The sequence below is a fragment of the Pelmatolapia mariae genome, linkage group LG10_11 (assembly GCF_036321145.2).
Source record: "Pelmatolapia mariae isolate MD_Pm_ZW linkage group LG10_11, Pm_UMD_F_2, whole genome shotgun sequence".
In the NCBI taxonomy this organism is placed as follows: domain Eukaryota; kingdom Metazoa; phylum Chordata; class Actinopteri; order Cichliformes; family Cichlidae; genus Pelmatolapia; species Pelmatolapia mariae.
In genome coordinates this window covers 18,155,365-18,277,260 of record NC_086236.1, presented here as the reverse complement: position 1 = coordinate 18,277,260, position 121,896 = coordinate 18,155,365, and the positions used below count along the sequence as shown (strand labels likewise).

Here is a 121,896-nt window from a genome sequence, read left to right as displayed (position 1 = left end):
CTACATATGTCTCTTTTCTCCACATCAATTTGAGTTGAATTCCGAATTGTGTGTCAGTTTTAAACGCCTTTAATCAAAAATAACTAATCCGGATTGATATTTATGTGATTTTTAGTGAATTTTCCTGGCTTCTGATGCTTATCAAATTCCCACAACTCATTGGATAAGCAGCTGAATGTGAAGGTGGAATCATGTAGTTTGTCAAGTGTAACTTTCATTCAGTGGAAGTGAGACTAAACGCCTGGCTGACTTGCTTGTTAAGATGTTTTGTTTTTTTCTCCCTTTCCTCTTGCAGTGCCACTGTGTCCAAGTGCGCACAACCCGTCTGCAGCAGCATTATTCCGCAGACCGCCTGCCAGGCATCTGGCTGCTCTGCGTTTATTTCTGGAGGCGCTGCTTTTCGCTCAATCACCTCCAACAGGTGGATAAGAACACTGGTGGATGTACACCCTGGGGAAAACTGGAGGCGTTGAAAAAACAGGTGCAATCCACCGAGGGAACTTGGTTGTTGTTGCCTATTTTCGTCTTCAGGATTTGTTGCGCGGTGAGTTTAATGCGGTGTGAGCCGGTCTGCGTTTTTTCCCGCACCCCCTCCTTAAAAGACCGAATGGAAATCGTGATTAAACCTGACCAAATGTGGATTCTCAGGAGGAGTGCTAAGAAGTCTCCAAAAAACGAGAAGGAAGAATGCGTACTACACTAAAAAAAACCCAACAGGGAAAAGACGCGCTGACATCTCTAACACTAACAAGCGGGATTTTCACACTGCTATTTTTACATTTATGGGGATACAAATTCCAAGAAGTTGAGGCGAATTGTTTTCATGCTGTTTTCCACAGGAAGACCACTGAGCTCCCTGAGCGAAGTTCCAATGTCCATCATCCCAAAGGTTTGTCATTTGCTTCTGTGTACTACTACTGATCTTTGACTATATAAGGCTCTTCAGCAGACAAGAGTAAGGCATGTTACCCTCGGAAGATTTCTGATACAAAATTAAAACCGTGGCAGTTTAATGATTGTTTTCACTCGTACTGTAAGCGCAGGGTGGGCTTTAAATATGCTGCATGGTCTGTTGGAAATCCATTCGATGCTGCTTGAGAACTACAACTTTCAGAATAAAAGATTCCCTGCCGTGGCGTTGGTGCGCTGCTGCACCGTGTAATCAAACAGCTGAGATTTCCCATTTCCAAGTAATGCATTGAATTCGGCAAACTCATTAGGGGAAGAGAGCCAGTGCACAGAAAGGCTACCTCTGTATGTGCGCGCGCGTGTGCGTGCGTGGCTGTGTGTATCGGCTTGTGCGCTACTGAGCGTGGGCGCCTGCGTGTGCGTTTCAGTATTTGCACACAGAGCTATCAGCAGGCCGTACCTTTTGTAGTGTTTCTGCTTGGTTGGCAGCTTCCCTTAATAGCGGCTGTCTTTTGAGGCAGTTTCTGTCGCAGGTTCAAGCAAGCACCAGAAAATATAACATAACCCTCACACTGCAATATGTAGCCTGATCTAATCTGTGTGTCAGATAAACACTAAAACACACTCTTGTCTAAAAAATTATAATATTTTAGCAAACAAATAAAAACCAATATAGTTAGGTCACAGAGAACACTGATGACGTAACTTACTGTGTGTTTTTGAGCAAAATTAAATTATAATTTTGTTTTTTTAAACACAGATACACATTGTTTTGTTTGGCTTGTGCTTTGCTACTTACTTTTATCATAAACCACTTGTTGTACTGAAAGCAGAGTTTAGTTTTCTGCTAAACAGGCTCCTTATGTTGACAGTTACATGCAATTACTTATACAGGTAAACTGGTCTCTGTAAAATCAAACTAAGGATCTCAGATGAGGTGTGAAATGCTGCCATCAAAATGCAGGTCCAGACAGGATCAAGGGAAAGTATTGTTTTCCTTTAATATTATCCACTTTTACGACTTTTAGCCACAATCTTAGACATTCTCTGCTCCTATAGACGATCAATCATGTTCAACATCTGAATTCTTAACACCAGACTGAAAAAAAAACAAGTTCTCACACGTAAAACTGAAAGCATAACCAATCACACAGCTTGTTTATTTAAATTAAGTCTTTTTTACAGTGTTTTACAAAGTACCGTTATCCTCCTTTTAACTGTGGCTAATGCTAGAAGCTTGATATCACACTGATGATTTTGAAAGAAGCACTTGACCACTTGAAGCAGATTAACTCAACTTAGCAGAAAGACAGGAAACACAGGGGAAACAAACTATATCCAAAGCTAGATGTTCTCATATCAGTAAAAGAGCCAATAATGATAGCATCAAAAGTTTTGAACTGTGCCTTTAAATGTGCTATTTTAGGATGTGGGACTCTGGGCACAGCATGAATATTTTTACTCATATTTATTAAAGAAATCGCCGCATTTCGGCTTGTTCTCATAAACTAATTAGGCTGCTGCGGGTGCAATCATTATTTTTCAGATAGATGCAGTAATGAGTTGTCCTGAGACGGTGGGAAGAGGGAGAGGGGAGCCTTTAGGCACTAACTACTTGAACTTCTTGCTTTTTGTTATGTTTACTACTGTGCAGCGTTTTCCACTTAATGTTGTATTTGACTCACCTGGTTTATATTTCGCCCTCATCTCCGGCACTTTCTGTGTTCTTGTCTGCTTTGCTCATTTTGGTTTTACATTTTCTGAGGGCCGTCAGAATATTTTGCAAATATGTTCAGAGGTGACAGTCGACACATCTGCACAGATGCTGGTTTTCAGTCATTATTATGGTTGCTCCAGTTTTGAATTTTAAAATGGGTGTGTGACAGAAGCTGCTTTTTACATGATTTAAACAATATTGTTTCATCTTTTTAATCTACATTCAGTATTTCAATGTTACAATATATTTAGAGATGTTTTAGATTGCAGAGAACCCAGGGACTGTTGCCAGAGGAAATAAAACAAAGCGCATATTATTTGAGAAGATGCAACGTGTCAGTCAACTAGTAATGATTAAACACATTACATAAAGCAGTTAGAAACTTGAGATTTAATGAATCGTACCATCCAGTGCAGCTGCAAAGTACTTTCCTGCAGTGTGTGCTGTGTATCGTGATGGCTGTTTGTGAAACATGTTCAACAGGAGCAGCCGCTGTCATGTCTATGCTTGATCTTTCTGCTTTAGTTTAGAGCTCTCTAACAGGACACCAGAGGAAAACAATGCAGTGGAGGTGTTTTTGATTTCTTTCCTACCTCACAACTTAAACATTTTTATCCTTGATTTTTGCCAGCATGTAAACATTGCCTGACGTTAGATTCTGAGTGCTTGAAACTTACTAAATGCTACAAGAACAATAAAAGGCCATTTTTTCCTTATTTCCAAATAAAACCATAATATTTAAATGGTTTATCATGTGTTGAGCTCGACATCTGTCTAGGCTGTTCTCCACCTCTCACCCCATGACATCTGACTCCTGACTGTCTTATTCCACTTGTCTACTTGTCATCTTATATTGTATTTCTTCAGTACTTATATTACATTTAAAATGAGCTTTTATTCAACTGTAATTCTTGCACAGTTTGTAGGAAAACACTTATAAACAGGCAGTTCTTAATTAGATCATGAAGCGCATGTAATAAATGGAGAAGGGTCAACTACTACTGTAGCTTCATCTCAGTATTACAGCCCTTTCTGCTCTGCATGTGTATTCGCTGTCCTCTCTTTCCCTTCTTTTCCTACTTGTTATGCAAAAACCAACAACAAGCTTATTCTACAGCTTTGTCTCTATCCTCTCTAGTGTGAACCCCGCCAGCCCAGCAGCAGCTGTAGCAGTGTTAACAGGGTGCTGGTCAGCTGAAGTTTAGAGAGATGTCACAGCTCTACTACCGGCGGACTGACAGCTCCTCATACCGGGACAGAATCCCGTTGAGAATTGTGCGGGCCGAGTCGGAGCTGTCACCTTTAGAGAAAGCCTACCTTGGAGCCGTCGAGAGAGGGGACTATGCGAGTGTCAAGCAAGCGCTTGAGGTGTGTGTGTTTGGGTGGAGGAATGGAGAAACTGACTGATAAAAGGACGAATTAATGCAGATGCATCAAGCTCAAAATTATGGATGAGGGAATGGCTCAATATTAAAGCGTTAATCTAATTTGATTGACGTGGAAGAGATTGGAAGATTCATGGGCAGGATGCAAAGTCATAATAATTGCTATGCATTTCAAATAATACGCAGGCTCTTTATAGAAACCAGTAGCAGAGACAAAGTGTTGGCAGGGAGCAGCTGCTTTGTAGTCCCGTAGCAACGGAGAGGCTGAAAATTGTAATATATCAGGACATGTCATCTAGCAATATAGTGACAAATGACATCACGATCCACAATAACAATTTGTGATAGTTTGCCCGCTTGGCTTGTCCATATAGAGATTAAGAAGGGACATCTGCATTAATCAGATGTCTTTTTTTCCTTTCTTTAACATTTAAAAAGGTTATTGTTTTCATAAACTTGGAGAAATGCATTTGCTTTAAATCTATTCTGAAAACAAAAATCTCTATTTAAAAATGTTATATGCCGATTCTCACTTCCTTTTTGTTGTGATATTTCTTAAAATATTGTGTGTGTAGGCAGCTAATGACAGAAAGCTACTTACAAGACAACAGTAAGTTAAAAAAGAAAATTATAAAGTGTAAAATCAATGCAGCAATAACATGGGGTACTCTTATTCCTACATTCCCCACAATTCAACGTGACTGCCAACAGTTCAACTGGATATTGAGTTGTGTTATGCCAGCAGTAGTGGCGAGCTTAGTCTTGTGCTGCTAGCTTCAAATGCAGATACAAAAGAGAAGTGAGCTACAGAGATCTGGTAAACTCACTCCCACTCCACTCCTCCAGATTCAGAGGAAAAACTACAAACTTTTAGTAGCTTGTTCAGTTACAAAAGGTGCGAAGAGTTTACAGTTCCTTTCAAAAATGTGCATTCCCTGTGTGTCTTCCTCCATAATCAATGAACCCCAGAGTCCCAGAGTAGGTCTTGAAACAAACTCTGGCTTTCAATCACTTTATTTTGGCAGGAGGCTGAGATCTACTTCAAGATCAACATCAATTGCATCGACCCTCTCGGACGCACAGCTCTGCTGATTGCCATTGAGAACGAGAACCTGGAAATCATCGAACTCTTGCTGAGCTTCAACGTGTATGTCGGCGACGCCCTGCTGCACGCAATTCGCAAGGAAGTGGTGGGAGCTGTGGAGCTGCTGCTAAATCACAAGAAGCCGAGTGGTGGCATGCAGGTGAGGAAGGGACTGAGGAAAGTGGAAAGAGTTGCATATTAACATAAATTTACTAGAGCCACAAGTGCCTCTCTGCCGAGACTGTTCTCAGCTGTCCAGGTTGGAGTCATACTAGCAGGGAAACAATAGTTGACATTTATTTTCTCTCCAAGTTATTATCATTATTTTTTTTGTTAGCTTTTCCACTGAATTGTTTTATGTTTCTCTGCTTTTAGCAGTTAATTGCATTTTTTAATTTTGGGTTGGGTTTTTTTTGTTTTTGTTTTTGTTTTTAAGTGCAGTATTTAATCCATTTGTGTGCCAGGACCTGTGCCAGTTTCATTTGTAGCCAACATAATAATATTCTTCTGGCTAGTACAGTGTACCATTTAACAAATGCACCGCCTTTATCATTTATTGTAAGCTAAATTAATCGAATGCCCGCATTAATTAATGATTAACATTTTTAAAAATCCTTTACTCTTTATGTTTAGAGCGTTACTTCCAAAATATTCCCACTTCAAAGCTGCAAATGGCAAAAAGAGCCGGAATATGAAGGTGCAGCTCTCATCCTCCCTCTGCCCTCTACTCTCTCCACCCTCAGGCCCTCCCACTAAAAGAGCACATTTGATACGTGTGCTCAGCAGAAGCTGTGAGCTGCATCAACATTAAATTGAATTAGACACAGCTGTGCCCGATTGTTTGGATGCGGTTCGCAGAAGGCTTAAATATTTGCAACATTCAATTCAAACATTTAGCCTTCATCAACAAAACCTATCCAGTCACTATGAAAATGGTTAGATAAAAGAGGGAAACGTCCTGCAAATACTGAGAATTTTTCTTTCAGTGTCAAATAGAGATGTTCAAAGGTAAGGTATAAAATCAGAGTCTTGCCACTGGCAAGACATCATTCCTAAGCACAGCATGGTAGAGCAATAAGACAAATAATGGTCCTAAATGGGGTTTGTATCCTAATATTACTAAGTTAGCAGTCCTGTTTTCAGTATGGTACCGTATTTTTCGGACCATAAGGCGCGCCGGATTAAGCGAAACAAAACAGTCAGATAAGTCAAACTTTACTCAACTCATTCTTCTTGCTTCCTCCACTTCCGTACTATTGATTCATTAATGTTGAATTATCTCGCACCTGCTCTATTCCCATGTTGTTGCAGTATATTAATAACTAACCTCGTATTGTGGATGGATTATCTCAATTGTTCTCCTGACTGAAGTTTGGTCCGTTTACAGCATCCTGCCATGCGATTGCATTTGTCCCTAACCATCGGGAACCCTCACACTAACTTATCGAGTGGAAAAAAGTTAGCAATCATCCTCCAGCTTCACTGTGTTTATGTTACGTTAACATAGTTGTGTCGCTAGCGATCACATAGCACATCATTATATACAGTACCAGCTAGTCCAACTTTAGTAACCCTACAAAAGTCATCATGGTACTAGTGGTGGAGCAAAGAGTATGTGCAGAAGTAGCCTCCTCTCCAACCGCTTGAATTACACTACACTGTTAAAAAAAACAAATCCTAAAAAAAGGGTAATATTCTGGCAGCTGGGGCGCCAAAATACTACCGTAAAATAACAGAAAATAACTTTCTCATAAAAATACAGTTATTTTCAGTAATGAAAATAGAGTTTGTTGCGCTATTTTTACATGGGATTCTGCCTTTTCCAAGTGCTTTTAGACATTAAATTAGGAACATTTTAACTTGATCAAACAATGAAATTACCTATAATCAAGGTCAATGAATGTGGCAATATGAATCATAATACGTAAATGTACAGAAATATACAGTTAACAGTTGGTTTAAATAATAATGGATTGCATGCCCTGGGACAGACTGACAGAGGCGAGGCTGCCATACCGCACCATCGGACCCTCTGGCCATAACCAGTAGGCGGTAGGTGAAGAGTCTTGACCACGGACACAACGACCAAGAGTGTCCGAGCCGGGGCTCGAACCGGCAACCTTCTGATCACAAGGCGAACTGCCAACTCTTGAGCCATGATCGCCCTAACTAGCAATGATAATAATACTTATGTGATGTAACACAAGCTTATAGGAATCATGTTATATACTCTTCCAGAGCATTACATTTGAATTCAACAGTTCAATCTTTCAAATAACGGACAGATATTTTTGAAATCATGATACATTTGTGAATGTATTTTAACTAAATCTAAATATGCATATGTACAGACAGATACATTTAATAATCATGAAAATTATGTTTTATTACATTACAGTGATTTAACGTTAATTGACATTTGAAATGTGAAGTCACAGTCTATTTACGTAACTTTAATGATATTCTAGAAGAACAGAACAAAACTGTAAAATGCACAGTAAAATACTTTTATATTAGGATTTTTTCCTACAGTGCAGCCATACCCGCGACCTTGTGGTTGTTAGTTCACATTCATTGGCCGATGCTTAGCGTCATGTTATTATGTGTCCCAACATCCAATGGCATGTCACATTGTTTTCATGGCCACACCCTCACCCCAGGTGCAGAGGCCTATTTCTGTTCAGGAATGTTGTGAATACTTTGAGATTTATATTAATTGCAATTCCTACCTCTACATTTATTTTTTAAAATATATAATTAGCACAGCGTGGCCGTGCAGTGTTTTATATGTTTTTTTTTAGTTTTTATTCCTATTAATTATATTTTCACTTGTTACCTCTGAATTATTGAATCAGACCTAGATGACATGAAATTTTCAGCAAAATTATAATTCAAATACTCCTTTAATTATTAATTATTCTCATTAATTTTCGATCATTTTATATATTTTTCCATAGTATTACATTTGAATTTAACAGATCATTCTCTCACATAACAGACAAATATTTGTGAAATTATGATACATTTCTGAATGTATTTTTACAATCTAAATATGCATATGTACAAAAAAAAATATTTAAAGAACAAGTAAATTGTGTTTTACTATATTTACAGTGATGTTATGTTATTTTACCTTTGACATGTAAAATCACAGTCTACTTATGTAAATTTAATGATATTCTAGAAAGACAGTACAAAACTGTAAAATATACAGTAAGATACTTTGACATTACTATTTTTTGGAACAGTGTACATATAGATACATATAAGGTTATTACTGAATTTCTACCCACTGGCAGTAAAGGATTTCTGGATGCTTTAGTTTTAAATCTAAAAACAACATCCAGCAGCTCAGGGACCTTCGTGACTGAATGATAAAGTGTGATTGCCAGTCCCAGTAAAATACTGCTACTCACTGTATAGCTTATAAACTGAATGCAGTTGCCTGGAGCTTTTTAGACCATCCAGATTAACTGACCCAGTATTGCTGGCAACAACAAAAGCTGACACTCCAAAAAGCTGCTTCATAAGCCTTCTGTGTTTTGGAAAAGGAACAAGTCTTACAGAGAGAGAGGTTTAATGAGCATGTTCACTCAGAGAAAATACACTGTTTAATTTAGGTTTGCTCTTATTTACTCTAGGAAGGTTTCACATTAGTTTGTGGACCGCTATTCATTAATACTCCACTTATAGTAATGAACAGGAACAAAATGTGTAGAGCCTTAGTTTCCGTTGACTTACTGCTCTGTGTGCTTTCACATGCACCCATACGTCCTTCTTTTCCTCTCCCTGTGAGCAGTAATGATGGAGAGATGTTCCTCCTGTTCTCAACCTGTTGCAAAAAGAGTTTTAATAAATGAAGTAAGCTCAAGTTAAAATTAAGTTGAACGAAAGTTGAAAAATGGAAGGAAAGGGGGAAAATAATAAGCAGGAAAAGGCAGCTTGAGCTCAAAGAGAGAGATTGGGATTGTTTGTCAAATGGATGAAATTTCCAGTCTGAACCGCTCAGCTGTGACATTAATCAGGTGGCACACTTTATCTTAATGCCTTTGTAAGATAGTGCTTTTTCCCATCCACTGAGTAGGCTGTGAAAACAGATCACTCTAGTGCCACCATATCACTCCAATAGAAGCTCATTGATTATATTAAAAAACTCTTTGGAAAAAGCACACCCTATCTGTTGCCAGTGTTTTCTCTGAGATTTATTAATACCAAGATTCATTTTGCGCTTGGCTGGAATTGTGTATATTTGTCTCTCTATTTTAGGCCGTCTGAATGACATGTTTGTAATAATCTCACAAGTGTTTTGGCTTATTTGTTTTCCGCTGAGGACCGCATGGATATCAGCTTTTTAAATAGCTCCATGTATTATCCTCTGAGAGCAGATATGCATCTGTCAATGGCAAACAATGGATTTCACACAGTTTCTCAGTTGCATGACCTTTGGGTGGTTTTGAGTTTTGTTTTTATTTTATTTATTTTTTTTTACATCTTTGTCTTTTTCTGTCAGCCTTTCCATATAAGGGCGCTTTTGGAAGGAAATCCTTCTCCTTCCTACATAACACAGAGCATGATGCGGAGTAAATGCATTCATGCTCGCTTGAATCTAAGACTTGAGCTTATTTTCCGCAGTGTAATTCAAAAACCACCCGGCGTCCCATTTTTACACCAGTTCTATCTAAACATTTGTGATGATGTTGGATGACAGTAGAAAACCAGCAGGGAGGCTCAAAATGGAGCACGGTGAAAACAAAAGTAACCGCACACTCTGCTGCTGCAGATGCCATTGTTGTATTTTTAATCAATATGCTTATGGTGGATTCCCTATGAGTAACAAATATGTGTTACTCAGAAGAGTGGGCTTTTTATTTTCCTTTCTCCGCAATTACCATAGTTTCACATATATCAGTTTGCTTGGGCACAGGCCAAGGCTGTTTGATGTAGATTATTTGATGTCCCACCTCTTCCCACATGGAGAACAGAATGTATATACTGTAGCTTATTAGATCACCCACCTCTGCGAAATGTGACGACTCTTAGACATGGCTCTGTGCCACGCTTTAGAGTTGCTGCTCCACTGTGACTGCTCTGAGAGTAAGCTACCCAAGTAATTAGTGTCCCTGTGTGATATAATGATTTTTGGATGCTATATGAATGATGAAACATTTTGGAGAAAATGAACCAAAACCCCTGGAGAACAATTCTTCATGCTTTGTTCCTCAGTGAGCAGTGGTGACAAAGGCTTACTATTTCTGCTTTTGCTCATAATAGACTGCTTGCAAGTGAAATATTTTTAAAACATCTCAGATCTTGTCTTAACTGTGACTTATACTGTCATGCCTATAGTTGGTCTTTTAGGATTTAATAGCTTTATTTAGCTTTGCAAATATCAAAGGTCTTTTTTTTTACTTTCTTTTTTGTGTATGTATTTTTGATAGAAAGAAATCTTTTTAAAATATAGGTGTTCAGCTGTTTTTAAACATGAATATGTAATCAGCCAACTACATGGCAGCAGCCCAGTGCATTTAGGCATATAGACATGGTCAATGCAGGCTTCTGAAGTCCAAATAGAGCACCAGAATGGGAAAAAATGATCTAAGTGACTTTGAATATGGCATTGTTGTTTGTGCCACGCTGGCTGGTATTTCAAGCAATAATCTACTGGGATTTTCCCACACTGCCATCTCTATGGCTTAAAGAGAATGGCCTGAAAAAAGAAAATATCCAGTGAGTGGTTTTTCTATGGGTGAAAATGTCTTTTTTAACATTTGATAGAATGTTAAACCCAGATAGAGGCAGAATCTGGTGCAAAAGACATCAAAGCATGGATCCAACCTGGCTTAGTTAGTGGTGGTGGTATAAATGTGTGGGAGGGGTATATTTTCTCGGCACACTTTGGGCCACCTGAGCATTGTTTAAACACAACAGCTTACCTGAGTTTTGTTGCTGACCATATCCATCGTGTTATCAGCACAGTGTTAACACACTTGGTCGTAAAACTCAAATCATCTCAAAGTGGTTTCCTGGATGTGACAGTGAGCGCTCTGTGCTCGAAGTACTCGCTGTTCTCCCCTGTCACCAGATTACAATCCAACAGAGCACCTTTGGGATATGGCAGAACGGGACTTTCACATCGTGGATGTGCAGGTGACAAATCTGCAGCAGCTGTGTGATGCAATCCTGTCAATATGGACCAAGATCTCTGAGAAATGTTTCCAGCACCTTGTTGGGTCTGTGCCACAAAGATACAAGCAAGTACAAGCAAGGTGCTTCCAGTAAAGTGGCAACTGAGTGTATGTCAGTGTTAGCACAGTCAGATCAAAATACATCAGAACTAATGGGAAAAATGCAGATATATCTATAGGGCATGATTTAAATGAGGAGTTTTGTTAGACTATCATACAGTGCCCTTTGCTGTTTTAATGGAAAAACACTCTGAGTATATAATTAACTATGATAGTAAGGATTTAGATTGGCAGAAACAGTGAGCAGGTAATAACTCTGAGGTAATTTTAATTTACATAAATTAAATTCAGGTAGCTGTGACTGCCCTGCAAAGCCAAGACACTATAACTGCTGGTTTATATTATATTAATTCTGTATAATGCAGGACTCTTCTATCATAGAATAATTTTTTAGTACCTTACAAATAGTATGATACCCTCCATGGGCCCATTTTGAGCAAGGAAAAACCCTAAACCTTAATCTTATATAAAATATTTATAATGTAACATGCTGTTTAAAAAAAATAAAAATAAAAATAGAAGTTGATATAACTTTAAATGTCACTACCACTTAAGTGGGTTTTATAATCTCATAATTATATGAAATTTTATAATGCTGGTCTACCACTTTTGTCACTGGGTGGCTGTGGCTCAGGTAGGTGATCCTTGGACAAGGTAATGAATGACAAGTTTCCCCTGATGTATCCATCAGAGTATCCATGTGTGTCTGAATGTTGTCTAGAAGAGCTTAGGCATGGACAAAAGCACTGTATGAATGTGTGTGACTGAATCAGTGAGGCAGAAAGGCACAATATATAGTAAGTGCCACAATTCACATTTACCACAGACCATTTCTATGCATAAACTCCTTATCTTAAGCTAATTAGCTTAGCTCGGTAGTGTGGCAAATTTCTCACTTGTGAGTTGGCATGGATGAACTGCATTTAAATTACCTATGCAATTCTGTATATATACAGATTTTTTTTGTTTTTGTTTCATTGAACCAGCAAGACAGCTTAAACAAAACTCAGTCTGTAGACTCAAAAGGTGTAAAATATCAAATACATTGCTATTTTGCTGGTGTTGTTAAAGTTTAGCAAGACCAAGCCTTCTCAAGCTTGTTGTCTCTTTAACATTCTTGGCAAAGCTCTTTCACTAAAACCAGAAAGTCATAGTCCCATCTGCCATTATTCTGCCTTGAGTTGCTAAGCAGGTCCTTACCTATTCCATGTTTATCCTCCAATCATTCTTGAGCTGTCTTCTCTCTCTTCTCCCATTCTCCCTCACCACAGAATCAGATAATAGGCCTTCAATTAAAAGAATTAAAAAGGCACAGCTTACTCCTCTGCTGCCCGCACCTGTATCCCCCCTCTTGAATGATATGGGAATTGAAAAAGGACTTAGCTGGAGTGGGTGATAAGAGGGATAGGTAGAATGAGTTTCTCTCTGAGCATAATTCCCTCTGAAATGTGTTAAACGCTGATGCATCTCACTTTGCTGTTACTGGTGCCCCTTACAAAAGCCTTGATATGGAAGGCATTTTGTCTTTTTCCAAGGGGACAATTTCTTGTTTGGATTTCAACTATCTTTACCTCCAGGAGCTAAAAGCCCCAGGTACTGTGCAGGTCAGCACCTATTGTATTTCTTTGACAGCTTTGTTCACATGTGCTGTCATTCTCTCATCTCCCTGCAAAGGTTCCACCGATCTTACTGGACAAGCAGTTCTCTGACTTCACCCCTGACATCACTCCTATCATTCTTGCTGCACACACCAACAACTATGAAATTATCAAGCTTCTGGTGCAGAAAGGTGTGTCTATGCCACAGCCACATGAGGTGAGTGAACCATTTGTCTCTAATATCTCTATGCAAAGATACCATAGTTACACATATAAAAGTGTGGGTTCAAAGACACAAATTATGGAATTCTTCTGTATACCACCAGAGTGGATTCTAAATCAAACATCTAATATGTGCTTGAAGTGCAGGGGTTTAATAAAAGTTAATTAAAGCCATTTCCAGAGGCTTAGAAGTCATTGGGGTGATAAACAGTTTTATAACCAGGTGATGCCTGTTTCCTGGTTATTCCATGAAAACTTAAGTAGATAAAATATATGGATTCGATTACAAGATTAACTTAAATTTATTAGGTTTTAATTTGAATTTTCACTATGAGGTCCACAGAGATCTTGATGTGAGCGAAAGAGGCTATCATTAACCCGAAAACACAAAATAAACCTATTAGAGACATCGTAAAACTTTAGCTGGTGTGGCCAAATAAACACTCTGTTACATTCTTAAAAAGAAAGAGTTCACTGGCCAGCTTAACAACACCAAAAGACAGGATTAGTGAGAATTATGGTTAAGAAAAACAAATTCAAAACATCAAACCAAGTCAGAAATACTCTTAAGGAGGCAGAAGAATCACTGTCAACAATAATGACAGAGATAAATAGAGAGTTTTTAAGACAAGGTGCAAACCACTATCTATGTTAAAAAACACAACAAGTCCAGGTTAGACAGCTTCTCCTAAAGAATTTAAGAAAGCCTGCACAGTTCTGAAGGGAGATAAAGTTAAGAGTAACTTGTGCCAGAATGATGGGAAGACGGGATAATAAAGAAGGAGAGAAGCAGGTCCTGAACCGAAGCAGACCACATCATCTGTCAAACATGGTGCAGTCATTTTTATGACATGACCATGTATGGCTGCCAGTGGAGCCAGTTTACTAGTGTTTATTGATGATGTGACTGCTGATAGAAGTAACAGGATGAATTGTGATGAAGTGTACAGGGCTTTGCTCTCTGCTAAGATTCAGCCAAATGCTGCAAAACTGATGGGATGATGCTTTACAGTGCAAATGGGTAATGACCCGAAGGGTGCTACAAACGCAAAACAAGCATTTCTCAAGAGAAATAAATGGGAGATTCTTCAAAGTCATTTGCATGATATTTACCCAACAGAGCATGCCTTTCAGTACTAAAGACAAAGCATCTGAAAATGGGGCACTGTGTAAAAAGATGGCTGTAATTCCTGAACTATTACTGTGATCCTATTGGTAAACCCCTTGAATTATAGCTGAGAGTATGCACTTTGTTTAATTTAAAATCCAATTTGGTGGTGTATTTTTATAAAATGTAAATGTGCACATACATCTTCAGGTCAGGTTGTCCCTTGAAGGTCTGAGTATCATACCTTGACATCCCAGAACAGCGGCTGATTTGCAAGACTGGAAGATGAGCAATTGCTAAACACAGGGAAGCCTCATTAAAATGTGTCCACGCGTCCACGTTTTGTTTGATGTTGCAGGTGCGCTGCAACTGTGTGGAGTGTGTGTCTAGTTCGGATGTGGACAGCCTGCGGCACTCGCGCTCACGACTCAACATCTACAAAGCACTGTCGAGTCCCTCACTAATTGCGCTCTCCAGCGAAGACCCCTTCCTAACTGCATTCAGGCTCAGCTGGGAGCTGCAGGAGCTCAGCAAGGTGAGGGCAAGAGAGGCAGCTAATAGTGGAGCTGGAGCATCAGTTGGTAAGATTTGATTCTGAGGAGCTGAAATACCAACAGTATATATATTAATTAACCTTTTGACCCTCATATAATATGACTGTGTAACAAAAAAATGACCTTTCAATTTATTAGATAAGAATTCAAATGAATCCCTTATGTTGAATCTAATATTTAATAAGGATTTGAAAAAAGGTCATTGATATCTGCAGCTAAAATATAATAAAATGCTGTTATCTATGTATGTGCTCTACGATTTACAGACATTTTAGTTAGACAGGTCAACTGTTTTCCTCCAAGAGAACATCGCTAATAGAGGTGATCCATAAAAAGTGTATAAGCAAGACGTAAGAAATTTCCTGATGCAGAAAGTTATCTATTACTATTAAGTAATAGATAAACAATAACCATTAAACACATAAAAATTCCTGTTTTTTCTCTATTTAATATAGACATTTATATTTTTTTTTACAAAGGGCCCACAGGAGCAAAAAAGGACATTTTCAGTGAATGTGAACTATGTCCAGGCAGTGAACTACAAGAAAGCTTTTCTGTAATTTAAAAAACATATTTATTTGTGCGGACAGATTTCTTTCATTTACTACAGCTCTATTAGTTTTACGTAGAAAAACTGAGACGTACTGCTAAACTTGCACTCCTTTTATTAATGGGATTAAACACAAAGTTTGATGAGTTTACATTGACAGAAAGGGGAGGTTCGCTGGTTTGACCCACTTAAGATCAAAATTAGCTGTATGTGTCCCATGATGTAAAATGAGTTTGACATCCCCCAAGGCTTTTCCTGACATATTTACTCACATTTTACGTACTCCTGCTCTTCAGCACTACAGTGTTTGTTTTAAATCCACTCCATCTATTGCTTCCAGGTGGAGAATGAGTTTAAATCTGAGTATGAAGAGCTGTCCCAGCAGTGTAAGCAGTTTGCAAAAGACCTCCTGGACCAAACAAGGAGCTCCAGAGAGCTGGAGATGATCCTCAACTATAAAGATGATATCAGCTTATTGGAAGAGGAGGGCACTAATGATCTGGCAAGACTCAAGCTAGCTATCAAATACCACCAAAAAGAGGTATGTGCAAAGTAAAATTATTATCCAGCAATGGTTGCATTGTATTGCATGTGTAATGTGGCTCCATGCTGTAGTGGGTAACACATTCACCTTAAACATGAAAGAGCCTCAGTTTGAGACCAGGAGGAGACACAAGCTGGCGAACTTGCTGTGCCGGTCCCAGCCCAGATAATTTGGAGGGTTGCATCAGGAAGGGCATCTTTTGTAAAAATCCATCTGCTGTGGCAACCCGTTGGAAATAAGGGAGCAGGGAAAAGTATAGCAATATTCAGCCTCTGAATAAAAACTAATACAGAAGTTGGTGTATGACATGAGTGTCATATTTTGATACATGGCAGGCCTTTATACATTTAATTTATACCATTAATATACACACATATGGTAATGTGTAAAATTCCAGATGGGCAATGAGATGGGTTGCTTGTTTGTTTTTTTTATTGCCGGGGCTGCAGGAAGGGGAAGGAAGCAGAGAATGTCATCCTGTTAGATATCAACAAAATGATCTTTTTCACACACGCACACACACAAACACACACACACACACACAAACACTGCATCTCAGTCAAGTGCGCCCTCTTTTACCTTAAGGCCAATGAGAGTCAGATAAGACTGTAATGTTACAGCTGTAGCCTTCCAAACTGTGTAAAATAGGAAATCATGTGATCTACTTTTTTCCCTTGGGTTTTCCACTAGTATTATTTGTCCTTCTGTCACATTGTTGAACATTGTTTTCTTCAGGATCTACTGTATACCTGTTTTTGTTTTTTAGATTTTTGTAATAAAATGGGAACCTGCCAAATGTGAGAGTTTTGCTGAACCAAGCCAACGTGGTCTCGTCTGTGTCACTGTGAGCTGATGAGAAGTGCTATAATTATGTTAGATTAGCATCGGGTTTAATGACATGAGGTGCAAAGGTCTTATAAGGTTTTTAACTGTTTTCCCCTTGGCAGCTCACACAGATAACAAATGGGAATGAAGATTCCTGAATTCAATAGCCAAAGTATTACAGTTGCAAGGCAAATATCTAATAAATAAATCCATGTTTGTATTGTAGCCGTAGACTGAGGATGTTTATTAATACCCTTAAAAAAGCACGTGAGAAATTTAGCTCAACATTCATGTTCATTGTTTAGGTTTGAGTTAGGGAGTTAGGGTTTGAGTTAGGGTCGGTTTTAAGTGTCTAATTGGATAAACATGTATCCAATTAGACACACCTTCCCTGTATGATCTGCAAAGTTTAATACAGAGCAACTGCTTTTGAAGGAGTTGTAAACATGCCATAAAAACGCTGATTACATTCACAGTCCAGATTTGAATTTCCTAGGGAGTAAATTGGGATCTTTTATTTAGCAGCTTTGTAGGCGCTGCATTGCAATTCAAATGGATGTAAATAATTGTGGTGGAAATGGTCCAAACGTGGTAACTCCAGAAAACTCCATGTTTTCTGGTCCGCTGATTTCATCCTTTTATTTCCATTGGGATGTAAAACCTTCCCCAGTGGGTAGAGCCATAAACAATAAACATGCAAATAAGTTGATTTAATTCTTGTAGTGTATCTATGGATTTTTGCATCTGCTCAATCTTCAACATTTGTCTCTAATTAATGTGGCACTCCCCTTCGGTTAGGTCCATGTCGTTATGAATGTCCTTGTTAGTGTTAAAAGCTACCATAACACCCGAAAGCTAATGCAAAAGCCGAGCACGCTTTCCAGTGTCGGGGTGGTGAGTGTGGAAAGGAGATTTTTCATTGACTTGCTAAGTTATGGGATGGCTAAAAGCAAGAAGAAGGGGTTAAATCGATTTTATACAACAGAATTGTTCCGCTGCATATGAAGGTGAGGTAGGAAATGATGAAGAAGCAGACGCATCCCTCCCAGGAGCGACTAATAATTCATTCAGCTGTCTTTAGCTGGGAGCCCTGCATGGCTGTCAGAGATGATGCACTTTTGGGGGAGTCTCATTTTATGACACTGCTCTTTCCTCATTCATCCATGCAGTTGTTGCGCATCAACAAACAGTCTGGCGGATGAGCATGTTGAGTCACAGAAGGACAGTTTTGGGCAGTGCGAGTGCACAGGTGGACATGATGATGGACAGTTCCCTGTCATTTTACCGAACCCCTCTGCTGTTGCCAGTAAATCTTTCTCTGCACACACTGTAAACAAACAAGCCTCGCGCTGCTTTTGCCGCAACTGTGCCTCCTAGCGTCTCCTCATCCCAGCAGTGTTTTAATTATCGAGTCCCAACGTGCCCTTCTCTTGGATCGGCTATCTATAGCAGCCTTCAGTCGCTCCAGCATTTTGATGGAGAGCAGAGTGTCAAGGATGAGAGTAACAATCCACCCAGTCGCCCTTTTCAAATGATAAATGTCCCCACCACCTGGAGTTGTTAAGAATCCTTTCAAGATGAAGTCATTCTGCTGGAAATTCTCAGTCTGTGAGAAATTATTATAGCATGTGATAATTTGATTAAGAAGTTTGTTGCTGTCTCTCTACAATCTTATTGTTGTAAAACTGTCTGAAAGTTTCTATTTCAGTAAATTAAACTACTTTCACTCTTACTTTTTTGTTATCTTGGAACAGGGGTGTCAAACATAAGCCCGGGGGCCACAATTGACCCACCAAAGACTCCAATTTGGCCGACTGGGTGGCCTTGGAAAATGTGAAGCGTCGCATTAATTTTGGACTTTTAACTGCCTTTTCATACATTTTACAGGTTTTCCAGCTAATAAAGACCACCCCCACAGTCATTCATGCTACATCAAAAATAATTTAGTAACAGATAAATGATTAAATGTTCCTATCTACTAGAGATATTTCTTTATTTACAATGGATTCACAGAAAAAAATACATTTTATGTTTTATAATTACAGGACAGTCTGGGGAATGAGCTATCAGCTTTTCTTCTGTAATTTTAGACATTTATTTCTTACAACTTTAGCCCAAAGAGTGGTGCTGACAGATTTCTTTTTATTTTGCTATGATAGAAAAACTATCATGTGGAAAAACTGAACAGTAAGGTGTTTTGTATTATTTTTAACTCATTTTGGACTCTGTTTTATGCCTGATTTCTTGTTTGATTGAGGAGTATGTGCAGCAGTTATGTAGGTAGTGCTTTTTGTTGTGTAGAAGAGGCAAAGTCATCTCGCAAAGACAAGAAACAGGATTTTATATGAATTTACGGCGCAAGAAAATATTCAATGAACGGTTATTGTCCTAACCTCATTTGGGGAGATTTTTCTTCAATAAACTTCTCATTCGTTTGGAAAACGGAAACATGACATGAATCGGCCATTAAAAAAACATTTTCATCTGCTGCCTCCTGAGAACAGAAAATCACGTCTGTGTACTGCACATTTATGCACGCACACACACAGATAAGCAGAGTTCTTAATAGGAAATGCCTTTTGTTTGAGAGAGATGATCCATAAAGTTTTGCCCCCAGTGAAGTGTTGAGGGTTAAATGGACACTTACTGGGGCTGGAAAAGCTTGTTTGTTCATGCAGAGAGCAGTTAGAGTGTTCATTGTCTGCGGTGTGATCTCTGCTCAGTGCTTTTAAAAGGTTTTCAGATCAGAAACCAGTGTTTCAAACTCTCACAATAATCACGACACTCAGTCTGCACGGGAGACTTTTATTTTTTTAAATAGTGCTTTCTGTTTATGAATGTGAGTCATTAGAAGTCTGTTTTTGACCCTCGGCTGAACAAAACGAAGGACGTTTCTCATTTGTGTAAAGTGCAAATAGGCTTGTTTACATTTGTGTATTTATCTTCGCATCTGTGTGTGTGTTTTTGGCTCTGTGCGCTGATGTGCTCCCAGGGTTTAAAAAAGCCATTTATAACAGTTTGAAGAGAAATCTCCATAGGCTTTCTGTCTAAAGAGCTGAACTCACAGAGCAGTCAGCGCTTTGATGCAGCAGGAGGTCAAATCAGATAAATGTGATCAGTAACACATAAACGTTAAAGAGCAGATTATCTTCTCTCCCTGGAGCGTTCAAATGTTGATTACTTACATTTTATACAGATATTCTTGGTATAAATGTAGGTGAGGTGAGTAGACTGAAAAATCACAGTACAAACATAAACAGACTATCTCTTTAATATTTAAAATTGTCAGAGGCACCAAGGGGAACCTATCAATTTTACATGCAGTAGTTTGACGTTGCCCCCTTGTGATATCTCATAAAAACTGCAATTCAGATTTTCAAGCCATCTTAATGTCCCGATTAAGTAGAAATTAAATTGCACCAAGAGGAGTAAGTGTTGTGTAGGGAGAAAACCATTTGTGCTCAGTTGATTCAGGAGCAAGAATCTGGTTTAACAAGTCAGTTTGCTGTGACCGAAAGTGTTCAGCCTTTGTAAAATTCAGAAGTAAAGGGAAGCAATCATTGTTTTTCACATATGTAGGTTTAACAAGATCCCTTTAGTATAATAGACAGAGGTATCTCTTTTTCATCTGTAACCTCTTCTAAGTTCCAACCTCACTCTGTTGGACTTTCAGTAATCAGATTGGTAGTGTACTCAGTTCAGATTATACAGTATTCTGTGAAAGTCTGAAGTCACCCTTCATTTTTTTATATTTTCCTAAGAAAATAGGAAATATGAACAGTGTTTTATTGAAATGTGCAAATATAAATTGAAATTCAGTATATAAATCAAAAACAGAGTTTGTACAATTGTAACAAGCTTGAAAGTCAATATTTTGCATATTTCAGCACAGCCTGAACCCTTATTGGGAAACTTTCTTATAATTAGAAATCAGGAATAGTTCTCCAGGTTTCCTGATGGATGTTTAAAGCTCTTCTTTGGATGTTGGCTGCCTTATGTTCTGTTTTTGTCAATATGATCCCACACTACTTCAACAATACTGAGGTCTGGGCTTTGGGGAGGCCAGTCCATGACTGATTGTGTTCAATTGGCAGTGTGTTTGGGATCATTGTCATGCTAAAAACTCAAGTTGTTGCCAGTCAGACAATTTGTTGGTGGATCAAACTCTGTCTGTATTTTTCTGCATTTATATTTCCATCAGTTTTGAAAAGATCTCCAACACCACTAGCTGAAATGCAGTCCCAAAACATGACAGATCCTCCACTGTGTTTAACAGATGGCTGTAGACACTCACTCTCGCACCTCTCTTCTGACCTAAATACATATTGAGTGGGATTTAAACCCAAAATATGGATTCATCACTCCATCAGACCTATTTCCAGTGATTTTCAGTCCAGTTTGTGTGTAATTTGGCATGCCTCAGCCTCCCTGTTTCCCTTTCTTAAGAATTGTTTCTTGACAGCAATCCTTCCATTTCTGGAAAACCATTTCTAATCATGCTTTGGTTTGCAGTAGTAGGATCAACAGAAGGGCCAGATGGATCTCTTGGGTTTTCTGTCAGGTCTTTACTTGAATTTTTTTCTACTATAAATAGATTTTTAGACCTGGCCCTTCTTCATTTTGATTTAATTTTCCCAGGTTCCTCATTTTTTTAAGGACACACTACATACAATATCTCTTTGGCCTCTTGTTGGTGAAAAATACTATACTTTTCAAACTGTGTTATCTTTGGCATTTTTTATGGATTTATTAAAAAAATGGAAACAAATGATGTGTTTTTGACAGACTGTTAGTAACAAAGTGCGAAAGATACTTCGTGTTTCTTTGTCAAGTTGTCTCTTATATAATATACTATTTAATATCATAAGCTTCTATTTTCTATTCCTGAATGATTCATAGGTCAGTGTTAAGTGGTTTAACAAACAAAATATTCCCTTGAAAGTGGTCAGGTACAAAGACTGCGCTGAAAAAGGAGCCAATGTCCAAAGATTTCTGATGAACTCAAAGCCACTTAGCAGCAAATTATAAAGAAATGCTCAAGACTTTTGCACAGTATTGTATAGATGATGGATAGGTAACTGTAGTGTGCACTAAAATCCTCTATAAACTCAAATCTTCCATAATACACACATTTTAAATGTAATGACAGATATTAGACATTTACATTTTTAGATATCTAATTACCCTTGCAACTCTTAGAGAGTGGTGGAGCAAAACAATGGATTTCATAGAGCCTGTATTCCAGTTTTTAGCAAAGCAAAAACTCTACACCCATCTGAATGTTGTTTGCTTGTCACCATGTGTCTGCGAAAGCGACAAAGAAAACTTTCAGCAGTCCTTTTATGTCGGTAGAGCTGCAGGGGAACATGTCTTTGCCAAGCTAGAAAGCACCAACAGCACTCACACAGTTACAGGCACTTTCCTGGCATTTTAGGCTCGGTGATAGGCAATTTGCTGGGGGATATTTTTCCAACTGGACTTGAGATGGTTTGAGCTGTGCAAAAAAGCCACTTAAGGCAAATATGTCACTTTACTGCTGCTGGCTTTGGTAAGTGACTGCGACAGATGAGAAATGGCTCTACAATATTTGATGGCTTCGTTTGTTTGGCCTTTCTGTCTCAGAAGAAATTAGCTTTTCAATAGAAAGGTGAACTTCTTTTTATTTAAGAGCAATCAAAGGTACAGCCAGAGAGATTTTCTGTTGAGAATAAAACCTGTTCCTTTAACCTGGCTCTTAAATAAAATAGCCAACAACATCTTACTTAGAACGCAGTTTTTTAGTTTATAGCAGACAATTTAATTACATCTCAGGCATTTATTACTTTCTAATTTCAGCCACGTGTTAAGTAAATACTCACATTGATTTCCTATATATCATGTTAATTAGCATAATTTCCTGCCTCACCATCACTGCCAGTGTTTAATGTATCGTGCTGATTATCGCAACACGTCAAGAAGCCCAAGGAAATAGTGTTTACAGTTCTTAATCAGGATTAAGGTTCTGATGTTTAATTAAAGATGCAAGTTAAAAATAAATTCCTCTGTTTATAAATGGAACACTCAAAAGTTTAAAGACCTGAAATGAAGCAGGTTTGATGAATAAGTGACAAAAGCAGTTTTTAAATAGTGGTAAATGTATATTTATAGCTCTAGTAGAATTTAAGACTTTCTATTTTTATCGTTATTACTATTTCTTTTTTTACTTCAGTCTGCACCCATGGGTCCACTGCAGTAAGGCCCGTGCTCAAAGGAATCATCTGAAAAGAAAAAGTTGAGACTTTTTCTTCTCTTTATTCTTCAAATACAGTGTCGTTGTCTCTCACACTCACACACACATTCATTCAGTCTTCCTTTTCTCTTTTTCCCGCTCTCAAATTTGGATAAAAAAAGAGAGAGAAAAAAAAAAGAGTATACCACTTCTTCTTCTTCTCCTCTCATCCATAAAATTCAGCCCTTCCTGTCCTTCTGCTCTGCATTTCCTCTCAGATTTTCAGGTAATACTGTAGTTGAAGTATGGAAATATGAGCCATTCTGCTTCAGACCCCAACACAGATAAGGATCTGTGGTTCCCATGGAAACCAGGCTGCAGAGTTGGTGAATTGGCACCCGCCGGTGCTGGTCAACACTTGATATACTGATATGGAGGCTCATCAGGATTTTTCACAGCATTGTGTGCTCCTGCATAATTTGCTTGCATATGCATGCATGCTCATGATGTAACCCTCATTTGTAGCTGAATTTGTTTTGCTTTAACCGGGTATGCCTCCATATACCTACACTCAGGCGAGAAGCACTGAAGCTAATCTGCTTTTCTGATGCATCGCTATTTTAGCGTTACTGAACATTTTATTTCTGCTCACTCACATGCATTCACAGTCATGTTAGGTATTTATCTTTAAATTAAGTTCCAATCATATTCAGACCAGGACTTTAAGAAAATCTCAGAAAAATCCTATGCAGTCATTCCTTTTTAAACATGTAGAAATATTTGCGCTGGCCCACCTGCCTGCTTAGAGCCATCTTTGTTTCTGTAAGACAGCCAATATGTTTTTCATTCTAAAATACTCATGTGTGTACATGATAACCCTTCAATTTTCTACACCACCAACAAATCCTACTCAGTCTTTTGTACTCCGTTAACTGAAGCTTGCTGCAGGTACTAATTCCAGGATACTGACACAAGGGCATGATGGTTGGTGTAAAACCTTTAAATAGTCTTAGGCTGAGGATGAGTTTTCCGAGCAGGCCAATATGCCTGCTATACACAGCTAATGTAATAAAAGTTATTTTGAGCCATTTAAAAGCAAAAAAATCAAACAGCATAGATCAAACAGTTAAACCTCTCCCCCTCCCTTCTTATATCCCCCCTTTAAGTTTGTAGCTCAGCCCAACTGTCAGCAGCTTTTGGCATCACGCTGGTATGATGAGTTCCCTGGCTGGAGGCGGCGTCACTGGGCGGGAAAGTTTGTCACCTGTGTCTTCATAGGTCTCCTCTACCCTGTGTTTGCTCTCTGCTACCTCATCGCTCCCAAGAGTCGCTATGGCCTCTTCATCCGCAAGCCCTTCATCAAGTTCATCTGCCACACGGCGTCCTACCTGACCTTTCTGTTTCTGCTGCTCCTCGCCTCCCAGCACATTGTTATCACGGAGCAGGACAGGCAGGACAGGCAGGGCCCTCCACCGACCGCTGTGGAGTGGATGATCCTGCCCTGGGTGCTGGGTGAGTAGAGTGGTTTTGTACTCTGCATTAGGATGATTATACTGTTTGATAGTGTACTGATGGTGAATGTACTGGTGAATTGCTGAAGGTAAAAAAGTAGAAAGCTTACCGTGGTCAGTTACTGTCAATAAATCTTTAAATATTGGGTTTAAATTACTCTTGCTATGACAACCATACACCTCAGCTGATGTTTCTATGGAAAAGTCAAATTCAAATTTTCCAAACTTCCAAACTTTACAATTGTTAATGGAAACAAGTGATTTTGCTTTAGTTGCTGATCGACTCCAGATACTACACAAAGTAGAACTGGATCAAAGTGCTGAATGAACATTAAGCCTATAAAAAGTATTATCTTTTCATCCTGCCTCGGGCATCCCAGCAGATTTTGAGCTCAGTGACTAAGTGCTTCTTGTTGACATGCTTTTCTGCCCTCCACAATTTTTACTATTTACTTTTTAGCCATGCTACCAACATGACTTTAGGCATTGACTTTAGTCCTTCCATCACCTTTGGTCCAAATAATCTTTTCAACAACGGCCAACAAATCCCATGGGGGTTGCATCGGAAAGGGTGTCCAGCATAAAAAAATCTGCCAAGTCAAACATGCAGAGATGCCCACTGTGGCGACCACTTCTGAATAAGGAAGTAGCTGAGCGTAGCTTTTTGATCAACTGTTTGTAGTTCAGGCATAATGTATTATTATTACTGACTGTTTTGTTTTTTTTTCTTTTCCAGCACTGCCATGACGTTAACTTACTTTTCTTTAGTTTGGAGTTAAATACCAGGTCTCCATTGAAAGGGAGATTTTTAATCTCAGTGGGACTTCCATCCTCTGTTTATCCAGATAAAATAATGACAGTTGCTTCCATTGAAATATCATAAGACTGAGGGTGTCCCTCAAGTAGAATTGTGAAAATGCTTTTTTGATTTTTTGCCTAATCTGTTCAGTACTTTGGTTTATAATCAAATACAAAATTGAATGGCATTTACCACAGCCTTAGCTCTCTTTCATCATGTGTTTATGCCAGCCTGTAAATGTCAATATGGGAACATTGCAAACTGTGATAATGAAATTTGGTAGGCATGTTTGTTTGCTAATGTACAGTAGCTCACATCTCCTCAAAGGGCATGTCAATAAAATAGCCAGCCTGAGTCTGGGGTGCTACAGTAGTTGCAGATATAAATAAGGAGTATTTTTATCTTTACAGTCCTCAATGTTTTAAAATAATATGCAATTATATAAAATGCTAATACTGGACACGTGCTCTCTTTTTCTGTAATCTAATTTCTAGGATTCATCTGGGCAGAGATCAAGCAAATGTGGGATGGTGGTTTTCAAGACTATGTTCATGACTGGTGGAACCTGATGGACTTTGTCATGAACTCTCTGTACTTGGCCACTATCTCCCTGAAGATTGTAGCCTACACTAAGGTAACCACTAGTGTTGACGATAGACTAAACAGGCTGTGACCTCTCAGTATGCTCAAGTTATCTTTTTTTTTTTTTTGCTTATCCAGTACAGCGGAAGTAAACCCAGAAACCAGTGGGAAATGTGGCACCCGACACTAGTTGCTGAAGCAGTGTTTGCCATTGCAAACATTTTCAGTTCCCTGCGCCTCATTTCACTGTTCACGGCCAACTCTCACCTGGGGCCACTGCAGATTTCTCTGGGGCGAATGCTGCTCGACATCCTGAAGTTCCTCTTCATCTACTGCCTGGTAAATGTTTGCGCACGAGCAGAACAAAGACAAGAAGCGGAACAGTAAATTATATGTGACAGAAGAAGTGAATGAAGTTACATAATTTCGCCCACACGCTGCATTTCTTTTCAGGTTCTGCTCGCCTTTGCTAATGGCCTGAACCAGCTGTACTTTTACTATGACACTAAGGCTTCAGATGAGAAAGGAAAGTGTAAGGGCATCCGATGTGTGCATCAGAATAACGCTTTCTCCACGTGAGTTTGCATGAATCCTCTCTTGCTTGCTCGTGTAGTGTGAATGTGTGATCTTGTGAGAGAGAGAGAGTGTCAAAGAATCAGAGAGCTGTGCGTTCGTGTATATCGCTGTTACTTGTTACAAAATGTGGGAACTCAGTCAAATTTTCAGTTGCTAAGAAAAGCTGGTGTACTAGCAGAATCTCATTAACACTAAGTGAAGAGGTTCCTTCAGTTTTTTTTAAACCATCCTGCAACTGAATACATTTTCAACTAGCAAGGACACATTTTATTTACTGCATGTATCTGTACTGTTTAGCAAATTTGGCTTACATCGCATACGTTCTCTTGCAGATTATTTGAGACCCTGCAGTCTCTTTTCTGGTCTATCTTTGGTTTGATCAGCCTGTATGTGACCAATGTGGATGCTGACCACCAGTTCACTGAATTTGTCGGTGCCAACATGTTCGGGGCCTACAACATCATTTCACTGGTGGTGCTCCTCAACATGCTCATAGCCATGATGAACAACTCCTACCAGCACATTGCTGTGAGCACTAATCAAAAACACTGCAAACAGTCATGTAAGTGTAACAGTTCAACCAAGACATTCATTCTTATCAAATACACCTCAATCTGATTTCAGGACCATGCAGACATTGAGTGGAAATTTGCAAGGACAAAACTGTGGATGAGTTATTTTGAAGAAGGGGGCACTCTGCCAGCCCCTTTCAACATCATCCCCAGCCCCAAATCATTCTGGTACCTCATGTGCTGGATCAAGAAGCAGGTGTGGAGGACAAGCTCCAAGCGCCCTGACACCATTGGTACCCTTGGGGTAAGGCTGGTGTCAAATATGTTTGTATGGTTTTCACATACAGTTTGTGTGAAGAATGAACATAAGGAATAATAGGCTGAAAGATTTTATTGCTGTTATCTTTTTAACTTATAACTGAGAAATTCATACTAATTCATAGTTTGTAAATTAGTTGTGGTGAGAGGTTTATGACTTTACAAAGGCCATTCAAGGTTTTATCCACTCCAAAACCAGTTTTGATGTGTGTTTGGGATCATTGTCTGGTTGGAAAACCCAATTGTACAAGTTTCAACATTCTAGTTGTTGATTTTACGTGAAATTGTAAAATTTGGAGGTTCTCCGCCTTCATTGTTCCACCCACTTTGTACAATTACCAGTACCACTAGTAGCAAAACAGACCCAGAGCACGATGCTGTCACCACGCTTTTTGCCTGGTACAGTGTTCTTAGGTTTGAAAGCCTCACCTTTACTCCTCCAGACATACTGTACCTCTTGTCACTGTGACCACAGTGACAAGCTCAATGTTTGTTGCACCTGACCATAAAACTTTGGTTTATCCATGTGGGCAGCTGCAAATTTCTGGCAAAGATGAAAGTGTTAGTTTTGGAGCAGGGACATCTTTCTTGGACCCTCTCAGTCCATGGATGTAAAATATGCTTTACTGTGGAGAGTAACTTGTACTTATATACGAACAAAGTTGTTAGAACTCATAATGTTGAAGTCTGGAGTTGTATAGGAATGGCTTCAAGAGTGCTTTCTGATATGACTAGGCATTTTGTTGGAGTAATAGTGGTGATTGAGAGCTGAATTTCCATGACTTGAGCTGAATTTTATTTAAAAAATAATCAGGCAACTTTACTTATAAGAGAGAGTCATGATTTGCTGCTCTGCTTTGTCTTGTATGACACTAAACGAAATAACCCAGTGAAATAAGTGTTAGTTTCTGTAGAAAGTAGAATTTTCACTTTATTGCAGACTAATTTTAGAGGGAAACTTTTTAGTGTTTGATGGCGCAGCACTCAGGAGACACACATATCGAGCCTCACAGATAGCAGAGTTTACAGAAAAGTGTGATACTGTGAAGAAAAACACAATATGTTTTAGGGTTTTTTTTTAACTCATCTCCCACTCTTTCTCTAACCAACCTCTGGCATCTGATGTCTGTGTAGAGGCGAGCCGCAGAAAACCTGAGGATAAACCATCAGTACCAGGTAAGTGCAGTCTCTTTGAAAGCAAGCTGAAAATAATTACAGTCTCTCACCACTGTCTGTGTATGTGTGTGCGGCAGACACAAATTGGCCTCTTTAGGTTTCCAACTCTCAGTTTTCATCCGTTCATTTTCTTAATTACTTTTACAAAAAGGGGGAGGGGAGGGGAGGTGGGGGTCAAAGGGCAGGTTCAACGCAGGGCTGACACCCTGAAGCGGACGTTCCATAAAAAGCTTTTATGATGTTTCACAAAATCAGCCAAGACACTGAACTCAGTAGGATTTAAATCACTTTTCGTTGTAGAGGAACACATTTGTCTGTTTCCTCTCTCATTCATTTGAAGTTTGTATTGAAGAAACTTTCAGATCTTTTGTGTTCAAGATTTTTTTTTTAATTGCTGTAGGAGGTACTGAGGAACCTGGTGAAACGTTATGTGGCCGCCATGATTCGAGATGCCAAGACAGAGGAAGGCTTGACTGAAGACAACTTCAAGGTAGTCTTCTTGAATGAATATGAAATGATTATGTTTGAGAGTTATTTATCATCATTGTTTGCATATTTTTCTTTTGCATTTTGGTTATATTTAATCTTTTTTTCCATTAATGTAATGTGTTGACTGTTAATGCAAATGCTTTAAGGACATGCCTGGAAGTCATCAGACAAACTAATCACAGTCATCCTCTGACAAGATAATGATGATAAGATAATATATATATGTGGATGTATGAGGAGGTGGTTTAAGTGCTAACTAATCCAGATTTTCATCATAGTTCAAAGGTGTTGGCATTGTGACTGTTTTTTCCTAGTTTAACAGACATAACCATGATCATACAAAGATAAATAATACATCAATTAATAGTCTAGACTACAGGCATTTAGAGACATAGTGTTGCTTTGTCTCATAACTGTTTTTGAGTCAAAGCTAGCTAGCTAACTAGCTAGCTAACTAGTTAGCTAGCTTTGTAGCTAGCTAGCTAGCTTTGTTAGCTAAATCAATACAGCTCAGTGTTTTGCTGATACCAACAGTGGGAGCTAGTAGTTATAAATTTCACAGTCAAGCTGCTCTTTGTTTTTTAGGAGCTGAAACAAGATATCTCCAGTTTCCGTTATGAGGTGATGGGAATGATGAAGACAGGAAAGTCAGCTTTAAATGTGGCAAAGGCCAGTGGCAGCTCAGTGGAATCCAGCCTTGCGTACCCTAATTCCTCACTCAAGGTCTCTGCTTGCCCACAGAGCACCCAGATGAAAAGCAAATTTAATCGATTCAAAATCACTGCATCCATCCTCAAGCTGGGCAGTTCAACAGCTGCACCCAGGCCACCTGAAGCCTCCAATGGTCTACCTAATGGATTCATGTCCCTGGTCTCTGATGAGAGCTCTGGTGAAATGTCAAACCAGAGGAGAAGCAACCCCAAAGATGTATCTGACTTTGGTTTGTTTCAGAAACACCAAAGGGGCAACAAAGAAGCCTCATCAAGTGCAGCAGAAATCTCGAGGGAGATGTACTCTTTGTCAGAAGAAGCAGGGGAGTCTGGGGACTCAGACTTAGAGGAACATATCGCTGGAGAAAAGAGTGAGAGGAAACTCCTGGAAACAAAAAAGAAGGAAGAAGTCGAGGAAATTAAGGAGGAGTCGAACAGCAAAAAATGCTTGGACCAGTGTGACGAAAGAGAAACCGAGGAAAGAGACAAAGATTTAACCTGTACTGACTCAGTAGCTGATGAATGTATGTCTGGCTCATACAAAGACGATGCCTAAGATGTGATGAGATGTGATCAGAACTACAGGCCCAGTAATGCTGGATTGAAGACAGAGAGACTGACAATCAACGTGAGCCTCGAGTGAAAATTGTGAACATGAGTCGAACTTTTCCAGTTATTACTAAACTTATGATCAGCTTTGATCTTTGGAGACTCAGGGAGGCCTCTGGTTTAACTGTTTTAAACGCTGTTATATTAGCAGTGGAAATGCAGCAACATTGTTCGAAGCTCCGTGCAAGCATTACGAGGAATCAAATTTAAGGATTACTATATTTCGTTTTTTGACCCTAGAGGTGATTGGACAATAATGATTTCCTGAAAGAAAAAAAGCTTTTTCTCCCATCTGATATGTGCATTTCAGTTCAAATTGTCCTGTTGATTACCATATAACCGTCTCTCTCTACCTCTTTTTTTCCCCTCTACCCTTAAACATTTAACTCTCCCCATCATTATCTTATTAGAGCAATAGATGTGTTCTGTTTTAGACGTGACTTTCTGCCTTACTCTGTCTGTTTCTGCACTTTACACACTTTAAAATGGCATACAGTTTTTTCAAAGATCGTTCAAGCTCTGATCATTGCAACAGCAATTCTGTCAAAGTTTTCTATGCAAGAACTGTGGATCATGATTCTCATCACACTGATGAGGCCGACTGTAAATTCAGCGCTGACAGTTCATCCCAAGTATTCCCTGTAAAGTAGGGTGTGGCCAAACTATCTGAGATGTACATTATGAACACAGCCGATAAATTATTTAAAGCAACTTATTATTCAAGTTTTGTCACTCAAGAATAAACTCATTATTTTGAACAGATCTGCTGTTTTAACTGTTAGTTGAAGATGTCATGTTAGTTCAAATGAATGGCATTATAGAAACTGAAACATAAATCAAGAATAAATACAGAAATACACTCTTAATTTCCTGTCTCCTCTTTTGTTCATTGCAAATTCCAGACAGGCATGAACACAATAACTGATACTGTCAAAAGTTAACTGTATATCTTCATAGTAGATTATGAGGTTATGCTGAAACAAATGCATATGTATAAAAATAATGAAATGGTTAATAGTTGTTATGCAAACTGATATTTTTTTAATTGGGTCACACAATACCTTTCTATTTAAAGGAGTCAGCCAAGCATCACCAAATGGTCTATTTTACTCTTGAGGCTCATAACAGAGCAGCTAGATTAATTACTGGATAAAGGGAATTATAGTACTCTGTAAAAGTCTCATTTTACCCATCAGTTTTCTATGCTTTCGAGAAGCCTGACTTTCTGGTATATTTTAGTGATTTGGAACAGTGGTTCTCTAGGTTTTCTGAAGGTCTTTTAAAGTTTGTCTTTGTTTCTGATAATGACTGCTTTTTCACTCGTTTTCAGGCCTTGTGCTTGATTATTTTCAGAAGAATTTATTTTCTTCGTTAAGCCGCTTTACCCTGAGCTTTCAGTGTTCAATCAAGCTTAAGAAATGCATCAACTTCGAGGCATGAACCAGTGTTGTGTCTACAGATAACAAACAATGTAGCTGAGAACCAATTTTGTGTTGTGTCTTTAGGGTTTGTTACTTTGTTACTACCAGCCTGGTTTTTTTTTTGTTTTTGTTTTTTTAAAAAAAAACATCATTTTTGTCATTTTTTGTGGAGAATTTTTGACAATTGGCAAAGATAATATAGTTTGGCAGCTATGAAGTAGTATTTTTGTGACTTTCAAAGAGCTGTTAGCCAAAAATTTGCATATCATGTATCTCTTTATTATCTACATTCAGATGAACACTATCTGAAAATCAGTTCCTTAAGATATTTAGCAAAGACCTGACACAGGAACAGAGAAATGGATGTAGGCCTTCAGCTGACCATATAATGTTTGCAGAGGAGAGGTGGGTTTCAAGTAGTGCTTTGCCATATCATACCATCAGTGATAATACTAGTATAAATTCATATAAAACTATTGTGATATCACTGGCATTAGCAATACCATGCCTTTTCTCTGTAAGGGTGAGTACATTGATCCAAATATCATTAGTATCAATACCAATGCTGGTATTGGTATCAGATCAGTACTAGCATGATAGGATTGATATGTTGTTTCTATCCTCTAAGTTCAGTATCTAATCCACTCTGTTAAATTGATTGGGTTTTTTTGTAAATGAAAAAATATACTTCAAACATGTACTACTTTTTGTGTTGGCTGTCACGTCTATTTTATAGCCTATAGCACATTTGAACTGCAGAAGATGAACCTTAAGAGAGGCGCTTTAGAGACACACACATTTACATTACAGGTCTCCAAAAAACAAACAAACCTAGTTTCAAAATACATGAAAAGTTGTAAAAAGGGTGATTTGTTGTGTAAACTCATTATTTAGGAAAACAAAAATCACAGTGATTTAGTGGCCATTAAAATGTCTTCGGAAATTCCAAATTAGTGATGATTCATCTCATAAGTCGTGACACAAAGAAGTTGAAAGTTGGGATATCAATATCAAATTTGAAGTGGTTCCCTGGCACACACAAAAACAAGACAACTTTAGGTATTGTTAAACTAAAGTCCTAAACTGTTAAGTTATACTCTTACTTAAAGTTTCCAAGTGAAACACTACCTAAGATGTTTTTGTGCTTATATCCGCTGAAATAATTTTCAAAGCTGGTAGCACCTCGGCAGTGCATTGGCAGCTAAGCCTGTCTACCTGCAGAGTAGTAGTTATTCTTAATCTGATTAAGTTTATTAAGTTTATCACCCTGTCAACAGCGTGAACAGACCAAACACTACTGCTGTATTGTCATGCACTGGTGGTTAAATCGTATGACTTCCTGGTACAGATGTCACATAAGGTGAGTGAAAGTACTGCACAGAACTCCTTTCATTTTTTTTCTTTTTGCCTCAGCAACAGTTGTTGTGAAATGTCATTTCCATTAGTTCACAATCAGTTTCCCAAAACCACACACTGCAAGGGCTAATTTGCCAACATTTTTGCACCACTTTAACATCTATTTTGCTCCCAAGAACATCATGAGTGTGAACATGTATTACAGTGATTATACACTAGTACAAAAAAGTGGAGAAATGGGGTTTAAGCACTGTAATTAATAGAAAACCTGTGCTCTACACAATTTAACAGTAACTATAGTGTGCACTGTGGTCCTGAATGCATCATAAAAATACAGTTCAAAACTTTTACAACTATAAAATTGTTTAAAATTTCATCAGCTGCCGCATATGTTTCCCCACAGTCTGTATATTTTTTGTTTTCTCTGAACTTTCTGTTGCTTTCCTATTTGTGCTGCTTGGGCTCTAATTTCTAATTTCAGTGAACAAGTGACCGAGCAAGTGAAAAGGAAATGAAATATTCAGCAGCTGATGAAATTCTGCTCCATGTGGGATCAAAAGGCTGTACTGAAATGCTCCTGGGCTTGTGATAGATCTTCCAACTTGATTGAACCAGGCTGCCACAGACACAGAAACACATGAATAGATATCTCCTAACATTGCATATTTAAATGCTCATAATTACATGTTTTAAATGCTAAAGTCTTATACAGTAGCATACTCTTGGTTAAGAGCACTGATGTGACTTTTAAATATGACTTAAATAACCTGAAATGTCTTTTACATTTAAAATTGAGTGTGATTTGTTTTCTCAAGGAAATAATTGATATAGTATGCATAAAATAGTACAATTTTGACCTTTTTATTTAATTAAAAGAAAAAACTATATATATAATAAGAGTAATTTACCTAACCCACAAAAAAAAAAAGTTCAAGGATCTAGCAACCTAAGGACCAAACTGCAAAGCTTACTAGTGGTTATAAAAGTTCACACATTCAGGGTTAACAAGTTCTGCTAGATTTATTAGATTAAAGGCTGTGCTGGCTCCTAGTAAATTGTGTGCTGCTCTGCAACACTCAAAGCCTAACATTTACTACCTAGTCAAAACTTACTAATAAACATGTATGACGTTGTGAAAGGTTTTATGTGTTCAGTCCCTGTCCTTACATATGACTGTACTGACAAATAATTCCCAGTAGGGGGAGACGTCATACATAGCACAAATTTCCTGCTGTGATTCCTGAAGAAGGTAGAGTGACAAATCCAAGACGCTATACTTACAGTATAAAGAACTGCTATAGATACACATGAGCTCCATTTATGGATTTTAGAGGATTAGAGGATAACCTGCTAATATTAAAATACAGTTACAATTACAGTGAAATTTCAAAAACAGTAGACTCAAAGACAGAAAGATGTTTCCAAAGACAGACTCTCGGAGACTGTTCATCTGTCATTCGTGGAAAGACAGAGGTTGTGTGAGTTTATAAGAGTGAGTACATATTTGCAGTTTCAGAGCAAAGCTGTCTTAACCTTTGTTTTTAAAACATAGTCCTCATCCCAAACCCTAACCCCCTAACCCCTAACCTTAACCCCCTCTCTTACTTTACTATATTTACTGTAAAAGAATAAAACATGCACTCTTGGCGTATTCGTTCTCAAACAAAGAATGATAGAAATGGCTCTTGGTCCAATAAATCAGCCTTGTCTGAGTTGTCTCGACCTGCATGTGTAAAGTGTGAAGCACACCTGTCGAAAAGTCAAGACTGTACACGAGGATGTCCGGAAAGCCTGTATTCATGATTAATTTATTCTTTGAAGCTGTATCAGATCTGGCTTCAATGTGGGAGATAAAGACAGCTGAAGGGAAAAGGTAGGAGTAAGCAAAAAGTTGAGCTGATAACGATGAACATGACAGCAGGGAGGATGATGGGAGAAGAGGAGTGCAAAAGGGAGTTCACGGGAGGTTGATGGAAACGATGAATCAATATGATATAAGTTAAAGGGGAGAACGGTGGGGTCCCAGGGGAGGTGTGATAAAAATACAGTCAGGTTTCTTTCAAGCGTGTCAAGTAAAATACCGAACTGTGCAGATTCACCACAGTGGGTCTTCATGCATGATTTACGCCTCTATTTTATAGCATTTTTATATCAATTTTATTTACATTTTGTTGCCAGAAGTCTCATGAAGAGAGATCAGAGGTATGCTTAGAGCCCGTGTTTAGGTGTTATTGTGAAACTAGAAGTCTTTTTATCTGTATCTTAAAATCTGCTTTTCTTTATGCATCTTTATTGGCATCTTTTTGATTGCAGTGCAAATTCTGTGGGTGTTAGCCTCAGAAAAAACCTAATCCTCTAATATTTTACATACAATGATCAAATCATCACCGGTTTACAACACAATTCACAGTTTGGAGATAGGCGGGCACTGCAGCTTGTACAGCAACATAAAGTTTGAAGTACAGGGTGCCCTTGGTGCTCTGGGATGTGACGGTGGTCTGCAAATTCATGCAAAATTCATAAGAACATGAGGGAGGAGGAGAGTTAGTGGTGGAGGAAGGATTTCGAATGAATAGAAGGGTGTATGCGGGTGGGAGAAGGATATAATGGTATGGAACAGACAGTGAGGGACTAAAAAGGGAGTGGGTGTGTTAAAGAGAAGCTTGTTGATATAAAAGCTCCCTCTCTCATGTGTGTTCCCAAATATCCTGTGTGTTTCTGGGGACTCCTGCTTGTGTGTGCGTGTGTGTGTATGTGTGCACTTGAAAGACAATAGCAGTGTGTGTTTGAGCCCTTGCAGCACTGAGGACTGATAACTTCACAGGATGCATCAGCTTCTGGTGGTGACCTTAGTGTTGGTGGCCTTCTGCAGTCTGGAGACCACAGCTTTTTCAGCTTATGACAAGATAGTCACCCATAGCCGCATACGGGCCAGGGATCAAGGGTAGGTAGACTTAGCATTTTTCCTATCACCTTGTTTGCAGGTGCAAGAATATAAATTGTATGATCTGAAAATAAACTGTAACATTTGTAACAAGCTGAATGATATGAGTTTTAATGTGGTTTTAAATCTTACTGAGCACTAAGAGTTTCATGAACAGATCAGTCATATTGATGAAAAATGGACATTCCGCTTGATTGTCAACATATTTAACATGCAAAAATCAACAACTAGTCCGGAGAAATCCAAATACTGTAAGAAATAACCCTTACTTTCTAAAGTTTTTCTAGTGTATTTCTTATTGAATTATGTAATTAATGTAATTTAAAAATCACATTTAAATTGAATAAGATGAATCTTCTTTAAAATTATATTTTGGATTAAGACTGATGCCAAAATGAACCAAATAAGTAGTTCAGTCTCTTGGGTGGTTTTGACCATACTGCAAGTACAGTGCACTTGCAGTGCACATTACAGTAGCAGATACTGTACATTAGTGTTTTGTCTGCTTGATTAATAAAGCGCCATTATTACTTGCTGAAATAAATGTCTGCTAACTAGAAAAAAACCCACAAAACAGACAAAAAATGCACATGCATCAAATTTTGGTTTTACGTAATACACTATATGGACAAAAGTACTGGGCCACACCCCTTTATCTTTAAATTCAAGTGTTTGGGCTATAAAATCAAGCAGCTACTCACACAGCCTGTCCTCACAAACATTTGTGAATGGGAATGGGTTGTTGTTAAGAACTCACTGAATCCAAGTATGTTACTGTGTTAAGTTGACAGCATTGCAACAAGTCAGTTCATGAAGTTTCTTCCATCCTAGAAATTCCACAGTGCACTGTAAGTGGTATATTTGTAAAGTGGAAGCAATTAGGAACCACATCAACTCAGCCATGAAGTGGCAGAGTTGATGTGGTTCCTGACCTGCAGTGTTTAAAAGCTGCCAACACTCTGATGACTGCAGAGCTCTAAACCTCCTCTGACATTAACATCAACACAGAAAGTGTGCTCAAGGAGCTTCATGCTTATCAGTTTCCATGAGTGAGCAGTTCCTGTACTCGTCATTTGTCGGTGACCCAGTACCTTTGTCCATATAATGTATTATTAACATAAATATTGCATATTTGATGTGTAAATTGCTTTTTTCTGCCATGCATTCTTTTCCATTTCATACATACACACCTCCCCACATCTTCTCATGGTTCTTTTTTGTCAATTTGTCTATCCTTATCGCCTTCCTTCCCTCAGCTACGCTCGTACAGTTCCATATCCTGACCTTCCTCCTGATCCTGTTCCTTACGTTCTTTTGTTACTCCCACCTCACCCTCTCCTCCCTCTCCTCTCTTACAGACCCAATGTGTGTGCTTTGCAGCAAGTCACAGGGACCAAGAAGAAGTACTTCAGCACATGCAGGAATTGGTACAAACGCAGCATCTGTGGCAAGAATACGTAAGTATTTACTGAAAGACCGAATGGATCTAATTAGCGCATATTTCTATCATTATTTGCACTGAATTAGACTGGTCTGATCAAAAGGGCAAACCACACCCAGCTTTGTCACCCATCTATCAGCAGAGGCCCAATATGTTTGACCAAACCCTTTCTGCACCCTCAGACTTGTACCTCAGTTTATCTGAACCTCTAGCATCTCGCTTTCTCCTCTTAACCTTTCCTTTAAAATGAAGTTGCATGGTTCAAACCAGTAATGTCTTTGTGCATTTATGAAAATAATAAGAAACCAAACTTTAGGGTGCTTGTGGTGGATTTATTTATTTAGGTTATTTCCTGCAGAATGATTTCATAAAAATATTACATGAAACACACCTAAAGGAGTGTAAGGCTTAGTTGGAGCTGTTCTGGTATACTTAAGTGCAGCAGCAGCAGAAAATAACATACACACTTACTCTCTGTCGTTAGCCCACATGCACACACAAGAACACACATGTAGACATACACCTGTCTGTTTTCAGTCATGCAGTCAACTGGAGCAATTGTTGCGGTATCGATAAGGCTGAAAATGGGGTGTGAGCTCAGGGGTGAGTCATTTTCTCCCAAAACAGTACAGCAGTAGGCATGAAAACAACCAGGAATTACTGGTGAAAACATGTGACAGTAGATTACGAGAAGCTAGTAGGGGTTTCTAAGATAAGAAACACAATTGCTTGACCTCATCGTTACATCACTACCAAGTCCCATTAGGCTATTTAGAAATTATTTTGTCAGCTCTTTGTGTAATGTGAATATGGCATATTTAAAATGTTTAAATGAAACAATTTCTAAAATAGGATTTTGTTAGCTGAAAAAATAAATTTCAATGCATTTAACTTTTTTCCGGTTTATAACTTAATTTGTTAATTTGCAGAAAGTTTGTAGTATTACAAACAGCAAAATCTACATCAAAGATAAGTTTTTCCCACAGAAAGCACTTTGCTAAACAGCTGGAAGTGTTCAGTATATTCTCCTCTTATCTGTCTCACTTTGTAGTGCACCACTGGTGATAGACTGGATCACCCAGAGAGATACCCTGTTTTGCTGTGGTTAGTTTTTTTGTTCTTTTCCAGCGCTAGTGGGTCAGTCACACACTTTCACGTTTAATCTTTTTCAAATGGTTTTGTTGCTGTTGAGCATCCTGAACATATTTCCAAAACTAAACTTTGATCTTACACCGCTGGTTAAAAGCATATGTAGTTTCAGGTCACTATACCAACCTAAAAGTATTAACTATTAACCTAACATAGTTTGGGAATTGCTCATGTTTCTCTTGATATAATGGTACCATAGGATCTTTTGAGGATTTCTTTTGAATTGAGTTGTTGGATGAAAGAAATGTTTTTTCTGTTAAAGAAAACTATTTGCAGGAAGCACAGGATGAGTGATTAAAATTAAGTGGACTTTATAATAAACCACTGTAAAAGTCAGATTCTTAAAGATGTATTAATTTAGAGGAAGTCCACACCCATCTATACAAAAAAGCCCTTCTACACAATATTAAGACCAGACGGATGAGGATGGAACAGAGACTGTTCATTAGTGATTACAGAGGATTAAAAAAACACTCAAATGTCTTTATCTGGTGCCAGAAAACCCCACCTAAAGTCTTTGTATGAGTGCAGTGTGTGTGTGTGTGTGTGTGTGTGTGTGTGTGTGTGTGTGTGTGTGTGTGTGTGTGTGTGTGTGTGTGTGTGTGTGTGTGTGTGTGTGTGTGTGTGTGCACCAAAGCCCCATATTTGCACATCTGCTCATCTGGAAGCCACATTGAGTTGTTTCATGCTGTGATACAACCAGGGGCCTGGCTACAGTGCACTGGCTAATTCTGTTTCAGTTCTCTGTTGAATCTATTATCCTGTCAGAGCGTAGCTGGGGAGCAATGACTTCATACCTTCCTGACGGCCAGTCGTGGAGGGGTATTTATGTATTTTATATTACCAAAATTAGTGTCAAGGCAAAGAGGGATTGCTCTATAAGCAACATGCCTCTTTACACAACATGACTAATTCAACACATTCAGCAGAATCAAACACACACAGAGACGTTTTTCTATAAACACACAAATACTAATTAAATGGATTAGCTTTGCCAAGCGTGAATCTTTGTAGAAAGTGTATGTGTACATGCACATGTGTGCTTGTGTGTGTGTGAATGAGGTTTTCAGTTGAAATGACTTGAATCTACTTGCATAATGACTATGGTTGTGTTACTTGCTTGTTTGTTTGTTTGTAAGAATTACATTTTTATGCTCAGAAAATGTTACATTTTATGCAGTTAGCAGCTATGGTTGAGGTTGGTGTACTTGCAGTAAGCTAATTTTTTTTTTAAGTATTGCTTTGGCATAATTTATCAATACTGGTGATTCCTGAATAGAAAGCAAACTACGGATAGACTGATTTACTGTAAATCATGAAAAACCAGTGTGAACATATGGAAACACAATGTTTCCATGACAAAAACGCAGAAAAACCTCAAGTTCTGCAAAATGTAATGAAAGTGTAATGAGCCCAAAGGAAAAGTCGAAACTAATTTCCGGGGCTGAAAACTCAGGAAGTGTTTCAAATTAAACCCAGTACAGGTTATTCACTTCCTAGTTTGTCTTAGAAAATGTTCGTTAACTGGGGACTAATCCTAATCAAATGCTGTCAAACCATCTATGGTTTGTTTGCTCTCAGTAAAACTTCTCACATTAGAGCTACAGTACTGTCCTGTGTCTCATTATATTAGCCTTCTCACACCTCATTCTTTCATTCATGCCAATGCAAAAGAGTGCCAGCTGAGCTCCTGTTATGTGCACAGCTTATCTGGTGCTTATCTTGCATTTTGTCATGGAACGGGGAAAGTAGGACCCAAACACAGGACTCTTGGATGCAGACAGTGCGTGTATTTACAGTGCAGTAAATAATAACATGACAATTAATCCCCGTGCGCGCTCCCAATGTGCGTTCCCCAGTGTCCGTGCTCTGTGTCTCTGCTCCCTTTGTGCTTCCATCCATTGTGCTCGCTGCCCTCTTGTCTCTGCAATCCTCCTGGAGAAATCACAGAGACAGCCATTAGAAAGTCCACAATTGCGACAGACTCACCCTTTTAATTGACTTGCTGGGAAACTGACGGGAAGTCTTGCAACGATCCAGCATCGACGGGAAGCTCAGCCACTCTTCTAAATACTCCCCCAGACGAGGCTGATCAGCAGCAGGTGTGTGCCATCATCCTCCTCGGGTGTGGCCAGCTTCCCGGCGGGGACACGCTCACCAGGCATGACGGTGCCTGTAAACCGGCCTTCCGGATACACACACACCCACACACAAACACCTATACACACAAACATGGAAAAGAGGGACACAAGCACCACACATAAACAGCCCAAGACAAACCCACCAAATAAAAACCAGTCCACAAACGCTCATGAACCCTGGGTCACCAGACCCAGATCCATGACACATTTCTTTGAGTTACGCTTTTACAAGTTTTGATAAGCCTTTGATTTCCACCTAAAATCTAAATGAAGTCAACACAAGACATTGACTTTATATCAGCTATTTGCTTTTTTGGAGACTTCCTTGGGAATTAGATAAATGACCAAGAAAAAGCCAACAGTGCAGCAGACGCCCCTGTCTGTTTTTTTCGAAGGATAAGGAATGAAATTAAAGAATGAAAATCTGTGAGGATTGTTTTCCAGAAAATTTCCAGACTACAGGATTCGACTTGACAAGTGAGACGTCTGATAGCAGTCTACCGCACAGAAGAGAGAAAACTAAGCAACTTAGAGTTTTTCATAAACATGTAACAGATAACAGTCTGTTTTTTGATAATAGTGCTTACACTTCCTGTATTCTTTTTCTTTCTTTTTTTTAAGGCAGAAAATAAGTTACTGGAGATCTTCCCAGTCACCTAATTTTTCTCGATTAATCTCCTGTTGGGAATTTGTCAGCTCTTTGTCACTTTTCTTGTGGAAATATGAACCATGTAAATGTTTTTTTTTCCTCCTTTTTTGTCTGCTTAACTTGTTGTTTTCTTGACAGTTTTTTTTTATGTTTAATTCATTTCAAACTTTTTTTTTTATTTTTTATAAATTTACTATGTGGTGTTCAGGTGAACCAGTGTCAAGAGTTACTTCCTCATTTGTTGTTTTCAACGTCCTCATTCCCAGGGCTCCTCATTATCTCACAGCTGCACAGGTTTTTTTTTCAATGACTAATTTATTTTGAGTTTGTTGAGATGGTATAGTTTTGTTTCGGTTCATCACCTTGTGTTAGAGTCATGTAGACTCTTGCTCTGTTTGAAATTTATATGATAAAGATGCACAACCATGAACAATTAAATTGTTATTTTTATATCTGGATGAAATTAATTTATGTTTTTAATGATCATCTACTTATTGAATAACTCACTGCTCTTTTAATTTTTTTGGCAGTATGGTTGTATATGAATGCTGTCCAGGTTATATGAAACTCGAGGGTACGAAAGGATGCACTGCAGGTAGGTGGCTGGCTCAACAGATTCATTCAAAATCAACTAAAAATTACAATATATTCAATATGAATATTTCCTCTGGTTTCTCACATCTCTCAACCTCACCACCAGTGGCTCCCATTGACCATGTGTATGGTACACTGGGCTTTGTCAAGGCTACAACCACACAGCAATATGCTGAAGTCTCTAAACTGAGAAAAGAAATTGAGGGAAAAGGCGCCTTCACCTTGTTTGCACCTAGCAATGATGCCTGGGATGAGCTGGACCCTGTGAGTAAACCTGTGTTTAAAACCTTAGAGAGAAATGCATTTACAATAATGTCTGCTCACACACAGTTTTACTTTGATGAAACTAACACTGTGATTTTTAAAGGCTCAACGATCTGCACTAGAGAACAATGTGAACATTGAACTCTACAATGCTCTGCATTACCACATGGTAAACCACCGTGTCCTCACCAAAGACATGAAGAATGGCATGACTGTCAGTTCCATGTACAATGAAGAGGGGCTGCACTTCAACCACTACCCAAATGGGGTCAGTTTATGAACGGTGTAGACAAGCGCAACGCTGCATGATTATTATAATATATATATATATATATATTATATATTATATCTATAAGAGTCAATTAAGCCATTGATTGTTTTAGTCTTCATAAAATATTTACTTCCTAAGGTTGTTACAGTGAACTGTGCCAGGATTCTCCATGCTAACCAGCTGGCCACAAATGGTGTGGTGCACGTCATCGATCGGGTAATCAAGGCCATGGGGAACACCATCAAGGATCACTTGGAGCTCAATGAAGACCTTTCCTCTTTTAGTGTATGAAACTATTCTCAAAAAAGTTTACAGTTGTACAGTTCACTATTAACAAACAGCAACTTTTATCCAACTCATTATAGCATCTGATTCTTAGAAAAATGTTTACATCTCGTCTTTTTGCCCAGGCTATCGCATTAGCTTCCGATGTGATGGACAAGCTGGGTGAGCCTGGCCAATACACTTTGTTTGCTCCAACTAATGACGCCTTTGACAAAATGAACCCAGACTACTTGGAGAATATCATGGAAGACCCGGCTGTTGTTAAAGGTACAGTAAAAATGTGATGCCTTAATGAGAGCATAGAGTACAACCTTAACATTTTCACATGTTGGTATTGTTCCTGTGGCCTGGTAAATATGCTAAAAAAGGGCCACTACTACTATGAGCTACTATGAGCGTGTGTGGCAGCTTCACACAGCTCATAGTAGGCCCACAGACAAATTGATATGAAGTGGACTTTGAATTTGATTGAGCTTGCCAAGTTAAAAATTAACCAATGTAATCATCTTTTAGGCCCTTTCTGCAAAATGATGTGTAAATATAGGTACCTATTCAATTCTCACATATAATAAAGTTCATACACAAAAGCAAATCCAAAAACCACACAAAAAACAGCTTATCTGCTTATTTGCTGAGTCATGAATACAGGCATGAAGTCAATCTCTATAGTGACAGGCTTCTTCTTGGAATAAAATACAATTCCAATAAATTATCAGACTAATGATGTAAGACCAGCTTCCAAAGATTATATTAGAGCCAATGAGTAATTTGACCTGCATCATAACAGTGACTAAATTTGAAATTTTGCTTTTGTTTCTAATGCATTGCTTTTGCAGGCTAAATTTGTTGGCTTAGCTTGATAGTCGTGGGTGCAATCGCATAAATAAATGCCTAAATGTGAATAAAAGACCAGAGACAACACAGGTGTTTGATTCATCTGCTTACCTGTTTATTAATTCTTGAATAACACATGACAACACAATCTTCACATAATAATTAGATATTTGAGTTGACAACTATGTTCAACTTGTGTTTATGTTTATTTAATTACTCAATTAAATGTAATTAATTTTGCCTCTCTCGCACTTTGACCAACCTTGTCAGCCCTGGTTAACTACCACCTGTTAAAGAGTGTCCAGTGTGCAGAAGCAATCATGGTAGGATCACTGTATGAGACTGCAGAAGGCAGCAGCATAGAGATTGGCTGTGACGGTGACAGTCTGACTGTGAACGGCATCAAGATGGTGCTGAAGAAGGACATTGTAGCAACCAATGGCGTCATCCACCTGATAGACCAGATGCTGATCCCAGACTCAGGTACAAACACATTTTGAAGTTGTTTAAATCGTCTGGCGTGTTCCTTTTAATGGGTCACAGGTATGTCTTTTTTGTATTGTTCATGTCAGCCAAGGAAGTGAAATCGTTACTGGGAACCTCCCAGAGCACTTTCAGAAGCAAGTTGTCTGAACTGGGCTTAGCTGAATCCCTGGGTCCAAAGACAGAGTACACCCTCCTAGCTCCTTTCAACGGTGCTTTCACTAGTGAGTTGAAACACGTTCTCATCTATAGAAAAGTAGCACTTTTTTGCGGTTATAATATTTTGTCTTTTACAAACCAAAAATATTATAACATATGCCACACTTTTTAATTGCAAGGCATTTTGCCTTATTTGATCAGGATCTAAAACTATCCATCTTATTTAAATCTCTGACATTTCTCTCTGTCAGGTGAACTGATGTCAATGGACACAAACATGCTGAGACTCATTTTGGAAAACCACATCTTGAAGATAAAAATGAAACTGAGTGAGCTGTACAACGAACAGACGCTGGAAACAATCGCTGGCAAACTGCTACGAGTCTTCATTTACCGCACTGTGAGAATTCTGTGTGTGTGTGTGTGTGTATGTGTGTGTGTATTGTTACATTAACCAAGTGAAATCTGAAAGAAAAAGAGAAAAAACACAGAAAGTAGTAACTTTCAAACTAGAAATCTGATTTATATGAGCCTTACCAAGTGGTGTATATCGTTGCTGACTTTACCCTCTAAAAAAAATCTGTAAACATCTAATTACTCCAGCTTTTGGCAGATGAACTGTGTTTCTGCTCGACTAGATAACATATTAGAGTCAGCTGGGTTTAATTTCTCCACAGAAACATTGTCTTATTGTGATTGATGACAATCAAAAAAGAAAGGCTTACAGCCCTCCTCCACACAAGCAAATAGTTACCAGATTTGTACAGTGAATTTTAAACCTGTGGCTTAACTTTATGAATGCTCCTTTTTTGACAGGCTGTGTGCATAGAAAACACATGTATGGTGCGTGGTAGTAAGGAGGGGAGCAATGGGATGCTCCATTCTGTGAGGTCTCTTATCAAACCACCTGAGAAAACTATCTATGAGCTCCTGATTGCTGACGGACGTTTCAAGTAAGAGCAAAGTATTATTCTAAAATACTTGTTGCTGAAAATGATTTCTCTTTGAGTCAAGTGAGATTTTTATCTCCAGTAGTGGGGATGGAAACAGTGATCACACATTGCTTGACAGTGTAATAAAACATCTTTTTATGATGCTGTTGATGATGCACTTTCAGCAGAACATTTCTCACTGTGTAATTAAAGGCACCAGTAAAGGTTGGTGATGAAGAACTGAGGAAAACAAATCTGTGACTCAGTGGGACCACACAAGAATGCAAATCTCATTCAAACCCTCTGCCTGAACTTCACTGCTAACACTGTAATCCTCCCGGCTTAAAAGAGAAACCTTTTTTTTTTAATCTGTTCTGATATTCATTGTGTTATTGCAGTTAGAGCCATTTTGCTTGTGCAAATATACAAATATAGAATATAAATTTCTTTGGGGATTTTTTTTTCTGTCTGAACCACAACACTAAGGCTGTGGTAAAAATGTACTTCCAGTGGATCAATAAAATCACCTGATTTAACCGATTATTGTAAACACTTAAACTGTACATTGCTCTTAAATGTTGTTCCTATTTCATTTCTGCATCCCTGATTTTCTTCTTTTCTTTCTGTTATTTGAATAAATGTAGGAAATTCCTGTCGTTAATGGAAACAGCAGGTCTATATGATCTGTTAAAGCAGGAAGGCTCTTACACCGTCTTTGCACCAACAGACGATGCCTTTGTCGACCTCAGCAAGGAAGACATGGCTCTGCTCAAAAGTGAGTACCCCACTGCAGTGAGCACATATGCACTTATCTTTTGAAAAACCCAGCAATGCTGTCAAGGTATCTTCATCTAATAGGGAACTATTTGATGCAGAAATGAGAAAAAACATTGTTTAACATTGTGTAAAATATGAATTATAATTCCTTCGTATTGACCCCGACAGGTGATCTAACTGTTCTGAGAAACATCCTGCTGTACCACTTCAGTAATGGTACCTTCATCAATGGAGGATTAGAGGGAGGAGTTACCAATCTGCTCAAAACCTTCCAGGGCAAGAACCTACAAGTTAAATCTGTATGTCATCTTTTAGAGGGTTTTTTTTTTTTAAATAAAAAAGACAGCAACGAGTTTCTAAATCCTTCTGGGAATGTCATAGAGCGTTAATTTCAGATGTATCAGCTAATGAAACTCATGAAATCATTCTTAGATTAATGTTTAAAATTCAGCCTACGGGCAGAAAAACTTTTCAAACTCAGCTCAAAGTGTGATTTGCCTCATTTTGCATGTTGGACAATTGTAGGATATTAGTAATGTTAATAAATGGAATTCCCAGCTCTCACACTGCATTCTTCTTAAATGACTTAAATATTCTTAAATTTGTGTGAAGGTAACGTTTAATTGTGTTTGGTTTTACCAGGTAAACAGCTCTATCCATGTCAACTCTGTAGATGTGTCAAACAGTGACCTGATGGCAACAAACGGTGTGATCCATATAGTGAAGAATGTTCTTTATCCAGGGGGTAAGAACGTATGCTGTGTGTTCACCTGTATGCCTGGTTGCATTTTGTTTGTTTGATATATATTAAATGTGACGCCTATTACTTACAGACCTTCCTGTGGGTCGTCAGGACCTCCTGATCCTCCTGAGGAAGCTGATTAAGTACATTCAGATAAAGGTAGTGAAGGGGAAACCCTGTCTGTGTATTTGTGTGGAGGTTTCACTGGTTGACTTTTGAAGCTTTCATTCTGTTATGCTTTTTGTTTTTTAGTTTGTCTCTGGATTTTCTTACACTGAGATCCCGCTCACCTTCATCAGTAAGTTCCCATTATATCACTGTATTATGTTTAGGTATTTTTGCCTGAGCAGGAACCTAAAACTAATTTTATTACTTCACAGAAAGGACTATCACAACAACTACTCATTATGTTGAAGGTAAGACCTATGGCTAACTACACAAAGGACTTGAATCTGCACTTATTTGATTTACAATCTGCAGTGATCATAAATAACAGACATTCCTTTAAAACAAATGCATATTCTTTGCTCAACAATACAAATATGCATAAAGTGAAATCTGTCTTGTAACCACATTAATAATTCATGTCTCATAGGAGGTTTCTCAGAGGAGTAAGTAGGTACCAGTTAAAAGTCTGGACACACCCGTATATTAGACAGGGATTGTAGGTCTTAAGACATATTATTTGTCGTTATATTTGTATGTCTTTTAACCAAACTTGGATCCTTTGTGGTAATACTTATGTAGAGGCCATTGCTTTGCTGGGTGGGTTCAGAAAACAAAGGGTTTTCTAGATCTCAAGGGGATTTCCAAACATCTTTTAAGAAACCATGTTCATAAGATTTAATGGCTACAATAACTAAATCTAAAAATACAACTTTACAGTGATTATACAATTGATGTGCGATTACTCATCTGGGTAGAGAATACTTACTATTCCTCATACTAAGCTACATAAGCTACATAAACTACGTAAGCTAAATACTTGATCATTCTTGAAGTATTTATAAAATCACACAGGAAAGCTCCTCGAGTTTTACGCATAAATTAGCAAAATCTCTTGATTTGATTTGTTCGACAGACATGATCTTGGCTCCGATTACTAAAAAGGGCAATTATCAAGCAACCTCAGGCCAAAGATCAGCCTTCTGATAAAAATGGAAATCTTTCACCTTTCAGCTGGCTCTTGTACACACACACACACACACACACACACACACACACACACACACACACACACACACACACACACACACACACACACATATAGAGACGACAAAGTCATTACTGAGAAGCAGAAACCAGAATTGAAGTAAACTGATATTTTTGGCAAACGTTTCTGGGCAAAGGTTCTGGGGTTAGATGGGGATATTTAGCTGAGATGCTCACATCTCATTTATTATCATTTAAACCAATAGTTTTTAAAACTGAAAGATGTGCACTCTAAACCAACTAAAGAAAAAAATGAAAAATTCTCATACAGACCTGATTATTTCTCAAAGTGTGTAAGAGCAGGATTGATTAAGGCCTCCTTTTTTTCAGTGCTGCAATCACTTACCATGCTCATGCCATCTTCTTGGTTTGAATGCATGTTCTTATCTGCTTGGAAAACTACACATAATGTGCCTTCAGACTCCTCCATAATAAAGAATTTGAGGGAGTTACACCCTTATTCCCTACATTCTTGACCAATACTGAAATTACCTTTCCCTCTCTACAGTTCCTGAGTCAACGGTGATCCGCAATGTTACCAGGGTTATTTCAGTGGAACCATCTATCACTACCGTAAAAAGAGTCATCGAAGGGGACCCTTCACTTTTCGAAGACATCAAAACAAACTTTTCAATTACTACCAAGATCATCGAAGGGGACCCTACACTTACCCAAGTCACCAGAGTCATAGAACGGGACTCTGCAGCTTCCAAAGTCACCAGAGTCATCGAAGGGGACGCTAAAGTTTCCAAAGTCACCAGGGTCATCAAAGGCGACCCTGCAGTTTCCAAAGTCACCAGGGTCATCAAAGGCGACCCTACACAGACCAAAGTCACCAGGGTCATTGAAGGAAACCCTACACAGACCAAAGTCACCAGGGTCATTGAAGGAAACCCTACACAGACCAAAGTCACCAGGGTCATTGAAGGACAGCCTTCCATTACCAAAGTTACAAGAGTTATTGATGGTAATTTTCTTGAAAAATGCTTATATCATTCATTTTCCATCATAGATGATCAAATTTGAAGCTCACAAAGTTTTTGGAACAGATTTGATGATGTTGCCTTGAATCACAGGTGCCAGTGTTGGTGGAGATGGCAGCACAGGTGAGTTTCCTTTGCATGTTTACTGATTTGAAGACTGTAATAGCATTAATCTTAGAGCGTTCATGCACCTTCTAACAGATCTGCATGATGATATTAGCCACTGTGTGTCACTCTCATTTAATGCAGATTTATTTCTCCTTTAATCACATTTTTGTGTGGTGATCAGCTACTAAGTCAGATACTGTTTTCCTGGTTTGCACCATTCTTTGTCTTGAGTTGATCCTTTTGTGAATGCCTCATGTCAGGCTCACTTCAGTAACTACTCTCACTTCCTCTATGGTGTATACAGTATTTCTTAAGAATAATGATGACCAGAAGGAGAGAGAAGGCATTGTAAAGCACATGCAGTGACTTGGCTCTTTTGAGCACAGTTGTTCAGCCATGGTCTTCATCAATTTCTTTTATTGTAAGGCCTGAAGTTTGAATTTTGACTGCTGGTAGAAGCAAACCAGTGATGTGGATTGTTTACATCCAGTCCTTCTCTGGCTGGCTAAGTGGCAGCCAAAGCCGCCATTGCTGCTTGAACCTGTCATCTCAGTTTCTCAGATTTGTGAAAGCATCCATGACTGCTGTGTTCGACGGGGTGAACAATTGCAAACTCAAATCCTGACAGAGATCACAGGAACTGAGCTACAAGGTTCTACAAGACACTTTCAAAGTGTCTTGTAGTGGTGGAAGGAAATGTGATCCTTCAACAGACTAATCAACATAATCAACAAACTAAACAGACAGGTGGGAGGTGTTGTTTGATGAAGGTTTAGATGGCTGGATCATAATTTGAGGTTGGAACTAGAGATCAAACATACAAGCAAAACACTAAAGGAGAGAGGAGTTAGCAATTAACTCAGCAGTGAGGCTCATGACTGAGGTACCCAAAAGACGGACAAGTGTTGATTGGAGCAAGATTTACCCAAAAATGAATTAGTCCTCATTTCGGACTGGATACATCAGACTGCTCTTTATTGTTTTTGTGTTTGTTTGTGTCCGGGACAGCCAGATATGTACTGCTCGGAAAGCCCTGTTTAACAGCCTGGTTCATGGGATTGCACAGAATATGACGACAATCTTTGGCAAGCATGCAAGGAACATAGGTTCATTTTTGCAATCCATCTGCTGGATAGACATCCAATTCCATCCTAGTACAGATGTTATTGTTTCTTAGGGGAGGTTGCACATCCTCTATGTTGTGGCATGTATGTGTGAGAATTGTGCAGTGTGCAAATTATATTATTATATTATCAGACCACTGGGCCATTGTCTTTTGGGTACAGGAGCAGGTGATCTTTCAGCTGCTTTTCTGGTGTCTTGCAGCTTATTTCTTGGGCTAATGGTACTGTGCGTCTGTGTGCAATTTGTGTATGTTCATAAGCTTACCCATGTGTGCTTGACTCTGTGTTGGTGGTGGCGGAGGAGGTGTTTTATGGGGTGTATGTGCCTGTCAGTCTGTCCATTTGTCAGTCAGTACTTGTACAGTTGCTAAGTCGTTAAATGACTTTCAACACCCTTCTCCGCTGCCGGTCTGAAGGTGGAGCCAGACACACCACGGCGAACGAGCCTCAGATCATTGAGGGTAATGTGTCCTCCCATAAACACTTTATACCAAATAGGTTTATTTCAAATCTTTAATTTCCTTTGTTCCTTAAAATGATCATGATTATAAATCTATATGCAGTGCAAGTGGATACCTCAAGGTGGGAAAGTAATTATGAAGCCTTTTTAAAAACTGATTTGACTCAGAACATGATTTCGGATTTTAGATGTAATGGTTTTGTTTCGAACGTTCAGGCCCAGACTTTTCCAGGATCACTACAATCCACGGAGACCCAAGTATGATCGATGAGGAGTCTGAGAGAATTAGCAGAATCATTAAAGGTAAGTGTTTTGACTTTAATTTTGTGACATACTTGTCTGTATTTCCCAAATATACCAACTAACCATATTATCTCTTAATTTCGCAGAAGGAGGTAGATTTGCTGCTGCCAGGAAAGCTCCAGGTAACAGTATAATTACTTGCTGATTCATAGTCTTTATCTTCTTAATAAACTTTGTTCCCTCTGCTTCGTCTTTTACAGCTGGAATGAAGAGGCGGGCAAGGCTGGTCAGGCGTCACCATAAGCCAAGGGAGTGAATCTTGCAGAAAGATAAACGCTTAGGGCTCACCACAAGGATTGTATGCATCTCCAGCGCTCCTGGTCGAGCAGTGGTGGATTGAAAAACCGCAGATTGAGATTAAATTAATTTAGCCATTTCTTAATCCAGAGAACCATTAAGTTTGTTTTTTATTCCATCTGAAGCACAGTTGGTGTAATAGCCATACGATTAAACTCTTTATTTCCATAATGTTGGTGTGTAAGGAATAGTGATCTTTAATGTGGGGTAAAATAGGGTGAAAGGTGAGGTATATTCTACGAGGATTTTTTTTTTTCAATATCACTTTGCAAACAGATTAGTTGGAAAGAGTTTTGTATTCTTTTTGTTTGTTGTTTTTTTGTCATATGGTGCTCTGTTTTAAATAGTGTTTTGCTACCGGTAGATCTTCTACTGTACCTCTGTAAATTATGGCATGATCATTTTAAAATGCCACGATGGGGTTTTTTTCAGTTCTCATGACTGTGTTAGATCGACAGATGTTTCATACTTTTGATTGGGAACTTGACTCGTGTATGTCTATACACAATCAGACTTTAGAATCCTATGTTTGTACCTCACAAACAAGTGACCAATAAATGTGTAAATACAATGCAGACTACGACTTAAGAAATTCCTTTCATTTACTTTTCCATTATCTAACACGGCTAATCTGTCTGTAGACTACATAGTGTACATCAACACACTGAAAGTAAACTGCTGGTCAAAAAAACCCTAAAAAACATAAAGCAATCAAAATGTTTTCGGGAGTATTAACACCAAATCAGATGAGCAATCACATCCTCAGACAGATGTCTATAAACCTAAGTTTAATTTTCATAAGAATCCATAGACCTGAAATCAAATGTAACATTGAATAACTTTTTTGCTATTTTTTGAATGGTTTAAATGAGAAATGTTCACAATTATATCTCATGTATATTATTACATCACCCAAAGTATTATCACTTACAGTGTATTGTTAATATGTTAATATGAGTATAATATCCAGGTTAAAATGAACAAAACAAAAGTTTTACACAGTTATTATTGTGTACTTAGCCCTGATTGTGTCTACTAATGTACAGGTAACATCTTCAAGAATTGTAGTATCAAGCATGCTTCATCTGCAAATCTGACAGTAGCCCTGGTAGCTACCTGTTGAGCTGTGATGACTTTGCTGTCATATCTTACGATCTTTATCTGACTAAATTATTCAAAATATTTTGAAAGCAAAATTTTGGACCAATTTCACTTTTGGATTTCAACCAAGGAGTGTCTGATTACAATGTGATTTGAGGAATTACACAACTCTACCGCAAAATATCTTAACTGCAGCACATGCACTGATTGACCTCGTGTTTTCCTGGTTTACTTTTGCTTAATCACCATTACGCAAGAAGCCTCTGTCCATGGTGTAGCTCTTTAGTAATATCATTTAAATGACTGGTGGCAACTTGCCTCTGAAAAGTTAAAGTTTGCACAAGGAATGGTTGCTTAACATCACAAGGCCCTGATAAAACACATTGCAGCTCACTCTGTGTTTTCAGCATGTTTTTGTTCTCTTCTTTCATTCACAGACACAGAAGAATACTGAATATCTGTGTTATTATGAGGATAATTACTTATGATAATAACAGAGACATATTATTATTATTGTTATTATTATTATTACATAACAGACCTGGCCCACCCAAACATATGGTGAGGGTGTGCTTGGAAAGCCTGGCAGTGGCCCCGGTCCGCAAGATCTTCAACGCACACCTCCGGAAGAGTTTCAACAGCATTCCTGGGGGGGGGGGGGGGGGGGGGGGGTACTTGGGACATTGAGTCACCTCTATTGCTGAAGCCGCTGCGTCCACAAGGTGGCTCGTGCCTGTTGTGGTGGTAACCCAAGGCCAAGCAGAACACAGATCGGGCAGTGGCTGAAGCAAAAACTCGAGTGTGGAAGAGGTTCGGATAGGCCATGGAAAAAGACTTTCAGACTGCCTCGAAGAGATTCTGGCAAACTGTCAGGGGACTCGGATGGGGAAAGCGGTGTTCTACCTGCACTGTGTGGAGTGGTGCACTGCTGACCTCGACTGGGAACATTGTTGGGAGGTGGAAGGAATACTTCAAGAAACTCCTTAATCCCACTGGCACGTCTTCCGTGGAGGAAGCAGAGTCTGGGGACGAGGGGGACGATTCGCCTATCTCCGGGGGCGAGGTCACTGAGGCATTTAAACAACTCCTTGGTAGCAGAGCCCCTGGGGTGAGGTTCACCCTGAGTTCCTGAAGGCTCTGGATGTTGTAGGGCTGTCTTGGTTGCCAATCCTCTACAATGTTGCATGGAGATCAGGGGCAGTACCCCTGGATTGGCAGACCAGGGTGGTGGTTCCCATCTTTAAGAAGGGCGACCGGAGGGTATGTTCCAACTATAGGGAAATCACAATCCTCAGCCTCCCTGGGAAAGTCTATGCCAGGGTGCTGGAAAGGAGAGTCTCTCTGTTAGTTGAACCTCGGATACAGGAGGAACAATGCGGTTTCGTCCAGGTCATGGAACACTGGACCAGCTCTTTATCCTCTCAAGGATACTTGAGGGTGCATGGGAGTTTGCCCAACCAGTCTACATGTGTTTTGTGGACTTGGAGAAGGCATTCGACCGTGTCCCTCAGGGACGAGAACGAGATCGCGGATACAAGCAGTGGAAATGGGCTACCTCGAAAGGGTGGCTGGCCTCTCCCTTAGATAGTGTAACACATTTAATATTGAAAGTTAGATGGAGAAAGATCAAACTTTGCATACACAAAGGAGCATAATAAATTAACAAAAACCAAAATCAGCCCTGAATTATTGCAAAGTAATAAAACTGATTATTTAATTTAATAATTTAATGAGGCAATGTTTCTCTTAAATCTGGTTCTTATGTTAATTCATCATCCATAATAAATCAGCCCCAAAATGTTTTTTTTTTAATTGCTTGATTAGCAAAGATATATTATCGTTATTACTATTGTGCCACATGCACTGCTCCCTGCATTGATCCCTGTACACTTACTTCCATCATGTAGACACATTCTGGCCAAATTTTTATGTACTGAAACTGTGCTATATCTCCTGGGCTCTGACCCGAAGGATCCGTACACTCTTCCCCATCAATGCCAGACAGCTCTGCTGTTGATGCTCCAACTCTAAATTAAAACCAGCTGACCATAGCTGCAGATCTAAAATTTATGGAACTCAAGGATATTCTGCAGAGACAAACAGCAAAGTGGCATCCAGGATTCACTTTAAGATTAATGTACTGCGACATCTAGCATTTACAAATGACTCCAAATATGTCACTGCTACTAATCATACTATGTGATTTTGTTCTGCTGTTGCATATTACATACAAAGACTAATATGCTACAATAAAGTGTTTGCAGGTGGTATCTTTAACAAATGAGACCAAACCAGAACTTGAAAAATATAAATTAAGAAAAAATGACAGAGATGTTAACTCTAATGCCCTAAAAATATTCAATTTACCTTCTTAGCTTTCTTGTTAATTATCTTTTGAATTTACAGAGATCAGAGTAATCTGGTGTACCTGACAGTACATCTGTACTGTACACTGTGCAAACAAATATAGAAGAGTAAAAACTGAGTCTTCCAAAGCATCTAAAAGAGAAATGTTTTTTTAAGTCTACCTCAGCATTTTTTACATATCTATTTAGTTTATATTGAACTGGAAATTAAACAAAAATTGAATTTAAACTATAATCATTTAAAGAAAACAACACAGAGTAGAGAAACATTTCCAGTCGTAAACACTGCAGGTGCTGCTGAGTATTAAGCCACTTGATCCAGCAGATTTTGATGCTGTGGTCTGTCTGGGAGAATTCCACATCGCTGAATGATGACTATGACTGCCAAGACTCAACAGACAGTAACATGTGCAAGCTTCCAACTTAAGTAAAGCAGAATTTGCTGTGCAGAATCACTGGAGCCATTTGTGCTTCTGGCCAGTAGTTACTCCATAGAGGGTGAAATTAATGTGATTGGTGTGACTGTGGAGAGGATGATGTCAGGCCTTGGAGATGCCCTTTGAGAGCACAAGCCAAAGAAGCTGTCTCTGTGTGTGAGCTGAGTGACAAGACAAGGAACGGAAACTTGAAACTTGCATGGACGTGTTTGTTGTTGTTATTTTTATATATATATATATATATATATATATATATATATATATATATATATATATATATATATATATACATATACATACATATAAATGGATATTGATATAGATATATTGAAAACTTCCTTATAATTTGGCAATTTTCTCTTTTGATTCTACCTTTACTGTGTAGAATGTGGCAAAAGTTTATTTGAACTTACATCTAAGCCTTGACTAACCTCTAACACAGAACATGCTCAGTGAGCTCATCCATTACCAGCCATGCTCACAAGAACAGTTTTCCAAGGAATCACAAGGGAGTTGGGCAGGAAAAGTGCAACAGATTGTGGGAGTATTATGAGGACACAGAGGAAGGAAGGAAGGTTGGGTGCTGTCTATCTCAGTTGCTGATAGCAGTGACAATACAGAGACATGCAAAGCACCTGTTTTATGTATGCATGTGAGCTGTTCCCACACGCACACATAAAACATAAAACACACGCATTTGTTAAAGTGTTATTCATCGTGTCTGGAATAACTGACGTGTTCCTTTTACCAAAATTATGTGGAAAACCACCATGGACTGTATAAAATGTAAACATTGAGGTAATAGACATTACCCATAGATTTTGGATGTTTTGAAATCTTTCATTATTAGCATTTCCCAGAAGTTGGCAAATTTGCATTAGAGGTTGAAGGCTGATTTATGTCATCACTTCAAAAATAGTTTCCTTAGCATAAACAAGAGCACTCAGAGAGTGCAACTCCCCCCTAAGGGCAAGGGCTATACTGAAACTGTGATGTTTTAGGATGCTTTTATGACAACATGCTGACGTCAGCCTGCTTTTATAACAATTTCCTGATGTCAAACCTATGACCTATGACCTTGATAATAATTTTTTATCTTTACACATACAACTGGAGGAGAATTCCCTGAAATCGCTGGCTTTTATTAGCTGTTACAACATCAGATTTTAAGATATACTCATGGAGCATGCGATTTTGCAAAGCTTTCTGCTGTAATTGTAACACTGTCGGGCTTCGTATTGAAAAAAATTACACTTGTGTGTACAGCTTTCTCTGTCCCCTTTCATGAGATATATTACTCTATATGGTTTCTAGAAGTTTTTTTCAAGGTCAACTTTAACCTTGGCAGCTAACAATGAGGATCAAGGAAAAATGCAAACCTAATTTGACCCGATGTTCACCTAAATTAAATCCCCTCAAGTTGTTATTGGTATCTACTGTCGCATAAAATTTGAACATGGTATCTTGAAAATTGTGGACACTGTATTTGCAGAAGAACAATACGGGTGCAATGTATAGACATAATGCTAAGCAACAGATTTTCATTCACTACAACAGCAAACAGCAAAAACGCGATGGAGTGGTTCACTCCAGTGACTCCAGTCTACAGTCGTGAGGCCTAGGAGACATTAATCAGCTACAGGCCCTCTATTGGGACACCTTTCAGTCAAAGCTGCCATATTCCTAACTCCAGTATCCAGATGGATGAGTTATAAAAAGAAAAACAGTCCAAATAAGGGGGGCCACAATTTTTTTGGCATTTCATGTTGGCCTGGTTTTTCAGGAACCGTTCCAGTGCGAGCTGGATGTTTTTCAGATCCAGAGGTTGCTGAAAAGGGAGGCCTCACAATTTCTACCTGTATATGTTGCTGGAGAAATTGAAACTAGATTCACATTTTCATTTTATTAGAATGGTATTTACTTTATTTGCCATTGTTGCACACTGTGTAATCTGCAACTGTTTTATTTAGTTGTATTTATTATCTTCCACTAATCCAATTCAGGGTTGGCCGAAGCCTGCCCTCACCTGTAATAGGACAAGAGGTGGGATACAAACCCAAGTCACATTCACACCTGAAGAATCACCCATTAACATGCATGTCTTTAGACTTTGAGAGGAAGCCAGTGTACCCTGAGATACCCCAAACCGGGGTAGGCGTAGCATGCAAACTGCACCCAGAAGGGCGCCAGGTAGGCAGCAGGTTTGAACCCAGGACCTTCTTACTGTGAGGCATACCATACCACACTGCCTGTATCCCCATGTCATTAAAATACTGAAGAAACAATTGCATAAATTCCTCCTATTTACTTCTTGATTACACAGTAGGTTAGGGGGCTCTGTTTTTTTCTGTATTTCTATTTGGCTAGTGAGTAAATGTACCTTGACAAAGGCCTTAATTTGTGTTTTGTTTTTCATTTGATCAGAAAGTGGAAATCCCCTCTACCCCTTTATATAACAGTTTCATTGGGTAGATCTGTGATTATTTCTTTCTTTTCTCTCATACTTCAGCTGACTTTGAGTAACGTCAATTCCTCGTTGATGTAACTCACTGAAATAATCAGTTGTGGTACAACCTTATCTATTTGGCTAATATGTTACAACTCTCAGAAAGCTGTGGTCATAAAACTAAATCACTAATAGACACACAAGTCACATGCCAAAGGTGAATTAATTTGCCTAACTACTATAAAAGTGTATAAACGTACTATAAAAATGTTATTATAGCAAAACGTGTAAATGTAATTTTCTTCTATTTATTTGATTTACAAATGTACAATTCAAATAAGAAAAACTGACTCCACAAAAGACATAACACATATTATCAGCATGAATATAAACACACAATCTTTCTTGCATTACTTTTGAATGTTACACTGGTGATGTGATTCCAACTTCCCACCTTCATACTTTGGTATATTTCCCTCATCACTACGCTTAGAAGCCTCGAGCAGTGTGTCACATAATTATCATTAAAATGTAATTTACTTTGCAGTTGGCTTTACTAAGATAACCTTTTCAAATCAACCCTATGTAAGTTTATGCTTTATCAAAAAGAGTTTTCTTTTCCAGCTGCTGATTATTTCAAGGCATCTGTTTTTGAACTGTTTAGGTAACAGTAATGGTTTTAATTAGCGCTGTCAGCGTTAATCTCGTTAAACGAGATAACGAGACGAGAGATTAATGCTGACAGCACTAGTTTTAATACACACAATTTTCTAAAATTATGGATTTTTTCCATCATCAGGTTTTTAGGGGGTTTTCTGCACTGGTATTGATTTTAAATAAGAGGATAATGTAAGTTGAATTGATAAATGCAAGGAATAACAAACTGGGCATACCAGCTCTCCAGGTCTTTCATAAAAATTGGCTTTTACGGCATGCTGGCAGAATGAGTTACATGTGTTCTTTGTTTGTAATGAACTTGCCCGTTCTCACAATTTGATGTAATACAGGAGTCCTAAAGGAAACAATAAACTGCCTTTGATACTTAGACAACAAGTTACACAGTGTTACATTACTTGCATTCATATCAAGTAGGTTCAATTATTTCAACGCTCTATTTGCAGGACTCTGAGGGCATTGTGTTCAGATCTTTTAATTGTTCCCAGAATAAGATCCCAGTGTGCTGAGAGTGCTTTCAGTTATTGTGGTCCTGTTCTTTGGAACAACCTGCCTGCAGACATAAGATCAATTACATATGTTTTAATGCCGTCTTCCTCCATGTAGAGCAAATGAGATTTGTGTTATATAAATAATATTGTCATTGTTATTATCATTACCAAAGACATTGCCAGACATTATTTTTTAGTAAAAACACTAAAACTATTTTTTAAATGTTAAAAACATTTATTTATAGAGCACTTTATGAGAAAAGAACAAAATAAAATGTGATTTGGTCAGTGTCTAACAGTCAGAGACTGATATTTTGGCATTAAAAATCACAGGATCTTGATTTTTTAATGTATCACTAAATCTATATTTAATCACCAAATGTATATTTGACAATTCACTTAGTAAAAGAAAAGGGAACTACATTAGATTAATTATAAGGCAACTGTCAGGTCATTTGTATCATATAAAAATTTGAGATAAGAATGGCTATATATATGTTTTTCTATAAAAACAGTGCTTTACATAACTCACTGTAGACTACAGTATTTCTAAACAAATATGGCCTAAATCAGCTTTGTTTAGTTTTTGCTTTTCTTCTTCTCCGGCAGCACAGAAATCTAACAAGAGCCAAAACAGAATAGAGCAGAGCAGTGACTGCAGACAGCAATATGAACAGTACATCTAAAGAGTAGTAAGAGTACCAGGGCATCTTATAAGCCTCTGTACGCAGGTGATGAGCCCCTTTGTGGCGCATCACATATTCTACCCAGAAGACAGCCTGCTCCATGGCTGTTATTGGCTGATCTCTGTGCAAACGTGACATTCGTTGAATGTTCTGCCTGTAGCTCTCTTGGTGGATCACTTCCTTAAGGCCTTGCTCAAAATTGTGGCCATTAACATCAGACAGGTGAATGATCTTTGCAGCTCCTCTCTCCTGCAGCCGTAGAAGGTTGTCATACTGGTCGAAGAACAAGGGTATGCCGAGCACAGGGACCCCATAGTAAATGGCCTCCTGGACACCATTAGTTCCTCCATGTGCTACAAAGACTTTGGTCTGTGGATGACCCAGAAGATCTTTCTGTGGCATCCAGTCCACCATTAAAGTGTTGTTTCCCAGTGTAGAGGGTCGGTCTCCTTTGTGCCTCCATATCACCTGGTTAGAAAACAAACAAAATAAAGACCATTAGTATGTATGTACCCCTGAAACAGACAGTAATGGTAAAAGCTTTTGTTTCTGGAAAGAACTTGCTGACTTGTGGGTAGTCTTTGTGTGGTTTTCCTGTTTTATTTTTAAAGTATTGCTTTGCATGTCATTTCCACTCCTTTGTTTGTCTGCCCTCTCTGCACAGTTCACCTGTTGGATTTGTCCTTAGTTGTTTTTTTAGACTTTGTGCTTATTTGGATTTACCCTTAAATGAACTCTCCTACTTACTTCATATACTCTTCAACTGCCATGTTTTTTTTTCAGTTGTTCCCTTTTTGTTATTGAAAATGTTTTAGTTCAACAAACCTTTGGTTCTTTCTCCCTACCTCTCAGTCTAAAGGCTTTCTGTCTATCCTAAATTATAAAAATCTACACTACCTCTGGGTCAGACAGAAAGACAGCTGAAATTATATTATTATATGATTATAACTGTTTAATTATTCTGCTTCAGTTAGGCAGTTATTTGTAATGCTATTAAGTACCTACTACTTTCAGATTATAAATTGTACTTACAATAATTTAGCTGATGGAAAATTAATGCAACACCTGTAATGAACGTAACGTATCAGCTATAAAATTGTAAATTATAGGGGCTCGCTCACCTTCTGAGGCATCTTGGCAAACACGCTGGCGATTTCATCTGTAATCTCTTTGGGCAAAGCATCAACTAAGGTTCCCAGAGTCATGATGATCACTCCATGTTGCCCAGCACTCTGAACAAACTCCTCCAGCTCTGATGGCAGAGCCCGAGCTGGTTTGCACTGAAATCCTCCTATATAGACTACGTTTGGCATAGTGGGGCGAGGGAACTCAAACACAAAATCTGACCTGAACAGCCAAATGTCTGCTTCCTGAAGTAGTGAGATGATGTCACATCCACCCTCAATATACTTATCACACATGTCATCATAGACTGGGCCCAACAAGAATTTCTGCTGGAACAACGTAATGCCATGGAATAATATGTTTTTGATCCTCTGGATGAAATTCATTTTGTCTGTTAAGCCGGATCCTGGCACTGGGATGTAAGAGAGGGGCGAGGGAGCTAACACAAAGTGGCCTTCTCCACTGGTGATCCAGCGTACGTTGAGCACCAAGGGAAGCTTGAGATATTTGGCTAGAATAACCCCTGGGGCCAAAGCTGGATCAGTTAGAACCAGATCATACTGGGAATCTCTTAATCTTTTGATCACATTTTGATCATTCAAAATTTGTTTGACCATGTCAGATATCAGCACATGAGCCTTATGAATCATAGAAAGGAAATCCTTGGTAAGTTTGAGGAAAGTCAGCAGTGAGGCCCCTTCTCTCTGTGCCTAAAAATAGTTAGAAAAAAAAGTGTTATTCATAAATAAATACATCCATCCATTTTCTGACACTTATTCAGGTCTGGGGCAGCAGTCTAAACAGAAATCCACTGACATCCCTCTCCCCACCCACCTCATCCAGCAGCAAAGAGTTACAGGGTCCAGTCAAATGGTCATTTTCCATTATGGAGGTTCCTAATAGGGGTGGGTTTTGATTATCGATTTATCGATTAAAATCGATTCTGGCTTGGATAACGTGATATCGATTCATTAAAATCCTGAATCGATTTTTTAATATAAATTTATTTTGCCCGAAATGCCAGAATCTCAGGTTCAACCTCACAAATTTTCAACAACCACCAAACAGCTTAAACAGTACATGAGAGCAGGTACACGGATTCTGCACTAAGATGTAAACACAAAGCGCCTCTCACAGATCAGAATCAGTGAGATGTCGCCTTTCTCACCCGACGGCACGGACACGGTCGGGGCTGAAAGCCGACAGCTCGCTGATTCTGATGTTTTGGCGGGTCCGCGCTTTGTGTTCACGTGCTAGATTCTAGAGCTGCAGGTTTTATCTCTCTCCAACCAAAATTGACTGAACCAGCAGCAAAAGAAGATCCAAACTACGCTTCATATAACCATCGTCATGAATTCCCTCTGACTTTTGCTGTTTTGCTTCCACCACGATAAAATCACACTTCATGCACAGCTCTCTCTCTCTCTCTCTCTCTCTCAGTATACTTCAAGAACAGTTTCCCGTGTAAAAATCTGTTTTCTGCATTATTCGCTTGCTTGTTACGCACAAGTCTACCGTTGTTTACAGCGCTGTCGACCGCTGTTTTTTTCCTTTACTTACTTCCGAAAAGAAAACCTCATTTCTGCTGTTCAATACTGAACAAATATAAACTTTAAATTATTCAAAATTGCAAAACGCTTATCTGTGACTCTAATAAAACCTCTGTAACTTTGCTCTGCTTCACTTCAGCAGCATCAGGTAATGTTCATATGTTGATTAATGGTTTTCTTTCGTTTTTGATCTACTGCTGAATATTTTTATAAATTCCCAGGCCAGGAAAATCACCTTCATGTTTTTCTGTGTTTTATCCTCAGTTACTTTGACACAAAGGCATCTGCTGTGATGCTTATACCTTGCAAGTGTCAGTTTTCTTTTTATAGATATAAAAATATGGAAATGTACTGATGCATGATCTGAATTATAATATTTCTGACTGTCTGAGGCAAAATTTCCCCAATTCAAATCGAATCGAATTGAATCGAATCGTGGATCGAATCGATTCAGGAACCTTGTGAATCGGAATCGAATCGATTCAAGAAATCAGTGACGATACCCAGCCCTAGTTCCTAAGTTAAGTCACACAAAGTATCTGCAGGGTAGCCATAGTAAGGGAAGGTGCTTCAGTGCTTTTATTTATTATCTCCTTTACCATAAAACTCACTGAATTGAGGTAATATTGTTCCTCAGTTCTGGTATTTATCACTCACCATTCATAAAACTATAAACACAACTGTGGTGCAGATCATGTAGATGTTTATTTACAGTGCGTTTTGCATATTATGCTATTCACACAAAGAATTTTCCACTCCTTCCTTCCCTCACTCACTGGGTCCCAACATACTTTAACTTCTCCCCTTAGGCCAGCAACTTGTTCCTGGAGTTAGCACATGCAACATTCCCTAACCTGAAGGTGCAGCGAAGCAACCCTCTCACCCATTGGGGAAAACTAGAAAGTGGAGGCACTGAGCAGGAAATACAAATCTTGGGGGGAATTCAAAGCTCAGCTTAGCTTCAAAACCAGATTGGAGCAACTTGGGATCAGACTGCTAAAGCTTCCACCTTTGACCGCTGCCCGACTCACAATGCATCACACCTAAATAAATACAGTAAATCCATAATCACGTACCCTCATATGCTCTTGAAGGTACACCTCAAAGAAGTCGTCTACATCTTCACCCAAATCAATTGTAATGGATGTGTAAATATCAGACTTCTCAGGGATATAGAAGCTGTTTGAGGCCCTGATCACAGTGAGGCTGTGTCCCCTGCCATGAAGTTCTTCTAGAAGGATCTTCATATTGATCCAGTGGCTGCCATCTACAGGGAAAACTAGGACGTTTCCTCCATTGCAATGTTGTGTTAATGAAATGAGGCAAACAGTGAGTATAACAAACATTCCCCACCCACGATGTGAAGCCATGGTTCCTATAATGTCAGAAGGAGAAAGGGTCATATCAGTCAACATACACACATATAAGATATATATGACAAGTAAAGGTTAAAAAGTTTGACTAAATATATACTGTACAATTCAAGATTATTTTATACATTTGTAAACAGTAGAAACTTTCAACAACTGTCAACAGGAGAAGGAAAATGTGTCTGAAATTCCCTTACCCACAGTAAAAAGAGGCAACAGTAGTCCTGCTTGCCCAGGGACTACCAATGCATCAGACGGAATCCTTACATGTGGGTTCAAACTCCAGTGTTATACAAGAGCAGTTCTTCCTCTGGTAAATTAGTTACCTGTGACACGTGACAAGTCAGTTTTATTATTTAATTTAGTGATATCAGACAACTGATACTGTTTCACTGAGTAGCTTTGTGACTGTTGCTGTCACATAAGTACAATGCTTATACCAGACTAACGTGTCAAAAAAGACAAACTGACAAACTGATGATAAATACATAAGCTATCATGCTCTTATGGAATGTATTTAGTTTCCTCAGGGATTTGACATAGAGGTTATTTGGCCATATTTGAACATTAAATCTAGTTGAAAGGCCTCAGACATTCCTCTTATGATCCACTTAGGATCAGTCGAAGAAAGAATTTAGAACCTTTACTAAAACCATGACGTTTCAAGCTACACTACTTTGAAAAGTATAATCAGGTATGGTACAGTAGCGTAAATAACACAAGTAAAAGTACTTCATACATAAAAATGCCCCACAAGAGTTGTGTAACCATCAAGAATATTATTAGATTTTAATGTGTATTTTATGTACACTGTATTTTCTTATTTTCATACGAATTAAGGCTTCTAAAAAACAAAAACAAAAGAGCAAATACCAAGAAGTAAAGGGGAAACAATCAAAGCTGCCTCCTATGGATCATTTGTCACAAGACCTTCTAAATATTGTTAATATTTATAAGAAAACACATGCCCAGTAATCACTCTAAAGGAGTATTTTTATGTGTCTTACATGACTGTCCACGAAGCTGTGATTGTAGATTGCAGTAAAGTTAGTACATTTTGAAAATGTAGGGTGTCAGCTACAGGTTCTTAATGGCTGCTCATTACACATCCAAGGAGGGGAGGGAAAATGCACTTAAAATGTTACTTCATAATAGCTGCACCGATCATGGCTTTGTGTAAGCTAATCATTAGTGCCTCTACACTTTGCAGATACATTTTCAAGAAAAAGTGCAAACTTGTGAGATAATTTTCATAATACCGTTTCGCTTGGTGAGCCCACTCTTGCTGCTTCTTTGGTTTTACATGCCAGAGAAAAACAACCATCTCAATTTCCTCAGGAAGGAAAAAAGTGCAGTCGTTATTGATGTCTCTGCTGGGTCCCAATGCCTGCCGCTTTGTAGTCCCTTTTGGATTTCATTCAGGACGTATACAGAATAAAAATGATGCTTGGCAGGCGAACAGTGAGAGTGGTTTGTCATATGTAAGGTATTTTAAATGTAGATTAAAACATTGAATGATCAATAGATTCAGAAGATTTATTTTGGATTTTTTTTTAAATTATGTTGAGATAATTGTTTGAGAGACATATGTGCTCATGAGGTTTAAAACATAAGGCAAGCTGACTTATTGCAACAGAATTACTTTGAAATTCGAGGGAATTTAAGACATCCCTGGCACTGGTCCATATTAGCAGGCAGGATGACACACAGCATGAACATCTCTACCAATAAATGCTTCTTAAAAAAACTATTTGTTTAATGTGTTTGCTCTTTATAGAAACACTATCACCAGTAATTTAGGGGAATTTTTTGCCTGCCTCCTCAAGTTGCAGTGTATAACAATTACTTTGTAAAATCCAGCTGTTATACTTCTACAGTAAAACTGTAACCTTTAAACAGAATGAAACCTACCAGAGCTTAACTTTAGTCCGGTTATCTGTATTGCACATTCATGTCTGGCATTTGTAAGAAAGTAAATTCACTGACAATAACTGGAACTTTTTGTGAGTTGTGGTGACTTTAAATCTGGATAGATCATCTGTCTAAACCTACTGCTTTCTGTTAACCCTTTCTGCCTGAACAGGTATTATGGTTTATCAGCCACTAACACTGACACGTGACGACTCCTCCCATACTGCTTACTTCTTCTCTGTATTTTCTTCCTGGTTTTGTGTAAAACACATAAGGAGTGGTAGAGGTCTAGAGGTGCCACACCTGTACAGGGTTTGCACTGGTCTTTTTTCTTTCTTTTCTCACCAGCAACAGGAGATCACTTAGTTTCAGGGTTTTAAATGCCTTGTTTACCTTTTTTATGCATACACATTGACATACTTGCATTAATACACCCAGTGCACTACTGATATAGTCATTTTAAATTTCTCAAATAAAATGTTTGTTGCTTCAGTTCACAGTGATCTACTTGTTTAAGATGTTACAGATACTAAAAATGACTGCAGAAAATGGGAAATTAAAGTTTCCAAAGAATTATAAACTAAAGAATAAGGGCGATTTTGTGAAGAGCTATGATGTTAAAAAGGATCACCACTGAAACCCATGTTGGCGCTGTAACTTTATTAAACAGGAGAAAAAAGGGGTTTCATGGATAATGTTGTGCAGGAGGTAGTGTATTTTCTCAAAATACAGTAGCAGATATATTGTAGCATATTCTAAAAAATTACCCTATTTTTACATTTTTTATTCAAATTTGAAATCTATTTCTTTGTATTTATTGATAAGATTTGTGACTTTATAATATTTTGGCTTACACGTTTGCCTAACAATCAAATGACTCATGTTTCCAGGATGAGACACAAATCCCCTTTTGGGTTGTACCAGGAAGAGCATCAACTGACATATCGCTCAGTACAGAATTTTCCTGCGTTGAAAAATACCTTTTTTGTTGATAAACAACCTGTCTATGACAGGATAGATTGAATTTTCAGGTCACCCCTGTAGTCTGTGAATGTTCTTTCTGGCAGGCCCTCCCCAACATAATTCTCCTGATACAGAGCTGTTCAGCTGTCCTGCTGTCCAGCTGCATTTCCTAGCTTTGGGCACAGGCCTGCTACTTGTCTTTGGATATTTTCCTGTTTCTTGCCCCAAGACTCAATGATAGGGCCTCTTTTATTTTCATTTTAATAGAAAAAGCAATATTGGGTAAATTTTCTTTTTATTTGCATAAACTCTTAACATCTGCTATACTTTGCAGTTCTCTCTAAAAATCATTCTCTTATTTTGCACCTTATTTTGAAACTACAGAGCACACTATAACTGAATGCTTTTGTCTCCATGGGAGAGTCCAGAGCTCTCATTAAGACTTCTGTAAGGGAAGAGTGCAGTTAATTGGATGTTTGTATTAGGCTAACTCTGATTTGTTTTATTTAGTTTTATGAGTTTTGATGTTGAATAAAGATTTAATAAATTAATAAAAATGTGAAAAAAAAACTTTCAGTAGAGTGTTTACATGAGTATAAGTCATTCAATATAATCTTAATAGGCATTCCTAATCAAATATGATGGATAGGTATACATAGACCCTTAAAGATTATTAGATTTTTTGTCAATGCTTTGAACATGTCAAACCTTTACTTAGCATTTTTCTTAAAAAGTGGGTCCAGTTGACTTTTTTTTGTTTTTTTGTTTTTTGTCTTTGTAGCAAAATCAAAGTATCATGTTCTTAAGAAAATGTATTTTTATATGTATTTGTAAATTAGTAAATTACTTTGGAGCAAGCACCTGGCAACAGTGGGAAGGGAAAACGTCCTTCCAGCAAGAAGAAGCCAGACTCAGGGAGAGACAGCCATCTGCTGCAGGAGGTTGGGAGTGATAGGCATACTCAAAGAACACTTTTTTAATCTTATAATGAACCTTTAAACCCTTTTTTCCCCTCGTTTTAGCAGTTCAACCCACAGTATTTTTGAAGTATTAATAGTAACTTAGTAGTATTTAATATTTAATGAAACACCACTGAAGTCTCACTTGCAGGAGGGTGCTGTCCCCGTGTAAGCATGGTGGTGAAGGGGTTAGCATTGCTGTCGCACAGCATGAAGGTCTTGGGTTTACATCCCAATAAATTACTTCCCAGTTGGGCCTGTTTGTCTGGAGTGTGTCGATTCTCCCAAGACACTCCTCCCACAATCTAAAGTTATGCTTGTTACGTTAGTGATTCTACTCATTTGTTGCTGTTAAATCTGTTATACCTTCCATCATTGATGATGCCATTCAAGATGTGTGAGCCAATTCCAATAGGCACTATACTGTACCCTCATACCATCAGAAATGCAGGCTTTATAAAGTGAGAGCTGAAGACAAGCTGGATGATCCCTCTTCTTTTTAGTCCAGAGAATGCAACGTCCATGTGAAATGTGTCACCAGCCCATGATTATGCACGATTTAAATAAGAGAAATGGTATTTGTAACTGTTAAACATGGAATCATAATTTCTGTGATTTTGCTGATAGTTTATGTTATACATGTAACCAATACAACAAATAGGAAAATATAACAATGACTAATTACAGGCCTCTCACTGAGATTCCATATGGAGTGGCTTGGTTGTGCAAAGATGTGTACACGCGAGTGTGTTTTTGTGTGAGAGAAGAAAAGGAGGGGGGAGTTACAGACACACCGAGGAGGCACTAATCTAAGAGGATCTCTGACTTTAACATGTATAATTTGAAAAAGAAACCTTTGAGTGTATTGTGACTAACGAACACAGAGTTGTGAAGAGAAAACTTATTCCTATAGGGAGTTAAAAAGAGATCGTGTTGGAATCATAAAGAGTCATGATACTCATGTTAGACTGAGCTGATGATAAATCCTGTTGAAGTAAATTAGTAAAAACTAAATTAAGCGTTTAGAAATTATATTCATATGTGATGGAGTCACTAACATCGAGTGATTGGATATCACAACAGGTGAGACTAGATGTCATCTCACTAGATGTGACGTCCAGAAAGAGGGGGGAGAAAGGAGGACCAGGGATAAAATTTTTGTGCAGAAGAGATCATTTATTCATCTTTTAGTCTCCTGTGATATGAGCAGAATAGAAGAATCAACCTAAGAGTTCAACGTTTTAGTAGAGATGCCAGAGCGATCAACTTGGTTGTGTATTTTCCAGCTTTTTCTCTGCTTGTTTTTGCTGTGTTCATTATAAATCCAAGAGGATTTGGATTTCTGTTGTTTTCCTGCTGAATTACAACTTCCAAGATTTTAATGGTTTTCCTGTGGATAAGAACTTTAAGATTTGGATTTTCACTGCATACTTGGGGATTGAATTTCCAAGGCATGCCGGTTCCCTGTTGGACTTTAGGGGCGTCTTTATTCTGGATGTGCCCAACCTCCAGTCTCTGGTCCAAGATAAGTATCACAAATCAGCATTAGATCAGAGTAGGTTAATTAGGGTAAGTATAATTAAAGTCACTTGAATATATGATTGTTTGATTTGGTTTCAGCTTTGCTCCTGCTAAATTGCATTAACCCATCCTGCATTCAGAACATCTAAAATTGTAGACATTTGGGGTTTTTTTCCCTTTTGTGAAATAGTAAAAGGTAAAAATCACCTTATTACTATAATATCACTGAGAGCTCTTGCGGGTTATTCTAGCCTTAAAAATGAACATATCCTTGGGGCCTACTTTTCCAGACCACTACATTGAAATCTAGTTAGTTATCAAGTGCACAGATTTAAAGGAGAGCTGCTAATAACAGGTGTGCCTGAGAGGAGCGCTTAAGTAGTGGGCCCTGTGGACACACGTTCAGAGAGCAGGATCAACATCCTGAGGGTTAAGAAGCAGTTAGAGCTGGCCAAGTCTCCTCCCCAGCTCCTTTTCAAGCAGAGACCCTATCCCAGAGCTTCCTGTATTAGGGGTTACTGGTTGAAATTCCACAACAGTCAGTGATTTCTCAAAGTGTTCCTGGGCTTTTGTAATAACTTCCATGACAAAAATCATGCCCGTCTTTAAATACATTCCAATTTGTTTTAAGTTTGCCATCAAAGCCAAAAAATATTTTCAATCCAATAAAACTTTGATCCTGAAGGTTGACCCCGAAGGAAATTGGGTATTCCATGCAGTAGAAATTAGAGTTTAAACATTTGATGCATTTCTTCTCTCCTATTGTGAATAAAATATGGGTTTAAGGTTTAGAAATCATTAGATTCCATTCTTATTTAAAAGCCGCTTCATTTCTTTCCAAATTCAGGTTCCCCACACCCACACACACACACTATGTGTGTGAAATGGGGTTCTAGAGGTTTTGTTTTGTTTTTTTGTTGTTTTTTTTATTGTCACTTAACTTCAGAAAAAAATATCGAGTCATAATTAGCATGTTTTGCAGTGAAACTACAACACTAGGGACAATATTTGGAATGCCCCAGCCAAATCAGCTTTGTTTAGTTTTTATCGTTCTTTGTCTTCGGCAGCACAGAAATCTGAAAACAGCCACAATAGAGAGAAGCAGCACAGTGACCACAGACAGCAAAATGAGCACTACATCTAAAGAGTTGTAAGAGTACCAGGGCATCTTATAAGAATCTGTACGCAGGTGATGAGCCCCTTTGTGGTGCATCACATACTCTACCCAGAAGACAGCCTGCTCCATGGGTGTTATTGGCTGATCTCTGTGCAAACGTGACAGTCTTTGAATGTTCTGCCTGTAGCTCTCTTGGTGGATCACTTCCTTAAGGCCTTGCTCAAAACTGTGGCCATTAACATCAGCTAGCTGAATCATCTTTCCAGCTCCTCTCTCCTGCAGTCGTAGAAGGTTGTCATACTGGTCGAAGAACAAGGGTATGCCGAGCACAGGGACCCCATAGTAAATGGCCTCCTGGACACCATTAGTTCCTCCATGAGCTACAAAGACTTTGGTCTGTGGATGACCCAGAAGATCTTTCTGTGGCATCCAGTCCACTATTAGAGTGTTGTTTCCCAGTGTAGAGGGTCGGTCTCCTTTATGCTTCCATATCACCTGAACAGAAAAACAAAAAAAATACATTTCAGCTCACAATGTTGAGTAAGAGCACTTATCTTTCTTCATAAAGAGGCAACTTGACAAGAACATTCTGTTACACAAGCATAGTGTTAACCTGTGCAATTAAGAGACAAAACAAAGCCTGCAGCATTTTTTACCTTCTGGGGCATCTCGGCAAAGACACTGGCGATTTCATCTGTAATCTCTTTGGGCAAAGCATTGACATAAGTTCCCAGAGTCATGATGATCACTCCATGCTTCCCGGCACTCTGAACAAACTCCTCCAGATTTGCTGGCAGAGGCCGAGCTGGTTTGCACTGAAATCCTCCTATATAGACTATGTTTGGCATAGTGGGGCGAGGGAACTCAAACACAAAATCTGATCTGAACAACCAAATGTCTGCTTCCTGTAGTAGTGAGATGACATTACATCCACCCTCAATATACTTATTACACATGTCATCATAGATTGGCAGAAAAATAAAATTCTGCTGTAACAAGGTAAAGATATAGAAAAATATGTTTTTGATCCTCTGGATAAAGCTCATTTGGTCTGTCAAGCCAGATCCTGGCACCGGGATATACAAGAGTGGCGAAGGGGTCAACACAAAGTGGCCTTCCCCTCTAGGGAACTAGCGTACATAAAGTACTAATGGGAGTTTAAGATATTTGGCTAGAACAGCCCCTGATGGCATGGCAGGATCAGTTAGAAGCAGATCATACTGGGAAACTATTAATCTTTTCACCATATTTTGATCATCAAGGATTTGGTTTATGACCTCAGACCACAATGAATGGAATTGAAAAATCACAGAGAGGAATTTTTTTATACATTTGAAGGAATTCAGCAGTGAAGCTCGCTCTCTTTGCATCTAAAAATGGAAAGAGTGTTTAAAACATGTTTATCACACACAAATTACTTAATTTACCATCAAATGGAGCCACAGATGTCACATACCCTGATGTATTCCTCTGTGGGTCCATCTAAAAAATGCTCAAGATCTTCATCCATTTCAACTGTAATGGATGTGTAAAGATCAGACTTTTCAGAGATGTACCAGCTGGTAGACGGCCTGATCACAGTGAGTTTGTGTACCCTGGCATAAAGTTCTTCGAGAATGATTTTCAAATTGACCCAGTGGCTGCCATCTACAGGAACCACAAGAATGTTTCCTCCATTGCAATGTGGTGTAAATGAAATCAGGAAAAGACTGAGGAAAACGAGCATCCCACAGGCACAAAATGACGGCATCGCTTCTGTAACAGACCAAAGCAAATAATGATCCCCTTACTCATAATACACTTCTCGCTGCCTGACATTCAAGTACAGGTCATCTTATATTTTCAAACTGATTTCACATACTTGTATGACAGACGACAGTATACATACTGCAGCAAGATTCCATTCAAATTTTTCCTTACCTATCGTCAGCAGTTTAACTAAAGGAATCCCTGCTCTAATAATGTAAATGAGTTACCTGATGTCTTTCTCCCCTCACCCCAAATGGAAAAAAAAAAATGTATTTGTGGTAAGTCACTAATTTAGGAAGCACATTTCTGTAAAGCAGACAAGGATTTCAATTACCCAACAAAAGGTAATATAAAAGCTGATCATTTCTTAAACCAAGAATACCTTAGAAATACAAAGCTGCATAAAACAGCACACTGGACCACAGACACATATTCAGCAAACACAAGAATTGGCAGTCTAGAGTGCTGGGTTAGCTCTGTGGTTGAGCAGATGACCATATGTCGCATGGCCTGGACGGAGGCAGGGACTGAGTGGATCAGTCAGACACATACATACATCCGATCAGAAGTTTCAGAATGCCCCAATTTTGTCCCTGCGCCCCTTTTGCCTACTTAAAAACACTCCAAGGTGTTGTCATGCTACCATTGATATGAGTTGCATACAGCCCATTTATATCTTAAATGGGCCAGACCACTATAGTATTACCAGTAAAATTCCTACATAATCCATTTCCATACCATGAGATCAGCATGTCTACGTAGTCTTTATACAAGTTATCCTTTTCCAGGATTATTATCCCTTTCCAGCAGAACAGTAACATACCTCCTTACCCCCTATGCATCCCAATTGCAAATTTCAGCTGCGCATCTTGACACTAGAGTTAAATCCAGCGCAGACCTTTCCCCCCCGAGTTGATATTAATGTTTGTTCCATGTCCATCATTTGAACCTCCAAATTCCTTCTCATCTATTTGTTCTTCCATTACCTCACCATTTCCATCAGTTCTTTCTCCTTCCTAGCGTGTGCTAAGAGCAATGAATTCCCCAAGTCATTTTTCACCATCTTGACAGGTCATGCAGTTATAAGAGTAAGGACCCTTTTTTAAAAAACAAGGATTATAGATTATTGTAATGCCTCCTTCTGTTAGCATTGAAAATGTTTAAATAAATCTGTTTTAATATTTTATATACACAGTGCAGTGTGCTCATAATCAAGTTGGCGTTCCGTGTTTGAGGGTCAGAAGCTTCGTCCAGTGGTATGACTGGGCTGAAATATTGAGGAGTTGACGTAGTAGCGCAGAGGGTTTTGCAGCATGCTTACACATCACACTTGATAATGGTTATAGGGGTCAAAGGGAGTCCGAACAGAATGTCTTGAACTAGATATTAGTATCAGTAATATTAAAATGATCAAGGCTAGGTAGTGAGGTGTTTTTGTGTCCGTCTTTGTGATTCCAGTAAAAAGGGGCAGATAAGGAGGTCGATGAAGAGCAGACGGAGAGGACATCGAATGGAGACATCAGGATGGGTTCCGGAAGAAGACAGGCATAATAATCATTTCTTATTGATGCAGTATAAAACCTGTACCCGATAAGGGGTATAAGGGTCATCCTTTCTCTGAAGACAGATGGCTGCACTCACAGAGAGGTCCAGCACTGTAACTAATTTCAACTGCTGAAGCAAATTAAATATTTTAAACAACACATTTTTCTTGTACTTCCTTCTGAAAAAAATTGAACAAGACACTTCCCTAGCCATATTTCTGTTGCAGAGTATTCTAATTCATCTCTTTTTCTGCCACTTAGTAAGTTATATTTTACTTAAATATTGCATACCCACCACTAGTAGCAAAGCGTCCCTCGTGTCTGACCACCATGCACTTACATACAAAAAAAAGGCGTTCTCAAGCCACCTGTACCACCACTATGTTTAAAGTCTTGCCCAGATGTCTGTATGCCAATTCATGCCATAGCAGTAGTAGGAAAGATTATGAAAACCAGGATTATATATCTGACTTAACTGTTCCACTGTAGTACTCAGTGGATCTCTCACATCTTATATCAGGGCTGTCATTCCCACATGCATTGCCGGTGCTTTCTCAATCATTTGGAGTTGTTCTGTTGTGTGCCTCAGTTCACATGTACCATTGATCACACCAGCTTCTTAGCATCTGTGTTTGTCAAGTTCTCATTCCTTATCTTATTCACTCTTATCCTCATGAGCATCCATGTTTTTTTTGTTGTTTTTTTTTTTTTTTACATGTGTTAATCTGTTTTCAGTTGTAAGTTTCTGTACTTGAGCTTCCCTCTAAAACTACACAACCACTATTTGCAACACTGTTATCCTCCAGCCACAGTATTAGGATGAATTCCCCTGCCCCCACCCCTAACTGAGCACATATTTTCTTCCTGGCATGTGGACTACATACAACAGGTCTTTAAGATGGCTGTAATAAAACTATGACTTAAGCCATCACTTGACCTTGCTAACTTTCTCAAACCTTCCTTTCATTTCAAATATTCTTCAAAGTAGTTTTAAAATCGCTAACTGATCATCTGCAGAGGAATGGTTCATTTAAAGAGTTTCACTCAGGTTTCAGTAAAGGTTACATATGTGCATATTAAACAAATATGTAAGACTGCTTTCTTGCATTTGCACATCATCTCTAAATGTAGAAGCATTCTGTGTCAGAGAGATGCAGAAAAATTAGATCACATATTTATTACCTGTAGGCTAGACTATTGTGATTTATTATCATAAGTTATAAGATGAGATAAACCTTTAACTAGTCCCACACGTGGAAAATATTTTGGTTAAGACCAGTAAAAATAAGGAGAGAAAAAAACAATAGCACAGAATAAAAAAAATAAAAAAATAAAAAAGAATAAAATACTATATACAATAGATTAAAGTCTAATTATAATACTTATACTGTTATATTGGAAGACTGCACTTGGCACTATTGCACATGAGGGAGACAAGGCAAAAGTTATCATTGTGTATGGGATGGGATGTGTCTGTATGCATGTGTGTGGTCACCTGCAGAGACCAAGTTGTAGAGTGTGACAGCAATGAAAGAAGGAAAGACCTGTGAAATCTCTCCATCCCACATAGTGGGTGCTGCAGCCTGCCACCGAAGGAGCTGCTCAGTGCTGTCAGAGTCTTCTGTATGGGGTGGGAGATGTTGTCCAACAGGGATGACAGCTTAGCCACCATTCTCCTGTCACTCACCACCTCCATTGGGTCCAGAGGGCATCCTAGAACAGAGCTGGCCCTCTGGATCGCCCTGTTCAGTCTCTTCCTGTCCCCAGCCGAGATGCTGCCGCCCCAGCAGACCACACCATAAAAGATGGCTGAAGACACCACAGAGTCATAGAAAGTCTTCAGGGGTGGGCCCTTCACTCCAAAAGACAGCCTTCGCAGCAGGTTCAGTCTGCTCTGCCCTCTTCTGTAGAGGGCATCTGAATTGCAAGTCCAGTCCAGTTTATTGTTCAGATGAATACCAAGGTACCTGTAGCTATCCACAGTCTCAATGTCCATACCTTGGATGTTTAGTGGTTGCAGTGGAAGATGTTTGTGCCTGCAGAAGTCTACCACCAGCTCCTTGGTTTTAGTAGTGTTGATCTGGTGGTAGTTCTGCTGGCACCAGTCCACAAAGCCTTGGGTCAGTCCTCTGTAGTCCCTGTCGTCCCCATCAGTCATGAGGCCGACTATTGCAGAGACCTCTGAGAACTTCTGCAGGAAGCACTGGGTGGAGTTGGGAGAGACGTCTACAGTGTAGATTGTGAAGAGGAATGGAGCCAGAACCATTTCCTGTGGGGCCGCCATATTGCATAAGACCCTGTCTGACACACAGCCCTGAGTTCTCACATATGGTGGTCGGTCGGTGAGGTAGTCCAGTATCCATGTTGTGAGGTAATGGTCCACTCCTGAGTTCTCCAGCTTATCCTTCAGAACTGTGGGAAGAATGGTGTTTAAGGCACTGGAGAAATCAAAGAACATGACTCTCACAGTGCTCCCAGCGGTCTCCAGGTGAGAGAGGGAACGATATAGGAGATGAATGAATGTGTCATCCACTCCAGTGCCAGGCTGGTAGGTAATCTGAAGTGGGTCCAGTGATGAACTCACCAGGGGCCGAAGCTCAGCCAGGACCAACCGCTCCAGGGTCTTCATCAATTGGGATGTCAGAGCCACCGGCCTGTAGCTGTTGAAGTCCTTGGGACGTGGAGTCTTTGGCACTGGTACCACACAAGAGGTTTTCCAGAGCTGTGGAACTCTCCCCAGCCTCAGGCTCAGGTTGAAGATGTGACAGGTTGAGAGAGACAGGCTGGAGCCATGTGTTGGATGTGAACTGGATGCTTTGGTTGGGGGTGGGGAGTAGTGAGCAGTGTGAGTGGAGGAAGTGTGAAGTGTCTGAGGTGTCAGAGGTGGAACAGCAGCAGTGGGGGTGGGTGAGTCTGCAGCAGATGTTGACTGCATTATGGATTAATCAAACCTGTTAAAGAAAGTTTGAATATTTTAGAATATTTTAAAATAAAATGGGAGGCAGAGCCTTCAGCTTTAAAGATCCTCTTCTGTGGAACCAGCTCCCAGCTTGGATTCAAGAGACAGACACCCTCTACTTAGGCCTAAAACATTCCTTTTTGACATAGCAAATAGTTAGGGCTGTATCAGGTGACCCTGAAACTTCCCCTAGTTACACTGCAATAGCCTATGCTGCTTTCTTCCTTCCTGTTAAAAGGGCATTTTCCCTTCCCACTGTTGCCCACTTCTTATGAGCAAATAAGAAGTCATTTAGTTGTTGAGGTTCTATTATTGTAGGATTTAAATTACAATATAAAGCAAATCAAGATGTCTGTTGTAATTTAGTGGTATACAAAAAAGACAATTGCAACATGACCAAACCTCTGTAAGTTATTGCATCTTAGTGGTCTTAGAACATACCTCATAAACCCAGAGTATACAGCCTCTGGAATCTCTCAGAGTGGACTGGAATAGTCTGAGCAGGCTCTTGTTTGCCCTCTTGTTTTTCATGTCCTGATTTCGTTGGTCATTTTGGAATTCATCTTTACAAAACGAGAATTGGATTAACAGCTGTTCACACTGAGGCAGGTTTGAAATCAACTACACATTGCTTAAGTGTCTCAGTCAGTCTGAACTGCCAAGCTATGTCAAATCACATCTGCCTGCATCTTCTGATCAGCCTTTTATATTATTATATACCTTGACCAGTTCTTTCAGTGCAACTTTCAGCAGGCAGTAAAACACATGCACTTTTTTTCACATCCAGCTCCATACTGCACACAAAAAAAAAAAAAAATACCAGTTACTACCAGTTCCTTTTTAGAAATACCCAGAAAAAGCCAAGGCCTTTGCTCCAGCCCTATACCCCTGCCAAAGTTCTTTAACAATTCCTGGTGACCATTAAACAAAGGCAAAAGCCTTAATCCAAAAACAGCAAAAACCAGTAAGATAAGACAATAATTGAAAGGTCACACGCAACTGCTGACATCACTCACCCGCGCCCACACAGTCATCCAACAAGCAGGTAAACAGGAGACAGGATAATTTATAAACAGATGATGATTAGTGAAGTGAAGACAGCTGAGGGGAAACAAAACACAGACAATCAAGACAATCACACAGAGAGGAAACTCTGCTCAATGCAAGACTCAAAAGGAAACTGTCAAAGTAAAACAGGAAATAAATGACCATAAATAAACTGATCATCCAGAAGAACAAGATGAAAGTGGGGCCCTCAGTCTGATCTGACATGAATTTGTTCTGAACACATCCTCAAAGCAAACATTTAGTAAATAATTGCACCAATGCATTTAACACTAAGCCACTAGTAGTGACTAAAGATTCACATAAAGTATCTTTAGTATACGCTTTTTTTGCATATTTCCACAGATTCAGTAAAATTAACAAGTGGTGGAGGCCAGCAGGTGGATGAGGGAGAGGGGAGGCAGGAGGAGGAGAGACCCGAGGTGGCCGCCGGTCCGAGTGTCAGGTGAACTGAACTTCAGGTAAGAAGTTATGACCTGCAGTCTATCTGGGTCAGATATAAACCAAGTTAAGGTGTAGTTTATTTTCGTTGTGCTGACTTTTTACAGTCAGTTACAATAACTCGTACTGCGTACTAGCTAGCATGACGGAGTTTATATACAGCTGGGTGGGTGCTATGATGTTACTGATAGTGAACTTTATTTTATTCATAAGGTTAGTTAGTAGAGTTGCCAACCGTCCCGTACAAACGGAATCATCCCGCATTCAGAGAAAATATTACGTGTTTCGTGTTGAGCTGAGAAGGAACAGTTTGTCCCGTACTTCAGCTAGAATGGAAAAAGACACAAAGGTGGAGTTATTCTGTCTTTACGCTGCAGCTGCCTCTTCTTCTCTCATTCTCTCCCCTCTCTCTCCTGTTGCTACTTTAATCATGAAACTGATCAATGATCAGCTGATTGGCTTTTCTCTCTTGTTTGTTTATCGCCCACTTTGCGCCAGAAAGAGGAAACCGCCGGATGTCGCACGAAACAACAGCAGCACGTTTAAACTTGATCAGCTGTTGTTAGAATTTATTTAATATTAATTTCTAGTATCAGCTGATGTTTGCTGGAGCCACAGCTGTAAAAGCTGCTGGTCATGATGTCGGTTTGGATATGTGGTGAGAGGGAAACATGAAGATGAAACCAGGAGATGTCCTTACTGAATCATCAGGGCTGAACAGGTGATGGAGAAACAGGTTTACCTTTTACGTGACATGAATGAGTTGAAGGGAAGTTATAAACTGTTTCTGAGAGACAAATAACACCAGGATCCTTTTTTTTTTTTTAAACGTAGCTGACAGCTGGTAACTGTGCAGGGGCAGATCTAGCAAAGTTTTGCCAGGGGGCCAGGTAGGGCATTAACAGGGAAAAGGGGGGCACAAAGAAATACTTTCTTATTCTCATTTAAAATTTCTGGCTGTTATTAAATAATTATCTGAAGCTTACAACCAAAGTTTTTATCTGACGTAAAATGTATAGAAATCATACATATACCAACAAGACAGTGTACATCACTGTTACAACAGCGTTTGCTTTCATTCAAAGGCTTTATGGCTTTAATACCTGGGGGGCTGGTCTTTAGTCAAAATGCCCTGGCCGTTTTTTTTTTTTTGTCCCAGTCCAGCCCTGGGCACAACACGCAGTGAATTAATCTGAGAAGGTGCATCAAAAAATAAATGGCCGCACCAGCAGTGCACATTGCAAATCAGCTCGCATAGACACATTAGTTGTGCCTCTTCTTAATGATGGTATCTTAGCTAACAACCCCAACTACCAGATTCAACTTGTAATTGGCTAAAAATAACTTAGCCTACTGGTAAGAGGGACGTTGTTAGCTTTCCACATTCCGACACTTCAAAAGCTTCAGGAGCTTTCCGCTCAGCACATCATCAGCACCACGGAAATACACGGATACATCCGTAGACTCGAGACACAATGCGCTTTTGGGACTTTCAGGTGTATGGACCAATGTTTTATTTTCTGATCAAACCAGAAATCTTTAATGAGCAGCTAATTTGTCTCGCATTAACTGGCTGTGTCAAGTGTTCTCTGTCTGTGAGGTGCCCACACTTGAAAAGACCAGACTTTGAATTTCACTCAATTTATTTTTGACCAGTTTCAGGTTCATTCAGTCAATCAGGTAGTTAGCTAGTTAGATAGCTGTTTTGCTAGGTAGGTAGGTGAAAAACCTTTAAACAAAAAATAAAGAACATTTCATTAATCATTCAGATAAATGCATTATACAGAATACAAATAAAATAACAAAAATATATACACTTCAGTAAAGCCATTTAACATAGACAAAAGTTCAATATAATTTTTTAAACTTAAATGCAGTAACTATTTCCCAAAGCATAAACACATTTCCACAATTGAGCTTCCATAGTTCCCAAACATGTAAGCAGCAAATATGAGTCCAAGAGCTTACCGATAGCCCGTCTAGCTCAAAATCCTCCTCACAGTGGAAAGTGGATTGTGCTTTGTTTGCTGTCCTCTCAGTATGTCGCACCCGGGTCAAATGACTGCTGCATGCATTTTAAGGTCTACTAGGCACGCCAGCCCTTGATTGCTCTAATTCAGCTCACCTGGCGGAGCGGCGCGCACCAGGCCGCGCTTAGTTGTAGATTGCACACAAGGTCTAATCAGCGGCCACGCGCAAGCAGCAACACAGAGTAGGTAGTGGGCAGGAGGAGGAAGAGAAGAGTAACAGCCACACCTACTAGGTCAGCGCGACACCTCCCACTCGATCTTTGCTCAGCACTGCCTGGAAAGATCGCACTCAGGTGGGCTGATCCCTGGCTTGATCTTCCACCGGTAAAAGGACCACAAGACGCCGGATGTCCCGACGTAAAATGGTGCTCAGCTCAGGACTTCTGGTAGCAGATTTTGGACTCTTGACTTCAATGCTGGAACTTCTCGAACGATCCCTCTGGAATCAGGATTCATACTGATGACTTTTGCGAGTCTGAACTGCCCTCTAAGGGCATTTTGGTCGCAGAGCCAAACTATGTCTCCAACAGCAATGTTTCTCTCTGCAGTATGCCACTTACTGTGGATGAACAGGTTTCGTCCAGCGAGTTGGCTCCAGGACCTCCAGAAGTTGTTGACCATGGTTTGTACTTCTTTCAGCCTTTTGAAAGGATAATTTGTGAAGTCGATAGTTTTGAAATCCCCACTTTGTGTGGCTCGACCAAGCAACAGATTATTCAGCGTGATGTAGTCAATGCGATCTTCTCGGCTCTGAATTCTGGCCTCAATGGGTCTCTCATTTGCAAGGTTGGCAGCTAGCTGGAGTGCTGTCAGAAACTCACTGAAGGTAAGAGCCTCTGCATTGCCAAGTGTATGAAGGGCTCTCTTGGTAACTCTGACAGCAGCTTCGGCGGCCCCATTGCGGTGAGGTGAGTCAGCGGGAAGAATCTTCCATGCCCAGGTGGTCTCATTTTTGGCAGAGTATTCTTCAAGCGATTCCTTGTTTTTTTGTCTCAGGTAAGCATACATTTCTTCTAATACAGGTTTGGCGCCGACAAAGTTTGTGCCAGGATCTGACCAGATTTTCCGGGGATGGCCTCGGACAGAAGTGAACCTCTGGTAGGTAAGCAGGAAGCTCTCTGTTGATAGTGTGCTCGCTAGTTCAACATGAATGGCTCGGCTTGCCATACAGCAAAACACAACTCCCCAAACTTTCATGGTCACTCTTCTCTTGACATCATCCCTCACATGATAGGGTCCAAACAGGTCGACAGATGTGAATTCGAATGGTGCAGCAGGATTTGACCTCTCTTCAGGTAAGTTTCCCATTACTTGCTTACAGGTTCTTGCCTTTGCCTTCTTGCAGATGATGCACTGGCAGTGTTGGGGAGTAACGGAATACATGTATCGCCGTTACGTATTTAAAATACAAAATATGAGTAACTGTATTCCGTTACAGTTACCGTTTAAAAAGGTGGTATTGAGAATACAGTTACTCTGTTGAAATACATGGATGGCAAATACATAGAAGAGTGCCTGACGAGCCCAGTTGTAAGTAAGCTATTAAGACTCGACTGTACACCGTGTTCGTGTTTTCCACCGAAACAATAAGTTCCGTTGGAGCAGCCTTTCAACGCCTCTCTCTGTCTCTCGCAAGCAAAGTTGACCCACACAACAAAGTAAAGCTAGTTTTCAGCTACGAGCCCGACACGAACCCGACGTATTAGCCAGAGGTCCCTTTACTACGGTTCGGAGCCGCGGACCTTCAGTAATAGTAATAAATCACATTCATGTAGTTGTAAACAGCATGATACTATATTAAGTAATCCAAAGTATTCAGAATACGTTACTCTCATTGAGTAACGTAACTGAATACGTTACAAAATACATTTTGGGGCATGTATTCTGTAATCTGTAGTGGAATACATTTTAAAAGTAACCTTCCCAACACTGTGCACTGGTCAACGACCTTTTGGGCAATAATTCTTCCTCTGACAACCCAAGCCTTCATTCTCATCCGCAGTAAGGTTCCTGCCACTCCATCATGTCCCTCGCTGTGTGCTTCTCTGGCAAGGAGGGTGGATAACCAGGCTTGGAATGGTAGAAGGGGAACGGCTCTGCGGTCTTCTTTGAAGGTCTGGATTCTGCCACCACAAACTAGGAGTCCACTTGTTTGGTCTCTGTAAACGACTAGTCTGTCTGTTGTGGTGCTTGGGAAGTTGACGCCCTCTTGTGCTGCTAGGCAAAGGTCTCGAAAAGCATCTCGTCTCTCGCTGACTGTGAGGACACCCGTAGATGGTACTACCTCCCACTTTTCTTGGTCTCTGGTCTTGGATCTCATGAACTTTTTGGCAATGCTCCAGACCCACGCCACGGTCCCAATCAGCCTTCTCAGGTTGCTGAATCGCCTTTTGTCGATTAGCTGTTGGGTTGCTACTCCTGCCAGTGGTCTTCTGGACTCTACGTGTGCTGAGTCCTGAGCTGCCTTGATGTGGATTCTGGTAAGGACCGCAACAAAAGCCTTTTTCTGTAGCTTTGTGACCTTTTCTCGAGCTTCTCCGGCAGATTTCTTCAGCCACTCATCTTCAGGAAGTTGGAGGAACTTTGGATCCGACTGCCACTCGGAGTCCTCGGTTAGGGCATTTGGACTGGCCCCTCTGGTGAGAATGTCTGCAATGTTTGCTGACCCGGGAATCCACCACCAATCTTGGACATCAGTGCTACTCTGGATTTCACCGACGCGGTTTGCGAAGAAGGTCTGGAAACCATAGCTCTCACACTGGATTGCACCCAAGACGGTCTGGCTGTCGACGAGGTGGTACCATTTTTTGACCTGGATTCTGCAGTGCCTCTGGAAGTAGGTCTTCAGACGGGCAGCAAAGACGGCGCCACACATCCCACTCGATATGAGCGGCGCGCACCAGGCCGCGCTTAGTTGTAGATTGCACACAAGGTCTAATCAGCGGCCACGCGCAAGCAGCAGCACAGAGCAGGTAGTGGGCAGGAGGAGGAAGAGAAGAGTAACAGCCACACCTACTAGGTCAGCGCGACAGGCTGAGTTAATGCCAGTTAATGCGACATCGAAGCAGCTGGAATCCACAGCTGTGTGTGTTCATGGAGCTTGCATTTTCACCTGCTGGATATCACTACCTGACAAGTTTAACTGTCTTCAGAACATTGCAGAGGCCTTATTGACAGTATTTAGCTCTACATATTTGTGTGAGCAGATTTTCTCTCACATGAGTGTCCTCAGGTAGCCGTCTGAATGCTGGACACTCGGAGACCTGTGTCTCTGAGTGGGAGACCAGAGATCACATTAACATGTGTGTCTCTGTTTTAACAGACATGCCATATTGGCTTAGTTTATTTTTCTTATCATTGTTGTGAGGAGACCATAAATAGCATTTGTATTTTCTGTTGTACAGTTCATTTGCTGTTATGGAGTTCTTGTTATGGATAAAAAGTGTCTTTTTTTTGTTTCAAAATAGCTGATAACTATTTGCTGATAGCTGCCAACATCTGCAAACAAATATAATTATATAAAGTGGTTCTATATAATGTGTAACTGTTCATATAGAGCGTTATTAAATTTATTGCTAATGCAATCATATGGCACACTGACTTCTGAGGAAATTTTAAATGGCACTCGCCATCAGAAAGGTTGCCTACCCGTGGTCTAGACTGTTCCTCCTGTCCAGGCTGAGGCAATAGACAGTTTGTTGTACACATAATGGATTTTTTTACTTGAAATTTAATCATTTATAAGTGTGCTAAAAGTAACCCTTTGCATAGCTACTAAACCACAATAATTTACAGTTTGTCATCTTCTAATTAAAAATTTATAGAAAAAAGATAACCCTCACACTAACCCTAGAACTAACATAGAAACTCCAATATCAACAGAATTTTTACTTATGCTGTGAAAAATGTCAAAATTTCATTTTGACATGTGATGAAGCATGCAAAAAGCCAGACAAGAACTCTAGTTGTGCATAAAAACAGCTCAGGAATGACCAAATCCCCCCAAAAAATAATTTCTAGTGTTTTCAGTGTTTTTGTAGACCTAATTGATTTTTTTTTTTAACCAGAAGTTTACTTTGCATCACTACTAAATCACAATGATTAACAATTTGTTATCTTTTAATTAAAATTCTATAAATTCTGGACTTCTATAAATAAAATCTATGTTTGCATGTTAGTAGATGTGAACTCATTAAAACATTTTTATGAGTTCTCCTATTGATGGAGCACTTCCTGAAGGCCTTGCGCCAAACTACGTCCTTCAACATCAGCCAAGAGTATGACCTTTCCAGCTTCTTTCCCCTACAAAGCTATAAGGTTGACTTATTGGTCAAAGAACAAGGTTATGCTGAGCCTGTGGTAAATGGCCTTTGGTGTGTAGGTGACCCAGATCATCTTTCTGTTGTATCCAGTCCATCATTGAATGATGTTGTGCCGTGAATGGTAAAGTTCATGTGTATGTACAGGCAGACCAACATTACAATATTATAATTTTCATAAATATTAAAGCTCAAATTGCAAACATACTTTACATTAAAAACAGAAGAACCAAGAATATCAAACCACGATGTTTCTAATTCTGGTGTTTCATTGATTCATGGAGTACCAGTCAAAATGGATGAATATGTCCAAATGTGTGACTTTCTTCTTTTTGCCAGTCTGTATTAGGCATTGCTTTTCTCCTTCCTAACAAACAAACCAAAAAACGTTCTGTATCACAGAGCTTCCAGTAGCAAATTTGAGCCTTTTTAGGGTGTTTTTAGCATTTGTGTGCACATCATTCTGAAATTGTTCTACTATTTCTAGCTCTTTTTAATCCCAAGCATGTCACAGACTTGATAATTAGTTGCAAAATGTTCAAGTCATTTTTTTCTTAATACCATGTGTATACAACCTCTCGGCTATGAGGGAAAGCTCTGCTCTAGAGCTGTCATACACCCAAGTGTGCAGCCTTGCCAATCAGCTAGTGAAATCTTTCCTCCTTTGCCAGTGGCATTTCCTTGTTTAGCCTGTGGCAATAACCCTATCTGAAGTGCGAGTGATCTGCTGTTTCATGTAGATGTAATAGATTTTATAAACTGCAGTTTAATCATTTTAGCAAGTGTGCTGCAACACCACTAGACCACAATAATGGTCAGACATGGCACCATCTTCCAATTTAAAATTCATAGAAAAGCAAAGAAAGTCTGTTTTATATGTTAAGCTAGAATTGAAAAGAACTCATTGAAACATTTGTTAAAAGAACTCAGTTTTGTTTAGTTTTTATTTTATTGGTCGTTGGCAACAGAAATCTGAAAAAAGCCGAAATAGAGAGGAGCAGCGCAGTGACCACAGACAGCAATATACTCTACGCAGAAGACTGCCTTCTCCATGGGTGTTATTGGCTGATCACTGTGCAAACTAGTTAAACTGTTGGTTATGAGGGAACCACCTCCCCCCCCCCCCTCCTTCAGAGTTGTCAAAAACATCTAGTGTGCAACCTGTCCAGCCATCTGGTGAAATTTGGCATAATTTCCTTCTTTAGCTTGTGGCAATAACCCCATCTAGACTGGGAGCAATCTACAGTTTCTTGTAGAGGTTTAATCATTTACAACTGTGTTACAAGTAAATCTTTGCAAAACTAAACCACAGTGAGTAATAGACATAGTATGTCATCTCCCAATTGGAAAATATTTTAGCTTTGTTTAGTTTTTATCTTTCTTTGTCTTCGGCAGCACAGAAATCTGAAAACAGCCACAATAGAGAGAAGCAGTGCAGTGACTGCAGACAGTAATATGAGCACTACATCTAAACAGTAGTAAGAGTACCAGGGCATCTTATAAGCCTCTGTACGCAGGTGACGAGCCCCTTTGTGGCGCATCACATATTCTACCCAGAAGACTGCCTTCTCCATGGGTGTTATTGGCTGATCTCTGTGCAACCGTGACAGTCTTTGAATGTTCTGCCTGTAGCTCTCTTGGTGGATCACTTCCTTAAGGCCTTGCTCAAAACTGTGGCCATTAACATCAACTAGCTGAATCATCTTTGCAGCACCTTTCTCCTGCAGTCGTAGAAGGTTGTCATACTGGTCAAAAAACACAGGTATGCCGAGCACAGGGACCCCATAGTAAATGGCCTCCTGGACACCATTAGTTCCTCCATGTGCTACAAAGACTTTGGTCTGTGGATGACCCAGAAGATCTTTCTGTGGCATCCAGTCCACTATTAGAGTGTTGTTTCCCAGTGTAGAGGGTCGGTCTCCTTTATGCTTCCAGATCACCTGTAAAAAAAAAAAAAAAAATCTTTACAACCTTGTTCAAACACACTCTAGGTCTCTAGACTAATTTGTGTTCTTAACTGAACTGAAGGAAGGCAACATTAAGGAAAATCTGATCATTTTGAGAATTAAGTCCAAGTTTCAAGAACAAATATCCTCTGGGTGAACTCAACAGAAACCATTTTAGTAAACAGGAAGCGGTTTTTCCTTTTAGCACAATTATTCTGTAAGGGCATTGGAAAAAAATGGTCTGGGAAGCTGCATTTTGTCAGCTGGTCAATTTGTTTCACAGCAGCTCTGTCAGTTTGCCTTGACTTTTTTCCCCCTCAAAGGAAATTTGAAATTTACACCTCAGTTCTCAAAATGTTAATTTCATAATACCCCTTCATAGGGACACCTTACCCAAATTACAGAAAATAACTTTGTAGAATTTATTCTATGTTTGTCTTTTGGTGCATTTTTAATCAATTGTCTGTTTAAAGGTGTGACTTGCTTCCAAGCTGTGTGTGCTCCCATTTCTCTTCTGTTTTAAGAAACGTCTGGCTCAAAAAAAACAAAAAAAAAACAAAAAAAAAAAACAATGCTAAAATTGGTTTCAAAATGAAAATTAAGGAAGCCATGGATTGTGCACAAACCTTTGTCTTTTGGCTGATATAGTATCTTTTTTTTCCTCTCTATGTTAACAATCTAAAACGCAGTAGTGGAAATATGAATAATCAACTTTTTGTTACCTTTTGGGGCATCTTGGCAAACACACTGGCGATTTCCTCCGTAAGCTCTTTGGGCAAAGCATTGATTAAAGTTCCCAGAGTCATGATGATGACTCCATGTTCCCCAGCGCACTGTACAAACTCCTCCAGCTCTGCTGGCAGCGGCTGAGCTGGTTTGCACTGAAATCCTCCTATATAGACAACATTTGGCATAGTGGGGCGAGGGAATTCAAACACAAAATCTGACCTGAACAGCCAAATGTCTGCTTCCTGTAGTAGTGAGATGATGTCACATCCACCCTCAATATATTTCTCACACATGTCATCATAGACTGGATCCACTAAAAATTTCTGCTGAAATAATAAAATGGCATGGAAAAAAATGTTCTTGATCCTCTGGATGAAATTCATTTTGTCTGTTAAGCCGGATCCTGGAACTGGGATATAAGACAGGGGTGAGGGAGCTAACACAAAGTGGCCTTCTCCACTGGTGATCCAGCGTACGTTGAGCACTAAGGGAAGCTTGAGATATTTGGCTAGAATGACCCCTGGGGCCAAAGCTGGATCAGTTAGAACCAGATCATACTGGGAATCTCTTAATCTTTGGACCATATTTTGATCATCAAAAATATGTTTGATCGCATCATACCACAATGAATGGCCACGAGAAAGCAAAGATATTAAACCCTTGGTGAGTTTGAAGAAGGTCAATGGTCCTCCCTCTCTTTGCACCTACAAAACAAATGCATGACAAAAAGTTGTAAAGAACTTCTCTTATCTCATGAATCAGTAGGGATTAAAATATATATAATAATTATATACCTTTATCTGCTCCTGTAGGAACACATCTAAAAGGTCCTCATAATTTACAGCCATTTCAACTGTAATGGATGTGTATAGATCCGACTTTTCAGGGATGTACCAGCTCGTGGAGGCCCTGATCACAGTGAGATTGTGTCCTCTGGCATGAAGTTCTTCTAGAAGGATTTTCATATTGATCCAGTGACTGCCATCTAAAGGAAGCGCAAGAATACTCCCTCCATTGCATTGTGGTGTATATAAAATCAGGAATACACTGAGGAAAACGAGCATCTCACAGGCATGATGGGATGTCATGGCTCCTATAATATCAGAGAGAAATAATCACCCCAGTGACCTCAAATGATTTCAAGTAATCACAAAGAATCAGTTTTTGCTCTTTAACCAAACATGTAGAACTGCACATTATACACTTGCAAGCACTGGAAAATTTCTATTAGCCTGTTAACTAAATAGTCACCAAACTTAAAGGACAATGTTTTAGGAAATTCCTTACCTGTGGTCAAAAGAGAGCAGCTGTCTAGCTTGCCCACAGACTGTTCTTCAAAACCAGTCTGGCTTACCCAACTCTTGAGTGAGCAATACGCCTTTTACTCGTAAAGCAGTTACATCCATCACATATAACATAATGGTGACATGGTGGTATGAATATTCATTTATTCTTTTTCATATTTTTATTGAATTATATGCTATTTTTCAGTCTTTTGTTTCAAAATTGAATTAATTTGATGTTTTAGTTTGTAATCACTTACCTTATTCCAAATACACTCCTTTTGGGAGATTTGGGCGGGGGGGATCCTACCCAATTAGTCTTTCAGTTCAACATAACACACATATCATTCTTTATAACTCTTAACTTTGGTTCACGAGTAAACAGGCAGTTTCAGTGTTTGTAGCTGCTAGTTCAGTGAGTGGAAGAGAGGAGCTTTACATTCACTGACCTGCACATTAATGAGTAAGAGTAAAAAAAAAACATTTACTCAGTTTCTCAATTTCAGTACAGCTGTTATGTTTAACTTTGCATGTTCAAGGTACTATCTTGTCATGGCTTGGGGGAATCTGGACCCAAAATAGGTTTAAATAAGCACAAACAAACCTTTATTCAGAACAGGCAGCAAATCCAGACAGCTGAAGATAACAAAGAACTAAGGAAAACTAAGGGCTTAAATACATATCAGGTAATCAGGGAATAAGACACAGCTGGGGAAATAAAGGTGCAGGTGACGAGAATCAATTAATGAGCAAGAGGGGAAGCAAAACTGAAAACAATACATGAGACGAAGGACTGTCAAAATAAAACAAGAAGTAATGTGCACACTGAGACTCAGACAAAGACACATTAGCTTGACACTAGGACAGGTGATAAACGGACGTGGAGACACATGACAGACTGGGGAGACAAAACACATTTTAGAGAGACAACAGGAGACGCTGAAGACGAAGCACGGACTGGACACACAAAAGGAACAGACACAAAAGCAAACAAGAACCACAACCTAGAAACATGAGTAACTAAAACTCAGAGGCTCAACAACTAAACATCAACATCTCATAATTCCAAACGAAGAAAAAGTCCAAACAAACTCAAAAACCATGGTCAAATACACTACACCATGACAGAATCTAATCAACCATTTGTTTTTTCTGCCAAAACAAATAGAAATTTATATAAAAGAAGAAAATTTGTTTGAATTTGAAGTTTCCAGAAATTTCTGATCTCTCAGAATTACAGTTTGAACAAAGCTCAAATCAGCACTTGTATAAATGAGTGAGTGCTCTATAAACCACTTTGAGTACTCAGGTAGGGCAGAAAACCACTACACAAGAACCAGTCCATTTACAATAAGCATGGTGATACATGCATGCGGCCCAGGACATGTTAGATCACATATCAATGATCCCCATTAAATTTTTCACCTGGTCCAACTCACTACTACCTAGCCGTGAGCCCCGGATGGGCTGGGCATGCTCAAATGTATAGTGAAGATCTCCTGGGAGATATTTTTGAAAACTTTGAAAGAATTCCGAGGAGACTGAGTCCAACTGGAACATGTTCAACACATGTACTGCTGACACACGTATACAGAGCCTCAGCTGCAAGGTGTTTTTAGAGCTGTTATACAGGTAATCCCCAACAAATGAACTACCTCTGGCACTTTAATTCAGTAATAGTACATAATATACTGTTCCAACATGTAGTGGACTTAAAATGTAGTGGAGTAGTAAAAGAAAATAGCAATGGGGCGTACTGTGACGTGGCTTGAGAGCATGTATGGCAACATTTTGAGCTGTTCTCTTACAATAATGTATTACACATAAAAAGCCTATGAATAATGACATATATTAATGTTAAAATAGTAACACATTCTACCCACAAGCTGTTAGAATGCTGAATTGCTGATTAGGATATGTACAGAACTGCACCTAAGACTGTCTGGCAGTGTTTTTGTATGATGTTTTGTGTATGTGTTGGAGAAACGCCCGTTCGTTTTGCCTGCACTATGATTGTATGCAGAGCAAACTGACAGTAAATCTTCATTTGATTTAATATAGTATAGCAACTCAAATAAAAGGGTTTCATTGCATATTTTAATATTCTTGTAAGTATGTAGTGATGTTGTGCTCACAAAAAATAATGACATTGTACACGGCACAGATAGGAAGTCTATAGAAAACCATTTATACACGTTTCATATACACGACCAAGGCTGTACAAATGGGAAATGTAAGACTTCTTCAGGTTGTAGTTACATAACATCATTTTACAGTTGGTTTTGCTGATTAAATGTGATGGTTAGGTGTACATAAACCCTCCAATAGCAACAACATTTTTGCCAATACTGTAAAAATTATGATTTGAGTTTTTTAACATGTGATGCACCAAGCAAAAAGCCAGAAAAACAATCCCAGCTGTGCTTTAAAGAAACAAAGCAATGGCAGAATCAACAAATAGACTTCCTAAAGGTTTAAGTGTTTGTTATTTTAACTTTATTGCCTGTGAATATAACTAAAAAGTTACTACGTGGAACAGTTTCATTGAACAGTTTCATGAAACATGAACATATACTGCAAATAAACCATTGAACATTTTGCCCTAAATCTTGGTCCAGCAAACCTGTTGGCTATGAAGGACCCCCCTACCCCCATTCAAAGCTGTCAAACACATCTAAGTGTGAAACCTGTCCAGTCATCCAGTCATCTGGTGAAATTTGCACAATTTGCTGGTATAATTTCCTTCTTTAGCCTGTGACAATAACCCCATCTAGACAGGGAGCAATCTACAGTTTCTTGTAGAGGTTTAATCATTTACAAGTGTGCTACAAGTAACTCTTTGCATCAAAACTAAACCACAGTGAGTAATAGACATAGTACGTCATCTTCTAGATGGAAATTATTTTAGTTTTGTTTAGTTTTTATCTTTCTTTGTCTTCGGCAGCACAGAAATCTGAAAACAGCCACAATAGAGAGAAGCAGTGCAGTGACCACAGACAGCAATATGAGCACTACATCTAAACAGTAGTAAGAGTACCAGGGCATCTTATAAGCCTCTGTACGCAGGTGACGAGCCCCTTTGTGGCGCATCACATACTCTACCCAGAAGACGGCCTTCTCCATGGGTGTTATTGGCTGATCTCTGTGCAAACGTGACAGTCTTTGAATGTTCTGCCTGTAGCTCTCTTGATGGAGCAGTTGCTGAAGCCCTTGCTCAAAACTGTGGCCATTAACATCAACTAGCTGAATGATCTTTCCAGCTCCTCTCTCCTGCAGTCGTAGAAGGTTATCATACTGGTCAAAGAACAAGGGTATGCCGAGCACAGGGACCCCATAGTAAATGGCCTCCTGGACACCATTAGTTCCTCCATGTGCTACAAAGACTTTGGTCTGTGGATGACCCAGAAGATCTTTCTGTGGCATCCAGTCCACTATTAGAGTGTTGTTTCCCAGTGTAGAGGGTCGGTCTCCTTTATGCTTCCAGATCACCTGGTAAGAAAAAACAAAAAAAAGCTTTTCCCCATTAGCCCGGAGACTTTACAAAACACTTAACAAACCTACACAGAATTAACTTACATGCAAATTCAGACTAAAATCTTAAATGTTAATGAGTTTTAAGTAACTTTTCTGGGGGTTCCATGATTTAAGGGATCACTGAAGTGTCATAATTTGCTGTTCCTTCAATGTTGAGGCTGCTTCCAGTGGTTAAAATGTCAAGACATCAAAAGCAAGCATGTTTACAACCAAATGCAAAAACAATATAGGTCTCTATGGCTAATTCTCATGTTCAAAGGAGCTCTATGGGAGGGACACCTTGCCTAATTCAAGTTACAGAAAAGAACTTCTTGATAGTGTTTATTCTCTTTTTGTCTTTTGGAGCATTTTTATGCTGAGTGTGACTCTCTATTCCATTATTTGTACTAACAGTCTAACCAAGGTAAATGTCCTAAATTTTGCTTGTGTTATTTTTTTTCAAAGTGTAACTCTAATTATATTTTATTGGTAACCTATGCCAGCATTAAATATACCATCTTTTTTGTGTAGACTCTTACAGACTATAAAATTAGCCTTCGTAGCCTGACTAATAACATACCACTCCATCCTCTCATAAATTTACACTTCACTACACTTCTGGCTCCAAAATGCACCACAATGCTAAACTTGAAGTTCCTGAATGGCAATGCACAAACAATGGCATCTTTCACAGTATGTCTATTGGCTGATATGGACAAATAAAAATACTATAGGTTAACAATCCAAAACGCAGTAGTGGAAATATGAATCTTCAACTTTTTGTTACCTTTTGGGGCATCTTAGCAAAGACACTGGCGATTTCCTCTGTAACCTCTTTGGGCAAAGCATTGACATGAGTTCCCAGAGTCATGATGATGACTCCATGTTGCCCAGCACTCTGAACAAACTCCTCCAGCTCTGCTGGCAGAGGCCGAGCTGGTTTGCACTGAAATCCTCCTATATAGACAACATTTGGCATAGTGGGGCGAGGGAACTCAAACACAAAATCTGACCTGAACAACCAAATGTCTGCTTCCTGTAGTAGTGAGATGACATCACATCCACCTTCAATATACTTATCACACATGTCATTATATACTGGGTCCACTAAAAATTTCTGCTGAAACAGTATAATGCTATGGAAAAAAATGTTCTTGATCCTCTGGATGAAATTCATTTTGTCTGTTAAGCCGGATCCTGGCACTGGGATGTAGGAGAGGGGTGAGGGAGCTAACACAAAGTGGCCTTCTCCACTGGTGATCCAGCGTACGTTGAGCACTAAGGGAAGCTTGAGATATTTGGCTAGAATAACCCCTGGGGCCAAAGCTGGATCAGTTAGAACCAGATCATACTGGGAATCTCTTAATCTCTGGATCATATTTTGATCATCAAAAATATATTTCAAAGCATCATACCACAGTGAATGTGCATAAGAAATTAAAGAAAAAAATTTCTTGGTGAGTTTGAAGGAAGTCATCACTGATGCCCCCTCTCTTTGCACCTAAAAAATAGATGAGAAAAAGTGAAAAAGAGAAACATGTCTCATAAATAACAGAGTATTTATATTCTGAGTCATCACATACACTAATCACATACCTCCACCTGCTCCTCTAGACACCCGCCAAAAAAGTGCTCAACATTTACAGCCATTTCAACTGTAATGGATGTGTATAGATCAGACTTTTCAGGGATGTACCAGCTCGTGGAGGCCCTGATCACAGTGAGATTGTGTCCCCTAGCATGAAGTTCTTCCAGCAGGATTTTCATATTGATCCAGTGGCTGCCATCTACAGGAACCACCAGAATGTTTCCTCCATCGCAATGTGGTGTAAATGAAATCAGGAATAAACTGAGGAAAGCAAGCATCCCACGGACATGATGGGATGTCATGGCTCCTATAATATCAGAGAGAAATAATCACCTCAGTGATCTCATAAATTATATCAATGAATCCACAATATAAAGAAAAAATATTTGCTCTTAAGCCAAATATGTAGAGCTATACATTACTTGCAAACACTGGAATATTTACATGATCCTTTTAACCCAATAGACACCAAAATTAAAGGACAGTGTTTTAGGAAATTCCTTACCTTGGGTTGAGAGATCCAACTGCTATCTAGCCTGCCCACAGAAAGACTGTTCTTGAAATCTAGTCTAGCTTGCCTAACTCTCTGAATCTGAAGTTCAAACTCCAGATTCAGAGGTTCTTTCACTTGTAAATGAGTTACATGCATCACGAATAATTTTACATAACATAATAGAGGTGCTATGGATGTTCATTACATTTTTCTCATTTTTTCATAATTTTATAACCTTATGTTATTTGTCATGTTTTTATTTGTTTCCTAATTAAATTCATTCTTTTCCTGTTTTATTTTGTAATCATCTTCTCCCTAATTGACTTCCTTTTGGGGTTTTTTTTTTTTTTTGTTCAATCATCCAATTAGTTATTATAGTTACTTTACAGAGATCAGTTAAGTTAATAATAAAGTGTATCTTTCAGCTCAATGTACCATACATGTTTTATAAGCCTTGATTTTGGTTCATGTGTAAACAGGCGGCTTCAGTGTTGGTAGCTGTAAATATTATTGACCTCCTGCCCACTTTCCCCTTTTCAGAAGAGTTCAGAGAGTAGAAGACAGGAATTGTACATTGACCGCGGATTCACTGACTTGCACATTAATGAGTGTGTGAGAGAAAAAATAAGGCATTTGGTTGTTTTTTCTCAATTTCAGCACAAGTGTTATCTTTAATTTAGCATGTTAAAGGTAGTATCTGGTCAACTTTTCATACTTTTTTCTATGCCAACAGAAATAGTAAGTTATATAAAAGAGAAAAGTTTGTTTGAATTTGATCCAAGTTTTTAGATATTTCTGATCTCTTTCATCATTATAGTGTCAACATAGCTCTGACCGGAGGTCACATAATAACAAGCTAATGGTAATGTTAGCCACATTAGTTGCACTGCGTAGTAACAGTAAACATTTTCCTGTTCTGATATTTTTAAAGAAAATCCCCATTATATTTCTCAGTTTTAATATGTGATATCCTGTGGTCTTATCAATAAATATGGGGTTTATTGATCTACAAGTGTTGCAAAATTCCTTTTAAAGTTGTATTTCTTATGTTTTCCTTATTCTAGTTATTGTTCTCATTTTCTTTCTTTCTCTTTTTCCCTGTTATCCGCCTGAGTTGTTCTGTTTTTGGATTTCTGTGTCAAACACAGTTTACTAGGTGCAGGATCTAGCTAGCGCTACTGAAGAGGAGGAAGCAGGAAGGGAGAGGCGGTTTTTTAAGTGGAAGCTAATTTCAAATTCAGCGTTTCTTTCAGTTCAATAAACATCAGCAAACACACTGTTTGTGCAGTTTGTCGTACATTTTGGTGACCAGAGAGGGGTAATCCGATCATTTTTTTTCAAGTAACGAGTAAAGTAAGGGATTGCTATTGCAAAAAAGTAATTAGATTACTGTTACTTTCCCATAAGCACACTGCGTTACTGCGTTACTAAACCCTGATTTTGTTTGTGAGAGTGTCTCATGACGTATGAGCGTGGGACATCCTTGGCAGCAACACATGTGTGCAGATCAACAATGGATAATATGTAGTGAGGGAGAGAGTACGACCATGCAGCGTTTAAAGCTTGGAAGTACTGACATTACTTTGAGTTTGATTCCGTAAAGAGTGACAAAAACATTAGCATCCACCGTACACTCTGCATGGGAAGAAAACTTCTTTCTACAGCAGAAAATTAAACTTCAAATCTGAGCAAGCACCTAGCACACTGCCACGGGAATGTGAAATTCACAGAGAAAATCCCAGATCCCCCACTGACATGACCGCTGCGAAACCAGGCAAACCTCCACCTGCCCCACTCCTGCTAAACAGGTGAAAATAGATTTAAGAGCGACAGGACTCAGTGCTGCTGAATCTTGGGATATTTTTTTTTCTGTGTTTTACTTGCATCTATTTGAAAGAGCGAGTGTAAACACACAAAGTTATTTTTTATATGCTGGAATTTACAGAAAATAGGTTTCAATGTTAAACAAATTTCTTCAAGTCAAAGACTGTTGCATATAATTTAATTTTTGCTTGGCGCAATGTGCATAAAGTTAAAAGATTAAAAAAGAAAAAAAATTAAAAAGAGACTTTTTCATTTGATTCCATTTTATATGATGGAGTATGCAGAAAAAATATAATTGGGCTGAAAGGTCTATTACTTTATTACGTATTCAGGTTATGTATCATGTTTTTCAAAAGTAACTAAGTAATAAAGTAACTAATTATTTTTGAAAATATGTAATCAGTATAGTAATGGGATTACTTTCTTGGGGAAGTCATCAGTAACTATTTTCAAGTAACTTGACCAACACTGGTGGTGATAGCTAAACATCCAGCTGCTGTATTTCACAGGAAGAGAAAAGAGTGCAAGATTAACTTCACTCAGAGATGCAGAAAGATGTAGACAGACAGGAGAGGAGAGGAAGAGGAGAGGTTAGATTTAAAGGTAAGGACTGCTCAGTCATAAACTTCAAATTTAAAGCTTGCATGTTGTGTCATCACAAATATTTAATCACATATTGTATTTGCAAATGATATGTCTTGATAAACTATGAGTTAGGTTTAAATTGTTAAATGTTGTCATTGTGTTAGTTAAATTTGTAAGTCTTGGTTCAAACTGTATGATCAAAGACATTCCTTTGTATCTGACCCCCAGCCTGTTGAATGGTGGGGGAGGCTATAGTGTTTTATTATTGGGACATCCTATGTGAGGGTTCTGTTTTCTTGTTTAGTAAGCTTCCTGCCTTTATGACCCTTTTGTGGGCAGGAGGTCACACAAACGCACCCCCAAACACAAACACACACACTCACATGCACCTACACACACACACACACATTCTCACACTTCCATACACACACACACACACACACACACATACAGATGCTCGCACATACATGCACACACACACGCACACATGCAGTGTTTTAACCTTTTGTGACCATAGGGGGGTTTTACAATGGGTGGTGCTTGTGTTCTCAGAATAAAAGGGCGGCAAGGAAGGCTGTTTATTTGAAGCTGGCTAGGAGACAGGTGAGGAATATTCAGCTCCAAGAGCCTGGTTCCGACCAGCCTCTCTTGCTAGCAAGTAAAAACCGGTTAAAGCTGTTCGTCTTGCTTCCTTGCTTCGTTAATGGGAACAAGTTTCTAAACCAGCGGGGCCTGTGGAAGCGCAGACCCAACACTATGTATTTTCATTTTACTAACTTACTATTTTACTAACTTTGTGTTATTCAAATGTTGCATTAAAATACTGGGTAGTTTTGTCCAGGATAAACAAGTTAGTTTGCATTCATGTGTTGAATTCACAGTAAATCTCTGTGTTGGACTGGTGCACAGTGTCTGTGGTGCCAATGGACAGAGTTAGGTTACATCAAGTGTAAAAGAGATTAATTTGATCGAAGATGATGCTTGGATTCATTCACTGAATTCCAAATTCATACTCCAGTATAAAGATAGTATAACAGTGTAGTGTCAGTATAGAAGATGGACATCACCCATGATAGGTTATCAATGTGTGTACAGATACAGCCACTCAAAATTGCTACTTTCAGCCAGAGGTCAGCCGACTGTCAGCTTACAGTCAGCCGGTGAGAGTCCCCCCTTCAGGTGCATATCTACTTTCCACTATAAACACGCCCAGTGTTGGGAAAGTTACTTTTAAAATGTGTTCCATTACAGATTACAGAATACATGCCCCAAAATGTATTTTGGTAACATATTCCGTTACGTTACTCAATGAGAGTAACGTATTCTGAATACTTTGGATTGCTTAATATATTTTCATGCTTTTTACAGCTACATGAATGTACTATTGCTGTGTGATTTATTACTATTACTGAAGGTTACTCGTCATACCAATACCAACTAGATTTTTTTAAATCTTAATATAAAATGAGTAACAGTAGGGTGGACGTTAGGTAAGGCTGCACTTTTTGTAGTGATCTTGTATAGAAAACTATTTCTGTATCAGTGATACGTTTTCTTTTTGTCTGTGTTCAGAACTGCACATGATTATTTGCAGCTAGCAGGTTGTAATGCAGCCTTCAGTAATAGTAATAAATCACACAGGAACAGTACATCGAAGATACTGAAGTGGCACATAACCCAGGTAGCTACCACAACTAAAACAAGGTAGTTGCACTAGGCTAACAGTAGTTTTTAAAAAAGAACTTACTCCCAGCTGAGAGCAGCTTGTTTACTGGCAGAGTTTGCCCATCCCTTTGTTCTTTAAATGTGAAGTGGTGTTCAAATTTCCAAGTAAGAAATGCATTCCTGCCCGTGCACTGCTGCCCCTGGGTCCACTGTGTAACTGACGTCACCAATATTAACAAGACGCTTACATTAGAGCAGCGGTCTCAAATTTAAATGAGCTGTGGGCCACTGCTGGCACTGTCATCTCACTGTAGGGCCACTTTAGTGTTCAAGTAGTACAAAAGAAAAGACCAAACAAACAAGAAAACACCCACAAAAAATTCCTAAAATGTATCGTTTTGTTTGTTTGTTTGTTTGTTTGTTTGTGTTTTTAATTTCAAATATTGTATAACAAGGCAAAACTGCAAACAAGAACATGAATTTTTTTCTCACTCTTAACTTAAGCTTTTCATTGAAGTACCAAATAAACAAATTGGTACTCTCTTTTGGCCAGACATGTGACAGCACTTCTGCTATAATTTTGTTTGTATTTAACAAAATAAAAATGCAGCCATAAGTGTACACATTAGTTTATGACTGCTAGTGAAAAATTGTTTTCTTTTTGTTTTTACTCTCTTGTTACCTCAGAGAGGTCTGCGAACTGTTTAGTTCATGACCGACCCATCACTAGTGACAAAGGAATCTGCTGTGATGCTAATAATGACAGTCTGTGCTCTCTTAACTATCTCTTACTGCAGCGATTTATCAGAGATGTACAGCGCGTGGAAGAGTAAAAAAGATACAGGTGGTTCACAGCGGGCAATTTACTGCATTTTAAAATGATACAATCCAAACATTATCAGTACAACTACTGTTAAGACATAATATATTTAACAAATTGTGTTTCATTAAAGAGTTTATTTATTTATTCATCATCAGGATTCTTTCCCTTAAATGTTACATGGTTTATACACTGTTAGACATTTTATTGTATTTTTACAGTAACTTACTGGCAACACTATTGCCAGTAAGTTACTGTAATTACTGATCTACAGTATCTTTACTGTTGTGATGTTTTACAGTTCAACCACTTTACTGTAAACATATATTACAGTATAACAGCTTTACTGTAAATGTTGTTTGTGGTAATGCAGCGTTACTGTAAACGTGGTTTACAGTTAGAAAGACTTACCGTGATTAAGTTTTATAGTATCACTGTACTGCAAATGTGGTTTATGGTATAACACTGTAATTGTGTACAGTATAATTTGTTTAGACTGTAATTGTGTTTTACAGCATATAAAATATTAACATTCATATTCAATATAAGAACATTTACAAAAAACAATATAATTGAATAAAGTAGTCTCAGAATAGTGAATTAAACCAACATTTATTGTTGATAATTTTTTTAACAAGAAAAACATTTTTCAACTGAATAAAAACAATGTCAATAACCAAAATAAATAGAAGCGTACATGAAAACTACACAGTCCTTCACCTTTCTGTGTCTGATTTTTTTAAGGAAAACAGTTTTTCATTCCACTAAAAACAGGACAAACCCACCAGCATGAACATTAAATAAACTATTACAATTGTAAAACAAAAATCATTTACGAAATGTAATAATTATCAGTGGGTCTCAGGAAATAGAAAGTGACATGGGATTTAGATTTCCGTTACCAGGATGGTCGGGTTTATCGTAGTCTTCATCACCACCTGTCAAAGACACATCATCAATATTCATGTTTGCTCAGGTTATTCACTTTTTCACATCTGTCTGAGATCATTCATACTGTTGTATGGATGTGTGTACAGTATGTACAGTTAAGCCCATAATTATTCATACCCCTGGTAAATTTTGACTTAAAGTTACTTTCATTCAACTAGCAAGTTATTTTTTGACTGGAAATGACACAGGCATCTCACAAAAGATAATAAGATGATGTACAAGACGCATCATTGTGAAAAAAAAAAAATATTTCTCAGCTTTTATTTACATTTGAGCAAAAAGTATCATGTCCAGAATTATTCATACCCTTCACAAACTGTCACAGTCTCTGGGAAAATCCAAAGTTCCATACCATTCCAAATAGTCAAAGCTGTTCTAAAGCATCCTAATTACCCTGATTAATTGGAAATAGCTGTTTTGATCAACTCAACAGGTGAAAAACAGCAGCTCTCTGCAGGTGGTCTGTGGACATTCATGGCTAAGACAAAGGAACTCAGTCAGGACCTGCAGCTGTGCATTGTGGCTGCTCACAAGTGAGGAATGGGCTACAAGGCCATATCCAAATGTTTTCAAGTTCCAGTGGCTTCAGTGCAAAGTATTATTAAAAAATACAAGATGTTCCGCACAGTGGAAAATCTCAGAGGACGTTGTCAGAAGCCAAAAGTGAAACCTGTGCTGGCCAGGAGAATAGTGAGAGAGGTGAAAAGGATCACCACCAAGGCCATTCTGGTGAATCTGGGCTCTGCTGGTGGCAATGTCTCAAGGCAGACAGTCCAACGGACACTGTTGGGTTCCACCGATGCAGACCAAGGAAAACGCCACTTCTCCAGGCACTTCTAAGGCATGCAAAGCTCATTTGGCCTTTGCAAATGCTCATCTGGACAAAGAAGAAGGTTTCTGGTCTTCAGTGTTATGGTCAGATGAAACAAAAATTGAATTATTTGGTCACAATGATGTTGCCTTCACTTGGCATAAAAATGGAGAAGCCTTCAACCCACAGAACACCATCCCCACTGTCAAACATGGTGGTGGGAACCTAATGCTTTGGGGGTGTTTTTTAGCCAATGGACCTAATCACAGTAAACAGCACCATGAAAAAAGAGCAATACATGATGATTCTCAACAACAACATCAGGCAGTCTGCAGAAAAACTTGGCCTTGGGAACCAGTGGACATTTTAGCACGACAATGACCCAAAACATACAGCAAACATGGTGAAGAAATGGTTAGCAGACAACAACATTAACGTTTTCTAGTGGCCTAGCCAGAGTCCTGACTTGAATCCAATTGAGAATGTGTGGAGGGAGCTAAAGATCAGGGTGATGGCAAGAAGACCCTAAAACCTGAAAGATTTGGAGCTCATTGCTAAAGATGAATGGGCAAAAATACCTGTGGAGACATGCAAAAAGCTGCTCTGCAATTATAGGAAGCGTTTGATTGCTGTAATAGCCAATAAAGGCTTTTCTATTGATTATTGAGAAGGGTATGAATAATTCTGGACATGATACTTTTTGCTAAAATATAAATAAAACCTGAGAAATATTTTTTTCCACAATGCCTCTTGTACATCGTCTTATTATCTTTGGGGAGACACCTGTGTCACTTCTGCTCAAAAAATAACTTGCTTGTTGAACAAAAGTAACTTTAAGTCAAAATTTGGCAGGGGTATGAATAATTATGGGCTTAACTGTATATAATTATCAGCTATGTAAAAGATATTATCATCTCTGTATTCTTACCTAGTTGGAAGTCCTCCAGAGAGCCGCTGGAGGAAGGTGGTGATCCGAGGGCTGATGCTTGTAACCTTCCTCTTTACGACACGACCTGTCTTGCGGCTTGTACCAAGTTTTGCAGGGCATTTTGTTCCCATGTCTGGATCCTCACAAAGAACCTTTTAACGGAAAAAAGGCTGCTTTAATTTCAAAATTAAAACATACATTACAGCAATCACCTACATGTTTCTGCAACTGTAGTCAAGCTATCACATATATTTCATTCTTAAATGGTGTAAGCTTTAATGGTGTAAAGTATTTACCTCTGTATCATCTCCAGTGTGATGGACGCTGACTCCTGATACTCAAGGTTCAAAACGTAGTATGACGCAAAGAAGACAGCAAGGGTGCTGCCAAAGTCATGCATCTGCTCAGGCTCATAAAATACCTTGCCCTCCAAACTGATCATCCAGCGGCTTGCAGACATAAAATTATTCCCTAAAAACAGACAAGAGTCCAATAAGACAATGTGCTCACCCTTACAAATAAGGTTTCCACAAGAATGCTGGATAGCAGGCCTCACACTGTACAAAAATAGAATCCACACGGTTTGCTCCTATTTCTCTTATTATTTATTATGTAATGAAAATTATGATCAATTACAGGAAAAAACTGCCTAATGTTTTGGCATTTTGGCCTGTGCTGAAATGTTAGGCTGTTTTTTCCTGTTGGTCATTGTGTATAATAAATAATAAGAGGAACAGCAGCAAACTGTGTGTATTCTATTTTTATACAATATAAAACAGACAAACCCCTGTTAATTAGCTGTGTGCTGATGTTTCTTCATATGATAACAAAATTGTCTTAATTCTGAACTACAAACACCACAAAATTTACACCTGTACATGGCTGCATGTGTGTGAATTTGACTTAACTTTTAATTTGCAAAGAGCATGGCAACAACACAACAGTGACTGAAAAACATCTCAATCTATTATCTGTTTGTTCTATTATTAAAGAAGGGATCTACATTGCTTGGGTTGTATCAAAAATGGGAAAAAGTTAAAAGAAAAACTATCTATAGATCAATGTTATTAACTTAAACCATGCAGACCCTGAAACACTGGAGGAAAAATTTTGGAGGGTCTGTCAAGCTGACGTTAAACCCCTTAACAATGGCACTGCAACTAACTGCGACTAATTTACAGACCACTACACTGTCTTGCTTTTTAAATGGAACCTATGAAACAATAAACCACAGTTGAGATTAGAGCAGGCTAACCTGCATGAGAAACTTCAAAACTGGGTTAGATTGTTTTAGCAGTCTTTAAATTTCCAAAAAAATGTTGTCTAACTTTATTCTCACTAAATATGTCTTTTTACCTGCTGTTTTGTCTTGTCTCTCAAAGAACTGAGGCTACATCACAATGTCAGCGCGGCCAGCAAGGGCAGGAGGACAGCAATGCACCACACTGGGCGGGAAAAGACAGAGAGACAATTGTTAATTTAATGTTGCATTTATTTAACCCTTGAAAAATATATTTTCATAAGTAAATAAAAGAAAAAAAACACACAACCTATCTTTTCCAGAATAATTCAACTAATTGCTCTTTTGACCAACCTAACACAGAGGTTACATGGTTTTCCTATGAAAAAGACCCTGGAAGACGCTGTATTAAAGGAAAAAAACATGCTCCCCTTCCCACTTAAAAAAAATAAATAAGTATTAAAACTTAGGTTGGAGTTCCTCGTGACACCAACTTAATGTTATATTAACTTTTTAATGTTGTGTACTGCAGCTCACACAAAATTAGATAAAGCAGGCTAACCTACATGAGCAAGCTCAAAACTGGATAAGATTGTTTTAGCAGTCTCTAAATTTCCAAAAAAAAGTTGTCTTTCTTTATTCTCATTAAATGTGTATTTTTACCTGCTGCTTTGTCTTGTCTTTCAAAGAGCTGAAGCTAAATGTCCCACTGTTAGCATGGCCAGCTTCTCAATAGTCATAGAACAGAAGCGCAGGAGGACAATGCACCACACTCGGCGGGAAAAAGACAAAGACCGTTGTTGCGCCTGTGTTCCTCGCCCCTCCCCGTGGAAAATATATATCTAAATATATATTTAAATAAGAAAAGAAAAAAAAACACACACAACCTATTTTTTCCAGAATAATTCAGCTAATGTGCTATTTCGACCAAGCTAACACCGAGTTTAAGCCCCCCCTCCCCCTCACACACACAAAAAATATATATGCTCTTAAAAATTAATAAACGAGTATGTTAGGTAGGAGAGTCGTTTGCATTACCTTATAACATCCCGTTTGCAGTTTCCACACAGAGGTCCAACAATAAGGAGGTGCAAAATCTTTTGTCCTCTCGAGCATATCCTAACGAACAGCTAACAAAGCTGGCCTGTCTTTCCTCTCCTGTCAATCACTGGATCACAGGTCATGTCAGTCAGGATATGGAGTGGTGGTTGGTAGAGGTAGGTGGGTGGGCGGGGCCAGCATGCATTCAGTGTGTGTTTCACTGAGTTGGGTTGACTAGTTCCCAGAAGAGTTCTGTACATGTTACACGTTCAGTAAATGAGCAATTCAGTTACTGCTCGACTGAGAAGCCTCCGCCAAATTATTACAATATTCTCCACTGACTGAAGTTCGCCTTTCTGCGTCTTTTTTAAATAACTTTATTCACTACTTGTCACAAGTACAAAATTACACAAAAACAGACAGCAGCAACAGCCTAAGTGAAATCAAGTCCCCTAAAAATTCAAAACCATAATACTTTCACTGGTATCATACTGACAAATGGCATAGGTTGGAGGAAAATCTGGAAATGGTTAGCAGGGAAAGAGTTAAAATGTAATGCACTATTGCAACCAACCACTGAAAGAGTAAAAATACACAAACAGTATGATGAACCATTCAAATCACATAATACAGTAGCACTACTGCTAATGTGTTAACGGTAGGTATAACTACTACCGCAATTTTAAAAAAATACAGTAAGTTACTGTAAATAACCTTAATATACCCATAATGCATAGCAAATTACAGTAATTAACTGTAGAAATGTTTTCAGGTAAGTTACTGGGCATTTTGTGGTATTTTACTGTGAAAAATACAGCAAAGGTTAACAGTGTACTCTACATTCAGGTTGAGGGGTCATGTGATTATGATGAAGCTTTGATTGCACAATCCCAAAAACGATATAGAATATGTATAAAATAGGTATCAGCTGCTAATAATCTCCCGATTGCATAGTTGAAAAAAAATCGTATTCTGTGGGGGCAGAGAGCACTGTTTGTATAGTCGCTCATTAAGACAAGGTTCAACACTAATAAATTCTCTTGTACCTGTCAGCACATGGAGTTTTTCCACCTATAACTAAATAAATAAATACTGCAGGTTGGAGACTTATTTGCGGGACATGTACCAGTTGCTGGATTTGGAGTGTCCCTTTTACAGCACCAAATATTTGAACCAGAGTATTAAAATAAACCACAAGGTGATGAACTAAGATTAGTGACAGACAACGTAAGTAGGTAGTCAGGACTGTGATCGTTACCGCTATGACTGTTAATTTATTTGCAAAGTGTAAATGGCATCAACCACAGTGCCAGAGCTTTGTGGTTCACTCTTAGCAGGATTTAATGACATTATTAATCATCAGAAATATTTAGAACAAAGTGCCAAATATTTCTGGCAGGATGCACACACATACATATTATTGTGCAATCAGAGAGAGTTTAAATTTGAATTTAAAATTAATTACTGCATTGATTTAGTAACTGAAAGGGTTTTTTTTGCTTCACTCAAATGTTCATATGATCCAGCTGTGCATTTTTCCTTCACTGTGACCGAATAACACATGACTGGGATGTTGTACTCGATGATCATCAGTCATCAGTGTGTTCTAAAGCTTTATACAGATCATTTTTATTTAAACAGTGATTCCTAGAGTCATTACGGTAAATGTTTGCAGTGCTAAGAAACTGGCTGTCTAACAGCTCCATTACTGGAGACTATAGATTTTATTCTGAGCTGATTTATAAATCACTGTCTTCATATTTCTATATTAACGACTGAATGACTGTAAAAGTAATCATGTTAACATCTAACTGGGATTTCAGTGTTTGCAAAACTGTAAACTTGTGAAAATTAATTTGCTAAACTTTGACCTGAAATAAATCAGAGTGCGAGTCAGCTGTTACAGGTACAGCAGGATGGGAGGAATCAAACAGAAAACCTGCCAGCACGCTGAGTAGGTTCACAGAGTCTGTTACCACGGTAACCAGCTCAGCGTTGAGGTTAACTCTCTTTCTGGAACAGAAACCTAGAGCTTCCCTAATCTCAGGAATAACAAACTAACAAAGTTGTTAGCTAAACCTGCTTCCTGGAATAGAGTGAACTGCCCACTGGAACTAAGAACTAACGACCAATGAAAGATGAAAATGTAAACAAATTCAGAATCAAACAAAAATATTTAATAATAAAACATTTGAAAGTCCAAAAAACTCAAAACAGTGAAATCTAATGTTGTGAAGTAAATCTGTGCAGTCTTCATAACCAAACGGTTTACAAAGAATATATTTCTATAACCCACTGAACACAGACGTGATCTTTAGAATCAAGAAGCTGTTGAATTGACTCTGCACAGGACTAATGTGATAAATGGAGCACTGTAGCTTCATGTTTTATAAACAGGTGGATCCTGTTTTCTGTCCTTCTGTGATGCCTTGTGGATTTCATACAGGATGCATATTGAGGTAAAGGGGAAAGAGCTAGAATATCAACAGGCACACAGTGAGCCCCAGCGCAAAGCTGGAAAGATTTCTGAGATTTCAATGTATTTTGACTGGAAAGACATTAATAATAAAACTTTACAGCCTGAGGCCTATACTGCAAAGCAAGATTTTGGCTTATCCAGGTGCATTATGAACATTGCATGTTATACTTCAAACAGATAATGAAAGAAGAAAACCACAAATAAATCAGTGTTAAATATCATTACTATTATTATTACTATGAAAGATGTTCACATATTACTATAATATGACAAATTAACATGTAAGAAACAAATAAACTGAGACTGGAAAGTGTGGCACATCGTGTTGTGCGCTATGAGGCAATAAAAATCTCAAATGATAAAACCATAAATCCAGCGATTTTCTTCTACTTCCATCTGAAGTCAGGTCGCAGTGGCAGCACATTTTCCACTTCTCCTTTATTAGGCTGTGTTATAGTATGTTTTAATGGATCCACTTTAAAGTGTCAGAGCTCGAATGTGCAGCTGTCACCTTAAAAATGATTAGAATGTTTATTTCACTGCTCTGTGCATGACCATTTTCCCTAATCGCAATATTAGAGTGAGTGAATGCAGATAATGGAAAGACGGCCAGGGTATGTTGTAGCACAGGGCCCTGATTAAAACTTATCAGTATCCACATGGAAAAATTAAGCCCTTAGATGACTGTTTAGTCTGTTGAAGTCGGACTGTTGGAAAACATTTCTTTTATATATATCTTCAAATAAAATGCAATAGATGTCCAGAAGGCAGGTTGGTATGTCCAGTAACTCAAAAGCACTTTTATTATGTTGGTACTGAACAATATTTCCTTTCACTGGCTGGCTGGGAGGTGTTTTTTTTATCTGCCTGAACATCAGCACTTGAGTTAGCTGTCAAGCATTAATGGGAATATGTCTGATGTGACTTTTCCACTTGCATAACACACAATTATAAACACAACTAAGACAACCAGGCCAAAAGCTCGTCACCCATAGCGTGCAAAGTTTGATAGGGCACTTACAAAGACAACTGGTACACATGTGAAATTTGATATCATTCTTTCCGCCATGCCTTTTTATTCTAGAGACTTAGAGGCTTTTTCAAGTCCCCATAGAAAATCAGTTTCAGCACAGCTTACTAAAATGAAGAACTTGCTTGTAAGTCATCTGTTAAAGGCTGAAACAATGAGAAAAACTCCTTCCAAAGATGAATTCCTTCTTTCTTGATGGAGGTCAGTGATTCATAACCTCCCCTATAGCAATTTTTTTATTGGGGTTGCAAAAGAAAGAACTTAGATTTATACATGTGACACATTTATTTTAGTCATGACAATGACAGAGTGAAACATTTTTGGTGTTTATTTAAAAAAAGAAAAGAAAGGAAAAAAAACAATAAGTCTGAATTACCTCGTCTGTGCTGGTATTTAACTTACCCCCTACAGTAATGAGCAGACATTACAGGAAACTGCTCCCATCAGTTTTTAGAGTCTGTGTTCCTTATTTTTCCAGGTGGTTCCTCTTGATTCTTGGTTCCTCAGCTATTCACGGAAAGCAAGCACACCCTTTATACTAGAACATAATCTATTTGCAGATTTGGCTTCATCAGCTGTCAAATGATTCAAAAGAAATAACAAATTCAGAATGACTAAGAGGGTAATTTAAACAAAAGCACCGGCAAACTCTGCCAGAAGTGCCATGCATCTTAAATGACAGCTTGAGTCTGAGTAAGCAGATGTTGGCATCACAGTACCAGAGAGGATCATCACCATGTGGAAACTGTAGCTGCTGTAAGAGAAACATGAGAAGAAAGGTTTAAAAAACAATATCTTAGATAAATTATAAAAACTGTTTCTCCTAATATTTACTAGTTGGTAAAAATTCTGATTTGAGCTGAAGATGCACAAATTTATTTGCATATACCTAACAAATAACAGTTATGAAATTGTCCATTGCTGGACTGTTTTATGAAGCAGAAGCCATGGTGAAGGTGAAGCACCACTGGAAAATGACTTAATGGGCCTTTAAAGTACCCCATGTGGACACATATAGACAAGAAATGGCAAACATTCCATTTTTCTTTTTACTTAGAGAGCATGTATAGACATGCCATATGACTCCCCTATTGCAGTGACACTCTTCATGCCTCTATTTGAATGTAAGCCTTTGTCAAAGTTCATGTTTCCCTAGGGGTGGAAATGAGGATGATCTCAGTGGGCTATGGCAGGATTCTGCAGCTGACAGATGAAAATCTTAAAACAAACACAAGTGCAAGACTCACTCGATGAAGTTACTCTCTCATGTGCCAGCCTGCTCACAAGAAGGATGTTTTAGTGATGGATGGATTTTTTTGAGGAGGGAAAAAATGTGAGACCAATCTTGGTGGGTTTGTTTGTTCATATAAGGCCTTAGTTTATCAGTCATATGCATGAATCCACACTAATGCACAAAATCAAGCTGTCCTTTAATTTTTCTGGCTTTTCTAAACAACAAACAAGCTAAATTAAAGAAAAGATAAGATCACAGAGGCAAAATACAAAAGCTGATTATAGGCTCGAGCTCTGCCGGCTGCTTTTCATTTGTCTTTGTTTTCTTTTAGCCGCTTCTTTTAATTTTACATCGCAGTCGCACTTAAGCTAAACACACCAGAGGAGCCTGTGTTATTATGGAATCACACAGGAATTTCCCACCTCACCCCAACTATAAACTGACATCTGCCACCAACTATATAAACAAACATTTGACAATGTAATTAATTTAATATAGAGAGACGTCCACAACATAAAAACCAATGTTTGCAACCAGTATTTGTGTTAGTAATACTTTTCACTACTATGCACTACATATTTGGGATGACGACTTGTTATTTATGCACTTGGTATGGACGTAAGCCACACCACCCTGAGCACATCCCATCCCACATCCCAGATAAACACCGAAAAATGAATGCATGAATGGTAATGCATTTGCCAGCAGGGGCTGATGCACTTCATTTGAAAGTTAGCTGGTTCCAGTGGGAAGACAACAAACAAAGACAAAATCAGGATAAATTACTTTTGTTGTGGTTTCTGTATATCAAAGCCTGAATATCCTACACCAAAATTTCTGGAAGCTGTAAATAAGGTCAACGATGGGGACCAATAAAAAGTTTTGCTCATAGCTAAATACATACCAGTTTCTCGTGAAGTATATTTAATGTCTCTTTAAACACGATTATCACACATTGTCACAGGATTAACTGCGGTAAGGATAAGAGGACATAAAGTTTATAACATAATTTGGAAAATGTTAAGCAGTTAACCAAAGAAACTACCTGTGATTTCTTTGTACTGATTTTTATTTAAATCTTTCTTAATTATATATATTTCTCATGAATCTCTCGTGATTTTCAAAGGTTGATCATTGTTTTATTTACTTTATTTTTTTCTTTATTATTTCAATCAGACAAACCCTGCATTAGACTGGCAATCCGCCCAGGGTGTACACCACCCAGGGATAAGCTCCAGGGATGGATGGATTATCTCAAACAGATTTTTGAATGAGAAAATAAGAACATAATACAACATCCTCATTTTTCTAATTTAATAAACAGCCACAGATGGGCATCCCATAATGCATCGGTAAGTCTGAAATTTGATATAATGGTCAAAGAAACTGCAACAAGCTGTTAGAATGCTTTCATGTTTACAGAATATTACTGTACTTTTGAAATACAGCCTGCTAACTGTAAAATAATGTAATTTTTATAGACATTTGTTACAGTATAAGATCAGATAAGATAAGAACAGATGTTCTCTCTTGGTCATCAACTGAACTGCAGTGTAAAAGCAAACTTGCTCTATCCAGTCAACATCTAATGGTGGGATTAATCATATAGTCACTAACTTAAACACTTATAAACAGTATGAACATTTAGCTTGCTTACACAGAGACCTCACACAGTCACACATGAAGCACACATGAAGCAATTCATTTACAGTTTAGATACAAATACTGATAATTTGCTGAAAAGACACATCTGTGATGCTTTTGGCTTTCCGACCCACTATCTTAAATGTACAAGTCAGTACTTGATTGATAGGTTTACAGATTATTTCAGATGCAGATCTCCACAAGGAAATCTTCTCATCAAGATCCAAAATGAAGCAGGTCTGACTAAAGTTAAGCTGCTGATCTGGAAAAAATAATTTTAAAAACTCATGTTTTATGGTTCTGTCTTGTTTCCCCATCCTCACTGATTTGGCGCAGTGCCTCAGCAACGTCAGCAGATGTGACACATGTGCACTGTTTATTTTTCCAGCACTAACCTTGTCTTTCATTGTGAACAAGTAGAATGTCACTGGCAGCTTTCTGGACAGGAAATTCATTCATTCATATTCATATATTTAGCTGTACATCTATCTGAAAAATGTATCTCATAGTCAGATTGAAAGCAATTCTAGCTACTTTGTCAGTTGAGTGACAGCAGCCAAAAATTGTTCGTACATGGGTCTTTTGTGGATGTGGAGAAAAAGCCTGCAGTGCTGCACTAGCAGATCTTTAAGTCTGTCAGTGACTGTCAGTGCTAATAAGCATGCAAACATCCTTTTGGTAACACGAATGTCTGCACAAAGTTCTGTCCCTCTTGGGGGAAAATGTTAGTCTGGACCAAAGTAATAGACTGATTGACTGAAATTGTCAGTCTCATGTCAGCCACGGTGAAGATTGTAAAAACAATGTTTCTAGGAGAAAACGTCCATTGAAAACAAAACATGTCTTTTGTAAGAAAACAATAGGTTAAAAGTTAATCATACAAACATCCATCAGAAGTCGATTGAAAGAAGCATTCAAGGGCGGGTTATTGTTTCACTGCATAATCTTCATAGAGGATGTTGAACTCTGTTACTGCTGCTCTCTGGCAAACTAAGAATAAACACGGAAAAAGGAAGGGACGTGTCTTATGTGCACCAATTCCTCATAGAGATAAGGTTTGCTCTTTGATCTTTTGATTTCCTTGGTAAAATTCCACTATGTTGAATTTAATGTGATTATCTGTATAGAGGAAGACAAAATTCAGACAATAGAGCGCTAGCTTTTCAAACTTTTTCAACTTTTTATTATGTATTGCTTCTTGCTTTGTTATATAAGATTAGGATAGATGTTGTCTTTCTGTCTTTAAATCCTGAACCACAAAATAATTGCCAGATTTTTTTTTTTTTTTTTGAACCTTCAGATTAAATTTTTTTTAAAAATTAAATATTAATTTGCATATTAGAGTTAACATTTGTATCATGTTTCCTTTTTTTGCAATTTATTCCTGAAAAAATTTATCATGCAGTTTATTTATTTCTTTAATTATTTTGTATCGAATGTGATACACTTTGTTTTAAAGGGCTAATATGCCAATATTTTATTCATGGGCTTTAAAATGCAGTATTTGGATTCTGTAAATTCTCTCAAAAGGTTTCTAATGACGAGCAAGTCAGCCACTTGCCTGAGGAAAGACTGTTATATGATACACTGTAATGGAGAAATATAGAGAGTTATAACACCAGTAATAAAATTTTTAAAAGGCCCTGGAGACTCGTGTCTGCGTGCTACATGCACAGTTATAGTCAGAAATTCTTTACATGAACCAGGCCTGTGTTTAGCCATGAGGACCTCATGCAGAACACAGAAGAGTTCAGTCACACCTTGTTAAAAGATCTCTGTATCCAACTGTTTACACTGGAGAGAGTCTCTTTCATAAATACTTATAAACACTGAAGAGTTCAAGGTCACACCGTGAAGTAAGCAGTGGAGCAGTCAACTCATAGTCATGCCCACCCAAGGCCAACACAACTATTGCAGTAGGAAGCAAAAATATCTTTTTCATTATGAAAACATTACGAAACATGCTCTGGCTTTAAAAAAGGATGGAGGTAGAGTAAAGCACAGCAGTGATGCAATGGGTTAAACATGGGTCTTTAAATTGGGGGAGTAGTTTTGAAGACAAAAGTCATCACTAACCTTATAATATGAAGAACTTAGAATAGAGAAGGGCAATCTAATCTTATCCTTTTCTTTATTTTTGCACACTTTAGCATCCCTGTGCATTGTCTTCCTCAGATTTTTGTTTCACTTGCTACGACTACTGAATAGATACCCTGTTTTCTCAGTGTGCAAGTTCAATACGGGTCTGCAAAATTATACAAGTCAAAGTGGGTGTCAAGGTTTAAAATTTGACACTCGAGTGTGAACAGCAGCCAAATAAACTTGTATTCCTTCCAATCCAAGTTTTGTTTTAGCAAATAACAGTAATATTAACAGAAAAGTTAAACTGGCCTCTCTATTTGTTTGACTTGCTTTGCAGAGTGTCTCTCTGTCTATCTGTCTTGCCAGCAGCTACTTCTTGGATTTTTTTGTTCTGGGACTTTGTGTTACAGCTCTTTTATGCTATACAAATGCCAACAACTGGAATAAGTGCTGGGTGGCAAAAGATAATGGGTTCTTGTGTGAACTTGTGTTAAATATGCGAGCAAAAGAAGAAACTCATGCCTGTGCAGCAATCTCTGTGAAGACCAGTCCAGACATTCAATGGACATAAAAGCAGTCCTCACAGGCACATGTAATTTTAAAGCAGTTGTAACTCAAGTCTTTTGGCCAGGACTGAGTTACAGCTTTTGTTGTCTCTATAAATGGTTGTCAGGTCAACACTTTCCTTAGTGTCAAAAGTTGTTGAGTCATGCTGCACTCACTCCTTTACCACCCACATCAGTAATGTCTCACCGTATTATACAACCCAGTGTCACGGCAAAGCATGTAATAGACACGCTGGTCCACCAGTTCACACTTTGGCAAAAGTTGAAATGAACATGGATGCATTACCGGCAGGGTTAGATAATATATTTTAAGCAAAGAATTTGATAGTGAGCAAAAAATGTATAAAGTACATCCCAGGGTTCTTAATTACAAGAAACTGCGATCCATCTCATTCCAAACCATCTCGACTGGGTATAGGTCAGGTGACTGTGGAGGCCAGGCCATATGGTGCAGCACTCCATCACTCTTCTTCTTGGTAAAATAGCCCTTACACAGCCTGGAAGTGTGTTTGGGGTCATTGTGCTGTTGGAAAAAAACACAACTAAATGTAAACCGGATGGGATGGCATGTCACTGCAGGATGCTGTGGTCCCATGCTGATTCAGTGTGCCTTCAATGTTGAAAGGCACACTGAACACTGGTTCAGTGTGCCTTTCAACACACAGGTGTGATGGTGTGGGGGTGGCAAACCACCCCCACACCATCACACCTCCTCTTCCATGCTTCAGGGTGGGAACCATGCATGTAGAGACTATCCATTCATCTTTTCTGCGCTGCACAAACACACGGCAAGTGGTACCAAAGATCTCAAATTTGAACTCATCAGACCAAAGCACAGATTTCCACTGGTCTAATGTCCTTTCCTTGTGTTTCTGGCCCAAACAAATCTTTTCTGCTTGTTGCTTTTCCTTAGCAGTGGTTTCTTAGCAGCTATTTGACCATAAAGGCCTGATTCACACAGTCTCCTCTGAAAAGTTGATGGAGAGATGTGTCTCCTACTAGAACTCTGTGTGGCATTTGTCTGGGCTCCAATTTGAGGTGACTTGGATGAATTTATCCTCAGCAGCAGAGGCGATTCTTTGTATTCCTTTTCTTGGGGCGGTCCTCATGTAAGCTTCATGGTTTTTGGTTTTTGGTTTTTGCAACTGCCCTTGGGAACACATTCAAAGTTTTAGCAAATTTTCCAAACTGACTGACCTTCAGTTCTCAAAGTAATGATGGACTCTCGTTTCTCTTTACTTAGCTGGTTGGTTCTTGCCACAACATGAATTCTAGCAGCTGTCAAATAGGGCTGTCAGCTGTGTACCAACCTGCATCAGCACAACACAACTGATGGTCCCAACCCCATTAAGAAGGAAAGAAATTCCACAAATGAACCCTGACAAAGCACACCTGTGAAGTGAAAACCATTACAGGTGACTACATCATGAAGCTCATTGAGAGAAGGCCAAGGGTTTTCAGCGCTGTCAACAAAGCAAAGGGTGGGTACTTTAACGAATCTAAAATATTAGACATATAAGACTTTGCTACATAATTCCATACATCTTGCTTCATATATTTGATGTCTTATCTACAATGTAGAAAGTAGTACAAATAAAGATAAACCATTAAATGAGACGGTGTGTCCATATTTTTGACTGGTAGTGTAAATGTGTTAGTAATGTCTTTTTCAACGCTTTCCTGTTGTTATCTTCACATTGGCTTGAAATAAAACCTCTCCCTCTGCTGTTACTGCAACTTTTGCATGCATGTACATTTCACGATTTGGAGAGGCCAAGCATGAAATGGACACGGTGGACCGGTGTGTTTGCCATGACACTGGGTTGTATCATAACCTATTCTCATCCAGGTTAATTTGCTCTCCATTTCCCAATGTATCCAATACAAATCCTGCTTCTCACATTCAAAGCTCTCACTGACTGACAGCCCCATATCTTTCAGACCAGCTCTTTCCCGTGGCCTATACTCAGCTCCGGTTGCTCTCCTGATTGTGCCTCGCTTCAGAAACAACACCATCAGAGTAGCAAAACCACAGAGAATCTTTACTAAAGTAAAAGAAAAGACTCTTGTGTTAAAATTTGAACTGCAAATGTAACTTCCTAAAAAACTACAGGCTCTAGAATGTACTCAAAGTAAGAAGGTTAAAAGACATTTATGCCAAGCTATGTTTGTGCAAACCTAACCTTGTCCTAGATTAATATATTAATAAAATAATATTAGTATTTGCAACAACGTACAAATACAAAATACTTGTAATTTGTCGCTATTACTACTTTACCAGTTTAAAATATAACTACATCCCCAGGCCTTTAACTCATATGTTTCTTCCACTACCACTGTCGTCTGTGAAGTATCATTACTTGAACAAATGTCAAACACCTCTTAATATTACAGCCAAGATAACTGTCTCCTACTCTAAATGAGTCTCGGCTGCTTCCTCAAATTGCTATAACACTCTTGTAGACACAGACTCCATACGCTGCATCGGATGGGCACAAGCCAGTCATGTGTATTCATTCTCAAAGTATTTTTTCAGACAGTTCACACATCCTCCCACACACACAAACACACACCACCACTGCAGTTAATCTTCACTCACATGTTTTTGTCTGTTTTTGTCTTTGACAGTAGGCTGCAAGACAGTACAGACTGGTGCCCTAAGTTGACTCTAGTGATATGTAATATGACATGTTAACCATCAAGCATGTCTCTGAGAATACAATGGACTGGAGCTCACTGAACCCCGTTGTCCCAGTGGAAGTAGTGAGTGACAGGAGAATGGTGGCTGTGACAGGCTGCTATACCCACAGTGTATGAAGGAGAGATGTTGGAGGTCTTATCCATCTGTAATAAACTGCAATAATCTACACTACACTAGCTTACTGCATGTAAACATTAAATGGACTGACACTTGTAAAACACTTTTTGACTGAGCAGTAAAGTGAAGTCTCATTCACACACACATTCATACAAGTGCTTTTTCCTATACTTAAAGACTTTGTGTAACATTCACCCACACACTCACATAGATTAGGGGAAACTTGGAGTTCAGTACATTGCACTTCAACAGGCAGACTGGAGTAGCAGTGGAGATCGATTCTAGATGACCTACTCTACCGCCTGAGTCACAGCTGCTCCAAGAAGATGTGTGTGTGTGCGTGCATGTGCGTGTGTGTGTGTGTGTGTGTGTGTGTGTGTGTGTGTGTGTGTGTGTGTGTGTGTGTGTGTGTGTGTGTGTGTGTGTGTGTGTGAATATACACATGAACACACTGGAACTGCAGTTAATCTTCATTTATATATTTTCTATCTGAAGTCACATTAATCTTACAGGCCAGATGGTTTATTAACCAAAATCTGGAACGATGTCCTGGAAACTGCTTAGGAAAGGGCAAACACTACAAAAAAAAATACTTGGCATATCTCTCCACCTTCATGCATGAGCTATCTTCAACCCATCAGGTTAGAAGCAAAGAATGCAGAAAGGACTGAAAAAGAAATACTAACCACAGTCAACTTTGAAAGCTGCAGTCTGTTTAGCTCATTTGATATAATTTGATGATAGTTGCTTAACTTTAAATTAGTGTTTACATAATTAATACTTTATATTAATATTATAGGGAGGGACAACCTCCGACCCTCCACAGCCATCTCCCATGGGGACCAAAGATTGGCAAAATCCAGACCCAGGCCCAACCATTCACACACATACACACACACACATACATCAACACAAGTGTGTGTGTGTGTGTGTGTGTGTGTGTGTGTGTGTGTGTGTGTGTGTGTGTGTGTGTGTGTGTGTGTGTGTGTGAATCATGTTTTTAGAAGCTCATAGAGTTCAGAAGATCGAATGAAAGCTACTCAACGCTATTTTAAAAACTCATATATGGTTAGCTAAAACATGTTCAAGCACACATGTGCATACCTTATACATACACTGTCATTCAACATTAATAGCACCACTTATAAGGTTTAAGGTTCACCGTATACCAACTCAGTCTACATGGCAGCACACTGCATACTGTAGTTTTCAAAGAGGATTTGCTCTCTCACAGGACTGTTTTTTCCTGAAACGGGCCAGACTGTGGAAGTGCCGCTGTTATCTTTTCCACGAAATGCTCAGCCACTCTGACTCAACTTGAAACAACTTGCATCAGCATTACTGAAAGACTAGTTTTTTCCTATCCTCATAGCACTGCTGTGTTTGTGTTGTCAACACTTTTCTTTAAAACAGGTCAGAACCCTCCAAGTCAAAATCTTTAATCTGCAAACATGCTCCATAATGAGCTGGCCTCTATCAGTGCATGAACTTATCCAGAGACACACACACAGAGACACACACAGTTGTTTGTCTTCTGTATCCCTTTCTCAGTTTTTCCAGCATCCCTACTACTTGACAGTTTAGTTGAGTGGTTTTTAGGTAAGGAATTTATCATTAATCCTTCTCATTGTCATTGGCTTTGCAATACAAACAGTTGGCTGATAATTCTTCAAGCTTCTCCAGAGGGCTGCTATGATAGCTTATTTCTGACACACACACACATCGGAGACCACAAATAAAATGAGGAACAAGTGCACATGTGTCACTGCCTCCTGCTACTTATCTCCCTTATGGTAGCTTGCAGGACATTTGTTTATAAAGATAATTTACCTTAACAGTCACCAACAGAATCTAATCACTGACTGCCTAGATTCAGTAATTATGCCTTAAAAACAGTAATGCCGCTTTCCACAGTCAAATTAGCCAAGTATTTTATGACAACCATTTTTTTTCATAACTTAGCCAAAGTTTAGGTTTAGCCCTTTTGGTGTAGGAGCACTTTGGCTACATGCAGGTCCATGCTCTTACCTAAAACAGCATTCTCACTCTCACTTTGTTTGATCTCTTTCTTTTTTTCTTTTTTTTTTGTCAGGATAATTTTGGATGAGGTGCCAGCTGGCCAACAGCCACTGCACACCCCACCTCTTCTGTGATGACAGACTCAGTCATATTTCCAGGAGCTAATGTTAAGAAATTCTCACAGGATGTGCAAGCGTATTTTTCCTGAGAAGGGTGGATGCACTGACCAGACCTGCCCTGTGCAATTTTATTATTTTTTTAAGTGATTCATATCTTCCTGCTAAAAGGGGGAAAAGTTTCTTCTTGTTGTTCTTATTGTTGAGTTGTCTCGTTGTCCAGATCTGCTCGAAATAAGAAATTGTGACAATATCAGGGATAAATAAGCATATTTATGTAGGCTGTTGTGTGTTAAAGCCCTGACTTCCATTCAGGAGATGAGGCTTGCAGTGAGGAGGTAAAGGGTGACGTCTCTCGCGTTCTACTGGTGGAGTCTATTCAATGTATTCAGGATCGTGAGGCAACATGGCAGCTTCCACAAACCTGCACCTTCTGCTATATATTTTTAGGACAATCTGATATCGCCGTGTTGCTGTTGTTCCTGTGTCATCATAACAGTTTCGGTCCAGGATCAACATTGCAACTGACCAAAGTATTAGCCAGGAGTTAGCTAATGCTAATAACAAGTATCACAAGCAAACCAACATGAGTACCCTAAATTTGGCTAACAGCAAACCTAACGTGATAACATATTTGTCATATTTCAAAGCTGAATAAAGAAAACATTTGAAATTCTTACAATTTGTTCCAGAAGAGAGGTTTATATAAAAAAAAAATTACAGTGGAACCCCGGCTTACAAAGACCCCATTTAACGAAAAATTCAAGTTACGAAGGCACTTAACGGCAATATTTCTGCCCGTGGTACGGCAAAATGCCCGCGTAACAAAAATGCCCGTACATTAATTAACGTAAATTTAAGTTTTAGTTTTAATGTTTAGAATTAAATTCCTTAATGTTATGTACATGTACACGTACGTATGTATGCTTTCTTCAGCCTCCACCACCTCCGCCACCTCCTCCTCCACCAAGAACTTCGTCTTCAGCCAGCATCGCCTCACTCAAAAGGCGATGGAAAAAGGTGATTCGACTTACCAAAATTTTGACTTACGAAAGACCCTCTGGAACGAATTAATTTCGTAAGTCGGGGTTCCACTGTATTATTTTTTTCCTTTGTCTTTTACAGTAACAATGTTGATCCTGGAACAACATTGTTATGATAATTGAGGAACAACATTAGCACATGGTTATCAGATAGACCTCATCTTTGATGGAATAATTCTTAGTTCATGAGAATGCATTACTTTGATGAAAGGCATAATTGCACACTAATCAATGTATTTTTATGATTACAATATTCTTTTTTTTATCTATTAAATAAATTGAAGAAATAAGTGACTGTGATTTTGGGGAGTGGTAGATGACCAGTCTAGTCAATGAACAGATGTAAAGGCAGTCCTCACAGGCACACAGTTTTAAGACAGCTATGACTATCAAGCCTTTGACTTGGGATTGAATTACAGCTCTGGACTAAATTAAAATGTTAATTATCTGATCATACTGTTTAATATGGTTACACATCTTACATTTTTTAGTACAATTCAAGTATTCAACCATGCAATGGTAAAACTTCATAATTAATGTTAGTATCCAATTAGTTTCTGCAACGTTCCAGTCTAACTGTTTTCCTCGTTCTAAAGAAGATAAAAATCATAATTTAATGAGTGAGCTGATATTATATTTTTTTTACTTTCCTGAAAACATAACACCTTTTTTCAAATGCTGGACAGATGACCTGCTGAGCAGTCTGAGTCAGTCTCAGTCTGTCTGAGAAATATAATCTACGCATGTACTTTGAGTTGTCCTCTGTGATCACCCACAATAAAATCCCACTCTGGATCAGTTTAAGTTATAACTACATCCCCAGCCCCTCAATTCAAACGTTCCTCCCACACCCACTGTCATCTGTGAAGTATCATTACCTGAACAACTGTCAAACAGCTTTTAATGTTACAGCCAAGATATGTTTCCCACTCTTGGTTCCTTACTCGGTGTGTTATAACACTCACGAGCACGGGCTGATCACGTCTATTCATTCTTAAATTATATTTTCAGACTGTTTGCACAACCTCCCACTCGCCTACACACACACACACACACACACACACACACACACACACACACACACACACTTGCAAATTAAACACCAGTGGAGTTATTCTTCATTTAAATATGTCTATCTACCCTAGCAGTAGGCTGCACTAAGTCTGAGGTCACAATGGCTTTGGAGGCTGTTGTAGTAATAAGCAACTCCATATAGCATACGACATGTTAATCATCAAGCATATCTATGAGAACACATTAAACTCGAGTTTACTTAATACTTGTGTTGATTTTTCTTTACCTTATCAATGCAAGTGGCAGAGCTTGTGTTGGCAGATGTTTACAGATGTTTTCTTAATAAATTAAATACGAAGCTTTTCTGAGTTTATGGGTTTGGGGTTCACTTAAGAAAGTTACCAGTATAACAAACAGGTAACACATTCACAAATGTTTTTAAATAGAAACTCAGCACCAGTGTTGGGTGTAACACGCATATCACAACCACAGTAATCACATTACATTTTTCATTATGGCATTACTTGTATTACAAAGGTTCTTCAGTTATCTGATTGCTGAGAAAAAAAAGAAAAATAATCAAACAGACAAGGTTTTTTTTCTTCCTGGCGACAATCAGCTGATTTTAGTTTATGCAGACTGGTGGAAAATGGTGGCGCAGTACAGCTTTTGATGAGTGGATGATATGAATATTACTTTTATTTATTTTTTTGCAACAGTAAATTGCAAACAGCATCCCAGACAGAAACAATTACATTCCACTGCTAACAGAACTTAGTCTCTTTGCAAGCATCTGCACAGACAGCATGCCAACACAAAGCTAGCCAACAATCCAGACTGATGATAAAGCTGAATACAACATCAGCCCAGCAGCCAGAGCCTGAACTTCAACAGATAACAAACTGATGATAAGTCAGGCTTGAATCCTCCATTTCTACCTGTTTATGTTTTTACAGCAGAATATGGCAATGCCACAGAAGTCTCTGTAGACTGGGTTTTCAAATTTCCTTGTGTTGTTGTCTTTCTTTAAAGAAAGATCATCTGTGCATCCTCATTAGGATAGCGATTTGTGCTGGTACAGGGTGTGCCTTAGCCTTAGGTTAACCTTATCAGCTGGTAATTCTGAGACAATTTCAGGTCATTTTACAGAGAAAAAATAATAATATAATAATATATAGTAGTGTAACAAATTACTTTCTCCAGCAAACAATTAAGTAACGGGTAATGTGTAGTACATTACTTTTTGAGTAACGACCCCAACACTTCTCAGCACAAACTGGCTGAAAAGTACTGTGGCTTTGATTGATTTCTGTCTGGACATACAGGCATTCAGCTGCAGTTACCTCATACCTAAGAAAAAAAAAGAAAAGTGAATTATTTTTTCTTCTCAGCGACTTAAATAAACAGATTCATGGCATACCACACAGATTCATGTCACATGTACCTGGAGATTTGACAGGAACATGTCATGTTGTGACATGTTCCTGTCAGTGCAGATAAAATCTTGTGTGCAGAACACTGGACAACACTGCTGGCTATAAAAATGCATTAAAAGTGCATCAAACTTCAAACATCAGTGGTGGTTATGAGAAAAAATAATTTAACTGTAAATAAAAACATCAGATTAATTGTCAGTAAGAGAAAAGGAGAAATATGTCTGTGTTAGGTAGAAAAGACAAAACAGGTTCACTGTAGTCTCCACCTTCTGAAAGGCAGCAATGCAGGTCATGGCACATCAAAGTCTTAAGTATCATCCCTCTGTTTAGTGTTAGATGTGAATTTGGTTGTTTAAAGTACCTAGTTTTTTACTTTCAGGCTTTTCTTTTTAACCTCTTTCAAGGAGGTTATGTTACTGTTGGATTTTGAGTGTGTGCCTGCATGCATCATTCTGTCAGTAAACACAATAGCTTGAATAGCTCTGAGATTATTTGAGCTTTATCACGTTGCACATTGTCCTGCTGGAAGTAGCCATCAGAAGATTGGTACTAGGAGGCCTAAAATGTGCCAAGTAAATATCCTGAACTGTGGATACAAGGCAGGATTTAGCCATGGTTTAATGTTATTTATGCCAAATTCTGACCCCACCATCTGACTATTGCAGCATGAATCAAATGTCATCAGATCAGGCAATGTTTTTACAAACAAAAATTGTAGTCTAGGATTGCTTTTCTTAGTTGGGAGGTATGGCATCGTATGCGGTCTTCTGCTGCTGTAAGTTTTACATGTTGCACATTTAGAGATACTCTTTTGTATACCTTGGTTGACCTCTGACACCAAGAAGTTGTTCTGGCCCAGGGAACTGCCACTCCCTGGATAGTTGCTCTTTTTCTGATAGTTTTGTAAACTCTAGAGCTGGTCGTGGAAACATGTCTAGTGTTTTTTATGGCATGTTCAAAGTCAGTTATCTCACCTTTCTTCCCCATTCTGATCCATGGTTTGAACTTCAGCA

At 38.8% G+C, this 121,896-nt stretch overlaps 5 protein-coding genes and 1 pseudogene across 8 annotated transcripts; 2 read left to right on the top strand and 4 right to left on the bottom strand.

Moving 5' to 3' along the window:
• The first annotated feature begins 294 nt into the window (after positions 1-294).
• Positions 295-31,080, top strand: LOC134636878 (short transient receptor potential channel 4-like). 2 transcript variants are annotated; one of them, XM_063487122.1, is made up of 16 exons: positions 295-544; positions 840-889; positions 3,765-3,994; positions 5,037-5,255; positions 13,015-13,155; positions 14,627-14,803; positions 15,713-15,913; positions 24,116-24,461; positions 25,754-25,893; positions 25,980-26,180; positions 26,295-26,416; positions 26,750-26,945; positions 27,042-27,233; positions 28,382-28,423; positions 28,824-28,913; positions 29,498-31,080. In XM_063487122.1, the coding sequence occupies exons 3-16, from the start codon at positions 3,836-3,838 to the stop codon at positions 30,176-30,178; spliced, it is 2,907 nt and encodes a 968-aa protein (XP_063343192.1). In that variant the 5' UTR covers positions 295-544; positions 840-889; positions 3,765-3,835; the 3' UTR covers positions 30,179-31,080. The 2 variants fall into 2 exon arrangements, with proteins under 2 accessions (XP_063343192.1, XP_063343191.1); XM_063487121.1 differs by having other exon boundaries at positions 295-889.
• A 4,612-nt stretch (positions 31,081-35,692) lies between these two features.
• Positions 35,693-51,726, top strand: postna (periostin, osteoblast specific factor a). Its single transcript, XM_063487374.1, has 22 exons — positions 35,693-35,952; positions 37,311-37,409; positions 41,863-41,927; positions 42,033-42,190; positions 42,294-42,458; positions 42,600-42,746; positions 42,872-43,013; positions 43,851-44,063; positions 44,153-44,287; positions 44,474-44,622; positions 45,039-45,175; positions 45,799-45,929; positions 46,100-46,230; positions 46,574-46,676; positions 46,765-46,832; positions 46,926-46,971; positions 47,054-47,089; positions 48,394-48,852; positions 48,962-48,991; positions 50,777-50,863; positions 50,950-50,985; positions 51,064-51,726. The coding sequence occupies exons 1-22, from the start codon at positions 35,834-35,836 to the stop codon at positions 51,117-51,119; spliced, it is 2,712 nt and encodes a 903-aa protein (XP_063343444.1). The 5' UTR covers positions 35,693-35,833; the 3' UTR covers positions 51,120-51,726.
• Positions 51,727-58,966: 7,240 nt separating this feature from the next.
• On the bottom strand, positions 58,967-64,742 carry LOC134636171 (UDP-glucuronosyltransferase 2A2-like). The gene is made up of 5 exons (XM_063486024.1): positions 64,667-64,742; positions 63,605-63,733; positions 63,114-63,412; positions 60,484-61,197; positions 58,967-59,830 (listed from the first exon to the last, which is right to left on the bottom strand). The coding sequence occupies exons 3-5, from the start codon at positions 63,405-63,407 to the stop codon at positions 59,246-59,248; spliced, it is 1,593 nt and encodes a 530-aa protein (XP_063342094.1). The 5' UTR covers positions 63,408-63,412; positions 63,605-63,733; positions 64,667-64,742; the 3' UTR covers positions 58,967-59,245.
• A 5,046-nt stretch (positions 64,743-69,788) lies between these two features.
• Positions 69,789-71,628, bottom strand: LOC134635322 (UDP-glucuronosyltransferase 2C1-like; annotated as a pseudogene).
• A 13,712-nt stretch (positions 71,629-85,340) lies between these two features.
• Positions 85,341-87,748, bottom strand: LOC134635321 (UDP-glucuronosyltransferase 2C1-like). Its single transcript, XM_063484714.1, has 3 exons — positions 87,455-87,748; positions 86,654-87,364; positions 85,341-85,925 (listed from the first exon to the last, which is right to left on the bottom strand). Exons 1-3 carry the CDS (start codon positions 87,746-87,748, stop codon positions 85,341-85,343), a joined length of 1,590 nt encoding a protein of 529 aa, XP_063340784.1.
• A 2,355-nt stretch (positions 87,749-90,103) lies between these two features.
• Positions 90,104-103,650, bottom strand: LOC134636168 (UDP-glucuronosyltransferase 2C1-like). Of its 3 annotated transcripts, XR_010095000.1 has the most exons (6): positions 103,400-103,648; positions 103,025-103,203; positions 102,478-102,566; positions 101,418-101,592; positions 101,122-101,273; positions 99,028-99,369 (listed from the first exon to the last, which is right to left on the bottom strand). XR_010095000.1 is itself a non-coding variant. In XM_063486021.1 (4 exons), exons 2-4 carry the CDS (start codon positions 93,344-93,346, stop codon positions 90,848-90,850), a joined length of 1,593 nt encoding a protein of 530 aa, XP_063342091.1. In that variant the 5' UTR covers positions 93,347-93,351; positions 103,400-103,650; the 3' UTR covers positions 90,104-90,847. The 3 variants fall into 3 exon arrangements, 1 of the variants encoding a protein (XP_063342091.1); XR_010094999.1 differs by lacking the exon at positions 103,025-103,203 and having other exon boundaries at positions 103,400-103,643; XM_063486021.1 differs by lacking the exons at positions 99,028-99,369; positions 101,122-101,273; positions 101,418-101,592; positions 102,478-102,566; positions 103,025-103,203 and adding exons at positions 90,104-91,432; positions 92,244-92,957; positions 93,053-93,351 and having other exon boundaries at positions 103,400-103,650.
• Between the last annotated feature and the right edge of the window lie 18,246 nt (positions 103,651-121,896).

Excerpts from the sequence above, each read along its gene's own strand:
- LOC134636878 (XM_063487122.1), top strand. The coding sequence starts at position 3,836 with ATGTCACAGCTCTACTACCGGCGGACTGACAGCTCCTCATACCGGGAC. Across the intron at positions 15,914-24,115 it reads TCAAATACCACCAAAAAGAG|TTTGTAGCTCAGCCCAACTG; the intron begins GTATGTGCAAAG and ends CCCCCCTTTAAG. Across the intron at positions 25,894-25,979 it reads AGATTGTAGCCTACACTAAG|TACAGCGGAAGTAAACCCAG; the intron begins GTAACCACTAGT and ends TTGCTTATCCAG.
- postna (XM_063487374.1), top strand. The coding sequence starts at position 35,834 with ATGCATCAGCTTCTGGTGGTGACCTTAGTGTTGGTGGCCTTCTGCAGT. Across the intron at positions 41,928-42,032 it reads TACGAAAGGATGCACTGCAG|TGGCTCCCATTGACCATGTG; the intron begins GTAGGTGGCTGG and ends CCTCACCACCAG. Across the intron at positions 44,064-44,152 it reads GATGCTGATCCCAGACTCAG|CCAAGGAAGTGAAATCGTTA; the intron begins GTACAAACACAT and ends TGTTCATGTCAG.
- LOC134636171 (XM_063486024.1), bottom strand. The coding sequence starts at position 63,407 with ATGGCTTCACATCGTGGGTGGGGAATGTTTGTTATACTCACTGTTTGC. Across the intron at positions 61,198-63,113 it reads ACCTTCAAGAGCATATGAGG|GCACAGAGAGAAGGGGCCTC; the intron begins GTACGTGATTAT and ends AACTATTTTTAG. Across the intron at positions 59,831-60,483 it reads TTGCCAAGATGCCTCAGAAG|GTGATATGGAGGCACAAAGG; the intron begins GTGAGCGAGCCC and ends TTTTCTAACCAG.
- LOC134635321 (XM_063484714.1), bottom strand. The coding sequence starts at position 87,748 with ATGACATCCCATCATGCCTGTGAGATGCTCGTTTTCCTCAGTGTATTC. Across the intron at positions 87,365-87,454 it reads TCCTACAGGAGCAGATAAAG|GTGCAAAGAGAGGGAGGACC; the intron begins GTATATAATTAT and ends TTTGTTTTGTAG. Across the intron at positions 85,926-86,653 it reads TTGCCAAGATGCCCCAAAAG|GTGATCTGGAAGCATAAAGG; the intron begins GTAACAAAAAGT and ends TTTTTTTTACAG.
- LOC134636168 (XM_063486021.1), bottom strand. The coding sequence starts at position 93,346 with ATGACATCCCATCATGTCCGTGGGATGCTTGCTTTCCTCAGTTTATTC. Across the intron at positions 92,958-93,052 it reads GTCTAGAGGAGCAGGTGGAG|GTGCAAAGAGAGGGGGCATC; the intron begins GTATGTGATTAG and ends TCTATTTTTTAG. Across the intron at positions 91,433-92,243 it reads TTGCTAAGATGCCCCAAAAG|GTGATCTGGAAGCATAAAGG; the intron begins GTAACAAAAAGT and ends TTTTCTTACCAG.